The sequence below is a fragment of the Vombatus ursinus genome, unplaced genomic scaffold, assembly GCF_900497805.2.
Source record: "Vombatus ursinus unplaced genomic scaffold, bare-nosed wombat genome assembly UNPS02014812.1, whole genome shotgun sequence".
Taxonomy (NCBI): Eukaryota; Metazoa; Chordata; class Mammalia; order Diprotodontia; family Vombatidae; genus Vombatus; species Vombatus ursinus.
This window is the reverse complement of record NW_020954590.1, coordinates 2,147,088-2,291,266: the sequence shown is the minus strand read 5'-3', so window position 1 is coordinate 2,291,266 and position 144,179 is coordinate 2,147,088. Positions and strand designations below refer to the sequence as shown.

General features: G+C 37.9%; 1 protein-coding gene across 1 annotated transcript; it reads left to right on the top strand.

The window, feature by feature from the left end:
- Window positions 1-62,662: 62,662 nt before the first annotated feature.
- On the top strand, window positions 62,663-118,809 carry LOC114054059 (inositol monophosphatase 3). The gene is made up of 5 exons (XM_027877127.1): window positions 62,663-63,522; window positions 99,775-99,937; window positions 102,378-102,473; window positions 113,112-113,273; window positions 115,716-118,809. Exons 1-5 carry the CDS (start codon window positions 63,136-63,138, stop codon window positions 115,985-115,987), a joined length of 1,080 nt encoding a protein of 359 aa, XP_027732928.1. The 5' UTR covers window positions 62,663-63,135; the 3' UTR covers window positions 115,988-118,809.
- Window positions 118,810-144,179: the final 25,370 nt, after the last annotated feature.

Genomic DNA, 144,179 nt, shown 5'->3' with positions numbered 1-144,179 from the left:
GAAGGTAATCAGAAGCAAGTACTTCTGAGGAGGGTCAGGGTCAAAAGAAAGAATAGAAAAAATGGAAGTGTGGGACAGGATTAAGGGAAATAGAGTTAGTTTTTCACAGCATGTCTACTATGGAAGTGTTTTGCATAACTGCACGTATATAACCTATATTGAGTTGCTTGCCTTATCAATGATGGTGGGTGGGGAGGGAGGAAGGGAGAAAATTTGGAACCCAAAGTTTTAAAAACACATGTTTAAAAAAAAGTTTTCACATGCAACTGGGAAATAAGAAATACAGGAATTGGGGTACAGAAGTTCATCCTGCCCTGCAGGAAAATTGAAGGGGAAGGGGATAAGAGAAGGTGGGGAGAGATAGAAGGGAAGGCAGACTAGGGGAAGGGGTATTCAGAATGCATGCCATCTTGGGGTGAGGGGAGGGGCGAGATGGGGTGAAAATTTGGAACTCAAAATCTTGTGGAAGTAAATGTTGAAAACAAAAAAAAATAAAAATTACCATAATAAAAAAAAAGAATTATAGGTCAATAGGATACAAGCTAAGCATCCCTGCTTTTCAGTTGAGGGATTCCATGACTCAGCTGGTCTCCAAGTGGTTAACCTGATAGATTCCTCCACCCCACCCCAATCTGGGTGCTTGGAGTTAAGGTAGGACAAGACAAATGCCCACATATATTTCTTTTCCAGAGATCATCTCTTCCCTAATTAAAAATCCCTGAATTATATAAACAAACAAATAATCAACACTTCCACCTTTGAGTCCCTGCACCTGACATACATGTTTCTGAGTTTGCCTTTTCCACTTTTGTCTGCCAAAGCTCTCCTTCAAAATAAAGCTCAATATACTTCCATGATACTTTCCAAATTAGAAGGCTTAAATTTAATCCATCAATATTGAGTGTTTTTTTTTGTTTAACACAGTACTATTCTGAGCATGGGGGAAGGGGGAGAGAAAAATAATATTAATGTAACTCTTTCCTTTGAGAAACTTAAAAACGTAAATAGGGAAACAACTAGTCCACAACTTGAACAAAATTTATAAGTACTATAGGAATTCTTTTTTTTCTTTTTTTGTAAATTTTATTTATTTTATTCTTAACTTAAGAAATAAAACAAGCATTTCCGTAACATAGTAGAATAAAAAAAAAATGATTGTACATGAAACTGAAAATCTATTATGTACAACTTGCTATTCTTTTTAAATACATAGTAAAGTTATCATATAACTTTCTTTTTTCCCTTTTTTTCTTCCCCCTACCCCCTGCCCATTAGATGTCCATAATGGCTACCATTAGCTACAAATATGTAAAACCATTTTATACCTATTTCTATTTATCAATTCTTTTTCTTTAATGTGAAGACAATACACTATGATTAGGTGGGATTTAAACCAGGAACGCAGGGCTGGTTCAACACTGTAAAACTATCAGCATAATTGACCCTATCAATAACAAAATCAACAGGAATCATATGATTATCTCAACAGATGCAGAAAAAGCTTTTGACAAACTACAACACCCATTCCTATTAAAAACACTAGAGAACATAGGAATAAATGCAGTCTTCCTTAAAATAATAAGTAGCATCAACCTAAAACCTTCAGCAAGCATCATATGTAATGGGGACAAACTTGAAGCATTTCCAATAAGATCAGAGATGAAACAAGGATGTCCATTATCAGCACTGTTGTTCAATATCATACTGGAAATGTTAGCTTTAGCAATAAGAGAAAAAAAAAAGAAATTGAAGGTATTAGAATAGGAAAAAAAAAATAGAGTTATCACTGTTTGCAGAGGACATGATGATATACTTAGAGAATCCTAGAGAATCAGTAAAAAACTACTTGAAATAATAAACAACTTTACAAAGTTGCAGGCTATAAAATAAACCCACATAAGTCATCAGCATTTCTACATATTACCAACAAAGCCCAACAGCAAGAGATAGAAAGAGAAATTTCCATTTAAACTTACTGTAGACATTATAAAATATTTAGGAGTCTACCTCCAGAAACAAACCCAGGAACTCTATGAACACAATTACAAAACACTTTTCACACAACTAAAGTCAGATCTAAATAATTGGAAAAACATCAATTGCTCATGGGTAGGTCAAGCTAATATAATAAAAATGACAATTCTACTTAAGCAACTAAGATTAGAAGGAAGGCAGAAAATTGGGAAAGAATTTTTACAACCAGTATCTCTGATACGGGCCTCATTTCTAAAATACATAGAGAACTAAGTCAACTGTATAAGAATACAAGTCATTCCCCAATTGATAAATTGTCAAAGGATAGGCAGTTTTCAAATGAAGGCTATCTATAGTCATATGAAAAAAATGCTCTAAATCACTATTGATTAGAGGAATGCAAATCAAAAACAACTCTGAGGTACCGTATAGCACCTATCAGACTGGCCAATACGACAAAACAGGAAAATGATAAATGTTGGAGAAGATGTGGGAAAATTGGAACACTAATGCATTGTTGGTGGAGTTGTGAAATGATCCAACCATTTTGAAGAGCAATTTGGAACTATGCCCAAAGGGCTATAAAAATGTGCATACCCTTTGACCCAGCAATAGCACTTCTAGAGCTGTATCCCAAAGAGATCATACAAATGGGAAAAGGACCCACATGTGCAAAAATATTTATAGCTGCTCTTCTTGTGGTGTCAAAGTGTTGGAAATTGAGAGGATGCCCATAAACTGGGGAATGACTGAACAAGTTGTGGTATATGAATGTAATGGAATACTATCGAGCTATAAGAAATGATGCGCAGGCGGACTTTAGAAAAGCCTGGAAAGACTTTCATGGATTGATGCTGAGTGAAGTGAGCAGAACCAGGAGAACATTGTACAAAGTAACAGCCATGGTGTGAGATGACTAACGTTGATAGACTTAGCCCTTCTCAGCAATGCAAGGATCTAAGACATCTCCAAAGGTCTCATAATGGAAAATGCTATCCACATCCAAAGAAAGAACTATGGAGTTTAAATGTAGATTGAAGCATACCATTTGCTACGTTTTTACTTCTGTTTTGTTTTGTTTTCTCTTTCTTGTGGTTTCTCCTATTGTTTCTAATTCCTCCTTACAACATCACTAATGTGAAAATATGTTTAATAGGAATGTATGTGTATAGCCTATATCAGATTGCATATTGTCTCTAGGGAGAAAGGCAGGGACAGAGGGAGAGAAAAATTTAAAACTCAAAAGCTTATGGAAGTGATTGTTGATAAATCAAAATAAATTAATAAAAAATAAAGTAAAAAAAATATATAATCTGTAGACAGAAAGACTGTAGTCACCTGCAATCTGACAGCAAGTCTAATAGCTACAGTCATTTCAAATATATGTGTGTGTGTGTGTGTAGATATATACATATATATATAAACACATATACACATATATACATATACATATATCTATACACATCTATACAGATTCATTATTTGGGATATAAAAATAATTGTAATGTGCTAATAAAATATCTATTGGTGATATCTATTGGTGACAAAAAAATAGTTGCAGAAAAAGCTTTTGAGAAAATACAAAACTCATTCCTATTAAAAACACTAGAGAGCACAGGAATTAATGGAGCTTTCCTTAAAATGATAAGTAGAATCTATCTAAAACCATCATCAAGCATTATCTGTAATGGAGATAAACTAGAAACCTTCCCAATAAGATAAGGGGTGAAACAAGCATGACCATTGTTACCACTATTATTCAATATTGTACTAGAAATCTTAGCTTTAGCAATAAGAGAAAAAGAAATTGAAGGCATTAGAATAGGCAACAAGGAGGCAAAACTATCACTCTTTGCAGATGATATGATGATATACTTAGAGAATCCCAGAGAATCAACTAAAAAACTACTTCAAATAATTAACAACTTTATCAAAGTTGCAAGATATAAAATAAACCAACATCAGCATTCCTATATATTACCAACAAAGCCCAACAGCAAGAGATAGAAAGAGAAATTACATTTAAAATAACTGTAGACATTATAAAATATTTAGGAGTCTACCTACCAAGACAAACCCAAGAACTATATAAGCACAATTAAAAAACATTTTTCACACAAATAAAGTTAGATCTAAACAATTGGAAAAAATATGAATTGCTAATGAGTAGGCCAAGCTAAGATAAAGAAAATGACAATTCCATGTAAATTAATTTACTTATTCAGTGCCATACCAATTGAACTACCAAAATTTATTTTATAGAGCTAGAAAAAATAATAACAAAATTAATCTGGAAGAATGGAAGGTCAAGAATTTCAAAGCAATTAATGAAAAAAATTACAAAGAATGGTGGCCTAGCTGTACCAGATCTAAAACTATATTATAAAGCAGCAATTATCAAAACTATTTCGTACTAAGGTACACAAGACACAGTAGTAAATGACTATAATAATCTGTTTGACAAACCCAAAGACTCCAGTTTCTGAGATAAGAACTAACTATTTGACAAAAACTGCTGGGAAAAATGGAAAGTAGTATAGCAGAAACTAAGCATTGACCAACATCTCACATCCTGTACCAAGATAAGATCAAAATGGGTACATGATTTAGACATACAGGGTGATACCATAAGCAAATTAGGAGAGCAAGAAATAGTTTACCTGTCAGATCTATGGAGAAAGGAAGAATTTATGACCAAACAAGAGATAGAGAACATTGTAAAATGCAATGGATAATTTTGATTACATGAAATTAAAAAGGTTTTGCACAAACAAAACCAATGCAACCAAGATTAGAGAGAAAGCAGAAAGATGGGAAACAATTTTTACAGCAAGTATCCATTTCTCAAATACATAGAGAACTAAATTAAATTTATAAGAATGCAAGTCATTCCCCAAGTGATAAAAATGGTCAAAGGATATGAATAGGCAGTTTTCAAATGAAAACATCAAAGCTCTCAGGGGCAGCTAGGTGGTGCAGTGGATAGAGCACTGGCCCTGAAGTCAGGAGGACCTGAGTTCAGATTTGGGCTCAGACCAAACACTTGACACTTACTAGTTGTGTGACCCTAGGCAAGTCACTTAACCCCAATTGCCAAAAAAAAAAAACAAAAACAAAAACAAACAAACAAAATAAAAACAAAAAAAAGCAAAGTTCTTTATAGTCAAATAAAAATGCTCTAAATTAATACTGATTAGAGAAATTCAAGTTAAAACAACTGTGAGGTATTACCTCACACCTATGGCTAATATGACAGAAAAGGAAAATGAAAAATGTTGGAGAAGATGGGGGGAAAATAGAACACCAATGCATTGTTGATGGAGATGTAAACTCATCCAACTATTCTGGAGAGCAATTTGGAATTATGCCCAAAGGGCTATAAAACTGCATATATCTTTGATCCAGCAAAACCAGTACTAGGTATGTATCCCAAAGAGATCATAAAAAAGGGAAGAGGACTTACATGTACAAAAATATGTATAGCAGCTCTTTTTGTGGTGGCAAAGAATTGGAAATTGAGAGAATGCTCATCAGTTGGGGAATGGCTGAACAAGTTGTGGCATATGAATGTAATGGAATACTATTGAGCTATAAGAAATTATAAGCAAGCAGATTTCAGAAAAACCTGGACAGACTTACATGAATTGATGGGGAGTAAAGTGAGCAGAACCTGGAGAACATTGTGCACAGTAACAGCAACATTGTGCAATGATCAGCTGTGAGAGACTTAGCTCTTCTCAGCAATACAATGATTCAAGACAATTTCAAAAGATTGCTATCCACATCCAGAGAAAGAACTATGAAGTCTGACTGCAAATCAAAACACACTATTTTCACCTTTTTTTCTGACTTTTCCCTTTTGTTCTGTTTTTTTCACAGCCTGACTAATGTGGTGTATATTGCACATGTATAACCTATATCAGATTGTTTGCCATCTTGGGGAAGGGGAGAGAAAAAGTTGGAATTCAAAATCTCATAAAAATGAATTTAAAAAAAGCTATCTTACATTTAATTGGAAAAAATAAAATATTATTTACAAAAAGAAAAAAAAACCTGTTACCAACTATTACCAGCAGAGTCAATGGATTGCAGAGTTACTAAGCATCTCTTAATTGCCAAATCAAATGTCATTTTCTCAGTCCTCAAACTTGACCTCTCTACAGCCTTTGACACTGTTGATGACCCTCTTCTCCTGGATATTCTGTCCTTTCCAGGTTTTTATAACACTGTTCTAGCTTTCCTGTTACTTTTTCTTTCTGATTCTTCTTATTTTCTCTTGCTGCATCTTTATCCAGGTTACGCTCACTAATCATAGGTGACCCCTAAGGCTCTGTCCTGAGCCCTATTCTCTTCCCCCTCTCTGTCATCTCATTTGCAAATCTCATCATCTCCCATGGGTTCAATTATTATCTCTTCAGATGATTTTCAAATCTATATATCCAGCCCTAATCTTTCCCCTGAGTTCATCTCATATCACTACCTACCTTTTGCATTCTTATTTATTTATTTCTTTGTTTATTTATTTGTTTAGATTAGGCAATTGGGTTAAGTGACTTGTTCAGGGTCACACAGATACTTAGTGTTATGTGTCTGAGGCCGTATTTGAACTCAGGTCCTCCTGAATCCAAGGCTGGTGCTCTATTCACTGTGTCACCTAGCTGCCCCTACCTTTTGCATTCTTAAACTGGGTGCTCCATAGAAATCTCAAACAAGATGTGTCTAAAATGGAACTCATTATATTTTCCCCCAAACCTTCTCTTCCCTTACAATTTTTCTATTACTGTTAAAGATAGTGCCATTCACGCACTCACCCAGGCTCATACCCTCAATATCCTTCTCTTCTCTTTACTCTCACCCACCCCACGTAGCCAGTCTAATGCAAAGTCTTGTTGTTTCTCCCTTCATGGCCTCTCTCATATATGTCTCCATCTCTCCACTCACATTCCATTATAGGCTTTCATCACTTTATCCCTATACTGTTGCAATTGCCTTCTGGTTAGTGACCCTACCTCAAACCTCTCCTCACTCCAATTCATTCTCAACTCAGATGCCAAAATGATGTTCCTAAAGCACAGGTCTGACCATGTCATCCCTCTGTTCAGTAAACTACAGTGGCTCACTATTACCTCAAGAATCAATTATAAAATCCTGTTTTGTATTTAAAACCACTAACAACCTGACCTCTTTCAACCTTTCCAATCTTCTTAACATTTTGCTCCTTTCCATGTTTTCTATGATCTATTGATAATGGCCTTTTGGCTCTTATTCATATATGACGGTCCATGTCTCAACTTAGTGCCTGTTTCCTGCTTGCCTGCCCTGGGCCTGGAATGCTATTCCTCCTCATCTCTGACCCCTGGCTTCCCTGGTTTTCTGTCAAGTTCCAGTTCATATCTCTTTTTTTTTTTTTTTTTTTTTTTTTGTTTGGGCAGTGGGGTTAAGTGACTTTCCCAGGGTCACACAGCTAGTAAGTGTTATGTGTCTGAGGTCGGATTTGAACTCAGGTCCTCCTGAATCCAGGGCTGGTGCTCTATCCACTGTGCCACCTAGTTGCCCTCCCAGTTCATATTTCACTCCCTCCCCACCTTACTTCTGAATTGCTATTGTCTTCCGTTAACACTGTATAAATTTTTTATGTCCAATTTTTTGCAAGTGGTCTCCCCTATTAGAATGTGAGTTCATTGAAGGCAAGAATGATGCTTTTGCGTTTCTTTGTATTCTGAGCACTAAGTGCAATTCCTGACCTATAGTCAGTACTTAATGAATGCTTGTTGACTGACTGAATTTTTCTGGCCTTAAATTAACATATATATATATATATATATATGTGTGTGTGTGTGTGTGTGTGTGTGTATGTGTGTGTGTATATATATATACACATATATATACATATATGTATACATATATATTCATATATATCATATCATATCGTATCTATCTATCTGTCTAATACTTTTCAATAGTATTATTTAATGTTATTGAATCTTATTCAATATGGTCCAAAGATTTTGCTCAATAAATCTTTGCATTTTTTAAAACATAATCCTTATTCCTTCTCATAAACCCAATGGGTGATGTCAAAGTCTCCAGCATATAAAACAAGGAAATATAAAAAGATTTTTACATGAGAAATAATTGCCAAGTGAAGAGAATGCATTTTGAAAATACAATAAAAAGTATACTTCTTGTAGCATATTTGTGTTCCATTGACCTTTAATTCACTTCCTTATTGGGCTTTTTTCAAATAAAGTTGTCTAAAAAGGAAGTAGAAACAGTCACTCTGAAAAACTGCATGCAAAGTAACCATGGAATATATCCTATCTCTTTTTCTACAAATCACTCAGTTTCTCAACTAGTGCAGTCCATCTACATTATCTACAATTGCTCTAAATATTGTTTTAATGATTGTGGAAAGAATTTAACCTATAATTAATTTTGACATTGATGAAATATAATGGTCACTTAATTATATTTCATTTTTTCATGGTTTTCCTAAAATAAACACAATACACATAATGTGCATATATGCATGTGTATATTATAGTGTATGGTAAATACATGTATTTTGCACGCACATATTGCACATATATGTGCATGCATGAAAACATATACAAATGTACAATAAAACATATTACATTGTATGCATGTGTAAGTTATGTATACATGAATATGGAAAGAGGGGAGAAGGAGAAGGAGGGAGAAGGAAAAGGAGGAGGAGAAGGAGGAAGAAGAGGAAGAGGAAGAAAGATAAAGATTATATTATAAACAATGTGTGGACATATATGCGTGTCTACATATAGATATACATGCACCTACATACTGACACAGGCAAAGGGCTTCCCAGAACGGCATACCCACATCAAAGAAGCTACTGTGCTCTGTGAGCAAAGCACAATTACAGTAGCTCAAAAGAAACATGAGATGTGCAAATTTAGAGACATCTCCACTCTAAATGTTCATGCGGACTATCTGTGCATGACCTGTAGTAGAACCTTCTGTGCTCTTGTATTGTCAGACACATTGTATCTTGGCTCCAATTTAGTGATGTCATTTTGATCCTCTCCAAGAACGAAAGACAAAGAGTAAACAGTAAACCAACCTACATACACATTCATATCATATGTGTATTCTAGAAGTTAATGAAATAGCAAACAACTGACCTTAAAGATGCATGTATACACATATATGTATATACATGTATACACACATATATATAGCTAAAATTCATGAGCTATCCTTACTTTTTCATATAGATGTAATATGTGTGTATATATACACATGTGTGTATGTGTATATATACATATATGTATATATATTTGAGCATGCATATGTTCACACACATACATATATATACACATTATACATTATACACATCCATATAATTATATGTCATTGGGTTTTAGTTAATCCAATATACACATAGAATTTCACGATGCTTAAAAAAACTCTCAGTCTCTTTTAATGCTTTGGTCATAAGAATAACTCATTAGAATTGCTGTTTAGAATCATAACTTTCTGAGAATATTTGGATGCCATGAAGTTACTTATTTTTTCCTATCTAGTTAAATTAAAAACTCAAAAATTGGAAGGCAATGGAGCAGTTGATAAGTATGGCATTATGTATCAGTAAAAATAGGCCATCTTTGTGATACCGTTTTTTGTGTAGAGCATGTGTTCTTAGATATACCGTTTCTTACAATGTTTGGGACAGAGTCTCTTTCTCTGGGAGAAAGTCATTTCCCAAAAATCTGTGCATGAGTCCAAAGGATGAAGATATCACTTGACACAGACTCTGAGTGAGGACTTTTTTCAGTTTAACATCAGAAAGCAATATGGTTTTATTAAGGGAAATGACATTAGAGAAGATATATTATGATATATATTGACCTTATGCCCTCTAGACCACCAGGCCTTTCCATCTGTCTTGCAGCTGTTTTCTGTGTCTCATCTCCCACATTAGAAGGTGAGTTTTGTAAGTGTAAAGACTGTTTTGCTTTTCTATTTGCATCTGAGCACTTAGCACAATGCTTTGCAAATTCATGTTTTTAAGATGTAATTTCACTTAATACAGTGCTATTAATAAAAGTTTATTCCTCCCTCTCTCTATTCTTCCTTCCATCCTCCTTCCCTCTCTTCCTTACTTCCATTTTTCTCCCTTCCTTCCTTCTTTCCTTCCTCCCTCCATGCTTTTCAGGGGAGTATTAGCTTTCTAATTAATCCTGTTAACCCCCCAACATAGTAGGAGACAGACATAGTCAAATCACTCATAGCATCCCATGTTGAAGATTAGAATATGAAGTCACTCTAGTTAATCACTCTCCATTCAAACTTAGCGCAATAGTCTACATAGAACTGACTTCTTGTCATGACATCTCCACACTTCCACCATCCCTGGTGCCTACACTAGCTTCCTTTCTCTATCTCTGCCATGCTCTGGCATGTCCTGAAGAGTCAGGAACAGATAAAGGAGAAAAGTAAACATAACAGATCTGGGCACTTCCTTCCACGAGTAGAGGTTCCAGGTGTGAATTGACCAATAACAGAACAGGGTCAGGTGTGGCAGCATCTTCAGGGTGAGAAGGCTGCTAAGAGAGAAGTGGAAAAGTCTGGAGACTCAGAAATATAATTGGAAGAGAGAATAAACAGGACCTTCCCTAATCACTAGGAATAGAAAGAACCCCCCCCCCAAAAAAAAACAACAAAAACAATGACACAAAAAACCCTTCTAACCTCAGGCAGTTCACATTCTAATGGGGAGACAACATGAAGATAACTAGGTACAGTCAAGATATACAACACAGATGAAGGTAATCTGATGAGGGGAAAAATCAATTAATGGAACTGATGAAGGCTTCCTGCAGAAGGTTTAAACTGAACTGATCTTTAAGAAATTCAGGAATATTAAGAGGCAGAGGTGAGGAAGCATTCCAAGCATAGGAGACAGCCAGTAGAAAGAAACAGTTGGGAGATAAGACTGCCATGCTCAAGCATCTGCAAGTAGGTGAGTGGAACTAGATGATAGTGCTTGTCAGACAGCAGGATATAAGGATGCTGGAAAGGTAGGAAGAGGCCAAGGTATGCAAAGCTTTAAATGCCAAACAGAAGACTTCCCATGAAAATTCTAAAAGATAATTTCAGATAATTGAGTCAAGAAAGAACCCTAGAGCCATTATACATAAAGCACACATTCATTCATTCATTCCAACAATGGGTGTGGTCTGGGTATGCCCTAGGGATAGAAGTGCCAAGAGATTATATGAGAGATTTGAGTCAGGAATATGAGTCTGCACTAAATAAGAGTTGGGGTGGGGTATGTATGAATATAACAAAAAAAACAGAGATAGGAGTGTTTGAAGAAAAATCAATTGGTATTTCATGCTGATTTTTAAAAAGTAGGTAATATCCAGAAATATGGATTTAGTTTGATCACAAGAAATGTAGGAAGAAGAGAAGAATGACTCTATTAGAGATTTAGGAATGATGTTATTATGTTTAAAGTAAACAAACTGAAGGTACTATGACCTCAAAATCCCAATCCAATGCATAACAAAAAGACACTGAGGCACTCTGAGCATTTTCAACTTTTTAGAGAAACTAGTGGTCCCTAAGAAATTGGATCCAAGACTTGCCTCTACTGTCATGGACCCTTGCTGTCTTACAGTTAGGCATATTTATGGAGAATAAAAGAGGGGGGCTGGAGAACACTACTTGGGGGGCTGGAGAACACTACTTGGGGCAGCTAGGTGGCGCAGTGGGTAGCACACCAGCCCTGGAGTCAGGAGGACCTGAGTTCAAATCTGGCCTCAGATCAAACAGTTGACACTTACTAGCTGTGTGACCCTGGGCAAGTCACTTAACCCCAATTGCCTAAAAAAAAAAAAGAGAGAGAGAGAGAATAAGAGAGTACTAAGAATAAAATGGGGCAGTACAGTTCTGTTATTGGTCAATTCAAAAAGGGCAAAGGTTACATGATTGGTCAAGGAGAGGAAGTGGAATTCCGTGTTTGGCCAGAGGAAGGAGCCAAAAGAAGGAAGTATCATATTTGGTCAAGGGCAATGTGCCTCAGCCACCTGCTTGTTTAATCAGTGACCAGGCAACAAGATTCTGGGACTTTTCACTGTTTGTTATAACCATCTGGTACATAGAAAACAGGAAACTGAGGATTTTTTGGATCACAGCAACCAACAAGAACATTAATTGGGAGGGGGGGTAGTTCAAAATGTCTCTGTTGCCAATGTAACAAACTATAAATCTACATATTATAAACCTGTCATAAATAATTTACAAGCAATATAATCATCTGTACATAATGGTTTAATTAATTCTTACTTACATAATTCCTATTCTGACAACATTAACCAACTTAAATCAGCTCACTTATGAAATCACTGATACTTAGTAAAATACAATAAACTGAATAGATACTGATCAAATTGAATAGGGGTATGAAAATTATTCCTACAACACCTAGTAGGGATTTTTTAAAGGTAATACAAGAAGAATAAATGGAGAAAAAAACAAACTTACTTATAACTTAGAATATTAATGCAATAAACTGATGAGGGAAATAAGGATGAATTCCATTTTTGTTTGTTGTTGTTGAGTCATTTTTCAGTCATGTCTGATTCTTCATGATCCCATTTGGGGTTTTCTTGGCAAAAATATTAGAGTGGTTTGCCATTTCCTTCTGCAGCTTATTTTACCAAAGAGGAACTGAGACAAACAGTATTAAGTGACTTGTCCAGGGTCATACGACTAGTAAATGTTTAAAGCAGGATTTGAACTCATGAAGAGGAGTCTTCCCGACTCAAGGTCTGACACTCTATCCTCTGTCCCACCTATTGGAGGAGAAAATAGAACCTGAGGATAGAGCCAAGATGGAGAAGTAGCAAGAAGCAGTACAGTAAGCTTCTCCCTCACCCACACTCCTTGAAACAATTTTAGAAAATGTACCAGACTAAATTCTGATGGGGAAATCCAAGAAGTCATAGTCATTTTTCCCAGGCCAGGTCAGTACAGGAAGACAAACTGATTTTGATGATTTGGGAATAACTGGTTTCTGCAGTGGAAATAAGCACAACCTTCACAAAAGTATCCACTCCTTCCTAAAGGCTGTGATAGAGAATAGGGAAGATGGTGTAATCTAACATGCATTCTAAATTTGGGGAGAGAAAATTCAAAGAGTTTAGAGGAAGGACATCTAGGATAACATGGACTAAAATTCTACAGGAGAAAGTCAGCAGAGCAAGAGTAGCAAATTCTCAAGAATTGTATCATGAAGTTACAAAGGTGAATAACTCATATGGATTATTGCCAAGGGCCTTTTGGGTGGTCTCCCTACCTTGAGTCTATCACCATTCTAATAGAGCCTCCGTGGAACTGCTAAATGGATCTTCCTAATGCACAGATTTGACCTTTTCATTCTCCTCTCATCCCCACCCCCCCACCTACTCAATAATAGTCAATGGTTCCCTATTACATTTAGGACCAAATATATAATCATCTCTTTGGCTTTCAAATCCCTTCATAATCTGGCCTCTTCCTACATTTTTAGTCTTTTTACACTTTATTCATTCTCACATACTCTGTAAATCAATGGCACTGGCTTTCTTGCTATTTTTCACATAAGACAGGCGATCTTCCAACTCTGAATTTTCACTAAATGTCTATCATCTCTAAGATTCTCTCCTTCATTATATCTGTTTCCTAGTTTCCCTAGCTTCCTCCAACTCCCAGCTAAAATTCCAGCTTCTACAGGAAGCCTCGTGTGTATGTGTATGAATGTATATACACACATGTATATGTGTGTGTATGTGTTTAAATGTGTGCATATATACATGTGTATGCATGTATACAAATACATGCATACAATACATGCACATGCATTTTATATAGAGATATAGATAGTTTGTACACCATTGCTTGCATGCTATCTTCTTCATTAGACTGTAACTTCCTTGAGATCAGATACTATTTTTGGTCTTATTTCTCAGCACTTACTATGGTTCCTGGCACATATATGGTGCATACTTAATAAATGCTTCTTAATTAACAGATTGACTGCCTAAGATGTGGAGGAGAATCTGAAGAAACTAAAGTAGACACACAGGGAAATCACCAATAAAATTAGAATTTTATAAGATATGTACAGAAAATAGGAGCAAGGGCAGGTGACAGGCTATAAATATAAGATCATGACACAATCCTCTAAGAACAGTGTCAGGAGCTCAGAGTCAGCTGTGGTTAGAGAGGAAAACTAAGGATAACATAAAGAAAGGTTTGTTTGTTTTTTCTCAAGTTATATTGGGGAAAAGAAAGTGACCGAAGAAGGGATAGGCCTGCTGCTCAGAGTGAATGAAATGGAAAAATGACAATAGAGAGAAGGCAGAGTTCTTCAATTGTTATATATCTTCTATTTTTTTCTCCCGTCAAATAATTTTTGCACTAAAAGTGACAAAATAAAATGGATAATAGGACATCAAAAGGGCATTGATATCTGAGATAAGAAAGGAAATAGTAAGATAAGAACTAGATGCCTTGGATGAATTCACATTCCTGGGTCTGGATATCTTCAGGCACTAAACAAACTGGTGTTTTGGATTCTTGAGCCCCTATCAGTGTTACTTAAAAAAGTGTAGAGCTGTATGAACTGATCCAAAGTGAAATAAGCAGAAACAGGAAATCAATATGCACAATGATTATAAAAATGTAAATGGATAGAACAACAACAAAACAACTGAAACTGAATGCTTCAGAATTTTAATAACTAAGCTGGCCCCAAACAAGAGATATGAGAAGCAAAACATGTTCTACCCTCCCTCATAACTCTTCTTTGCAGAGGTCAAGGATCATAGGCAGGGAACATTGAATATAACAGCAGACTTCTTTTTTTTTAAGTTGGTTAATCTTGTGGAACACTTTTTTTTTCCTCTTCCTCTTTTTTTGTTCTTTATCATAAGGGATGGCTCTCTGGCAAGGAATGAAGGAGGGATATAGTGGGAAAATGTAAGTTACATAAAATCAAACACTATTGGTAAAATTCATTTAATAAAAGATCACGGAAGACCAAAAAAGATCAAAGAGTATCACAATTTGTTAAAAAAAAAAAAAGAGAAATCAAATATATTGAGTCCGATTTTACTTCCTAACAAAATTTTTGAACAGATGGATTAGATAGACATTGAGTTTCTTTCTATCTCTGAAATTCTGTTATTTTGTAACAAGAAAAACAAAGAGTTGGTAATTTAGAAAAGAATAGCAACTTAAAAAGAAAAAAACTCCTAAAGAGAGAGAAAAGCAAGGAAGGAGAAAAGAAAGGAAAGTTGCTAAGGTTGTAGAAAAAATACAAAAAGGCTTATCAATGGAGATGTAATAAGAAAAGTATCAGAAAACAGTTCTTTCAGTACTGAAGTATATGGGTTGTCCTGGTCAGGTGACTTGAATTCCTCAAAGATCTAATCTCATCTTCATACTTATCTTGGATATCAATTCCCTGTTAGCCAATAAGAATGAGGGAATGATGGAAAGACCGGCAGTCACAATCAGAGAGGAGTTACAGATCTCAGAGGTGGAGTAATTCCAAGTAATGAAAAAACTCTAAAGTTGTTGGTAACTGAAATGAAATGGAGAAACTGCATTGTCAGTGTACCAGAAGAATCATCAGGAAGGTCATTGAAATCTCAGAAAGGTGAAGCCCTCAGAGGGTAGAAATGGGAGCAAAAGGATAGACATTTAAGAGGGGAATTTTCAGCTTAAAGGAGGAAGAAGAGAAAATAAACATTTAAATAATACCTACTATGAGCCATACGTTGTGCTAAGCATTTTTTATAAATATCTCATTTCAATTATTATCCTCATTTTACAGTTAAGGAAACTGAGGCAAAGAGAGGTGAAGTGACTTGTCCAGGGTCATATAGCTAATAAGTGTCTGAGGCCAAATTTATATTCAGGTCTTCCTGATCCAGGCCTTATCACAGCTGTGCCACTAGCTGTCTCCACTAGCTTGACATAAAGAAGAAAACTTGCTAACAGAGACATGCAAAAGTGGACTACTTTAGGTGATAATGGCTTTCCCATTATTTATCCTTCATCAGAAGCTCCATAGTCACTGGTGGAGGGGAGGTGTAACAGAGGGGATTTTATTCAAGTATAGTGAACTAGATGACTTCTGACCCGTTCAGTACAAAGATGCCATGTCCTGTATAATACTGAGAAGATGGAGAAAGAAAATGAGATTCAAGTATTAGAATAATTGAAAAATGACATAGTGTGCTAGAGTCAGTAGACAATGCTGATGGAAAGAGAGAAACCTAAGTATATGGCATATACTTCAAATTAGAAGAGATAGACACATGATAGTAGCAGGATAATGATCTAGATTATAGAAGAAGCAGTAGGAAAAGAGTGGACATATTTGCCTTATCAATCAATTAACAAGCATTTATTAATCGCATTCACAGTACCGGGCACTAGAGATACTAGACAAGGGGTGGGAAATCTGCAGCCTCGAGGCCACATGTGGCCCTCTAGATCTTCAAGTGTGGCCTTTTGACTGAGTCCAAACTTCACACAGCAAATCCCCTTAATAAAAGGATTTGTTCTACAAGACTTGGACTCCATCAAAGGGCCACACCTAAGGACTTTGAGGGACCTCGGGTGGCCTCAAGGCCGCACCCCACCCCTGTACTAGACCAATGGAAGAAAAAAACCCCTACCCCTAAGGAGCTTACACTCTAATGAGGAAGACAAATATGCAGTAGACGTGTAAAGCTAATAAATAAAAAAGAGTGATGGGATATGGAAAGGCTCGAGACAGAAGATGTCCTTGAGCTTCACATTAAAACAAAAAGAGGTACTTTAAGAATTCAAATCTAGCTTCAGACACTTACCGTGTGATCCTATGGAAGTCACTTCACCCTGTTTGCCTCCATTTCCTCATCTGTAAAGTGAACTGGAGAAAGAAATGACAAACCCCTCTAGTATCTTTGCCAAGAAAATCCCAAATAGGATCATAAAGAATTAGACACAACTGAACAATAACGAAAAGAGAGAGTCAAGAATGGAAGGCATTCCAGGCATATGTGACAGCCAGTAGTATAAAGGCACCAAGATGGGACATGGAGTGTTGTGTGTGAAGAAGAGAGGACAATTTGACTGGGTCACTGAGCTTGAGGGGTAATAGGATCTAAGAAGTTTTGTTTTTCTTTAGCATGAGGGAAATGTTCCTATTTGAAGGCAATAAGGAAGGAATGAGTAGATAAGAGAGATGATCATCGGAATGCTTTCTGCTAGAGAAGATGAGAGAGTATGAGATCATGTCAGGGATGTGCTGGACCCAATTGTTTAAGTTTTCAGTGTGAACTGTTACACTTCAGAAATCATCAATAGCTACAAAATAGGGCTTGGTTTATTATTTTGTTGATTGTCTAGGTTTTACATGTCAAAATGCAAATAAAACATAAAAATATGTGTGCATACATTTTTTTTTGGAGAGCTTGATGCCTAAACATTTACCAGCACACCCTTGTATTGCTATATAAACATTGCCCATCGGAGTACAGCAGAAGGCACGGGAAATAAAGTTATCACTAGATCACAGGCCTGCTGATTGAAGAATAATAATAATACTAACAACAACAACCAAAAAAAACCAGCTAGCATTTATGTATTGCTTTAAGGTTTGCAAAGTATCTAATACCAATTATCTCATTTTAGCCTCACAACACCTCTGAATCAAATGCACATGCAAAGGGCTTGGCCCTTGGCTCCTTTTCAGAGACGAGGAAAAAGGAAAAGAGAGTAGCAAAGAGAACAGTAAAGGGATTTTAAGATGAAGAGAAAAAAGAAGAGGAGTTTCACATTGAATGACCTCAATTTTCTCAGTTAAGGTCCTCATCTTAGTGAGTTAAGGTTAGTAATGGGAGGTTTGACATGGGAAGAGAAGATTTGGAATAGCTTTTATGAGGAGTGAGATACTAACAATTAAGAAGGACTAAAAATTGTCTTGCTTCAGTGAAGGCCCAATTGAATTTATAATGTTCTCAGTCAGTAAGGCTGTGAGATTGCAGCTATATTCAAAAGCTCATCAATAGCAGTGAAGAAGTAAATAGTGAGAGAACCCCAAGACTGACATTTAGCAAAAGATGAGTGACAATAGGACATGGAGATATAGCCTATGTAAACTCTAAAGAACCTTCTACTAAATCCCACTTTTATGATGAGTCAGGTTCTCAAAGTTAAACTGCCTATATCTCTCCCATTGGGTTCAGGGATATCTCTAAGGGGTCAAGGGTAATTCTCCGATGCCATTGACTTGAGCCCCCACTTGTGTGCTTCTCTGCCAAGTTTATCAGTTGAGAATCATTTAGAGAGTGGTATTCACTGAGGTACAGTAAGAGAGAACTGGACTAGATCAATGGTTCTCAAACTTTTGGTCTCAGGACCCATTAAACTCTTAAGAGTTTCTGAGGAGAACCCAAAAAACTTTTGTTTATGTGGGTTACAGTTATTGATATTTACCATATTAGAAATTAAAATATCAGTATCATTATGAAAATAATTTTGATCTCACAGTTCCCTGAATTGATTAGAGCCGTTGTACTAGAGGAGTACTTAGGCCTCTTCTGGCTCTAGAGTTTATAATTCAGGTTTGACTGAAATAGAGATCCTAAGCTAGCTCATCTGCTCATGAGCTTTCAGTTACCTTATATTTATCTGTGACTTTAATTTCTTAGCCTCTCTGTAGTACTATGCTATATTTTGGCTACCGGTGGGACATTTCCACTTACATACTCTCTAAATACCTATATTGATTTCCTAGAAAGACCAGTAAGTTTGCAGGCAGATACCTGGGTCTGAGTCCCATTTACTTCCTATGTGCCATTTATTATCTATGTGAATTGTACAAGTTAACTTTGTGGCCACAGTTCAATGAAAAAGTTAGATCAGATGACCTTTCCAGTTCTAAAACCTATGATTCTAAATAAAACTAAAGTTAGGGTTTATTATCTTAAACCTTCCAAAATTTACTCTTTCTCAAACTCTCTCTATTCCTTTCTCTTCAATCATATGACCATTCAGGCTGTTATCAACATCACACCTGAATTCCATAGCATCCTAAAAAGTTTCACTGCCTTAGGTTTTTGCCCCCTCCAACCAATCCTCCTCAGAGTTGCCAAATTGATGTTCCTAAAACATAGTCTGAACTATGACCCTCCCCTATTTGAGAAGCTTCAGTGGGTTCCCATTGCTTCTAAAATAAATTATAAACTCCCCTGTTTGGCATTACAGACCTTTGCCATCTGATTCCATTTGGTTCTATTTTTCTAGGTAGATTATCCCACATCTCATACCTTATATTTCAGTGAATCCTCCTTCCCCACTTCTGGTTTACAATATTCCATTTCTTTTCTCAATACCATCATACAGGCTGACCCACATACCTGAAAGGCTCTTCCTCTTTACTTTCATCTGTTGGAATCCCTACCTTCATTAAAGAGGCAGTCTAAGTGACATCTACAAGAGGTGTTTACGGATCCATTCAGTTATCAGCAATCTTCACTCCCATCCCCAAAATTATTGTGTATTTGCTTTGCATAATTTTATATTATTATATCATATTGTCTCCGTACATTCAGGCTTTTTAACCTTGTAAGTGTCACGGACTCCTTTGGCAGTCTGGTAAAGCCTGTAGACTCTTTCTCAGAATCATGTTTTTAAAAGCAGAAAACAAAATACGTAACATTTCTTGGTCTCCATTTCCATAACTACTTTTCCAATATGACCTTACTACCTCTTCTCTAGGCTGTTGTCTCTTTCTCAGTCTTCTTTTCTTTATCCATAGTATAGACTGAGCAGAAAATATCATGCCATTCTCCTTTTCTTACTTCTAGTAACTTTTAAAACTTTTAGGTCAACTAAGAACTACTAATCTTATATTTGTCATGCTCACTAACCAATTTGCCCCTCCCTTAACTACCACCCTCATATTCTCTACACCTTGACTGATTTGCAGTTTCTATGCCAGCCAAGGAACACTTTTGATCAATCAGCTATTATACTCTAGTCCGTTTAGAACCCTGGAATCAGAGTCAGCAGATCTGGATTTGAATGTCAGCTCTGATAGTTAATAGTTCTATGACCATGGGTCAGTCTGAAAATGAGGATGATGATTCTTAAGCTACTGATTAAGTCACTGGGTTATTGTAAGGAAAGTACTTTGTAAGCCTTAAAATACAATACTATAAATACTATACTATACTATAAAAAAACTATTAGGCATTATTATCTATATCACTATTATGTTGTTCTCATTTCTTTTTAAAATATAGTTTAAATTTTTAAAAAAATGATCCAGGTACAGGTCTCTATATTATTATTTTTCCCCTGCATTTAATGTATGGAGGATTTGTTCAAGTAAATATGACTAATTTTGGTCAGTAAATAAGAGGACTAGGATGTAAGCTCATCTTTCATAGACTTACTAAAAGTATTTTCAGCATAACTCCATTTGCCAACAGGACATAGGTATGACTTGCATATCATTCTGTACCCAAATGGTTTTAATTTGTCCACTAGGTCTTTAGATTTTAAAACTTAATGTCTAAGAAAGGAGGCATCTTGCAGTGTATTAACAGAAGTTTAACAACTGGTGTTCTGAAAAAAAAAAGGTATGCAGGAGACATTTTTAAGTTTAATTTGCATAAAATTAACATTTTCTCCATCATTTTCTTAAGTCTAGACCAGAGATGCCAAATTCTAGGCCCAAAGCCGCTCACAAAACTCCACAGTGGCAAACTAGGTCAAAATGTAATTAGGAAATGTTTGACAAAATTTAAAAACATAATACAACATGTTGTTTAGTCAATTCTTAGTCGTGTCCTACTCTCTGTGACCTTCTCGGCAAGGACCTTGGAGTGTATTACCATTTCCTTCTCTAGCTTATTTTACAGATGAGGTAACTGAGGCAAACAGGGCTAAATGCCTTGCCCAGAATCACACAGCTAGTGTCTGAGGCTGGATTTAAACTCAGGAAGATGAGTTTTCCTGACTCCAAGCCTGGTACTCTATCTACTGTACAACCTAACTGTCACAATACAACAGAGACAATCTTAATTTGTAGTTTTCTAAATCAATATGTGGCTCAAAATTATCTATTTCTATTTCAATTTGACACCACTGGTCTGGACAATCAAGAAAACAATAGTTTTGCAGAGTTGAGAGGTATAAATGCTTGCACTGAAAAGTTGACAATCAGCTCTCCTGGAGCTGATAGGAGCTGGCTTAGCATACTCCCAGAAGTGCCTATTGTACTGCCTTCCCTCTCCCCTGGATCTTCCTTTTTTATTATCATTGTTGTTACTAATTTATTTATTTTTAGTTTTCAACATTCACTTCCACAAGATTTTGAGTTCCAACTTTTCTCCCTATCTCGCCCCTCTCTCAACGCCAAGACAGCGTGCATTCTGAATACCCCTTCCCCTAATCTGCCCTGCCTTCTATCACCCCCACCCCTTCTTTTATCCTCTTCCCCTTCTATTTTCCTGTAGGGCAGGAGAGATTTTTATACCCCATTGCCTGTATATCTTATTTCCCAGGTGCGTATGAAAATAATTCTTAACATTTGTTTTTAAAATGTGGGGTTCCATATTTTCACCCTTCCTCCCTCCCCATCCACCCTCATTGAGAAAGCAAGCAACTTGATACTGGTTATACAAGTGTAGTCATGCAAAACACTTCCATAGTAGTCATGTTGTGACAAACTAACAATATTTCCCTTCATCCTATCCTGTCCCCCATTAATTCTATTCTGTCTTTTGACCCTGTCCCTCCTCAGAAGTGTTTGCTTCTGATTACCCCTTCCTTCAATCTGCCCTCCCCTTTATCATCCCCACACTCTCTTATCCCCTTCCCCCCTATTTCCCTGTAGGGTAAGATAACTTTCCATGCCCAATTGAGCGTGGAGGTTATTCCCTCCCCGAGTCAAATCCAATGAGAATAAGATTCACTCACTCCCTCTCACCTCCCCCCCCTTCCCTTCCACTATAAAAGTTTTTCTTGTATATTTTATATGAGATAATTTACTCCATTCTACCTCTCCCTTTCTCCTTCTCCCAGTATAATCTTCTCTCACACCTTAATTTTATTCTCCAGATATCACCCCTTCATCTTCAACTCACTCTGTGCCTTCTATCAATTTATTTATCTATCCATCTATCTATCCATATAATTTTTCCTTCTAATTACCCTGATACTGACAAAGGTCTCATAAGTTACAAATATCATCTTTCCACGTAAGAATGTAAACAGTTCAACCTTAATAAGTCCCTTATGTTTTCTCTTTCCTGTTTACCTCTTCATACTTCTCTTGAGTCTTGTATTTAAAAATCAAATTTTCTGTTCAGTTCTGGTCTTTTCATCAAAAATGCTTGAAAGTCCCCTATTTCACTGAATGTCCATTTTTCCCCTGAAGGATTATACTTAGTTTTGCTGGGTAGGTGATTCTTGATTGTAGTCCTATCTCCTTTGACCTCTGGAATATTATATTCTAAACCTTCACGTCCCTTAATGTAAAAGCTACTAAATCTTGTGTTATCCTGATTGTGTTTCCACAATACTTGAATTGTTTCTTTCTGGCTGCTTGTAGTATTTTCTCCTTGAGCTGGGAACTGTTGAATTTGGCTATAATCTTCCTAGTAGTTTTCCTTTGGGGATCTCTTTCAGGAGGTGATTGGTGGATTCTTTCAATTTCTATTTTACCCTCTGGTTCTAGAATATCAGGCCAATTTTCCTTGCTAATTTCTTTGTTTGTTTGTTTGTTTGTTTGTTTGTTTGTTTGTTTGTTTGTTTGTTTGTTTTTAGGCAATTGGGGTTAAGTGACTTGCCCAGGGTAACACAGCTAGTAAGTGTCAAGTGTTTGGTCTGAGGTCAGATTTGAACTCAGATCCTCCTGACTTCAGGGCTGGTGCTCTATCCACTGCACCACCTAGCTGCCCCTCCTTGAAAATTTCTTGAAAGATGATGTCTAGGCTCTTTTTTTTGATCATGGCTTTCAGATAGTCCAATAATTTCTAAATTATCTCTCCTGGATCTATTTTCCAGGTCAGTTCTTTTTCCAATGAGATATTTCACATTGTCTTCTATTTTTTTTTCATCCTTTTGGTTTTGTTTTACAATGTCTTGCTTTCTCATAAAGTCACTAGCTTCCAATTGCTCCATTATAAGTGTTAAGGAAGTATTTTCTTCGGTAAGCTTTTGGACTTCCTTTTCCATTTGGCCAATTCTGCTTTTTAAGACATTCTTCTCCTCATTGGCCTTTTGGACCTCTTTTGCCATTTGGGTTAGGCTATTTTTTAAGGTATTATTTTCTTTAGTATTTTTGGGTGTCCTTTAGCAAGCTGTTGACTAGTTTTTCATTATTTTCTTGCATTACTCTCATTTCTCTTCCCAGTTTTTCCTCTACTTCTCTTACTTGCTTCTCAAAATCCTTTTTGAGCTCTTCCATGGACTAGGACTGATGCATATTTTTTGTGGAGGCGTTGGATGTAGGAGCTTTGACTTTGTTGTCTTCTTCTGGTTGTATGTTTTGATCTTCTTTGTCAGCAAAGAAAGATTCTATGGTCTGACATTTTTTGCGCAGTTTGCTAATGATCCCAGCCAATTACTTGAGTTATAAACCTTCTTAAGGTATTGGTCTGCTTCCAGTGTGGAGAATGTACTGTCCCAAGCTTTGGGGGTTTTATGTAGCTATTTTCAGAGATAATTCTAGGGACCTGTAAGTTTTCAGTTCTTCCAAGGTGATATGATCAAGGGCGAGGCCTATGTTCTGGTCTATGAGTGACCGTAAGCACTCTTTTCTGCCTTGGAACTGTGAGAAGGATTCCCTCTCCACCACCACTACTTGTTCTACCACACCAGCACTCCTCCTAACCCTAGGATCACCACCCAGAACTGTGACCAAGATCCAAGCACAGGCAAAGGAAGACAATCCTGCCTTAGCCCCAGCAAGGAGATCCCTTCAATCTCCCTCTGATCAGCCACTAGATTCCTCCTCAGTGTGTGGGCCAAGAGCTCCAGAAGCAGCTGTGGACCCAGGGCTACTCTGGGACTGGGCCTGGGACCAAGCTTTTCTCTCACCACAGTCACAGACCTTTCCTACTGACCTTCTAAGTTGTCTTTGGCATTTGTGATTTGAGAAGTCTGGAAACTGCCACAGCTGCCCATGATTTAGTCCCCTGAGGCCTGCTCCAGGTTTGCTGAGGCCTGGTCTTTGCCTGTGCCACCCACACTGAACTTCATTCCTCTCCCAGCCTGGCACAATAGACCTTTCCAATCAACCATCCAATTCGTCTTCACTCTGTCTCTTTGTGGGTTCTGCTGCTCTAGAATTTGTTTAGAGCCATTTTTACAGGTATTTGGAGGGGTTTGGAGGAGAGCTTAAGCAAGTCACTGCTTTTACTCCACCATCTTGGCTCCGCCCTCTCACCTGGGGTCTTCTATTGGACTTAGAGATCTCTCTCCAATGTCTTCCATCCTTTTCCACTAAAGCCAGTATCTATGAGCTGGTAGGATAGGACGAAGTACCTCTTTAGTTTCCACCTTCTGTCCCATCTTAACTCCTAATGTTGCTACAAAATGAGCTGGAAAAAATGAGAAAGCCTTCTTCCACCTAAAGTCAACCAAACAGCCAGTATGTATACTTGTGGACATGTAGATGTGGATGTGTGTATGTGTCTGTGTGTCTGTGTCTGTGAAATAACTACATACAGGTGTCCTAGGATGTTGGATATGACACACTGAGAAAACACTATAAAGCCACACTCTGCCTTGATCCCAGTACTGGTTGGTAGCCTCATTACTTTGTGATAGAAATCACTAGTATTGATGCTCAAGCCACAGGACAGCTGAATAGCAATATATCCCCAGCACCACTAGGGAGTCATATTCTTAAACTTTGTATAAAGTCACAGAAGGATGCCCAGGGCATTTCCTTGAAAATATAAGGATGGAGTGATTAATTACTGAACCACACCTCACTTAAAATAAGTAATGATGATTAATTTCAATCATAGGCCTTAAACTAAGTTTGAAAAGTCTTCCAAACTGGGAATTTCATCGTTGTGCAAGATTTGTGCTCAATAGGCCAAGGAAACTTGGCCACTCTCCATTGGTCATCTAAAAATTATCAAACAAGTTGAGAAAAAATTCAAGGTTGGAATAAGTATGGCTTTCCAGAACATCTGGGGAAGAACTGCCTGAGGGGAAAGGGCGGGACTTTGATGTATGCATTGGCCAGGTCTCTCCCTTGGTTGGAGGAGAATTTATAAGCTTTGCAGAGTTTGAAGAATTTTTGGACTTCCTGTTGCTACCATAGCAGCATACCTGGATCATCTGACAGCCTTATCTATATTAGAAGCCAAGGACAAACTGGACATAGATTTATAAGGATACTAGCAAAGTAACTACACCAAATTTAAAAGGAATTCCTTGAACACCCCAATAATAGGAACTAAGAGCTGTTTCATAGACTTACTAAAAGTATTTTCAGCATAACTCCATTTGCCAACAGGACATAGGTATGACTTGCATATCATTCTGTACCCAAATGGTTTTAATTTGTCCACTAGGTCTTTAGATTTTAAAACTTAATGTCTAAGAAAGGAGGCATCTTGCAGTGTATTAACAGAAGTTAATTTTGCCCAACCTTTTGCCAACCCTTTGCTAATATTCTCCAGTTGAGACCACTTTCCTTTGGATTCTCTATGTATCTGTGTGAGACTATGTCAAAGGGATGTTTTGTACCAATTTGAGGTATGTTTTGTACCAATTGTTCTTACTGTACTATCTTAGTAAACTCAGTTTTCTAAAAGTTACTTAAGGTTAGCTGATGAAATTATTCTTAACTGATAATTTTTAAGGAAAGCATACTGGTGGGGACCTAAACCATGGCATTTGAGAAAGAAAAAAAAAACACCTTGATTGCCCAACAGCATCCCTAGATGCCTGACGGGGAGTTATCATCAACTTCTGGGAAAGCAAAATTCATCTGTGAAAATGAGAGTTGAGATAAGAATGCTTGAGGTTTATGTGGGATATATAACTTTGTGAAAGTTGCTATTCCCCATTGTGTAATGACCAACTTTGATAGACTTAGATCTTCTCAGCAATGCAAGGATATAAGACATCTCCAAAAGACTCATGATGGAAAATGCTATCCACATCCAGAGAAGGAACTATGGAATCTAAATGCAGATCGAAGCATATTATTTTTATTCTTCTTTCTCATGGTTTTTCCCTTTGGTTCTAATTCTTCTTTACAACATGACTAATGTGGAGATATGTTTAATATGAATGTATATATATAGCCTATGTTAGATTGCATGCCATTTTGGGGAGGGAGAAAGGTGAGAAAATTTGGAACTCAAAATCCTATAAAAATAAATGCTGAAAACCAAAAATAAATAAATAAAAATTAAATTACAAAAAAAAGTTGCTCTTCCCTCTGAGGGTTAGGCTTACTACGAGTTCTCTTGTATGCATCAAAGTCCACATTTCATCCAATAACACCAAATACATACAGGAGTGTGGGAGGTGACATTTTATAGTAACTCAGGTCATCAACACTAGCCTTCATAATAATTACAATAATTTACATCCTCCAGCACCAATATGAATTCTTTTTTACTAATCCTTTCCATTCCAGGCAGGAAATACCATATTATAAATGAGTTTAGCATTTTACTGTTTTTGATCCAGCTTAACAATACCATAGTGTTCAGGATGCCTCCCACTAACAAATCTCATTATTGATTGTTTTCCACATCAAGTCTCTTTTCCCTGTCAGGTTTAATTAAGAATTTATTTGAACTACCACAGTGGTCTTTGGCAGTGTTTTAGAGGCTCTGTAGTACATGAGAAATGCACTTAGTAAATGCTTGAAGCCTTCTGATGTATTGTCTTGTCCTCTTATGATAATCCTGGGTTTCTATATTATTTAGCACTTAAGTGTTCAGGAAGAAGATTAATGAATACCATTAATCAGTCCACATTTGAGCCTGCTTCTAGAGAGCCAGGAATGAACACTTTATGTTTATGGAAACAGATGCCACAAAGTTCTTTGGGTTTGTTGGTTTGTTTGCTTTTTTCCTCTCAAATTGAGGTCATGATGATACAACCCTGAAACGTGCTGAGCCTTTGTCTCAATGTAACATGACAAGAAATTAAAATCATGTCAAGTGAGTGATAAAAACAACTTTAGTAATTGTTTATGACAGAAACTCATATATATATATATATATATATGTATGTATGTATGTATGTATACATTTTAGGTGCTTTTAGGCAGGAATCTCTTGCTTTACAGGTGCTTGGATCTGGGTCACAGTTTTGCAGGGCGATCCTGGGGCTAGGAGGAATGCTGGTGTGGTGAAAGCATGGACAGAGGTTCTCAACTATTGGAGAGTACAAACCCTTTCCTAAATCCTTTGTCTGAGTTCTGTAGCACTATGTACTTTAGCGAAAAAAGCACTGAAATTTAGAGTTAACAACCCCTTTTTTTCTTTTCTTTAATTAACTTTAATTACTTTCAGGGGTTGGCATAAGTCAAAACAAGTACCATGACAAGCATTACCTTTAGGGACTTTATCAAACATTGCTAGCTGAATTTCTATAACTATGTATTGGGGATAAGTGTAATTTTCACACTAACCAACTATGGGAGGTCTGGGCTCTCCTAAAAGACTGTTCATTTTGAGGGTACTAAGACGTATGCCTAATAAACAATTTCTATAGCTTCTTTAAATTGATAGAGAGGTATTCAGAACTGGGAATATAGTCCATTGTTCCACAGGATACCTCAGTTTGATTCACAAAGAATAGAAAATATTTAATAAGGAAGAAAATAGGACAAGGTCAAAGGAGTATCTATTTAGTTCCCACAATCAACCTGATGAAGTTACAAAGCATGAGCATGCCCACTAGCAGCTTTCTGTGACGGTAAAGGGCATCCGTAAAGGTTGTATGACTAAGATTCAGAGGGTCAGAGTCTTGTCAGAGTAGGCAGCCCTCTTTGTGAATTATAAAGGCAAACTGATAGATCAGCTCTCTCTTACTCTCACCAGATCCAACCACCCTTTCTACTTCTCTTCTGCTTCTCAGATAAACTCCTTGAAAAAGTTGTCCACACTCAATACCTACTCTTCCTCTCCTCTCACTGTCTTCTAAATCCTCTGTAATGAGACTTCTGAACTCATCACTGAGCTGAAACTACTCTGTCTAAATCAGTAAAAATGATCTATTAAAGGTCAAATCTAAAGGCCTTTTATCAGTTTTTATTATTCTTGACCTCTCTGCAGCTTTAGACACTGTTGTTCACCTGAGAGGTCCACAGACCCTCAAGGAATTATTGGATAGATTTCATGGGGTCCATGAATGTGGATAGGAGAAAAAATATACATTTTCATTTCAATATAATTCAATAAAATAAATTTTATTTTAAACATTTAAAACATTATTCTGAAAAAGAGTCCATAGACTTCACCAGATGGCCCAAAGGGATTCATGACATGAACATGATAAAGAACCCCTATTATATCCTTTCTGGAATTTCATGACCTTGCTCTCTCTCTTTCTTGATTCTCCTCTTACCTGTCTGACAGAATCTTTTCAGTCTCCTTTGCTGGATCAACATTCAGTTCAGGGGGGCAGAGCCAAGATGATGGAGGGAAAGCAGTGAATGTCTTGAGCTCTCTCCCAAAGCCCTCCAAATACTTAAAAAAAATGGCTCTAAACAAATTCTAAAGCAGCAGAACCCACAAAAAGAGTGAAACAAATTTCCAGCCAAACACAGCCTGGACGGTTGATCGGAAAGGTACATCGCGCTGGGCGAGGAGAGGAGCTCAGTTCAGTGTGGGCATGAAGGCCGCAGCAACCCTGGAGCAGGCCTCAGAGGACTGACTCTCTGGCAGCTGTGGTGGTTCCCAGGAACGCCAAAGACAACATGGAAAGTCAGTGGGAAAAGTCTGTGACTGTGGTGGGAGAGGAGCTAGGTCTCAGCTGCAAGTCTTGAGCACAGCCTCTGGGGAAGCAACTGTTTTCTGAGCTTCCAGCCCACAGACTGAGGGGGAATCCAGTGGCTGATCAGAGAGGGATTGCAGGGATCTCTTTGCCAGTGCTGAGGCAGGAATCTCTTGCTTTACAGGTGCTTGGATCTGGGTCACAGTTTTGTGGGGCGATCCTGGGGCTAGGAGGAATGCTGGTGTGGTGAAGCTTGTTGTGGCAGTGGAGAGGAAACACCTCGCCCCTTATTGTACCACCTTGGAAGAACTGAAAATTTACAGGTCCCTAGAAGTACCTCTGAAAACAGCTGTACAAAGCCCCAAACCTTGGGACAGTACACTCTTCACATTGGAAGCAGACTTTTACCTTAACAAAGAGTTTAAAACTCAAGTAATTGGTCGGGATCTGAGTAAACAGTGCAAAAAGAGTCAGACTATATTATCTTACTTTGGTGACAAAGAAGATCAAAACATACAACCAGAAGAAGATAACAAAGCCAAAGTTCTTACATCCAAAGCCTCCAAGGAAAATATGAATCAGTCCCAGGCCTTGGAAGAGCTCAAAAGGGATTTTGAGAAGCAAGTAAGAGAAGTAGAGAAAAAACTGAGAGTGATGCAAGAAAATCATGAAAAACAAGTCAACAGCTTGCTAAAGGAGACCCCCCAAAAAATACTGAAGAAAATAACACCTTAAAAAATAGCCTAACCCAAATGGCAAAAGAGGTCCAAAAAGTCAATGAGGAGAAGAATGCCCTAAAAAGCAAAATTGGCCAAATGAAAAAGGAAGTCAAAAAGATTACTGAAGAAAATACTTCCTTAAAAATTAGAATAGAGCAATTGGAAGCTAGTGACTTTATCAGAAATCAAGACACTGTAAAACAAATTCAAACGAATGAAAAATTAGAAAACAATGTGAAATATCTCATTGGAAAAACAACTGACCTGGAAAATAGATCCAGGAGAGAGAATTTTAAAATTATTGGACTATCTGAAAGCCATGATCATAAAAAGAGCCTAGACATCATCTTTCAAGAAATGATCAAGGAAAACTGTCCTGATATTTTAGAACCAGAGGGCAAAATAGAAATTGAAAGAATCCACTGATCACCTTTTGAAAGAGATCCCCAAAGGAAAACTCCTAGGAATATTGTAGCCAAATTGCAGAGTTCCCAGGTCAAGGAGAAAATATTACAAGCAGCCAGAAAGAAACAATTCAAGTATTGTGGAAACACAATCAGGATAACACAAGATTTAGCTGCTTCTACATTAAGGGACCACAGGGTATGGAATATAGTATTCTGGAGACCAAAGGAGATAGGATTACAACCAAGAATCACCTACCCAGCAAAACTGAGTATAATCCTGCAGGGGAAAAAATGGTCATTCAGGGAAACAGAGGACTTTCAAGCATTCTTGATGAAAAGACCAGAGCTGAATAGAAAATTTGATTTTCAAATACTAGACTTGAGTGGAACATGAAGAGGTAAACAGGAAAGAGAAAATCATAAGAGACTTATGAAGATTGAACTGCTTACATTCCTGCATGGAAAGATGATATTTGTAACTCATGAGACCTTTGTCAGTATTAGGGTAGTTGGAAGGGAAAAAATTACATGTACATGTATATAGATATAGATAGATAGAGGGCACAGGGTGAGTTGAAAATGAAGGGGTCGTATCTGGAGAATAAAACTAAGGGGTGAGAGAGGAATAGACTAGAAGAAGGAGAAAGGGAGAGGTAGAATGGGGTAAATTATCCCACAAAAAAACAAAACAGAAAAGAAAAGGCTCTTACAGTGGAGGGGAAATGGGGGAAGGTGAGAGGGAACGCGTGAATCTTATTCTCATAGGATTTGACTTACAGAGGGAATAACATACACACTCAATTGGGTATGGAAATCTGTCTTACTCTACAGGAAAATGGGGGGGAAGGGGACAAGAGAGTAGGGGAATGATAGAGAGGAGGGCAGACTGGGAAAGGGAGTAATCAGAAGCAAATATTTCTGAGGAGGGACAGGGTCAAAAGAAAGAATAGAATAAATGGGTGGGTGGGATAGGATTAAGGGAAATAGAGTTAGTTTTTCACAGCATGTCTACTATGGAAGTGTTTTGCATAACTGCACATATATAACCTATATTTAGTTGCTTGCCTTATCAATGATGGTGGGTGGGGAGGGAGGAAGGGAGAAAATTTGGAACCCAAAGTTTTAAAAACACATGTTTAAAAAAAGTGTTTTCACATGCAACTGGGAAATAAGAAATACAGGAAATGGGGTACAGAAATCCATCCTGCCCTACAGGAAAACTGAAGGGGAAGGGGATAAGAGAAGGGGTGGAGAGATAAAAGAGAAGGCAGACTAGGGGAAGGGGTATTTAGAATGCATGCCATTTTGGGGTGATGGGAGGGGCGAGATGGGGTGAAAATTTGGAACTCAAAATCTTGTGGAAGTAAATGTTGAAAACAAAAAAATAAATAAAAATTACCACAAAAAAAACAACATTCAGTTCAGTCACACCAACTATAGGTTGCCCAAAGGTTCTGTCTTCTTCTCTTTTCTATCTATAACCTGTCACTTTGTGTCATTATTAACTCCCATGACTTTAATTATCATCTCTGTGTAGATGATTCCCATGTCACCAACTGCCAAACAGACATCTTAAATATGATTGTTCTATAGGCATCTCAAACTCAACACATCTGAAACAGAAGTCAGTAGTATCTTTCCTCATAAACCCATCCCTCTTCCAACTCACTTAATACCATCAAAGATGCCAACATCTTGCCAGTCACCCAGATTCACAGCACTAGTGTCATCCTTGTCTTCTCACTCTATTACTGAATGTATCCAATCAGATATCAATTCTTGATTTATTTATCTCTCCAACATCTCTCATACATTCTCTTCTCTCTGCTCACAAAGCCCCAACTTTAAGCCCTTATTTCCTCTTGCCTGTACTATTGCAGTAACCTTCTACAACTAGTCTCCCTACTCTAAGTCTATCCCTGTGCCAAAAGTAACTTTCACATTGCTGCCAAAGTGATTTTCCTTTAGGATAGGTTTGACCTCCTTCCCTCCTTACTTCCAATCAGTAAACTCCAGTGGTTCCCTATTATATCTGGAATTAAATATAAACTTCTATGTTTGACCCGTCAAATTCTTTATCATCTGCCTCCTTCGTATCTTCCCAGTCTTTTTTACAGATTACTTCCCTCCAAACCACTCTACAATTCATCCATACTGATGTACTTCTTGTTGCTGATGCAATAACTTCATCTCTTGTCTTCATGCCTTTTTTTACAGGCTCCCCCCAAACACAGAATGCTCCCTCCTTCTTTACCTTTGCCTTACAGGAATACTGATTTTCCTTAATACTGAGCTCAAATATCACATACTGCATAAGGCCTTTCCCAGTTTCTCAGATGCTGATGCCTTTCCCTCTATGGTTACCATTTATCCACTTCATTTATATCTTTCATATACATACATATAAACATATATACATATACATATACATATATATATATACATGTTTTTTCTCCAATTAGAATATAAATTTTCTGAGGACAAACTTTGATTTTTGTTGTATTCTCAAGGCTTAGCAAAATGTTGCATGCAGTGGACATTTAATAACTATTTATTGATTGAATGATTTGATTTCTCAGTATCTTCAGGACTTTCTCTTTGCATTTTCCTTAGTGCTTTCTTCCAGAGCACAGGAAGAACGTGATGGAACTTCTCATCTTCCCCTATCACAACTGCATTTAACAGTATATCCTTGCTGACTATAGTGAGCTTTGGCCCACTTACTCTGGGCTAACACACATAACAGTTGTAAAAGCTCAAAATCCTTTTGTTATTGGGATCCTTCCAGGTAACCTTACAGTCATATAATTAACCTATCAGGGCTCAGGTCTTGAACACTCATCTTCAACCAACATATCACTCCACTTCTGCTTCAGCAAGGCTGATTAAGTGTCAGGTCCCAGACATGCCAAAACCACTGGACTAAGGGTCAGGGAAAGGGAGGACTATCCAAATCCTATTCTTTCTCCTACATCAGTGCTTCTTCCTACCCCATGTGACCAAAACTCTGGGACCACTTTCTACTGGAGAGTAACACAGCCCAGCTGTGCTCTTATCCTGGCCGAGCTGTTTCTGGGTATGAGTATATGCTGAGTAAACCTACTGGCTTCACTTGCTTTGCTTCCTGCCTCCACAATTATTGTTGTTTCCTAACCTCTTCCTGTGAATTCCCCTTGACATACTCTATCTCTGGTCCTCTTTCAGATGATTCCTCTCTACATTAACTTTCTAAAAAGAACATGTCCTATGTTCTAAGGACAAAGAAGCATATGGAAAGCTGCACATATTTGCCCATTTGACTTAAGAGGGGCCCACCTGTACCCCCAGTTGTTGGTTGTCTTCTGCCTTTTTTGTTTCCTGTACTGTGCACATCAGATATTGGAAACCTCTACACTAACCCTGGGAAGAGTTAGATGCAGCTGGGGCAATATAGAGTGCCTACAGAAGCAAGCATAAATTTCTACTCAGTTTTAAGTGTGTAGTTCACTGACAATGTACATGACTTCCAAACTCCTATCTGGTGAGGGGGGAAGAAGGGAGTAGTGTGGAATTCTCTAGGTGGTGTGATCTAGGAATCTAGCTTTCTAGTCATGGAAGGAGGATTTCTTAGCACTAGCTTTGAAAGTTATCTCGTGGATAATCTCAATTTTTTTCCTTCCAAAATTCAAGAGTTTGAGCATCAGCCCAAAGGGAGAATAATCTCTGCACATAATTATCCCTGTATGTTTTTTGGAGAAGCAAGACAATCTGTAACATGGTCGAAACCCATCTAAAAACCCATCAAGGAAAGGAGGCAGGCAAGAGTCCTGGACCTTGTTACCTGCTCCCTCCTCTATTACCATGAGTTCCTTGGACATTGAAGCTTCTATGGGGAGTGTACTGCTTTTTCATCAGCCACTTAAGTATGTTTGCCTTCCAGGGAAAGTTTAAATCACAGAGTGGTACTATGAGTCTAGAGGAGGAACAATAAAGAAGCTTGTGGGGAAGAGGCACTCACCAGAAGGTCAAAGGCTTGCCCAGATAGTAACCCCTACTTCATTTCCCTTTCAGAAAGGGAGCGGATTGACTTTCTGTGTACTTTATGTATTTTTATAGGTCCTCTGAACCTTTTATACCAATTCTATTTTCCAGGAGATGAAATAAAGGCTGCCCCATACTTAATTTCTCTTTGTCACCTGAATGCTTGTGTAGAAACTGGGGTCCCCTTTACCCATATTTGGGGATACCTAGATACAAGCTAAACGTAAGGTATATTTAAACTCTTTTCCTAAAGTAAACCCAGGTAGGGGCAATTGGTCAAATAGAGAAAATATCTCCTTGACCCCCCATGATTGAATCCATTCCATGTGAGCCAGTTTTGATAGAGAACTGGCTCACAGGTTACAACTGAATGAATTATATATTACACCATTAGAAAGACTATGATAATCAATGAGATGCCGGAGTCATTGAGATTTTGAGGTATAAGTGAAAATCATATCTCATTTTTCAAAGATTTAATTCATCAAATGACAATAACAATGGAGAAAATGTAGGATAAAGTAGTAAGGAAAAGCAATGACCAAAGCTCAGGTAACTGCTTTGTAAATAATAGTCTTTCACATACCATTCCAAGCACTCAAAGTCTGTAAGTCAGCCAGCAAGCATCTGTTAAGGACTTACTGTGTGCTAGGAACTGTGCTGAGGTCTAGGGATAAAAAAAAAAAAAAAGATAGAAACATGGTTCCTGATCTCTAGCAGTTCAGCTTCTAATGAGGGAGATGACATGCAAACAATCTAATACAAATAAGATATAAATAGGGTAAATAGGAGGCAATCTAAAAGTGCTACAAATTCAAATTCATGCTGTCTCCTGATTTCTTTTATAACAAGAGCACCTTAGGAAGTGAAGCAGATAATTGAGGACTGAACTACATAATTGAGACTCAACACACTTCTACTTTAATTATCTGGGTCTTTCCATTGAATTCTGGATTTCAGTAAGAAACATATAGTCTCATAGTCAGGGAATTTAGTTAAAATGTATTGATAAAGGGTACTAAGAGTACATAATGCCATCCTGTACTATAACAACCCCAGTAATTTTTTTTTCTAATCTGAGACATGTCATACTACAAGCAAGGTCTACCAGCTGCTCACCTAGACTGCCAGGGCTGCAGATTGTCCTGAGTGGTTCCTTAACACTGTAGTTGACACTATATTTACTCAGGGTTAAACATCTTTCACCAGTAGAACAAATAAGCAAACCCCAGGGGTCATTGAATATTCCATTTATAAGTCAGATAAAGATGCACAGAGGAATTAAGGTGACTCCTTGTCATTTATTAATTATACCTATAAATTCATAAGCACTATGACTTAGTATTTGTGCATCCTCCTTCCTCCCTTCACCAGCTCTGAACAGACTTCCTCACCTAGGGAATTTTCACATGAATTTTCTCTGTGACCAAAATAATCCTCTCCTGAAAAAGTGACTGCAACTTGAAAGAAAACTCTAGACTTGGCCAAAAATATTCAGGGATCAAAAGTAAATGTATGTCCTAAATGATTTTTAAATTTAGTAGGAAGAAAAACAATGGTAATAGATCACATTGCTACATTGTAGTCAATAATTCGAAACTATTCACTGCCAAATGGCCATCTCTTTAATTTTAGTGTTCTCTTGCTGATGTTAAACATTCTATATCCCTGAGAATGTAATATTTGGGAAATTCCCATCCAGATTTTTCATCTCAAACACCTTTCCTTCTGCCCCTCTCAAAAAGGTTGGGAAGAAGAGGGGGAAAGAAAATGAAAAATCAACCCTGGTTGCAACAAATTCCGTCTGATATTGGTAAATGTCTCTTTTTAATGTTATTTCCCTTTTCCATGTCATCCAATTTTTTAACATTTCATAACCCTTAACAGTAAATTGTCCAATATTATGAATGTAAATGGCAAGATTGGTGGTGCTGGGAGTAGGGGGAGAATGAGGGAAATAGCTGATTAAAGGAAGAAAGGGTTTTTTTTTTCCTTTTGTTTTTTGGTAATTTCTGAATTCATGCTAGAATATATCTCCTAGACTATCACTGAGTCTAGAAAAAGAAAGAATGAGCCAGTAGATCAGGCTGGGTAAGGTATGAATGTCTCCAAACACAACATTTTGACACTTCATTCAGCTGAGCAACATAGAAGACCCTCTCTACACTCTATTACAAATAGAAGGTAATTTAAAGGGATTTTAAGAGATAAAGTTAAGATTGTACCTGAGATTTACCCACAACATTAAGCAGTGTGTGCCCTGAAACCTTCATACAAGGTAGATAGAAAGTAAAGTTGGAGAAGAAACAAAATAAAGGGTAGGGGGATACAGGGTCTCACAGTATAGGAAGGGAGAAAAAACTTCCCATTTTTACTTTATGGAGATAGCAGTAGAAATTAAACTGAAAAAGTAAATGAGATAAAGAAACAGGCTTGGACAGCTTTTAGTATAGACTCTATTGTCTCGTGCATCACTATTTTATTGCCTCCTGGAGGGAAAGGTTTGTCTATACACGACAATACCTATAAAGTGCTAAAAATATGGTAGATGTTTAAGAAAAAATAATAGCTGACATTTGAATGAGCTATAGAATTTACAAAGCAATCTACATGTGATATCTCATATCACAATAACCCTAAAATATAGTGGTTACCATGAGTCCCATTTTTCATATGAGAAAATGGAGGCTGAAATAGGCATAGTGACTTTCTCATGCTCATACTCCTCATAAGTGCATATGGTAGGATTTGAAGCCAGGTCTTTTTGACTTAAAGTCACTCTATCAACTAGGCTGCCTTAGTTGGACTAAATAAAATTAATAAGATAGATGCCTCGCTTCCTTGTTGGTTCAGGTTATGATGTCCTGGCCTTCACAAATGTTTATAAGGCTACTTGGATTATATGTGAAACTCAATTGCAAAAGTTGACAATCAGATGACTTTCAGAATTGAATGATTTAAATAAAATGTTATATGAATTTTTTTTTCTTCTTGAATGATTGGAAATACCACCAAAGTGATCTTTCAACCATGGTTTAAGTTCAGCATTTTTTTTATTGGTAAAACTAATACCTTCTTTATTCCACATAACTGTGGCCTTCAACAAGTGATCCATTATTACTAATGACATAAGGGCTGGTCCAATATATTATTCATATTTACAACACGACAACAATGCTTCTTTCTTTACTTCTGGCAAGAAAATAATTTATGATCACCTCATTTTTATCACATCAAAGCCATTCTTTTAATTCTGGTGAGAGTTGGTCGGATTTTTGTTGCTTGCAATGTCAAGAGAGAAAGTATAATATGTATTTATCTAGGGGTTCTTTGGTCCCATGGAAGTAATTTGATGGAAAATACCTATTAACCATTGTAATATGGTAGTTCTGGCCCCATCTTCTCAGTCCAGGCCTGTTATATTTTACCCTACTCAGAGTTCTTGATACCCTGAAGGGGTTGAAGAGTTCTCTGGCATCAGTTCAAATACTCATTAGTTGTATTCTCCCCATTTTTTGGACCCTAGTTCTATTTAACCACTTAACATTAGATTAGTTTTTTTTATATTTTATTTATTTTATTTTTAATTCATAGAATAAAACAAGAATTTTCATAACTTAGTATAATAAAAAAGATGACTGCACATGAAACCGCAAATCTACGATGCACAATTTGCTATTCCTTTCTAGCTTTTTAAAAGAAATATTTACTTAATTATAGCAAGAACAAACATAAAAGGCTTTCCCCAGCACCTAAGGGCCATAATCTTCCCTATGCTACCTCAGTCTGGGGGGATGCATTGGGATTGGCAATTAGGCTCACAGTTTAGCTCTGCTCCTACATAGCTCCTCCAAGCTCCGGTCCAAAGCCAGCACTAATGATGACTTCTGAGAAACTAAAGACTCAGAAAGACACTATTATCATCTACGAGAGACTTGTCTTACAACAATTAAGTTTTAAAGAATTCTGTCTTTAATTTCTAGTGACAAAAATGTCCCTCACAAGAGTAAATAATTTCTCTTGGTTTTGTTTTCAAAGAACTATAAAATATCCCACCTTTGCTTACTTTGATTTTTCATATCATAGTTATATTCATAAAATGTAACCTTACAGTCACAATGCATTTCTCTTCCTTAATTCCCACGCACTTGCCAGCCAAGCTAAATACTTTCATTTTATCATGGTAAGTTCCAGAAGCAGAACTGAGTCTGTGTACACGGGGATCTGTTTTTAGTATTTGACTATCTAGGTAAATCCACCTCCTTCCACTATTGCTCATATTTTCCACCTTCAATTTCAGTCTTCCATTGCTATACCTGAATTGTATGTCAGATTGAATTGAAAATCCAACCCGCCCCGACAGGCACCGAAGGGCTCCAACTTCATGTGTCACTGATGCTGTCAGAGCTGGTCCTGGGACCTTGATAGAGACAGGTTTCAGGAACCTGTGCCTCTCTGTTGCTCTGAGTAAGTCTGACAGGCAAATCAATGCCAATTGTAGGAAGAGGGCCCTGTACTATTAAAATTCCAATGTGCTTTTCATGACAGCTTGTTACATCCCCTTCCTCTGATCCCTGAAACTCTTATGACTCAGGGGTCTTGAAAGCCACAACCGACTTTTTCAGTTCTGCAGAACTTACAAAGTACCTCGGAAACAGAGAAAGCTTACAAACTTCTCCACAGGGATGAAACTAGATTGTTGGCTTGCCACCCCCGAGGTTAAAAAAGAAAAAAAAAAAACTTCCAGTAAGTTCTTTGTTTGACTTGGCCTTTGATTGAAAAATTGCCTCCTTCTTGGAAGTGGCTGAGGTTTCATTGAAGGAACTCTTCTCCAAGGACAGTAAAAAACTAGAGTCAAGGGAAATTCTTTCTTTGGCTAGGTTTCTATTCATACCCACTGCAGAACTCTGATGTTATTATTGTAGATTTAATTCATTCAACACATTATTGTTCTAAAATGATCTTTCTAATTGTCCTTCTGGTAAATTCTGAAAAACTGTTATTATTTTGCTCCTCCCCATACTAAAAAAAACCCAGAAAATAAATACCACTAAAGCAAAAGTATGAAATGATCAAGATATTACAAAAAATACACACATTTTACAACTGACAGGACATAAATATCACTGAAGTAGAAGTTAGGTTGTCTGAGATTTAGACTTGTGTATAACCTAGGGCAAGGCACTTAATATTTTTGCCCCTTAGTTACCTCATCTAAAAACAGATAATAATAATGTTTAGTTCACAAGTGTGAGGATCAAAGAAGATGTTTTATGTGAGAATGTTTTGAAAAGAGAGGATAAGCTTAGTGTGACAACAGTTTGCCTGAAAAACATCTGCGGCTTTAGTGGACTACAAGCTCAATAGATGTCAACCACTGCCACAGATAACTAATGTGATCTTGAGATGTTTAGCTTCCAAAAAATAAGCCAGTGACCAGGGAAGGGGGAAGAGAATAAACCATTTGCATAATACCTACTATGTGCAAGGCACTGTGCTATGGTTTTTGTTGTTTTACAAATATTATCTCATTTGATCACTCCAATGTATCTACCTTCATCAGATAACATTGGAATATGATGTTCATTTGTGATCACAACATTTTAGAAATAACATTGATAAGCTGGGGATATCCAGAAGAGGGCAACCAGCATGGCGAATTTCTATACCCTGTGAGAATAGAACCTGGAGCTGTTTAGCCTGGAGAAGAGAAGACCTAAGGAAGACCTGATAGCTGTCTCCAAAGGTACTGGCATCACCCTCAACTGGGAGACCTCAAGGGAAGGCTGGATAACCTTTTGTTGAGTCCAGTATATTATTTTTTTTTCAGGTATAGGTTAGATTTAAAGACTGGCTGAGGTCCCTTCCAATTCTCAAATTCTGTAGACTTTTTGGAACTGAAGAGTGTTATGCAAAATCAAGATTTTTGTAGTAGAAAAAAATATTTGGGCTCCCATTCAGAAAACCACAGTATGAGTACTAGCTCTGACATCTACTGGGTGACCAGGATCAACTTACTTAATATCCCTGTGTTTCACTTTCCAAATTTGTAAAATGCAGATAATATACTACCTTTCCTTCTCAGGGATGTAAAGAAAGCACTGGCTAAACCTTCAAGCACCATGTAAACGTGAGGAATTATTATTAGTACTACTCCTAGTAGTAGTTGTGGTGGTGGTGGTGGTAGTAGTAGTAGTAGTAGGAGAAGTAGTAGTAGTAGTAGTAAATAACTTTATTCTTAGGTGAGTTCCTTAGCTCTTTACATGCAAGCAGAACAATCTCTCCTCATGTTATGTGTATATTTGCCAAGTTATAAGTACATATAACATCTATCTCACAGTGAATATAATTCCCAGCTACATCCTTGTGTGTTTGTATTTGAAAGACTATTAAGTTATTCCATAAAGGTTCAATTGGGCTAAAGTAAGGCCCTTTGGTTTTAGGCCTAAACCTGCTGCAAACACCCAACATATATTAGCAGTTACTCAACCCTAGCCAAACTCTATTCTCATTACAAGGATATTGGTTAAAACCTTCCTACTTGGGTGAGACCTCAGATCTATAATCAGTGGACAAATCTAAATGACAGGTGTCTGATTTACATCTGTTCCACATTCTTTGTGTAGTATTACTTCTCTTACTCTTAAGCCAGTTTAAGAAAAGATAGGAGGAACTAGAAGAAAAAGGCTAAAAATATCTTTGTGCCTCCAGGAAAATGTCCATCCTCTGTATAGGAAGATTCAACTTTAGTTAAGGCAGAAATGAAGCAAAGGCACAGTCAGGCCATTTTAATGTATTCCTCTTATTTGGGGAGAACTCATGTGGGTTATCAAGGAAAGGTGGAGCAGTAGTTCTCCATGCCAGATGAGAGTTTTTTTTTACTGTTTTTTCCAGGAAGATTGGGGGAAGGGTTTTTTCCCAGATTCATAACTAAGATGAGGTGACTTAGGACCTTGTACTAGAAGACTCAAATTTAGAGTCCAGAAAAATTGAACATATATGCTCTTGCTCTATTAAAGGCAGAGTAATGAATCACCCCCTACTACTTTAACTGAATGTCTTAATTACTTCTTATATTATTTTCACATCATTAATTAATTACAAAGTTGATTAGAGGGTATGAATTTAATTTCTGTCTTCAATGCTGTTTCAGGCTGCTTGCCCCCTATATATTTAGCACTACTTTCCCTGGGATTCCAAAATTACAAGTTATAACTTTGACTATTCCTATCTGAATTCCCAGACATACTCACAAAGTGGTGCAAACACTTGGCGCATTTAATCTCTGGGAGAATAACTTGGCCCAAGAATCATGAGTTTATTAGGGAATCCCGTAGTGTCCCTCTTGATTCAATAGAGTTTACAAGACTAAGTCAGGGATTAAATTAGAAAGTTAGATGAATACATTGTCTTATGTTCCTATAAGTTTTTTGTTTTTTTAAATTATGTATCCTGTGTAACCAGGGGTATGTTGGAGCCAACTGGAACTGGCTTGAGAGCTAATTGTTACATTTTCAAGGTGAGCATTTACACCTTGAAGATCATCAAAGGCTTGATTGGTTGTTTTATTGATTACAAAGACTTAAGAAAGTGATGGAGAAAATGTGAATTTTTCCCAGAGTTGGTTGTTACAGTTACCAGCACTGTATAGTATATAATTAAATATAAATGTAAATTATATTTATAATATAATATAATATAAATTATAATTTAAATTTTGTATCACTAGGTTTTTCTAATTAAGTATGCATGAAGTTTCACGGAAAAAATACTAGACTTATAAAGGTTATAGTGTGGTATGGTAGAAAGAGCCTTGAATGTGTAGTCCCATGGTATAGATTAAAAGTCAGCATTATCACTATTATCAATATGACCCTGGGCAAGTCACTTTACTGCTCTAGTCCTCAGTTTCTTCATTTTTCAATCAGTCAATTAATCAGTCAGTCAATAAACACTTATGTGTCAGGCATTAAGATAATAGAGAATCTCTGCTCTAAAGAAGCTCAAAATTGAATGGGGGTAACAATAAACAAATAAAAACATACAAACAAGGATAAGAAAAATAATAATAATTAACAGAGGGAAGTCACCAGAATTAAGAGACTTTGGGAAAGGCAACTGAGTTTTTCTACTGCAGATGGGATTTCAGTTGGCACTTAAAGGAAGCCAGGGAAACCAGTAGGCAAAGATGAGGAGAGACAATATTCCAGACATAAAGGACAGCCCAAAGCCAAGAGATGGACTATCTTGTTCATGAAACAGAAAGGAAACCAGCATGACTGGATAGAAGACTTCAGGGAAGACAGTAAGGTGTAAGAAGACTGTAAAGGTGGGGTAGGTTATGAAGGCCTTTGCTTCTTAAACAGAGAATATTATATTTGATCCTGGAGGCACCAGGGAGCCACTGGAGTTTATTGAATAGGACAAATAACATGGTCAGACCTGAGCTTCATGAACATCATTTGAGTGACTGAATGGAAGATGAATTAGAGTGGGGAAAGATTAGAGGCAGGCAACTCCATCAGCAGGCTATTGCAATAGGTCAAGCATGAGATGAAGGCCTGCTCGAGAGTGGTGCCAATGTCAAAGAAGAGAAAGGGGCATACTTAAGAGATAATGCAAAGGAAGGTGAAATCAACAGGTCTTGGCAACAGATTGGATATGGTGGGGAGACAGGACTTTGTAAGAGATGGTGAGGAGTCAAGGATGACTAGGTTGTGAGCTTGAGGAACTGGGAGGAAGGTGTTGCCCTCTATAGTAATAGGGAAGGTGGTTGGGGAGAAAATTTGGGGGAAAGCTAATGAATTTAGTTTTGGACATGTTGAGTTTAAGATATCTACCTGACATCTAGTTTGAGATTTCTGCAAAGCAGTTGGAGATGTGAGATTGGAGGTCAGTAGAAAGGTAGAGGTAGGATAGGTAGATTTGAGAATTCTCAGCATAGAGGTAGAGGGTAATGAGATCACCAGGTGAAGCAATATACAGAAAGAAGAAGATCCAGGACAGAATCCTGTGGGACACCCATGGTTAGGGGGCATGACTTGGAAGAGGATCCAGCGAGGAGAAAAAGAAGAAGCAGTCAGTTAGGTAGGAGGAGAACCAGAAGAGAGTGGTATCCTGAAAACCTAAAGAAAAGAAAATATTGAGAAAGAGAGAGTAACCAACAGCGTCAAAGCCTGCAGAGAGATCAAAAGAGAATGAGGATTGGGAAAAGGACATTGGATTTGACAACTAAGAGATCAATGGTAGTTTTGGATAGAGCAATCTTAGTGGAATGATAAGATTGGAAACCAGATTGGAAGGGGTGAAGAAGAGAACGAGAGAGAAGGAAGTTGGGACATGTATTACGGATGGGTTTTTCAAGGACTTGAGCCACAAAGGTCAGAGGAGATATAGACACTAGTTAGTGGGAAAGAAAGGATCGAGTAAGGATTTTTGAAGATGGAGGAAACATGGACATGCATGTAGGCAGTAGGATGTGAGTCAGTAGACAGGGAGAGATTGAAAATAAGTCATAGAGTGGGGATGACAGAGAGGCCAATCTGCTGGGAGACAGGATAGAATAGAAATCACTTGAGCAGGTAGAGGGTTTACCCTTCATAAAGAGTTAAGGCTACCATATCATATGAGACAGAATTGAAGAAGGAGATAGTGGCAGAAGGCATATGAGATGAAGAAGAAGGGAGGAGAGGGAACTCTTGGTGAATAGCCTCAATTTATTTTCCTGTAAAATATAAGGCAAGGATCTCAGCTGAGATGGTGGGGAGAGGTGGAGCTATGGAAGGTCTGAAGAGAGGATTGGAAAGGTCATTCTGGTGAGTGGGATAGTGAGTTACTTATGGAGTTGTAGAAGGATTACCTGGTATCAGTGAGGGTCCAGTTGAGTTTGTGTAACATAAATTTGCAGTGGACCCAGTCAGAAGGTTTGTGTGATTTTCTACACCTTTGTTCAATAGCATGTGAATAGGACTGAAGGCAGCAAATGTTGGGAGTATTCCAAGGCTGAGGTTTGTCAGAGCACAATTGGTGAAATGATGCAAGGGGCTAAGGATTCAAATGAGGAAAATAGTGCAGAATTGAATTGGTTCACCAAAGGGTCAAGACAAGGAAAAGAAGAGAGAGTGGCTAGTGTAGGGAAGATGTCAGAGAGAGAATCAAAGGATTAAAGGATTTAAGGTTATGGTACTGAAGAAAAGTAGAGTTTGGTAAGGGAAGGCAAAGGGAAAGATGAAAAGCCAACATATTATGGTCAGATAAGATTTCTGAATACTTGAACATAGAAGTGGTGCATTTGTAGGTAATGGCAAGATAAAGAGTATGACTGTCTTTTTGTGTAAAAGTGGTGGGGTTGAAAGAGTAGGTCATGGGAAGTGAGAAGATGGAAGAACTGGGTAGTTAAGGTTCTTGAGGGAGGTGTTAATATGAATATTGAAGTCCTCTAGTATGAGGGTAGGAATTGAGCAGGAAAGAAAAATTGTGAGCTATGTACCAAACTCATTGAGGAAAGAACAGGAATGACCTGGAGGTCTATACACAATAGCTACCAGGATTTTGATTGGGTGAAAGACACTGATAGCATGCACCTCAAGGGAGGAGAGGTTATTGAATGATAGAGACAGGGAGTGAATGTGGAAGAGAAAGTAAAGAATAAAAGTATTTCAACTCTTCCACCTAAACCAGTGAGCTAAGAGGAATGAGTGGAGGTCCAGTCAGTACTGGAAAGGGTGGCCAGGCAGGCAATGCTATCAAAGGGGAGCCAGTTTTCAGTAATATCTAGGAGATGGAAGATGTATAAGAGGAAACAATTTAAGATGAAGGGAAGTCTGTTGCCTATGGAACAGGCATTCCACAGTGCGAAGTGGGAAGGAGTGAGTGGTATTTGGTTGGAATTTTGGAATAGAGCAGGGGTGGGGGACCTGCAGCCTTGAGGTCACATGTGGCCTTCTAGGTCCTCAAGTGTGGCCTTTTGACTGAACCCAAGTTTTACAGAACAAATTCTTTTATTAAGGGGATTTGTTCTGTGAAGTTTGAATTCAGTCAAATGGCCTCACTTCAGGACGTAGAGGATCACATATGTCTCCAAGGCCACAGTTTCCTCACCCCTGGGATACAGGGAGAGTGAAAAGGGTTGGCAATAAGGAAATGGATGGTGGGGGGTGGGAAACGAGTTTTGGATGTTGAACTACAGCAGTGTAAAATCACTGGGATGTTTAGAGAATGACCAGGTGTGAGAATGTTCATCATTGAGTGGGTGGTGCCACTCCTTCATCAAAAAAGAAGATGGAAGGCACATGATTAGATGGGAGGTGCTGCTTCACTACTTCTCTTCCCTCCAAAGACTGGAGACCAGATTGGAAAGGGAGCAACATGAGATATGCACCACAGGAGCAGTTCCCTACAGCTTTTGAGGGATGGACCCAGCAGGATATGGAAGGCTTAGGTCAAAGGGAAGGCTGTTCCTCTTTTCACCTGAGGTTCTCTTCCTCCAACATGGGAGATGGGGCTGGCGATAAAAGGTGCAAGTTTCCTTGTGATGACTGTGGGGTAACTGGAAGATGCACGTCCTGCTGTCTTGACACCTTTTCTCAGGGGGCACTCTGCCCAGATGGAGATAGAAGATTTAAGGTTCCCGATTAGAGGAAGGTTTAGTTTCTCTTCTTACCTGAGAAGGCAGGAGAACAGGTGGCAGCAGGAAGTAATAGATTCCCTGTGCAGGGGGGAAGTCACTTTAAGGGAACAAATGAGACAATTATATGAGATGGCCATGAAGGTCCTTTCCACATCTTAGTTTATGACATTGTGGTCCTCTTCAGAAGAGTCCTTGGTTCTCTCACCTGTGAGTTCTAGAAATTTGAGAATATCACTTGGGGATATCATTTATCTTTTCTGAATCTCAGTTCCCTCATCTGAAAAAAACTGGACATTATGCAACACTGGATATTATACAAAACAACCTAATTCACAAGTTGTAAAAAAAAAAGTGAATTCCAAAATTTAAAACACGATATGAATGTGAGTTATTATTAATAAGAATATTCCAAAAGCAGGTTTTAAAAAAAAATCAAGACAAACTATAAGCAGCTTTCCAAAAGGAGCACTGTTAAATATAGACCAGCAAGTCATCTATATCATTATTGATGTCAATGATGAAAATGTTAAATAATAATAGCTAGCTAATAATAATAACTAGCATTTTTATAACACATAAAGGCTTGAAAAGCACATGTTAAATCATTTGAGCCTCACAACAGCTCTATAGAGCAAGTGTTATTATTATCCCTATTTTGCAGATGAGGAAACTGAGTCTGAGAGATTAAATGACATAGCTATTAAGTGTCATAGGCAGGTTTCAAACTCAGAGATCTTCTCTACTCCAAGTGCTATACTCTACTAGAATCCTAGGGAATTCCATGAGAAATATCCCACCATTAGACTATTGGGGTCAACAGATTTTGACCTGACCTAAATCCAGAGTCATCTAGTCCACAATTTTTTATCTTGTCCATGAAGATAGAGTAAGAAATTATGTCAATGCTTCGCTAAAATCTAGATAAACTATATCTACAGACTTTCCCTTATCTTTTAGTCTAGCATCATGTCAAAAAGGAAATAAGTTTAGTCTGGCTTGACTTGACTGTGATGAAGCCACACAAACTGGCTCTTTGTGATAACTGCTCCCTTTTCTAGATGCTCCCAAATTATCCTTGCAATAATACATTCTATAATACTGTTAGGAACCAGAGTCAAGTTCCCTAGCCTAAAATCTGTATGTGCAACTCTTTCCTTTGTTGAAAACTGTGATAACATTTGCCCTTCTCCTGTTTGCCATGACCTTTAAGGGATCAGTGAAAATGGCTCAACAATCACAACTACTAATTCTTTCAGTACTCTAGACATAGTTTGGCTGGTGCTAGTGACTTAAGCCCATAAAGGGCCTCTATTAATCATTTTTGTCCTGACCTTTCCAGTCCAAAAATCATTCACTATGTTAGGAAAAAATAAAAGCAAAGTCAGAGCTGAGAAGCTTGGACTTTTCTCAACATGTCCTCTATCATCTCTATCTCATCTACCTGAGAAGGAATGCAGAGGAGGAACCCTTTCTTTGATCCTCCCCTTTTTTTCTCCATATAGTTAAAATGCTTCTTATGTTTCCTTTTGTATTTCTCAGCAGTCTGACTTCATATGTAATCTTGAACACATCTGACACTATTTTTACAAGACTTTGGCAAGTTTTATTACGCCTGCCCTTGCTTTCACATTTTATACATTTAAAAAATCTAAATTGGTTTATGAGTTACTTGTATAACCACATGAAATATTTTACACAGGTTCCTATTTTCTTCCTCATTGGAATGATTTCTCATAGATTTCATTCTCAAATGTTTCCATCCTTCCTAGGTTGACTTCCCTTGTAGAATTTTAGGTTATAAGATCTTCCTAAGTCTTTCCCTGGACCTTTTGAAATTTGCTGTCCCTAAATCTAGAGTGCATTTCAAACTATACTCAACTCTTTTTCTCTATCATAAATTTGGAGATAGAGTGGTCTCTTTCTCCAAAGGTTCTGATTTTTTTCTTCAGCATCCAATTTCTCAAAGTTGGTTAAAAAAATGAAGTCCATAATAGTAATTTGCTTTGTCATTTGCACCAACTTTTGAAGGATAAAATGCTCATTAGGCAAATCAACATGTATTAGCTGCTCTGTTTTGGGGAAAAGAATTCCAACAGATTTCCACATAATTGAAGTCCACCATCACTATTCTATCAAGTTTTCATACCAGCCTTGTGGTTTAGTACCCAAGCTCTTCATCTATTTCTTCCTTTTGTATAAGTTGTCTGTAGTATACTCTTATAATAGTATCACTCCTGTTCCTTCCTCTGTTGATCTTTAACCAAATGGATTCCACCATACTTTTTCATTCTTGGTTTCTGGATTTCCTGACATGAACATTTTATTAATGTTCAGTGTCATTTTCTCAATCACTGTGAAAAATGTTCACCTCCTCCTCAGGGAACAATTATCTAGCCATTATTATAATTTCTCCTTGATAGAACATGACAATCTATTGCTCTGTGGCTTCATTTACAATCCTTATGACTGACTAGACCAAAGTTTTATTCTTTGACCACCATTATCCAATGTGTGGTATCAGCCTGATAGAATGCTAGTTCTTTGAGTGAAAGGGCAATATCATTTTTGTATTGGCATCCCCAATGTATGGCACAGTGCCTGGCACAAAGTAGGTGCTTAATAAATTCTGGATCAGTTAATCAATCAATATTTGTGAATTATAAATGATGGTTGATACTACAAATGTGAAAGTTCTAATTGTATCTTTAACTCTATCTCTTTATCTACACATATACAACCACACACACACACGCGCGCACGCACACACACACACATACACACACATAGTTATCCCTTCCACATCATGGGGGTTAGGGGCACAGTGCCCCTGCAATCTGGAAAATCTGCATTAAAAACTTTTGGCCTTCCCTTCATACCAGAGAAGTCTGAATTATTATAGTATTAAAAGATAAAATGTGTTGATATCATACAATATTATACATATATTTTGTGCATTTCTGAGTTTCCAAACTTTTTTCTGTGTCATCTGCAAGCCTTCACATATTGTCTGAAGCACTCCAAAATTCCCATTTAATTTCTTATGCCAACCTGTGATACATCGAAACCACAATGGGGAAAGTCATGATGTGGAAGGGATAACTGAACATATAAATCCCAGTGGGGTTTGAAAGTACTGATCTAACCTTTCTTTTAAAGTTGCAGCAACACGATCATCAGCAAGCTTTCACTGAGTACCTACCCTGTCCCCAGGATTCTACTAGATACTGTCAAACAAAATTAAACAAAACCAAACAAAAAAACCCCACCACTATATGACATAGTCCTTGCCCTCTAGGATCTTGAAATCCAAAATGTTGAGATAATAGCATCAACGTGAAACAAAGTATAGAGAATAATCAAGTACTGTTCAATAATGGTATATATTATAAGCGTTCAAAGAGAAGACAGAGCAGGGTGGGCAAAAGTAGTTGGGTAACAATTAGAGTGTAGTTTGAAATGTACTTTAAAGAATTTCTTAGATTTGAAGAGATAGAGCAATGGGGGAAGTTGTGGAATGATGGGGAAAAACATGGGCAAATCCATAGACATGTAAATTAATATTACATGGGAACTAATGAGGAAACTAGTCTACTAGAGAAAAGGTTATATTTTTTTAAGAAATGGAAGTAGGATTACAGCATTAGATCTGGAATGAATCTCAGGGGCAAACTAATCCAACTTTCTCATTTTATAGATGAGGAAACTGAAGCCTAGGGAGGTTAAGTGATCTATTCACGGTCACACAGCAATTATGACAGACAAGTTTTGGTTATAGAAGGTATTCATTGGAATATCCTAATATTCATCCTTATGCCATTCCTTCAAAAAGTATTGAAACCATCCTCAAGACTTAATTGGCTTAGGGGTCTAAAGACTGTGACAATTGATAGCACTTCCTGATTACCTGAGTACAAGGCAAACAACTAGCCTCTCTCTGATGCTATTGGAAGACCACCATAGCCAACTCAGAGATAGGTGAATCAATTCTGTGTCCACAACATATTCTTATTGAATATCTTGCCCCTCCAATACCTAAGCAAATCTCTTGTATAAACTGTTGAATGACCTACACGTACCTTGTTTCATTCCAAAATTAGTCCTAAACTCAGGGGAATGGCCTGAGTCAGGCCTAGCCCTAAATAGCCTTAAAAGCTAAGCAAAGACTATTACCTTTGATGTTATAGGGTAGACAATAGAGAATCATTGTGGGTGTTTAAATAGGATAGCAGATATGATAAAAGCAATGTCTACATCTTTTATTTTATGCATTTAAAAACATTATTCTAAGAAGGAAGTCATAGATTTTAACAGCTTGCCAAAAGGATCCATGACAAAAATATGGTTAAGACCACCTGTACTAGTTGAATTCTCTCATTTGCAGTTGAGGAAACTGCCTGAGTCACTGATATTTTATGTAATCTCTAAGTCTAAATGTAGCCTCAACTTCTGAAAGAAAATTGTCTAAATATAATAGCGCATGTACATTCCTTGTATATCTTCATTCTGATACTTGCCCTCCCTACTCCTCCTATCCCATCATTTAGCCTCAGCAGACATTCCCTGGGCATCATAGCCATGGCCTCAGATCTCCCATTTGGTATTCATACACAACATTCCAATTAGAGACAAAGCTCTTTCCTAAACCTCCTTAGTAGGTGTGTACTCCTCTCTGTGTGGTCCAGCTTTAGTCTCTCTATAATTGAAACAGAGATGTGACTTCATTTGCAAGAATTTTCCCAGCTTTCTCATCTAGGTCAGTCTTTTGGAGACCTTATGGTGTAATACCAGCCAAACTGGTAACTTTTCACCCACACAATTGAGATTCACTTAGTGTCTGAATTTTAGGAGTATTGACTTCTCCATCTCCAAGTCTTCTGTTCCCTGTAGGACCTAGAGAAGGGGGTCTCTTTTCCTCATATTTTACCTTAACCTTTTTTTTTTCAACTTTGACTTAGAAAGGAGAAAAAAATTCCTGTTTCCTGAATCTTATACAGCAACTGGAAGAGGAAATTCCTTACCCATTTCAAATAATGAAAGGCAAGGAAGTTCAGGTTAAGGCATGCAGGTATAGCCTGAGGTGTGAGTGACGAATTTTAGCTGTCAGTTCTACCCTCCCCTTTCCACCCCATCATTGTTCCCGTAACTTAGGAAGAAAATCTCTTTTACTTGTTCCATTTTTTTTTCCTCCTTTCGTAAGCTTGTGTAGAGAAACTAGTCTGCATGCCTATTGAATGCATGGCCAACCAGTTTTCCATAAGTAACTTCAATCTTTTTCATTACATAACCTTGTTTTTTTCTACCATACTTCCACTTAGCCTAGCATTCCCAATCCTACACTGTGTCCTGAGATTTGGTGCTTCTGAAACATCAGAAATCATGAAAAATCAATCTACTTTTTGCCTAGTTAACAAGGTAGTTGTGATGATGCAATAAGCCTGACTCACTATCTTTGCTAACTTTCTCCTTCCTTTCATTTCAATCATTTCTAAAGCTATCCCCTTAGCAGTCATGCTAATGACAGTTCTTCTGAGAGAGACTAGTTTAGGCCTCAGGAAAACTGGCTGTTTGATGTAGATTAATGAGCCAAAGCTCTTCTTTAATTCTCTTATTGTTCAGCTTTTGTGTGATTCTGTGTTCACTATGGCCAGATCCTCTGTGATTGCTAGCCTCTAGAGAATTCCAAGAACAGATGAGAGATTCTGCTTTTGGGAGAATGGGTACATTTTGCTTCAGGGATAATCCAAGTACCGATGTAGTAAGATCAAAGTCATTTTTGTGGATCTAAAAATTACTTGAAACCAATTTGCCAAGGAAGTTTTAGTCGTAATAACTATTGAGATAACCACTAATATTATAACTTACAGACACCTAGAATTTTTCAGACATGCTCAGAAGACAAAATCAATCGTAAAAATTCATTCCAAACCAAGAGCTAATCCACAGCCATGCTGCCTTCATGAAGAATGCTGTTTTTATGGCTATCACTTACATTTATCTATCATTTTGAGGTTAACAAAGTACTCTCATCATAACTTTCTGGTGAAATAGGTGGTATAGGTATTATTATACGTATTTTAGATGAAAAAACTAAGACACAAAAAGAGTGTCTTGGCCCTAGTCACACAGATACTGTGGTATACTTATGATTTGAATTTGTTTCCTGAATCTTAGTCCACTAAATTTCTACCTCATGAGGGGACCAAGCAAACCCATTCTGAAACTTGGCCTCTTTCTAGACTAGAAGTTCTTAACCTGGGGTCCATGACGGTTAGATTTCAGGAGGTCCATGAAATTGGAACTTTTAATATTTTGATATCTGTATTTTGATATAATTGGTTTAATTTGGAATCCTATGCATTTAATTTTATGCATTGGACAAACATTTTGAGATGGTGTTCATAGGTTTTACCTGACAGCCAGAGGGGTCCATGACCAAAAAAATAAGTTTAACAACTCCCTGCTCTAGACCTGAAGTTTTTTAGATGTGGTGCCTTTGGGGGTTAGGGGGGTGGTGGTAACTAAAATCATTTTCTGGCTCTAAAATTCTGTGATTCTATGGATACATAGTAGAAAGTGTTTCTAACATACTCAGAAACATACATATCTTAAAACTTTTTTTTTTTTTTTTGGTCAGCAGATACTCTATTGGTTTAAAATGAAGCATGTTGGTAAAAGTAGAAGACTGGGAAGCTGTTTTGATGTTAATACCTGTTAAAAGGACATAGTTTTTAGAAGAAAGGGCCTACTGGACTGACACAACATTAGCAGATTGCTACTTCAAATGTACAACATGTTTTCCATTTGCTTTGAGATTAAGAACAAGAAGTAAATTGGGAAAACCGTTTTTAGGATTCGATTGGCTTTACTAAATAAATTGCAATTAGAAGCCTATCCAAACTCATAAAATCAAAAAGAAAGCTTTGTACTTTAGAAAAGAGTCTTTTAAACAATTCAAGTATTATGGAAACACAATCAGGATAACACAAGATTTAGCTGCTTCTACATTAAGGGACCGCAGGGCATGGAATATAATATTCCAAAGGGCAAAGGAGATAGGATTACAACCAAGAGTCACCTACCCAGCAAAACTGAGTACAATCCTGCAGGGGAAAAAATGGTCATTCAGGGAAACAGAGGACTTTCAAGCATTCTTGATGAAAAGACCAGAGCTGAATAGAAAATTTGATTTTCAAATACAAGACTCGAGTGAAACATGAAGAGGTAAACAGGAAAGAGAAAATCATAAGAGACTTATTAAGGTTGAACTGTTTATATTCCTGCATGGAAAGATGATATTTGTAACTCATGAGACCTTTGTCAGTATTAGGGTAGTTGGAAGGGAAAAAATTACATGTACATGTATATAGATATAGATAGATAGAGGGCACAGGGTGAGTTGAAAATGAAGGGGTCGTATCTGGAGAATTAAATTAAGGGGTGAGAGAGGAATAGACTAGAAGAAGGAGAAAGGGAGAGGTAGAATGGGGTAAATTATCCCATAAAAAAACAAAACAGAAAAGAAAAGGCTCTTACAGTGGAGGGGAAATGGGGGAAGGTGAGAGGGAACGCGTGAATCTTATTCTCATAGGATTTGACTTACGGAGGGAATAACAAACACACTCAATTGGGTGTGGAAATCTGTCTTACTCTACAGGAAAATGGGGGGGAAGGGGACAAGAGAGTAGGGGAATGATAGAGAGGAGGGCAGACTGGGAAAGGGAGTAATCAGAAGCAAATACTTCTGAGGAGGGACAGGGTCAAAAGAAAGAATAGAATAAATGGGTGGGTGGGATAGGATTAAGGGAAATAGAGTTAGTTTTTCACAGCATGTCTACTGTGGAAGTGTTTTGCATAACTGCACATATATAACCTATATTTAGTTGCTTGCCTTATCAATGATGGTGGGTGGGGAGGGAGGAAGGGAGAAAATTTGGAACCCAAAGTTTTAAAAACACATGTTTAAAAAAAATGTTTTCACATGCAACTGGGAAATAAGAAATACAGGAAATGGGGTACAGGAATCCATCCTGCCCTACAGGAAAATTGAAGGGGAAGGGGATAAGAGAAGGGGGGAGAGATAGAAGGGAAGGCAGACTAGGGGAAGGGGTATTTAGAATGCATGCCATCTTGGGGTTGGGGGAGGGGTGAGATGGGGTGAAAATTTGGAACTCAAAACCTTGTGGAAGTAAATGTTGAAAACAAAAAAAAAATAAAAAAAATAGAAAAGAGTCTTTTTACTGTTGACTTTTGTAGGCAGATTTGTGGAGGAGGCTAATAAGAAGGCTCTGAAATATTTGATAGCTTGGAAAATAGGTTATTTGATTTATGATTCCTTCCCCCTATCCTTTTGGCTTATAAAAGCCACAAATGCTTTGAAACCTTGAAGATTTTCTTTATTTCATAAACTTGAACCTGGTTTTCTGTACTTTCCCCGCTATTTTCAGTGGTCTCACTTTCACAGTTTAAGAATAGGGGCCGGGTAGAGATACTTTGTAACCCTGTGTTTGGGGTAGGAGGAGCTCCTTTATAGAGGTAGGGTGGTAAAATGTTAAGAGCAATAACTCAAGAGGCTTGAGCTCAAATCTCAACTTTGATATTAACTAGTTCTGTGATCTTGATCAACTTACTCTTTCTGAGTCTCATTTTTCTTATCTAAATAACAAGGGTGAAAAATCCTTACACTACCTATTGTACAGAACAGTTATAAGAATAACCCTTGGAAAACTGTAAGACAATAACCAACTTGTGAAAATGTGAACTATTATTATTCTAGGTCTCAATGAAAGTAGTTATAATTTGTTGGACAGGTTTTTAGCCATGATAAATTGATATTTGTTAGACAACAAAATGTGTTACAATGGGCTATTACTATAATTTAAATCCTGTATGCAATTTCAAAGAAATACATTTTTATAATAATTGAATGGATAGCATTAAGTTTTCATTTTTGTACCATTATAAAGCAATAAAATTCAGATATTGTATTATGATTAAAAACAGTTTATAAAGAGATAAATACTATAGATCAGGAAAAATGGAAAATTGGTAACATGAGAAATGTAGGTTGTGTTTATGGTGGGAAATAGGAGTATTTGATGAAAGTTTGGACATTTTAAAGTAGAAATATTTGTATTATTAACATAATTTTGCATTGAAACTTAAAAAAACCCCAAAACAACTATCCTAACTAATGAGATAATTAGGAAAACATTTCTACCACTCTTAAATATAATGGATTAAGAAGTTGGTCATAGCATTTGGAGAAGAAATTGAGCTTAAATATGATTTAGTATGATCTTTTCATTTTACATGTGAAGAAATTGAGGACCAGAAAGGTGACGTGATTTGCCCAAGGTAACATAGATACTATGGGGTTTGACTCGCAGTTTTATAATGTCAAATATAGTGAGTGTTACTTCAATAACTTGGAGCTCATAAGAGCTACAAAGTAAATGTTTTTTTTCAGTTCTGATTCTATAACCTTCTCATTATGGAACTATTTGTTCCTGAAACATAAATCAATAGAGTTAGAAGGGACCCTAGAAGATATCTGGTATGACCCAGTAGCTGATGCAGAACTTCCCTTCAATAACCTAGGCAGCTAAGTAATATGGTGAATAGTACGTGGTGCCTGGAATCAGGAAGACCTGAGTACAAATCCAGCTTCAGACACTTACTAACTGTGTGATCCTGGGCAAGTAATTTAACATTTATTTGCCTCTATTTCCTCATCTATAAAATGGAAATAATAACAGCGCCAATATGGCAGGGTTGTTGCAAAGATCAAAGGAGATGATAATTATAAAGTGCTTAGTACAATGCCGGCACTTAGTAAATGCTATCATTATTATAAATGGTTATCCAGATTTCCTTAAATATTTGCATGGTTATTAATCAATCTTTAAAATATATTTATGTCTTTTGTTTTTACATTGCCTTTCTTTCCCAATATGTCCCTTCCCCTTCCCCACCCAAGTAGGCATATTTTGTTTTATTTTAAAAGAAAGAAAAGAAAAAGTCAGCAAAACTAACCGACATATCAATCAAATCCAATGGTTTGTTCTCTCTTTTACTTCCATAGTCCTCCACCTCTGCAAAGAAAAGAAGGAAATAAATTTTCACCTCTTCTTCTGGCCCATGTTGGGTCAGCATTGTTTCTATTTTTATTGTTGTTCTCCTGTACATTGCAGCCATTGTGTGTGTGTATATATATATATATATATATATATGTGTGTGTGTGTGTGTGTATACAATGGATATATATACACATACAATATGTATATCCAACATATATATATGTATATGTATGTTTCTCTGGTTCTTCTGATTTCCCTTTTCATGAGTCCTTATGTCTTTCTTACCTCCTTGTATTCTTGATATTCATCATTTCTTGTGGAGCAAAAATATTTCATTGCATTTATGTACCACAATTTGCTTAACCATTCCCCAATAAATGGGCATTTACTTTGTTTCCAGTTCCTTGGTATTACAAAAAAAATGATATTCATATGTTGGTACATGTGTCTCCCTTTTTTCCCTACTTTTTATCTCCTCTGACCATATGCCTAGGACTGAGGTCCCTGGCTCAAAGGATATGGACAAGTCATTCATTTCCTTAGCATAATTTTAAATTGCTTTTATTGTCAGCTTTGTGGGGGAGATTTTAAGGGGAGATTCCAGGATTGCCCTGTGGGCAGAGAACCATTACTGCAGAGGCTGTTGAGGAAAGGATCAGGGTAGAACCTGGCTATATGCTTTATTTGGCCTCACAGCTAAGGTTAAAACAAAGACCTGGATTTGGGAATTTACAGGAAATTGGTACTTGGGAAGTTGCTACAAACATGAACTTTATTATTATGTGCCACAGAAAGCAGGGATAACAAAACAAGGAAAGTATATGCACATACACACACACACACACATACACACAATATGACAATACAGACAAAGAGAGGCTCAACCCATGGATGTGATGCAAAGAAACCCAGCTCAATGGACATGGAGACCAGTACATAGATTGGGGGGGGGGAGAACCAGCAGAGTAGGGGGCCGAGTAGAGGAAGTTTAGGGAAGTTTTATACTCTAAAAATGGCTTGGTTGAAAACAAGTAATTGATTCCAGATGTGGGAAGGGGCATTCCTAATCAAACCCAGATGTGGTATGGAAAGTCTGAGGTTACTTATCTGTATCATGCTCAGGTGGGGGAAGTTTCTTTACAGGGACCAGAAACTGGGTGAGGGTTTGAGTTGGCTATCTGAGATAGAAGGAAAAGAGTGGCTTACAAGTCACTGTAGTGGGCCTGTAGTCTTATCCAATGAGAAGCTGCAATCATTAACTGCTAGACACAGGATCAGAATGGGTCAGGATAGTGGAAAAGTATAAACTGTTATGTTATCTCTTCTATGTTTTATGGGCATTAGGATCACTTAGCCTAAATGACTCCATTTTGGAGTCTTGTTCTATCATTATAACTATAACATCAAATAACATTTTAAAAATCACAATAATTACACTGGAAAACACCATCAGGAGTCTAGGAAGGTCTAAGTATTCCATGCCAGCCAGAACATCTCAGCATCTCTTCTGATGCTATGAACCCCCTGCGAAATATATAGCACGGTTCCTCAAATTTGGTGGGGCATTGGGGGAGACTGCAAGGACAGGTAACAACACAGGAGACACTGGAGTTTTGGGACTCTAGCCTCTAACAGGTTCATTTTGATCTAGGCAGCCAGAAGGACAGGAAGACAGCTTTGGAGGGGTTAAATAGTCTAGTCTTCCCAAGAGGGCTGCTGATAATGGGAGCACTAACTCCTACAGAATTCCCTAATCACATTTCCTGAAGTGGGCACGCAAGAATGGTAGGAGCTACAATTCCTTATCAGTCCCCTAAGCCTTAATGGGGGCCAGTTGAGGCAAGCACACAGATTCCCTTCAACCCTTGATGGGGGCTGATCAAGGTAGGTACATGCATTCCTCTATGCATTACCCAAATCCCAAAATGGGTTCCCCCATTACTGATCAGTGCCCACTTGATTAATAGGGCAACAGTCAAAGAAGGCATCCTGCCAACATCAAGCTCACAGGTTAACTTTGGCAATTATGTCACGACCTAGCACAGTGCAGGCGTACATTGTGTCATCCCTATATCTCATTGCATAAGCATGGTGGAGATGTTTACAAACCATGACCATGAGAAATATTATCTAGCACCTGGAAACTAGAGCTTGATATGGCCATGGAGCCTGGGAACTAAACTATTAGAAAGAATAACAAAAATCCTCCTTATACACACTGAAATCTACCTTACACACAGAGACAATCTGCTACTGTTAGGTGTTTGATCCAACTACCCTGACCTCAAGAAGACAGTGGAGGCAGTGGTGTGGTAGATATGGGTAAGTGGCCCACAGAAAGGGATACTATGAAGGCTAGACACTGGGAGTACAACCCAGGGCCAGATGAGTGGTCAAACGTTATTCAGGCCTGGAACGGAGCACAAAAAGCAAAGGACAGTAGCCTGGAAGACTGCCACAGAAAGGAAGCGTACCATTCTTATGCTGACATGCTGGGACAAAGTTCCATTTACTTTACCCTAGTTACTCCTATGCCTCTGGGGCCCTAGAAGTCTGTTCTATCCAACTACTATAAATTCCCACAAAGATTACAAGTGACAATGACTTTTGCCTGATCAGTAGTGAATGACTCCACACATTTTGTAGAGAATGATACTTCTAAACAAACTTCTGCTATTTATTTCATGAGTTTATGCCAATTTCATTTATTCTATATATGTATGTCTTACCTTTTTGAACTGCGTCCACAAAAAAAAAAAGGAAAAAAAGTTCCAAATAAGTCCATGAAAATAAAAATATTGACACTTTTGTTTGGGGGAAAAAAAGATTTGAATATTCATAGATCACATTTTTTTTAAATCAGGTTCTAACAAATGAAATAGCATTTATTAAATGCCATTCATGTGCTTAAACACTGTGCTAAGCACTGGGGATACAGACAGAAAAATTGAAACAGTCCCTACTCTCAGAAAGTTGTCAGATTGGAGGAGAAAACCACACAGAGCATTCCAAAAGTTTTAAAGTTTAAACTGCACTAAGACTTTTGGGACATCCTGTATATCAGATGCAGGGTCGATGACAAGGCCCAGGGGTACATTGGCAGGTCAGATGCCACTTCCCATAGATTTATTTGGAGAGTATAGCTGCAAGGCAGATGGTATGACTAGAGGACCTTAGGACATAGCAGTAGCAGGGCAGATGGTAAGGTCTAATGGACCTCCTTACTGGAAAGACTGTAGTTGATAACTCCCAGATAATCCAAATGTTGTAAGCAGTCATATCTACTCTGCAAAAGGCTGAGGTCCAGAGGGGCCCCACCCTCCATCATTACAGGGAAATACCAAGGAACATGAGTTCTGGGTTTTCCTCTGAATGGGTGAGGATGAGAGTTAAGGTCCAGCCAGAAGGGGGCAGGGGGATTGGGTAATGGCAGGAAGAAGAAAAGATCTCATCACCTATTCAGGACATGGGATCAGGATGGGAAAGGGAAATGGCTTCTCCTCCTCCCCTCTTCTCACCTGGCTTCCCCATGGGGGTCTGAGTGTCTAATATGGGCACTGTGAGAGGCAGACAAGGATAACAAATAAAGTCTTTGCCTTTCTTGGTTATTTGTTTGAAAAGTTATTCTTTTTTTTTTTTTTTTTTAGGCAATTGGAGTTAAGTGACTTGCCCAGGGTTACACAGCTAGTAAGTGTCAAGTGTTTGGTCTGAGGCCAGATTTGAACTCAGGTACTCCTGACTTCAGGGACGGTGCTTGAAAAGTTATTCTTTACTGATCAATTTACTTCAAATTCATAAGCCTAATCGTTTTTTATGCCTTTGTTTAAGACCAGTAGTTTCCAAGATTTTAACTATTAATTTATCTACTGTAAAACAAATTCTTCAGTAATTATATTTATGTACAGGTCATATGAAAATTCCAAATTGTCCTAGATGGTATCAGTTCACTGATGTTTGCTTGTATGCATTGTTTAAGGCAACAGCAAAACAATAATTTATTAAGTACTTACTATGTGCCATGCCATAGTAAACATTTTTTTAATTAAAATATTAAATTTCTTCAGTATGGTGCCTTTCACATAATCTGCACTTAGTGAATATTTGTTGGATGGATTTGAACACATTTTGGTCTTTAATTCTTTTAATTCTCTTTTAGTGCATGCAGAGCCCTTCTGAGGCTGTTCTTAAAAATCTTTGTCATATTCTTTTATTTCCCGATTCTTTAATTTTTTTTTCTTGTAGAATACTAGGATAAGTATGTGTTTTTACAGTTTCATCTGTGCTGCCTTACTATTCTTTCTTACAGTGCTGAAACTAGTGTGACTTTATCTTCTTTTTCATTATTGATGGAGAACAGTTTTCAGTTTACTTTTATAAACCTCAGGCAGACTTTCCACTAATGGCTCAACATTTCTCTTTATGATTGCTGTTCAACAAGCCTTTTTGTTGATCTCATGATCCATATAATTTGGGATGGTTCAGTAGCATGGAATGCTTCATATTTCAAACTGTCTTCATTGCTTTATAGCTCCCTGAATTGCCTAACCATCCTTACTCTATGACCTTTTCATTGAGAACTCCTTAAAAATCAGTCAGGCCTGGTTGCAAAGTTTCCTCCCCACAAATTGACATGAAGGACAGTGGTAGTTTCCAAAGACCTGATGTTGTCAACACTACGGGGACTACTCCCTCATATCTGATTTCTGTTTGTATTTCACCATCAGCACTATTTATTTTGTAGCTAGTTACAAGAGGTACTCTGGGTATCCAGGAAAGCAGCAAGTCCTTGTATATCATTATCTCCATAATAGTATGCAGATTTGGGAGATGTCTACAGCTCCAGGAGAGAGAGCCGTCCAGTCCAGGCCCAGTTTACACTGTCCTGCCTTGTTAGACTCCTCAATGTGTAGGTTCCACTTATGTTCCCTGTTCTCTAAACAATTTCCACAAACATTTATTACACAAAATGTCTAACATGGGTTTAACTCCTGCTCCATTCTCCAAGACTTCTCTAGTACCCTCAGGAGTTTGGGGAGTCTTTCTTCTCTACCATCAGCTCAAGCCCCCCTCCAACTGTGTTCCCCTAATTTTATGAGGTTCAGTGCCTCACACCTTTTTCCATTTAATCATCAGATTAGCTTTTATGACTAGATTTTTGCTTCAAATATATAGCAACAACAAACATACCAATTTTCCCCTCAACACTTTGGGAACATAATTCCCTTTCCCTTCCCCTCAACACACGTCTCTGTGGAGGAGATTCCGTTTACAGATTAGTTTACTTCCTACATAGCATTTTCTCCATCAAGTTCAAGTTCAATACCCAGACTAGTCTCTCAGATTCCCAAGTTTTGAGGTCCAGGATCAGAGACCTCACTCTCTGCAGTTAGAACAGGTTCCAGTCCTGATTCTGGGAGTCACTTAGCCCAAGAGGTGAGGAGGGAAAGTAGGTGATCCTTAGACTCTCTATCCCTTACTACATGGTATGAGTGGAGTTCACCCTCAGACAAGAATACAGGAAAAACCACTTGAGTTGCTAAGTCATCAGTCATGGTTGCCAAGTTGCTAAGTCATAGTTTAAAGATACTAGCTTTGTGTGCTTCTTCATCCAATGGAAAAGTTTGCTCCCAACCAAATGTGCCGATAAACTTGTCCATGCATGCTGCAGTCCTCCAGTCTTCCAGAAGCAAGACCTCAGAGTTTTCTGTGTGGATGACACCATTTTAGGTAACCTGGGCATGCCAAACCTCTTTCCTGACTGACCTTTAATGCTTGCTATCCACGTGGCCTTGGGCAAGTCTTTTAACATCCTTGAGTCTAAATGGACAGAACATCAATGGGCAAGAGTTTCTCAGGATGGGCAAGCAGGAATAACTTTTAATTTGCCTTATTGGGAGTAACTCCCAAATCAATGAAATCATGGAGCCATTTGAACTTTGAACTATATGCAAAGCATTGTGTTAGGCATGTTCTCAAAGTACTTACAATCTAGTGTTTACAATCAAATAGTGTTTATTATCTGATAGTGAAAGAGTCTAGTAAGGTGACAATCCAATGGTGAATAAGGTGAAGTCTACTTGTAAACAGTACCCTTGACTCATTAAGAATAAAGTAAGATAAATTTTGCAAATTCTGTTATAGGAATGTTCAGATAAAAAAAAAAGTGATATTCTATGTCTAATCATGACTAGTGCTTGTCTCCTAAGGCTAATAGGACTAGTCAAATGAAGCTAGAGATTTACTGCTTTCATTTGGTGCCTATGAAAGGTTTATACTGGATTTGAAATAATTGATTGTGTTTCCTATTATGTCTGACTCATCCCAGAAGCTAATACGGGAGCTTCATGACAAATCAAGTCACATCAACTGGGTTCGAGGATAGAATAATCTCTCCAGACCTTTTTACTACTGGAACTCGGAGATGGAAATCGAAAAGACTTCTACCTCGACCTTTAGGTTTCACAGGAGCTCCAGCCAAGGAAGCTTGGCAACCCTTATTTAATATGACACGTTTTAATTTCCCCTTTCTCAAAGACTTAACGTGCTCCAGTTATCTGCCAACAGGAACATCGCGATTTAGGTTACGAATCATTTTGTGGGGGGAGAATATTTTCAAGCAAAGCTCCAGCATCTCCCTGCAAGAAATGCTATGATTCATTCCCAACTCCAGTACCCCCAATTCCCAGGTACTTTAAAGTGCAGATCATTAGCTCTGGGCTACAGAGCAATTAACACACTGGGACAGGCATGCCACACCCCCACGTCCAAATAGGAGGCTCACACGTTTCCAAACTGGAGCGCCAGCTCCGCCCACTGCGCCCACCTCTTGTGCGTAACCCGGATACACACCCACTCGTCCCCTTTCACCTCTCTCTGCTGTTGGCTAACGTGGAAGGGAAAGACCCTGCTGGGCGGTGGGAACGAGACCCAGCTGCACCCCTTCCTCCTCTCCCGGCGTGTTGCTGAGACCTGGGATGGGATCGGGAGGCCGGAGAGGCCGCAGTGGCTGCAGACGCGGTTAGCTAGCTGTTCAGCTTGGAGTTAGGGGAAGGAGGGAACTGCCTTTATTGTGCCTGGGAGAACAGATAGCTCGAGGTAGGGTCGGGGTAGGAGAGGAGAAAGGGGACCCCCTCTAGTTCCATGTGGGCCCCTGCTCCTGGGGGCTGTAGCTGCTCTGGTCGGGGAGCTTTGCGGGGAGCGATGGACCGTTGCTGATTGTCTCCGCGTTCCAAGCCTCCCGGGCGGGATTGTTTCCGCTCCGGCTGCGTGGGGACCGGCCGCCTTCCCCGGGTCCAGCCATGGCCCCCATGGGCATTCGCCTTTCCCCGCTTGGCGTGGCCGTCTTCTGTCTGCTAGGGCTGGGCGTGCTCTACCATCTCTACTCCGGTTTCTTGGCTGGCCGCTTCGCTCTCTTCGTCCTGGGGGGAGACCGAGGAGGCGGTCCCGACTCGCCGGGCTCTCAGGCCGATGGGGGCACAGTGGACCTCCGTGAGTTACTGGCCGTGTCCGTTCTGGCCGCCGTTAGGGGAGGGGAGGAGGTGAAGAGGGTCCGCGAGAGCAATGCTCTCAACGAGAAGGCCAAAGGGAAAACCCGGGAAGGAGCCGAGGAGAAGATGACCAGCGGGGATGTGTTGTCCAACCGCAAAATGTTCTATCTTCTGAAAACCGCTTTCCCCAATGTGCAGGTGAGTGACCTAGCAGTACCAGGTGTGGGGGCAGCAGCTGGCTGGGCTGGATTCCCCCTCCCCCTCTTTTTTTTTTTTTAAACGGATAAGTCTGGAATGCCAGCTTGCGTGCTTGTGTTTTGACTGGAGTAAAGCAGGATAACCTTAGAACACACATTAGCTGAATGTCTTCAGTAAAAGCTCAGAAATTGGAGGAATTCATTTTCAAACCCCATGCCCTGGGGGTACTGTAAGGGCATTATCATGCCTTGTCATCTCCAGTCAAAGGTTAGTACCCTTTGCTGAATAGTTTTAAACTCCTCTGAGATCTAGTGATTGATACTTAGAACAATTGAGTTATATTAACCCATCACCTTACCTCTCAATCACTTTTTAACCGTGGTAGGAAATATTATAAAGTTTCTAGAGTGAAGTAAATGACCTTATCATGGTCTCATTTCTGAAATCACATTTTTCTTTCATCTATTTCTCGCCTCACACTTATAGCACATGATAGTGTTCCATATTTACCCTCTCCCCCATATTTATTCATAGCATGAGAATCAGAGAGGAGCTGTACTATTTATCCAGAATAGAGGACGTTCCCCCTACCCCCCCCCCCCCCCCCCCCCCCCCCCGCCAGGATCATTGGGAGAAGGGTTGGGCACCCAGACAGGTGTATGGATCAACGGTTTAATTTTATCGTTAGCTACATTTATGGAATACTTTAGAATTACAAAGTCTTTTACTTGGATGGTATTGTTTGAGGATTCTGTAATGTAGTGCCAGTTTTATTATCCCCATTTTAAGTATGAGAACAGTGAGCCTCGTAGAGGTTAAGTGATTTGTTCAGTGTGCTGGTAGGAGGAATCCAAGATATTCTTCCTCCAAGTCTAGTGCTGTTTTTAATGGTTTCCTTCCATCTCTTGGTGCTGTACAGGGTTAATCATTTTTAGTAAATGTTGCTACATTGCATAAGTATTTTTTACTAGCTTTTACTTTACCACAGCAAGAAATCAAGGTAATTACTATAGCACTTTCTTTTGGAGGTTTATGACCTGAGATTTATTAACAATCCCCGGCATCTTTATTGTATTTTGAGATTTACTAAAGTACTTCCTACACCACATCCCAGTGAAATTAAAGTTGTGTAGATCTTTTGCCCATTTTACAGATGAGTTTGGGCCTCTGAGAGGTGATAGGACTTTTCAGTGGTCACACAGTTCTAAGTGCCTGAGGCAGGATTTACACCCAGGTCTGCTGACTCTAGCTAAGTTTAGCACCAATTGAAAATTATTTCCAGAGAAATTTAATAACTGAATGGAAAATGGATTGGAAATGAACCTTCAGATTATTAAAATGTATCTGATATTCATGATGTCTGGGAAGGAACACTGGATTTTGAAAAAGAAAATTTGGATTAAAATTCAGTACCTTTGTGATTTTTTTGGTAAAATCACTTGACTTGTCCAGCACTCATTTTCCTCATTTGTAAAATAGAGGAGTCTGCTAGAATGATCTCTAAAGTGCCTTTCACCGCTAGGCCCTGTGACTTACAATCAAAAGACCCAGGTTCTATGATTTATTCTTAAGTGCTTACCACTAGTGAAGAATTTAAAGTCTCAGATTTCAACTTTCTTCTCTGTAAAATGGGACTCAATTTAACTTTAAATTTGACTACCAACTTGTGGGGGCTATTGTGAACTATTTTGTAGCCCTTGTTCCGCCTTCCCTCTGCAAAAAAGTTTATACCAACAAGCTGTTATTACCATGTGGATTGCCAGTGTCTTAAATGCGGCAGGTAACAGGTTGCTCATAGGATAACTAATTGCACTATATTTATTAATAGCCCTGTGAGATAGGAAAAGGTAAATATTATCATAATTTTGCAGATGAAGAAACAGAAGATTAGAGAGGATATGTGATTTATTCAAGGTCATAAAGCTATTGGGGCAAAGCAAGGACTTGTGTAGAAATTCTTGAAGCTTTCTGCTGTTACGTTGTTGCTCTCTTTACCAGTCTATTCCCCCCCTTTTTTTTTTAATACTGATTAATACTGAATTTTTTCTTCCTTTTCCTTTCACTGTGGCACCTACCTCACAGGATTATGGTGACACTTACAAGCAATGAGGCAACTAGGTAGTGCAGGGGATAGAACATTAGGCCCGGAGACAGGAAGACCTGAGTTCAAATTTGGGCGAAAGATATTTTCTAGCTGTGTGACCCTGGGCTATTTAGTCCCTTAACCTGTTTGCCTTAGTCTCCTCAACTGTATAATGGGATTAAAAAAGCACCTACCTGGCTACATTGTTTTGAAGATCAAATGAGAAAATCATTGTAAAGTGCTTAGCACAACGTCTAGCACAAAATAGGCACTGTAGAAATGCTAATGATTTTTGTTTTTGTTGTTGCCTGAATGCCTGCAAATGACTTTGAAGACTTTAAAGTAAACTGTGACTGGCAGCTGTGACTTGAACCAGGAATTGCCAACAAACATTATAAAGGTCTTTCTTAAAAAAGCTTTCTTTAGTCAATTTTGTGGTTAGCCAAATCACTAATCTTGTATTTAGATGAGGTGTTTTGCGTAAGACTGAAGTGTTGGCTGTATGTTTTTCCCTTTTCTTTTTACCTACCTGTGTCAAAACACCCATATAAAGCTGCTGCCCTAGGATGTTTGTGTGTGTGATGCATTTGGAATTCTACTAAAATTTACAGAGGTCAAAGTAATGTGCCATTCTGCTCCAGCATTTCTTTGTTCATATTTTCATATCTTTAAGTATAGCTGGGCAGCACGGTAGATAGAGCTCTGGACCTGGAGTCAGGTAGACCCTGAATTCAAATCTGGACTTGGACACTTAATTGGTCTGTGACCTTGAGCAATAATAATTAATAATAATAATAATAGCAGCTAAGCAAATCACAACCTCTAGCTGCCTTAGTTTCCTCAAAATGGAGGATAATATGTAATATCTACCTCTCAGTATTGGTGTGAGGATCAAATAAGATTTGTAAAGTGCTTAGTACAGTGCCTGGAACATAGTAGGCCCTTGATGTCTCTCCTCCCCCACCCCCCCAACCACACGCACACACTTAAGGATACTAATGAAAACAGGTACAGTTTTGAAATTGAAAAAAAAATAAAATTTTTGAAACTTGAAAACCACTGTGAAATTTCAAGAAGGACAACCAGGTGACATTTAAGATAAAGGGAAAGACTGTTACTAAAATCTTTCAAAAAAGAATAAGGCTTTTTTCCCCCCTTATATTATTTCCATAACCATTTTGTTCTTTGGGTGACTTCCACAGGCTGCTACATTTGTTTTCTCGATTACTGGGGAATGCTAAGGCATTATTAGTTGCCAAGGATAATGATCTGCATTTATTCAAGCACAAACACTGAGCTTTTAAAATTGCAGAAATTGGACTCTCCCGGTTTGAGCACAAAATAACTTTTTTGTTCTCTTATGAATATGTGAATGTGTGCAACAAAAATGTTTACATTGGATGGGGGTTGGAACACTAGAGAAGGTAACGTTCGTTTACACAGTCATAATAGGGTTTGTGTCTTGTTGAGATATCTCCCTTCTTTTCTGCTTTTTTAGAATAGAGGCCAAATGCTTCGGCTCTCAAAGAAATAGAGCTCCTCCTTCTCTTTCTCTCTCATCTCCCCAACAGAATCCCAGCCTTAGGAATAATAGGGTTTGAGGCACCCCACTTAGAACTCTGTGGAATGGGGCCCTCCCCTCACCCATCTGCTCTGGAAGAAATCAGGACTGGGAGGCTTCAAATTCTTTTCCTTGATCCCTTCCCCTTCCCTGATGTAGGGAGTAGCCACTGCACCATTCCCCACTCCCTCCCCAAAGGCATTCTTCCCCCCACCCACACACCCCAAATACCTGATCAGAGTCTTAGGCTTTGTCTAAGCCCTTTGACGTTCATTCCTCCCACTCTAGAAAATTTCCTCCCCAAGTTATCAGTTCTGTTTTACTTCTCAGTACCTGGAAACAGGTACCCTTGTCAACCAGAGTTAGTCTTTGGTCAGGAGACCTAGTTTCAAATGATACCTCAGACATTTACTAATGTGCTCATCTCAGCCTCAGTAAAATGGGGATAATAATAACATCCCCCTATGTTATTTTGAAGATCAAATTAGATGTCCCATTTAAAAAAGCACTTTGCAAAGTTAAAGGGTGGTGCAGATATTAATTGTTATTGTTGTTGTCATTTCCTATCAAAGAATAATTTATTTACAATCATTTATTAACTATTATGCTCCCAAGCACTGTTCTTCACACTGGGGAACACAAAGACCAAGAAAATACAGTCCTTGACTTCAAGGAGCTTACATTCTGTTTTGGGGACGCAAGATATACAAAGATAAGTAAATACAAAATATATACAAAGTAATTAGGATCTGTAGCATCTGGTGGTTGGGGGAAGGGGAAACCAGATAGGCTTTGTAAAAGAGAGGTGCTAATTAAATTTCAGTTTGAAGGAAAAGGTGGAGGTGAGGAGGCGGTGTATTCCAAGTGCTCGGACCAGCCTGTACAGAGTGATGCAGTAGGCCAATGATGAAGATAGAACTCTTCCTCTCCCTCTCCTCCTGCCTCTTGAGCAGTAGTATCAAACTCAAATACAAACAGAGTCGGTAAAAACTGTATATAAGGATTCCTTGTGGACCACATATTTCTTAGAAAACCATATTGATATCACTATGTTTAAGTGTATTTTTATTTATTTTATTAAATGCTTCCCAGTTACATTTTAATCAGGTTTGGGCTACACTTCAGTGTTATGGGCCCCCATGCAGCCTGCTGGCCACATCTTTGACTTCTGCTCTAGACCAAAAATTATTAACCTTCGGTTCATGAACTTTTTTCCCCCCCTAATTTGTGAGTAACTGCATTTCGATGTAATTGATTTTTCTTTGTAATTCTATGTATTTAAAAACTTCTGAGATGGAATCCATAGGTTTTACCTGACTGCCAAAGGGGTCCATGACATAAAAACAGTTAAGAACCCCTGCTCCAGACCACCATCATGAGAGGTGCAGAGCTCCATACCTCTCTGCTAATAGTAGTCACATAGTTTGGGGTCTTCCAGCAAGGTTTGAAGCTTGTGGGGTCATACTTAATTAGGAGAGGACTGATGTAAGGCCTTTCCTTGTGGGTATGATCCTAGGGTATCCCAGATGGGCCATAATAACGTATTTTGACACATACACCACCTGGTTTTACCAATCTCTGCTTTCCATAGCACTGTAAGCTTTGTACAGTGCTTTAATAATCTCGTGAGGTAGGTAGTATGAGCATTTTTATGTGCATTTTAGCAGCGAGGAAACTGAGGTACTGAGAGGTTACAAGACTTTCTTATGAACATATTAGTGAGTGTCTGAGTTGTCATTAGAAACCAGGTCTCCTGGCTCTCAGCTCCAGAACTGGAGTCACTGTACCACCAGGCCCTGGGTCCACATGTGTTATGGATTCCAGGGGTTTCAGAGAAATTTCTTCTCTGCCTACTTCACTATTTTCTCTCCTTGTCTCAGAACTAGAAATACTTTGTTTTTATATAGCAAAGAAATAGCATTGTGAATCCTTTCTCTGCCAGTCTTCCATGATACTTTTGTAGGTAAGATGGTAAATTGTGGACTGAATAATAATATTGTTAGGTAGCACTGTTAGAGGCAAGAGTGTAGACTAAATGACTTGACAGCCTGGAGGGAAGTTTCTGTTGGAGTGCTGCAAGATTCTGTCCATAGACTTGTCCTATTCAGTTGTTTGTTTGTTTGTTTGTTGTTTTAATCTGTGACGTTGGAAACATTGAAGGCTTGCTCTAAAATGTACAGATAAGGCAGTGCTTAGAGGGATCACAACTCTTGATACATGACATGATTCAGAATGTTCTCAGCAGACAGAAATGGAATAAATATCAAATTTTGCTTTTAGGTTGGAAAAAAAAAATGAATGAGCACCAAATGAACAGAACTTGTCATTGATGTGGGGAAGAAAGATATAGGGATTTAAGTAGACTTCAAGCTTGCTATTCACCAACAGTGTGGTGGAGTTAGTAGTAGTAGTAGTAGTAATAATAATTATAATAACAATAATAATGCAATATTAAGCTGCATTAATAGAAGTTTAATATTTCATATGAGAGGAAGTAATGCTTCCATGCAAGGTACTCTGTACTGGTCACACAGTATTTCAAAGGATTATAGGATTTCAGGGTAAAGCAAAGACCTCTAATCTAGCTTCTCATTTTATAGATAAGAAAACTGAAGCCTAGAGTGGTTATTCCTTAGGGTGCCAGGCCTCTTTTGGGGTCTAGATTGAACACAGGTGGCATGTCACTGAACACCCCCACCCCCAATCAAATACAGCTTTGTTTACAGTGGTGTATACACTGAACTTACTGGGGAAAGAAAGTTCCTAGAGGTTGGTAGGCAGTAGTCACCACAATCTTGACTGGGTGATAAATAAGGATGGAAAGAACCTCAAACGAAGAAAGGTACTGAGTGGTGGTAGGTCTCTATAATGATGGTTCTACCCCACGTGTGGGGAACCTTTGGCCTTGAGGCCACATGTGGCACTCGAGGACCTCAAGTGTGGCCCTTTGACTGAATCCAAATTTCACAGAACAAATCTCCCCAATAAAAGTATTTGTTCTGTAAAATTTGGACTCATTCAAAAGGCTGCACCCAAGGACCTAGAAGGCCAGGTGTGGCCTCGAATGCAGGTTCCCCACCCCATACCCAGTTTGGGCTCCAGCCCCTCACCCTGATGTCTGACACTGCCTTCCTGGTGCCTAGGTCCAGGAATCCCGCTAAGCCACCAAGAATGGAGTGAACTCAGAGAAAGTCATGAACCCACGCTAACCATGTCCACCACAGATTTATGTTATATAATTTCAACTAGGCACTAACTCTTCCATGGCAATCCTTTTATACTCCTCTAATTGATTCATTATCCCACTCAGATGTCTTCCCCCACTATTTCTTCATTCGTCTCTACTCACTCTGGATTCCAACCTCATCATTTCAACTGAAACTGTGCTCTCCAAAGAGATTCCAAATGATCCCTTAATTGAAAAATTTAATGGCATTTTTTAAATTATTGTCCTTCTTGACCTCTCTGCAGCCTTTGGCACTGTAGATCACCCTCTTCTCCTTAATTTTTCTTTCTAGGTTTTCATGACTCTCTTCTGGGTTTTTTTCCTACCTGACAGTTTGCTGGTCTCCTTTGATGGGTCCACTAACTGTGGGTGTCTCCCAGGCTCTGTCCTGGCTCCTCTTGTCTTCTCTCTCTATGTTATTTCTCGTGGTGATCTCATTTGCTCCAATGGATTTAATTATCATCTCTATGCTGATGATTCTCAAATCTACTTAAATAGCCCTAACCTCCCTGTTGACCTCCAGTTTGACATCACTAACTGCTTATTGTATATCTTGAACTAGATGTCTCATAGAAATGTCAAACTCAACATGTCCAAAATGAAAATCATTATCTCCACCCCCCCCAACTTTCCTTTCTCCCTAACTTACTTTTTTACTGTTGAGGGTACTACAATCCTCGCAGATATCCAGGCTTGTAACGTAGGTATCATCTTTGATACCTTGCTTTCTCTTTCATCCCTCCTCCCTCATATCTAATCTGTTACCTCTGTTGCCAAGTCCTATCAGTTTTTACCTTTGTAAACATCCCTTGAATGTGTCCCCCTCTCTCCTCTAACATTGCTACTCTCCATGATGCAGGCCATCAATTCACACCTGGACTGTTTCAGTAGCATTCTACTTGGTCTTCCTGCCTTAAATCTCTCCCCACCCCAATCCATCCTCCACTGGACTGTGAAATTGATCTGAGCATGTCAGCTCCCTTCCTCTTTAATTCAATAAATTCCTGGGGCTCCTTATTATTCTAGGATCAAATATAAAATCCTGTTTGCATGTTAAAGCCCTCCACAGTTAGGAAGACGAAGAGTTTCTCTTTGCTAAAAGTTTGGGTACCAACCTTAATCCATTACCCTAAGAAAGTCTTTTTGACCTTGAACTATCAGCCTTTGCAAGGGGCTTTTCCAGTGGTTTTGGAATGGGCTTTTAGAACAGAGAAATATTACTTCTTAATACTTCTAGAGAAACTAAGAAAGAGGTTTTTAATATGCTTCCACATCCCATAAATATGGATGTCTCCCAAGGCTCTGTCCTTGGTCCTTTTCTTTATTACGTTCTTTCATTTTGTCAGTTTCATCTCTTCCTAATTACCTTGGTACAGATTACTTCTCAGATCAAAATTTTCCCCTCTGACTTCTGTCCTTAGTTCTCATGCTATGTTTTCAATTGCCTGCCTGATGCCACTCCAAAACATCAAAATAACAGGGCCATATTGAGCTCATCATCTTCCCAAAAAATCTGCCTCCCTTCCTAACTTCCTTATTTTCCCCATGGCACCATTATTCTCCTTGCTTGGCATCTGAGGATCATTCTTAACTTTTCATTCTCCTTTATGCAGTGAGTGGCCAAGTCTTTTTGATTCTACTGTCAAGGATTTCTCACATAATCTTCCTTCTTTCCACTTTCCACACTGCTACCACTCTTGCTCAGACCCTCTTTTTTTTTTTTTTTTTTTTTTTTTTCTTTCTGGTGAAGTAATCCAAGTTAAGTGACTTGCCCAGGGTCACACAGCTAGTAAGTGTCAAGTGTCTGAAGCCAGATTTGAACTCAGGTCCTCCTGACTCTGAGGCCAGAACGCTATCCACTGTGCCACCTAGCTGTCCTCCCTCATTTACTCTTGACCAGATTATTCTGATAATCTCCTAATTAGTCTCCTTGCTTCCACCTGTTCCCCTCTCTAGTTCATCCAACCAGAATTGTATCCCTAAAGCAAAGATCTGATGATGTCATTCCTCTGATTAAGAAAACAAATTAACAACCCTTTAGTGATTCCCATTACTTAAAATAATGTCCTTTAGTCTGACATTCAAGGTACTGTACAATCTAATTTCAAACCGTCTTCCAGCTTTCTTGAATATGTGGATGCTCAATGCATTTTTTATTAGGGTTAAACAAAAACTATGTGGTTCTTCTTTATGAGCCATTGTTTCCCATATTTGTCTTTGCTGTCTCTCATCATCTAGTGTGATGATCTCCCCATATCTCTGCCTATAGAAATCCTTACCTTCTTTCAAGGCCCAGCTCAGATGTTCTGTCCTTCATAATTTTGTCCCTACCTCTTATGTTTGGCAGCTAGGTGGCACAGTGGATAGTACCAGGCCTGGTCTTTCTGAGTTCAAATCTGGACTCAGACACTTACTAGCTGTGTGACCAGGGCAAGTCACTTAATCCAGTTTGCCTCAATTTCCTCATCTGTAAAATGAGCTGGAGAAGGAAATGTCAAACCACTCTAGTGTCTTTGCCAAGAAAACCTGAAATGAGGTCACAAAAGTTGGATATGACTGAACAACAACAACAAACCTCTTATGTTTCTCCTACAATGAGTGATCTCCTTTTTGAATTTCTCATATTCTAGTTTCACAAACACTTCTATGTTGAATGTCATGATGGATAGGGTATATCATTGTATTGCAGCAGCATAGTTTGGTGAATAGGGTGCTGAACTTGAAGTCAGGAAGGTCTGGGTTTGAGTCTCACCTCATACACTAGCTTGATCAAGTCACTTGACTTTTTTGTGCCTATATAACACATTTTGAGAACACTTTTGCCCCAAATAGTTATGATTACAAAAAAAAAAAAGAAAGTTTTGGTGTTTGAAGGGGAAGCCACTCATGTTAAGAATATCTGTTGATATTCTAGAACAACTCATTTCTGAAAGTTCTGGATCCAGTTTTACCATTTGTTGAAATGAACAACTACAATGTTCTGTTCAAGTCAATACTCATTGACGGATGGAAACTGTTCATATTTGTGTTTTGATGCAAGTGGTTGAAAAGAAAAGTATTTACTATGTGCAAAGCATTGTTTTAGGCACGGCAACCTGGAAAAGAAGTTCAGAAATAATCCCCTTTAAGCAAGTTGTCATTCACAACACTTTTTTAAAACTTTAAAACTAATTTATTTATTTTTAGCTTTCAGCATTCACTTCCATAAGCATTTGAGTTTTAAATTTTCTCCACCTCCCTTCCCCCTCCCCAAGATGGTGTGTAATCTGATATAGGCTTTAAATATACATTCTTATTAAACATATTTTCACATTAGTCACAGCAATTTTTTAAGACCAGTCTTTGATGTCACATAAATTACTCATGGGATATGGACACTTTACTTAACTTAAGCTGAGCTTTTGCTTAATGGAAAGAGCAGTGTCGTAACCCTGGGTAAGTCACTTTATCCTCTTTTGACATAGAAAGGAGTTGAAGACTAGTCAGGGGCTGTACTAGTTTGAGTTGCCCACGGGACATCAAGTTGGAAATGTCCAAAAAGCAATCACTGACATAGTACTGGAGTATAGGAAAAAAGATTATGGGGTGCGTTTATATTGTATTATATATTTATATTTTTATACATTTATATCCATATTATCTCTCTCTCTCTCTCTATATATATATACACATATAGATATAGATGTAGATAGATAGAGCTGGGAGTAATCAGCATAGCAATGATAATTGAACCCTTGGGAATTGATGATGTCACTGAGAGAGAGTAGGAAGAGGGAATAGAAGAGGGCTCAGGACACAGCCCTATGGTATACCTGCAGTTGTGGGGAAAGACGGAGGTGGCCATGTACGTAGGAGGAGAACCACAGGAGTGGAATCGTGACTTTCCAGAGTAATGAGTATACAGGAGATGATGGTCAACAGTATAAAATGATACGGTGAGGTCAGGAAGACTGAGGGTTGAAAAAAGATTGAATTGAATTGAATTGGGCCAAGTCAAGATCATTGGTAACTGTAGAGAGGCTATTTTCATTTGTGTGATGAGGTGAGAAGCTGGATTATAAGAGGCTGAGAAATCAGTAAGAGGAAAGGAAGCCGAGGCTTTTTCTAATAGTTCAGTTAGGAAAGGGAGGACAGACATAGGATGATACCTGAAGAGTCAAGTGACTTTTTATTTAGTTTTGAAGATGGAGGAGATCTAGGCATCCTTGTAGGCAACAAAGAAACAATAAGTAAATAGGATCATTGGACTTAATTGAAGGGTTGTGACAAACAAAGCCAATGCAACCAAGAATAGAAGGAAGGCGGAAAGCTGGGAAACAATTTTTACTGCCAGTGTTTCTGATAAAGGCCTCATTTCTAAAATATACAGAGAACTGAGTGAAATTTATAAGAATACAAGTCATTCCCCATTTGAGAAATGGTCAAAGGATATGAACAAGCATTTTTTCAGATGAAGAAATTAAAGCTATCCATAGTCATAAAAATGCTTTAAATCACTATTGATTAGAGGAAGGCAAATTCAAAACTCTGAGTTACATCCCTGAACCTATCCGATTGGCTAATATGACAAAAAAAGGAAAATGTTAAATGTTGGAGAAGATGTGGGAAAACTGGAAAACTGATGTATGGTTGGTGGAGTTGTGAACTGATCCAGTCGTTCTGGAGAGCAATTTGGAACCATGTCCAAAGGGCTATAAAACTCTATATACCCCTTAATCCAGGTCTATATCTCAAAGAGATCATTAAAAAAAAAGGGATAAAAGACCCACATGTGCAACAATATTTATAGCAGCTCTTTTTGTGGTGGCAAAGAATTAGAAATTGAGGGGATGTCCATCAATTGGGGAATGGCTGTGGTATATGAAATTTAATGGAGTAAGAAATGATGAGCAGGCAGACTTCAGAAAAACCTGGAAAGACTTACATGAACTGGCGCTGAGTGAAGTGAGCAGAACCAGGAGAGCATTGTGCAGAGTAATAGCAATGTAGTTTGATGATTGACTTTGATAGACTTAGCTCTTCTCGGCAATACAGTGATCTAAGATGGTTCCAAAAGACTTGTGATGGAAAATGCTGTCCATGTTCAGAGAGAACTATAGAGTCTGAATGCAGATGGAAGCACACTATTTTCTCTCTTTTTTTTTCTTTCTTGTGGTTTTCCCCTTTTGTTCTGTTTCTTCTTTCACAACATGAGTAATATGGAAATATGTTTTTTTTTTAAAAAAAGAAAGGTTGTGACAATTATGGGCTCAGTGTGCTGTAGGAGATGGAAGGGGATGAAAATAAGGTTACGAATAAAGGGGCTGGTCTTATTGAGAAGGGACATTCCTTTAACTGGAATAGAAGGGAGAATAGAACAATACTGTCTAGGGCTTTTGAGATTTAGGACAGGGAAAAAGAGGGAGTTCAAGGTGGGAATAGTCTTATTTTCTCGGTAACTATAAGAGGACAAGGGAGAGGTGGTATGTAAGACTTAAGGAGAGAAGAAAGTATTTGGCATGGTTCTCAATGGGGAATTCGATGGAAAATCAAGTCCTGAGGAATAAAAGAGTTGCCATGCTGCAGCAGTGAAGAGACTAGTGTGATTAGATTATATAGATTTGTAGTAGACCCAGTCACCAGGCTGAGTAATTTTGTCCAGCTTTGTTCATCAGCATATGAGTAAGAGTGGAGAAGGTGAATGTTGGGAGTAATCCAGGGCTGGGCTTTGGTAAGACATAAGCCACAGGGATAGCAAAAGGAGGCATGACCTTGAGAGTAAGAGACACTGTAATGTTGAAGTGGGTAACTGTAGGTCAAGACTGGAAAGAGTAGAAAGTGAAATTGGAGCAGGATGTGATAGCTTAGGAGAGTACTGAGTGGCAGAACTGGAAGTTAAGGAATAGATTTAAAAGTATTGAAGCAGAGGGAAAGGTATAATAATAATAATGATAATGATAATAATTAATATTTATATACTGCTTATTATGAGCCAGGCACTATACTGACTTGACAATTATTATCTCATTTGATCCTCTCAACAACCCTGCAAGGTAAATGCTATTATTATCACCCTCATTTTACAGTTGAAGAAACTGAGGCAAACAGTGGTTAAGTGACTTGGCCAAGGCCACACAGCTAATAAGGGTCTGAGACCAGATTTGAACTCAGGTTTTCTTGATTCCAGGCCTTTTGCCCCCTAGAATGATAGTTATGGTCAGATGAAGAGATTTTAGAATATCAATAAAGAAATATTAAGATTTAGATATATGGATATGAAAGTAGGAAAGCATAGGAAAAACGTATAGTAATATCTTGAGATGTACCTCTTTGAGAACAATAGATGAACAACAACAACAATAATATCTTGAGGGGAAGAACGTTTATCCTTTTTTTATAAAAGAATATGGGTTTTAAAACATTTCCCAACATATGAAAAGGTTAAACCCCAAACTGGTAGTATAACTTGGTTAGATGCTGTGAAGATGTCTGGTTCTCCACCTTCATATCTTCTCTTACTCTGTTCCTTCTGCTTCTAGAGGCACTGATTCATGAATGGGGAAAATGGGGACACACAGTAATGGTAAGGTCGACATTCCCCAGAAGAACCTGGTTAGGGGGATAGGTAACATAAGAAACATATAGCATTTTTGGCTGTGCAAATAGCACATCCTGGAGCACAAATAGCAAACAGCATCCTGGAGCCTGGAGTAGGAAGAAAGACTTATGGAACAAAGCCTGGGAAGCAGGTTGTCGTTATTATCCTTTTTCAGAAGAGACAGCCAAAATTATACAAGGCAGTTCTCTTAAGGCAAAGGTTGGGTTTGAACTTGGGGGTTGCATTTTTTGTCTTTTGGCTGGCCTTGTGAGAGGCAAACTCTGTTCATAAAGGCTTTAAAAAAAAAAAAAAAAGCTTTTTGCTGCTGACCTTGTATCCAAACTTATTCCAGCTGTCCAGCTATGGAAAATCCTCAGTATATGTTCTATAACTCACCTAGTTTCTCCACATTCTTTATAATTTGATCATAGCCAAGTTTGCTCCTTTAATAATTTGGTTTTCACTTGCTGTCTAGTCATTACTCCTGACTGTAAGAATACATAGTTTCGCAAGGATAGAAACAAGTTTCCTGATGGAGTTTGTCACTGTTTTCAGTGACACTTAAGTAGCTATCTTTACAGCTTCAAAGATGGTGTTTGGTGGCAGTAGTTTCTAGAGAAAGCAGTTGTCAGAGCAGCCTGTGGGAGGCACTACCACTTTCAACGTGATCAACACAGGACTGTGCCTTTGGTGAGCATCTCTGTTGTGGGAACAGGAAACTAATGTTAAGACAAGGATGTATGACGCATGAACAGTTAACATTACTCAAATGGGATTTTGCCCTTTCCCCTGATGAAATCTGTTGACACAATTTATGTCCCAGGAGAGAAGTCAGGAGATAAAAACAAATGGATTAAGTCCAGAAAGTAGAAGTGTCACCATAAGCTAGCCCTTTAGGGTCAGCAATGCCAACCCAACCAGTTCAGTATTCATAGAGAATCCTATTACAGAAGACAGAGAGAAGTGTCATGCTGAAAAATTTATAGTAATTAATGGCTTTGCAAACTGGGAGCCTTTTTTAGTGAGCACTGCTGAATAACTTGAAAATAATGGCACTGAGTCTAATCACTTTCTCTGTGCTTAGATGGGGCTGAAGAATCTTTTGCAGCAAGAACTTGTTCTTTGATTTGTAACTGTAGTTGTTTGCAGAGGCTGCTGCTGGTCATGGTTCCCTCTATGGGCCATGGGCGTCTGGAGGCCTTTGTTTGATTAGAGCTTATCTCATTCCTGAGATTTATTTTATGGGTTAGCCTGCCTGAAGCTTTCTTTTGTCTACAGCTGTGCTGCCCTGTTGAAAGTTTTGTTTGTGAGCATTCTAAAGTGTTTTTGTCCTTTCTAGTCCCTTTTATCCCATTTTGATGCAGCATTCAAAAGGTGAGATATTCTATAGCCTGTGGTGTCAATATCACAGACTTATCTTTTCATGTAGGGGTGGTTTAGCTGGGATGAACATCATTTTGATGCTGGTACCCTGACTCTGATCCTTTGCTGAGGATTCTGGTTTGTTTTTGTTTTTTTTTAATGTATTGGGGGGGGGTTCCCCTACCCTTGCCCAGAATAAGGCTAATGTAAATACTTAAGAAACCAGACTGTGTGTCTATACCTCTAGCTACACCAAAGTTTATGAACTAAAAGAAATTTATGCACCTAGTCACGAGTTTCAGTTTCCATTCAATGATCCTTTATTGAGTACTTTGTGCTTGCTACTATGCTAGAAGGTATGGATACAGTGATAAAAATCGAACCGTCTTTGACTTCAAAGAGCTTATAAAAATTGAGGGGAAGAAGGGACATAAAAAAATGGCAAGTAAATGCAAAATACATGCAAAGTAAATGCAAAGTAATTTTGATGGGGGAAGACACTAGCAACTACAGGCCTTTTGTAGGAGTTGGCACTTGAAGGAAGCTGTTGATGTCACATTTGAAGTGCAGACTTCCAAAAAATACACTGGAGTATTTCATATCATATGGGTCAGGTAGGTGGCACAGTGAATAGAGTGCTGGACTTTGAGTCAGTAAGACATGAGTTCAGATGTGGCCTCAGGTATTCACTAGCTGGGTGACTCTGGAAAAGTCATTTATCCTCCATTTCCCTCAGTTTTCTCATCTGTAAAGTGGAGATAATAATAGCATCTACATCCCAGGGTTCTGAGCATCAAATGAGATAATAATTGTAAAGTTGTTAGCACAGTGCCTGCGTATAGTAAGCACTATGTAAATGTTAGCTATTATTGTTATGTTCTATATCACACATATATGTCCTGTACAGGCATACCTTGGAGATAATTACAGGTTTGGTTTCAGACCATCACAATAAATCAAATATCACAATGAAGCAAGTCATACGGATATTTTGGTTTCCCAGTACATACAAGAGTTATGTTTACACAATACTGTAGTCTATTGTATGCCATAGTATTATGTCTAAAAAAAAGCAGTGTATGTAACTTATTTAAAAAGTACTTTTTGCTAAACAAAAACAAAAAAACAAAAAAACACTAACCATCACTGCCCTTCACTGAGTGTTGATCTTTTTGCTGGTTGGAGAGTCTTGCCTTGATATTGATGGATGCTGACTGATCAGGGTGATGGCTTAGCTTTTGGCCTATCTTGGCTTTTGACATGCTTTCCTCATTAAGCTTAATCATTTCTAGCTTTTGATTTAAAGTGAGAGACTTGCAACTCTTCCTTTCTCTTGAACACTTAAGAGGCCATTGTAAGATTAATAATTGGCCTCATTCCAACATTGTTGTGCCCCAGGGAATAGGAAGGCCCAAGGAGATGGAGAGAGACTGGAATGGCTAGTCAGTGGAGCATTCAAAACATCTATACACACCATTTATCAGTTAAATTTGCTGTCTTATATGGGGACCAAAAACAATTACAATAGTAACATCAGAGATCACTGATCACAATCACCATAACTGATATAGTAATAATGAAAATGTTTGAAATAATTTGAGAATTACCAAAATGTGACACAAAGACATGATGTGAGCATATGCTGTTAGAAAAGTGGCACCAGTAGATTATTTGATGCAGGGTTGCCACAAACCTCCAATTTATAAAAAAATACAATGTCTGCAAAGTGCAATAAAATGAGGTATGTCTATATATTGTACTGATAATATATGTTGTATTGTTATTACATCATTTCTAGCCTCATGGATGAATATAAAACCAAGACCTATTTCTCTTCCCATCCTAATCATGCTGTGAGCCTAAATTTGTCCATTCTTCACACTCTAGATATTTCTCTCTTTTTGTGAGAAGTTGTGTTTGTGAAGGAAAAAACTTGAAATATAATCATATTTTATTTATGAAGTGATAGTATGATACAGTAGATTCAAGTCCTGTCTTTGATAGGTACTAGCTGTGTGACCTTGGGCAAATTCTTCAACCTGTCAGTGCCCTAGGCATCTCAGTAATTATAAATTACAAAAGAATTATGGATCTGCATTGGTAAAAAGAAGCTTTCATACCAAGAGTTCCCCATGCTGATAAATCACAAGTTCAAGCCAAAAAGAAAAGGAAAAAAAATGTATGGAACTCATTCTGCATATGAGGTGAAAACTGCAAAGTTGACCACTTTTGCAGGTTACCCACTTGATAAAATTGGACATATCCTAGCATTTCTACCCTATCTGATTTTGCCATGTATAATTACCTATTTTAGCATAACATCATATAATTGGCATTTATATAGTGCTTTCAAGTTTTCATAGCACTTTAATTTCATTCATTTGAAATTTACAGCAGCTTTTGCAGTAGGTACTAAAAGTATTTTACAAGTGATAAAATGAGGCTCAGAGACTTTTTTTTTGGAGGCAAGGGGTTAAGTGACTTGCCTAAGGTCACATAGCTAGTATCTGAGGATGGATTAGAGACGTAAACACATTTGCCCATGATCACAGAGATAGGAAGTCTCAGAGGGAAGAATTTCTGATTACAGGTCTAGCATTTTACCTCCTGCCATGTTATCTCTCTAATATATAGGCCACATCTTATTTTAAAGCTTTGTGGATGTGCCTTGTTTTTACATTACAAACATTTACAGATTACTCCTACTTTGTGAAAGGTCTCGTATGGAGTAAAACAGTTAAGTAAAATTAAAAATAATAGGACTTGTATCTGAAGGTCTGTAATATTAAAAGAAAACTATTCTCCCTCCTGTCCCCCGGTGGGGAGGAATAGAAAAGTGAAACAAAATTTTTTTTTTTCTAACAGATATTCATAGTTAAGCAAAACAAATTCCCCCATTGGCTATACATGGAAATATATATATAATTCCACATTCTCAATCTATTACTTGTTTGTCATAGATAGCACATTTCATCATCAGTCCTCTGGAATCATGAATGGTCATCGTATTGATCATAGTTCTTACAGCTTTCAGTTGTTTTTTTTTTTTTTTAAACAATGATGTTATTACATAAATTGTTCTGGTTTTATTCATTTCATTCTTCATCAATTTGTAAAATGTCTTCACAATTGTTTGCTTTTATAATATTGATGTTATAGTATAAATTGTTTTTTCTGATTCTGCTTGCATCAATTAATATAAATCTTTCCATTGTCTTTGATATCTATTTCTTTCATTTCTTATAGTATAATCATATTACATAACGTGTATGCACACACACATATACATGTATGTATATATATGTTTATCTTTATATGGGTGTACATATGTGTATATTTGTGTGTATATATACACTTATGTATGATGGAATATAATATACGTTTGTGTGTTTATGAACACATACATATATACACCATGATTTATTCAGCCATTCTAATTAGTATATATATTAGAATTCATTTATTTATCACAGTGGAAAATAATTATTATTACTCCTTATTTGGGCAACTAAGTGGTGCAGTAGATAGAGGCTGGGCTTGGAGTCAGGAAGACCTGAGTTCAAATGTGGCTTCAGACCCTTGACTAGCTGTGTGATCCTGGGTGAGTCACTTAACTGTTTTCCTCAGTTTCCTCATCTGTAAAACGAGTTGGAAAAGCAAATGGCAAATCAGTCCAGTATATTTGCTAAGAAAACCCCAAATGGGGCATGAAGAGTCAGACATGACTAAAATGACTAAACAACAAAATTTCATATTTAAATGTGCTGCTGATCAATATTATTGGCCAATAGGATCCACTGCTCTCTTGAAAAGCTACTTTATGTCTCCCTACTCCAAAATGCTGCAGTCCCCATGAGTGACCCGATGGTTTTAGCAAGGATTTTTAGCATGCTGGTACGAAGGCTTACTGACTACCTCAGCGTTTCTGCCTAGGACTGCTGTAGCTAGGTTACTTAAGGAAAACAGGGGGAAATAGGGTGGTGTATCTTTTGGAGAACTGACTATGCTATTCTTCATTGAAAAGAGATTGTGCGGGAAGAAGGAAAATTTAGGCAAAGTTTGGGGGTATAGTTGGACTCATCACTTGCTACCCAGATCTGTTCTTCATGTATGTATGTGTCAGTGTGTTGGTATTTAGGAATGGTGCCAGCGAAGTTGTGATATTTACATCCTAGGAGTGTGGGGTTCTGACCCACAGAGCTTGAGGCCCCTCTCCTTTTGGGGAGAGAGTTGAATAAAGGCGTGATCAGGTTAAGCTGACCCTGCCAACTGTGACAGGTTAGTTTGATATTAATGAAAAGAGTACTGGACTTGGAAATGGAATTAATGGAAAGAGTACACTAGCTGTCTATAGAACACTGGGCTTCTCCACCTACTTCTCCAAGCCCTCCCACTTCCTTTTAATTAGCACTAGGATAATAATATTCCTACTACCTATTTCCCAGGGTTTTTTAATGCTGACAATACCCTCTAAATCAGGGCCCAACCCTTTTTCTCCCTACTCCAGACTTTAGAGTCATCCTAGTTCTATTCTGCAGGTTAATTGCAAGATCGTTTTCTCTCCTTGGCTTACTGTTCTCATGGAAATCTCCAAAATGGCTCATCAAATATCAGTATACCTAGCTCCCATATTAAAGATGGCAAATACACAGAGATTATGGGGCAGCCCCTATTTTTCTCCTTAGAAAATGTAGACCATACAAAGGAATCATGGCGGCTCCAAAATAGACATAAAAAATGCATGAAGGGTTCGGCCCATCAGCTCTCCCTGGAAGGGAACTGAATTTGGGGTAGAGTTGAGGCAGCCTTTTTATAGTCCAGTGATTTCCTCTTTCCCACAGAGTGTCACCGAGTTCTTTTAAGAGGGGTAATATCACCTTGTGTCTTAGACTCTCTCCCATGCACCCACCTCCAGGGTAAACATACTTTGGGGGTTGCTGAACAGGTGTCCTCTTCCCATTAGACCTGCATTGTACAGCTAACCCAGAAATTGTAAAAGGAAGTAAAAAGGCCCAGATTTCCACACCATCCCCTTCCACCCTGGCCTCCCCTGCCAAAACTAACTAACTAACTAACTACCGAACTAACTTCAGGTACCATGTTGGGCTTCCTCGTCTGTCTCTGATCTGTTGTCAGAAAAAATAAGAAAGCTGATCTGTCAGTTCCTTTTTTTTTTTCTTCTTAAAGAGCATTGAGGAGGGACAAGCTTCTATAACAAAGTCCAGCCATCTTGATCATGCTATGTCTATTTTAAAACTGCCTGTGTACTCTCTGTAAGGCACAGGTGTCAAACTCACAGGTCTCAACACTCCTGAGTGCTCTGAACCAATTAAAATGTAACTGGGAAATATTTAACAAAATAAATAAAAATCAAACAGGACATTAACAATGTTAATATATATTTTTCTAAGGCAAGATGTGTCCAGCAGAGATGGTTTAGTGGCATATCTATTTAAATCTGACACCACTGCTCTAAGGTATGAGATGCCTCCAGATAGAGACCCACACCTGGTCATCTCAAATTCATCAGGTTGATCTGGGAGTCACCAGATCAAATCTCTCTTCTAGCTGTAGAAATGTTACTTTTTATCATAAGGTACCTTGACAAAAACATACACAATAGCCTGGAGATTTAAAGTTATGAAACCGAGAATCTGCAACTTAGATATATGTTGTCAGTCATCCTAGGCCTTGAAATAATTCCCCCTGTATTTCTCTTTACTGGCTTCCTGCCAGACTTTCCCCCTCTATCTCTGCAGCTTCTGTGTGGCCCTGAGCTCCTATCCTGAACTACTACTGATAGACAGAACTGCCCCTAGTATCCTTAAGGCACCTCTACACCTTATTAGCATAGTCTTTCTGGTAATCTTTGTGAAGCCTCTCCCTCAGGGGTACTACTTATTTGTTTATAAAGACACAAGATGCATACCTCCAATTCTAAAATTCCCCAAAGTAAGGGAGAGGAAAAATATTTCTTTTAGAAGGAGGCCAATATTAAAATAAGGGCATTAGAATAGACACTCAGAAGATATACATTATCATAGACTTAGGCCAGGAAAGGACCTTAGAGATCATCTGTTTCAACTCTCTCATTTGACAAGTGAAGAAACTGAGGCCCAGATTTAGACCAGGAAAGGACCTTAAAGGTCATCTGTTTGAACTGCCTCATTTGACAAATGAAGAAACTGAGGCTCAGATTTAGACCAGGAAAGGACCTTAGAGGTTTTGTTTGAACTGTCTCATTTGACAATTGAAAAAATTGATTCTCAGAGAAGTTAAGTATTTTACCCAAGGTCACACAGGTTATTAAGTGGTAAAACGGGTTCTAAAGACAAATCTGACTAAATCTAAGATCTATGAAGTTCTTTCTGTTACATTTTGTGACACTGGGCCTTAGTTTTCCCACCTGGACACACAGTCGGTAAGTGTCTGAGGTTTAATATGAACTCAGATCTTCCTGATTCCAGTTCCAGCACTCTCCACTGTGCCTGTATCCATTTGGCAGAAACATAACACAGCCCCTGTGACACCCAGATTCTTTTAGGAGCCAAACCTTTCAACGCGCCGTAGGCCAATTAGCCTATGTGCTCATTGCAAAAACATTGCAAAAACTAGTGCAAAAACATTAGTAGAAGTGTGCTATAGAGCTCTAGAAGCTGGTGGGTGAGGAAGGGTCAGGTGGAAGGAATATCATGAATATTGGTAAATTGGAGAGAAAACAATGACTTAACTCCAAGACATAGTATGGCAAGTCATCCCTAAATTGGTGAGGGTACAGGACCAGTCAGCCTCAGAATACATTTATTGATTATCTACCGTGTGCAAAACTCTGCCTGCCCTCTGTTTTCACAGAGTTAAAAATAGAAAATAAGATGTTGGAGGGGATGTGGGAAAACTGGGACACTAATGCACTGTTGGTAGAGTTGTGAACTGATCCAACCATTCTGGAGAGCTAATTGGAACTATGCCCAAAGGGCTATAAAACCTTTGATCCAGAAATACCACTGCTAGGTGTGTATCCCAAAGGCATCCAAAAAAGGGAAAAGGACCTATTTGTACAAAAAAAAATATATTTATAGCAGCTCTTTTTGTGGTATCTAAGATTAGAAATTCCCCATCAGTTGGGGAATGGCTAAACAACCTGTGGTATATGATTGTAGTGGAATATTATTGTGTTATAAGATGTGGCAAGCAGGATGATTTCAGAAAAAACCTGGGAAGACTTATATGAACTGATGCATAGTGACGTGAACAGAACCAGGAAAACATACACAGTTACAGCAATACTGTTCAATGAAGAACTGTGAATGACTTAGCTATTCTGAGCAGTACAATAATCCAAGACAATTCCAAAGGATTAATGGTGAAGCATACTATCTGCCTCCAGAGAAAGAACTGATACTGTTTGAATATAGACTGAAGCATGTTATTTTTCACTTTATTTCTGTCATTTTTAAAATTTGATCTTCTTGTACAAAATGACTAATATGGAAATGTTTTATGTAATATTGCAAAAAAAAAATAGAATATAAGTTCATTAAGGAAAGGTACTGTTTCATATATGTCTTTTTTCCTCTCTAGTAAATGGCACATAGTAGGCACTTTGGACATACTAATTTAACGAATGACTAGGAAAAATGAATGACAGAAATAAGGTACTAATCAAATAGGTCAGTTGGAACAAGTGAGAGATTTTTTAAGATGGGAAAATATGAACATGCTTAACAATTGGGAGGAGTCACTGGAGAGGAAGAAATTAAAAATATTGGCAAATAGTGGGGAGGGAGCTAGGTTTTTTTTCTTTTTTTTCCCTCCAAAGGCTACTGATATAGGACCTTAGATTAAAAGTCAACTTTTACTTGCTTTTTAACTTTATTCAGTAAACACAACCAAAGGGCATTGGATTTAGAATCAGAGGACCCTGAATAAAGGAAGAATTTATGACTAACGGGAGAAATAGAGCATTATGAGATATAAAATAGATGATTTTGATTATATTAAATTAAGCACAAACAAAACCAATATAGCCAAGATTAAAAGGAAAGCAAAAAGCTGGGAAAATTTTTTTTTTGTGTCTGATAAAGGTCTCATCTCTTAAATGTATAGAGAATTGAGTCAAATTTATAAGAATATGAGTCATTCCCTAATTTATAAATGGTCAAAGGATATGAACAGGCAGTTTTCAGATGAAGAAACCAAAGCTATCTATAGTCATAGAATCAGAGGACGTGGGTTAAAATCCCAGTTTTACTAATGCTTGGAAAACCTTGAGAAAGCAATTTCATTTTTCTGGACCTCTGTTTCCTAATTTGTGAAATGGGGGTGACTGGACTCTGGCCTTTATAATTCCTTCAAATTCTAAATCTGTGATCTGACTTAAAAAAATTCTTGTGTTTTATATTATGGCCTATTAAGGTGGGAGATAGAGAAATAGAAGAAAGAACATAGAAAAAGGGAAAAATAGAAGGAGAATGGAGTAGGAGAAGACAGATTTAGATATGGAATCATTGAAATATTCTGGAAAACATTTCAGAAAATACCAACCAAATGAAGCATTAGAACAAAAATATATTATTAGTTCAAGTATAGTTTACATCTCCCCATTTTCTGTGGCACCTTTCTTTTGTTCCCACCTCTCCTCCCACCAGAAAACAAAACAAAATGAAACATTGGTTTTTATAAAACCCTGAATATGGAACTTCAGTTGGCTTTTTTCATTTCCATCTCTAGCTTTCTGTCATAAAGAGGCAAGGATCAAGTGTAGAAATATTCCAGTGGATTTGTCATCTCATTAATTTGCATACTCTCTCCAGCAGTGTAGATCAGAACCCATACATGATTGCCTATGCTATCTAATTCTTGGCCATGTAACACCCTAAGTTAAACTTGGGGAGTCCACCCCAGGTGCTAATGGCTTTGCTTGCTTTCCCTTTACCTAAAATAAGTATAATTGGAGTATATGGGCTAACCACTAGGTATCCCTGGCCCTGTTAAAAATAATATTAATAACTAATATTTTTATAGCAGTTTCTATGTACCATGTACTGTGTAAGCACATTGCATATATGTCATTTGATCCTCACACAACCCTGTTTTAACCCACACTTTACAGTTGAGGAAACTGAGGTAGACAGAGGTTAAGTTACTTCTCTAGGGTTCTACATTTAGTAAGTGTCCAAGGTTGGATTTGAACTCAAGTCTTCTGACTCCAAGCCTGGCTCTCTATCCACTGCACCACCTACTGCAGGCAGTCGTCTTTCTTTTCTTTTCTTTTTTTTTTAAATTCCATTTTTCAGTGACAATTTCTGTATTGCTTTGCCTTCATGATTATGTCTTTGCTCGATGTTATTTCTTCTAACTGCCGTCTTTTACTTTTCAGTTGCTTTTAGGTTGATCCTCAATGGCAGTTTTTTTGGAGACTATAATGTTCCATGACTTGGAGCCATACGTGGAACATTGCTGGAAGAATATCAATATTATAGAAAGAGAGGCCTTTGTTTCAGGGACGAGCTTGGGGCCACTAAAATAACTGTCAGTTTCCCAGTGGCAATCCAGTACTCTCTCTTCTCCTTCTAGTCAATTCTGTACTCAGCTCGTTATGTATTTGCAGATTGAGATAGCCAGTGTAGCCACAGAGTAAAAAAAATCATCTCTGGACTCTGGCATTAATGATCGGAACAATCGATCCTCAGAGCCGGGGGGTGAGATCTTAGAACCCAGGCCTCAATATGTTTTAGGGAAGGAAAGGAATGAATGTGGTGGCATAGCAAGGTCGTTCAAGATGAGCAGAATAGGACACAAGTGGAATGTATTTAAGATTAGTTATCAGGGTATTTTTCCCTAAGATTAGAAGAAATTATAATTAATACATAATGTTTTAAGTTTTAAAATAAATTGACAAGCACTTACTAAGTGCTTTCCATGTGCCAGGCACTATGCTAAATACTCAAGATATATAGTCATGGGCTGGGTCAGCTGAGGGAGCCAAGGCCTTGGGCTCTGACAGCTAGAGATACGTAAGTATTATTTTTTTTAAAGTTAATTTTTACTGTGAGGTCCTACCTTTAAATTATGTTTTGATGACTTAGATGAGAATCTTTTTTTTTTTCCAAAGAATGCTTAGCATTTAAGAACCAAATTTTTTTTTGTGTTTAATGATGTGCTTTTTTTAAAAAAATCTAAGGGCATAAAATAATACTCTCTGTTGTTCCTTTTTAAAAGTTATTTTTATGAATTATAAGTCAGGTTTTCAGAAAAAGAATATGGTGTTTTTACTTCCTTTCCTAATTCCTGAGGCTAAAAATACTGTTATAGTTTGTTTTGGGCATGAAGCAATATTATAATACTAGAGAATTAGATGTATGTTCAAAGTTATTACCACATAGTAACTTCAGTTTAGAAACACAAAAGGAATGTCTCCACTGGCTTTTGAACATTTTTAAAACTTGTTCCTGGTTATATTGACAATTATCACACCAGGGTTTGTTGATGCCTTGTTGTGCTTCAGGTAACTCACTCAATCCCCATTCTTACCCCCTTGTAGCATCACCTCCTGTTACGAAAGATTCCTGTCTAAGTCTCAGAAGATTGCTGAAACTACTTTGGGAAGTATAAATTTAGGAAGCAGTGAAATTATTTTTAATGAAATTTAATTGTCACTTTTTAGTTTTTCTGTTTTCAGGGGAAATATTCAAAGTTTTGACAGCTTTTTTATGGAAAAGATATCAACTTTATATTAGAAAATCATTTTCCATTGCTTGTGTGTGCTTAAAATAGTCTTTAAAAATTTGTCTTCCTCCAAACTGGTTGTTTAAAAATTTCACACCCCAATTTTTGTCCCTAACAACATTTACCAAAGATGGTATGGAGTGCAGTTCTTCTGTCTGTCTTTTTTGCTTATTTGAAATAAGTATCAGTGAAATAACTTTAACTTCTAAATGGTGAGCTGTGGACAGGAAGGATAATATCCCTTTATAGGGCTTTCTGGTGTGATTGTTTAATAGCTTTTGCATTGATCTTTCGCTATGAACATCTTTAACCAAAGTAAACTGAAAGAGCAAATATTGATTTTTTTTTTAACTGTCTACTTTCCTCACATTCCACTGCAGGAGCCATCCATTCATATGTTGCCTAGAGGAACTTAACAACTTTTAGTATTCTGTCCTACTTCTTGCCTATTAAATGACTTTAAACTGTACATATTGGGTATCAATAGGTTGAATGAACATCAGATTATTAGGCCATTTGAGTATACATATTTAAAAGCAAAAATGTATTCTGCCCTTGCAGAATTGAGCATGTGCTTACTACCTTCACTCCTTCATTGACCTTTTTTTGTTTGTTGGTTTGTTTTTTTGTTTGTTTGTTTGTTTGTGGATATTCTCTTGACCAAAGCAGATTGTGACTTCTCTAATAGAGGGTCTTCTGGTACTGGTGGTGGGGTCACAAATGCCATCAGGTGCTCCAGCTTCTCCTGATAAGCCTTCCCAGATTTGGTTAGGCTGGCCCCCAGGCAACAGTCCTGTAATTCTTTGCCAGAGCCTTTACAAAATGGGTAGGATCTATGAGAACTTGTGGCCCAACTAGAAAAAGCATAGAGAACCCAGCGTTATCTCATACCATGTCATCCAGGGTATGACTGTAGGGCAGTTTATAGTGTATTAAGGCAAGCAAAATAGATAAACCTTTAACTGATAGAAATGTAAGACAGTATTCCAGGCAGTATTCCAAAAGTTCACTTGGAAGGTATTTGTTTGGCGCTTGAGACATCTTTTCTTACAAAAAAACCTTATTTTAAATTGTAGTTAGTGGCATTCACTGGCTATTTCCAAACCATGCCACTTGCATTCTGGACATCTTCCTCATCTTCCTGCACAGAAAGCTCTGCTCTACTCTTGGGACTTTAGACTCTGGGAGATGAGTTTTCCCCTTTCTTGCCTGGAACCAGGTCACTTGCCAGCCATTTCTAAAGCATCCTCATGTGTGTTTGTGTGTCCTCCTCTTCCTAGTTCCCCTTCTATTCCATTAGAATATAAGCTGTAATATAAGCTATTTGTTTTTCTTGCCTGTATTTGCGCAGTAACTGGCACCTTGTTGTTCAGTCATTTCAGTCATGTCTAACTCTTCATGACCCCATTTTGGGGTTTTCTTGGCAAAGGTACTGGAGTGGTTTGCCATTTCCTTCTCCAGCTTATTTTACAAATGACAGACTGTGGCAAAGAGGGTTAAGTGACTTGGCCAGGGTCACACAGCTAGTTAAGTGTCTATGGCTGGATTTGAGCTTAGATATTCCCAACTTCAGGCATGGTGATACCTGTGACACCTAGATGCCCCAACTGGCACCTAATAAGTGCTTAATAAATGCTTTTTTCATTCATTCTTCTGCCAACCATCCATAGGTATGACATGATGAGATAATTCAAAAGAATTATATATGGTGCCTGCCCTTAGGAAACTTACAGTCTAGCTGGGGAAGAAAAATTAATGTGATAAGAGACAGTAGAAGAAGAATTAATCCATAAACTGTGCTATTGATGACAATTTCAGTGAGCACTTACATGATCATTTGATAAGATGTTAGAGAGAGGGAGAGAGAGAGAGTCAGAGTCTTTAAATCACTGAGTCTTAGAATTTGAAGGGACTTCAGAGGTTGTCTTAGTGAACCCATACAAATGGTTATACAGTAGTGTCAGGCACCTACTACTTGAGGTAATTCATTCCACTTTTAGTCGGTTTTAATTGTTTAGAAATTCTAATCCCTACCCCCTTATATTGAGTCAAAATTTTCCTTTCTGCAACATCTCCCCATTTTTTAGCCTTGTGCTTGGGTTGCCAAATATTGGGAGTCCATAATCAAAGAAGACAAAATGAATATTTTTCTTCTTTAATCTTAGCTGCCTTTGATTCTTGAACCATGGTCAAAGCCCTTACTTTCCCAGCCTTGGTTTCCCCTTGTATAAAACTAAGCTAATGACATGGTAGGCTAAATGCCTAGGACTTGAAAGAATGAATTAGCTGTTTAAAAGATTATTGGGTATGGGGATTAGGGATACTAATGATGTATTTCAGTAATACCTTTCATCCAGAGGTCTAATAATGGTGACCATTTTCCCAGCATCTGTAAAGAGAAGCCTTACTATGCTTACTATGCCCATTTTTACATAGAGAAGCTGAGATTAATAACTTGAGCTGTCTGATATTACTCATCAGCGACAGTGCTCAGAAAGGGTGTGTTGAGGTTTAGTAGTTGCAAGAGTTGTGGATTCAGAATCAGAGGAACTCCTTTGTGAGTTTAATCAAATTTCTTCCTGTCTCTGGGCTTCAGTTTTCTCATATGTGAAATGAGAAGATTAGATTAGACAATCTCTAAGGTCCCTTCTTTTTGTAAATTCTATTTTCCTTTGCTTCCTGATGTCAAGTTGTTACAATAAACTGATTTCTGTAACTTTCAGACTTGATAGAAGAATGCAGTGTTCCATGGTATTAAAAAGTTGAGAGACTTCTCTGAAAAAGGAATACTTTAATAAATGATGTATCAAAGTGGTTGTAGCTGGCTTGAGAATCTATCCATCATCACACCTGAAAGTACTATAGGTCAAATTAGTGCAAGTCCCTTGATAGCTACCAGATTGTGGTTTGGTTTAGTAAAACATCTCTGACTTTCTTCATGTCATGCGCCTTGCTCTACCTTCAGCCCCAGGTCAAGCATTCTGGCTCTCAACCTGTGTCCTTGTTTACCAGATTGGTCAGAATTAGCCATAGCTAGCCTCACTCAGACCTACTATGCTATCGGCCAACATCTTTATGTAAGGTTGCTGAGTGTTGCTGTTGTCCTCCCTCCCTCCCTCATACATACTTTTTTGATTATTATCCCCATTTTACAAATGGGAAAACTAAAGCAGACAGGTTAAGTAACTTGGACAGGGTCATCCAACTAGTAAATATCTGAGGCAGGATTTGAAGTTGTTTTCCCGACTCTCAAATTTAGCGATTTTATACATTCAGTCACCTAGCTGCTTTGTCATTTAAACCACCATTTATTGAGGGCTTACTATGTGCCAGTTACTGTGCTAAGTTCTGGGGATAACAAGAAAATTGGAAAAAAGAAAAGATCTCTGCCTAAGCTCCTTGAGGGCAGAGACCATCTTGCCTTTTGTATTTTTTATCCTCATCACCTAGAGCCATGTCTGGCACAGAAATGCTTAATAACCTTCTATAGGGAAGATTATTTACCACCCCTGATTATGCTTCAGTAGATTCAATAGATATTGATGGGGACACATCCACCAACTGTGTAGATGATAACCCATCCCACTTCTCATCCTAAATACCTACTATGAAAATAGACACTAACACTAAGAAGGAGGATTTAAAAATGAGAGTGTGTCATCAGTATTTCTGACCACATCAATTATAGGGATCTATGGCTGATTTCTGGGAATTTTACATGCTTGACCTTCATTTTCCGTTTTTTTTGTGAATGTGTTTTTTTTAATGCCATTTTAAAGTTTAAAGCACCCACATATCTTTACAATCTTTTTTTCTCAGAGCTCTTATTCATCAATAGCTTGTCATTGATTTTTTATGTGAAAAGCAGAAGAGCCTTCATTACTTTTTCACAGCAGCAACAAAAGATTGTCTAGATTTTTGCCTGCTGTGAGTATGGCATTTAATCTCATTTTGTTTTTCTAAAGATTATTTAGGAAAGGATTGTGAGATTCACCATTATAAAGGTTTGTTTCAAATGCCAAGTAAGGAATGGAAAAACAAAAAAAGAATTAGAGTTAAGTTAGTGGTGTTATGTATTTTTGATTTTGAAGCAAATCTTTTTTTTTTTTCATAAAGATGGATGTTGTGGAATTTTTTAGAACTAGGGTAACCTTACAGATCAGTTAGTCAACAAGCATTATTAAGTGCCCACTATGTGCCAGGCACTGTGTTAAGCACTGAAAACACAAAGAAAGCAAAGAAAAAAGTCTAATGAGGGAGACAACATGCAAACATGCAAAACAAACATATACAGGATCAATGGGAGATAGTAAGAGGTAAGGCCACCAGCATTAAGGGGGATTGGAAAAGGCTCTTTGTACAAGGTGTAAATTCATCTGACACCTGAAAGAAACCAGGGAAGCCAAGAGTCAGAGATAAGGAGGGAGAAAATTCCAAGCCTTATTCCTTATCACATACTCTTTGATCCAGGCACACTGGCCTCCTGGCTATTACACAAACAAGCCATTCCATTTCTTGCTCTGGGCATTTCTCTCTGGCTATCCACTATGCCTGGGACTCTTCCCCTTCTCCATTCCAATTATTGACCTCCCTGGATTCCTTTTAATTCCCAACTAAAATCCCATGTTTTATAGGAAGCTTTCCCCAGCCTCTCTTAATTCCAGTGCCTTCCCCTGGTTAATTATTTCCTATTTATCCAGTATACAGCTTGCTTTGTATATATTTGTTTGCATGTTGTCTCCCCAATTAGATTGTAGGCTCTTTGAGGGTAGGGACTGTCTTTTGACTCTTCACTATGCCTAGCACTTAGCACAGTGTCTGGCACATAGTAGGTGCTTAATTATTGATTGATTGATTGAAGCCTGAGGAACAGCCAGTGTCTTGTTCAAGGAACAGCAAAAAGGCCAGTGTCACCAGAGCAAAGAGTACTTGCAGGGGGAGAATAAGAAGATGGGAGAAGTAAGTGGGGGCCAGATAATGAAAGTCTTTGAATGCCAAATAGTATTTTATATTTGATCTTGGAGTTGTAGGGAACCACTGTTGTTTATTGAATGAGGATGGGATAAGGTATGTGACATGATCAGATCTGTATCTTAGGAAGATCAATTTGACAGCTGAGTGGAGGATGCACTAGAGTAGGCAGAGACTTAAGGTAGGGAGGCCCTTCAGCGGCCTGCCCCAGGGTGGTAGTGGCATCCGGAAAGTGAAGGGAGAATATTCAAGGTGGGTGGTAGGGTAGGGAGAAGGGAATAAGTATTGTAGTCCCTACTACATGCTAAGCCCCTACTAAGTGCTAAGCACTTCACAAATATCTCATTTGCTCCTCAGAACAGTCCTGTGAAATAGGTGCTATTATAACTTTACATTTGAGGAAACTGAGGCAAACAGAGGTTGAATGACTTGCTCAGGGTCACACAGCTAGTGTGTCTAGCGCAGGATTTGAACTCGGGTCTTCCTGATTCCATTTCCAGGATTTTATCTACTGTGCTACTTAGTTGTCATACAAGAGATGTTATGGTAGAAATGGCAGGACTTGGCAAGAAATTGGATATGGAGTGGGGTAAGAATGTAAGGAATGGAGGAAAACACCAAAGTTGGGAGCCTGGTTGACCGGGAAGATGGTGATGCCATTGACAGTTATCAGAACATCAGGAAGAGGGGAGGGCTTTGGGGAAAGGCAGTGACTCCAGTTTTGGACATGTCAAGCTTAAGGTGTCTGTGGGATGTACAGCATAGTCAGTTGGAGATATGAGGCTGAAAGTCTCCTGAGTGGCTGGAGCTGGAAAAATAGATCTGGGGCTCAGGGGTAACTGAACTCTTGGAAACTAATGAGATCATCAGTGAAATAGTATATGTGGAGATGCCAGCCTCACTTTAAAGTGGACACAGGCCAACCCCCTCTCTGATGCTCTCGTTTCTCTAGCCCTGGTTCCATCACCTACTAGCTGTGTGTCATTTAGCTTCCCTGGCACTTGGTTTCCTCATTGGTCAAAGAAGAGATGTTGGACTACATAGGCCTTCTAGATCTACATTTATGATCCTAATGATTATTATAGTTGACAGGTTTAAAGAGTTTTGTATACCTTATCTGATTTGACATCAACAGTTCTATAAGATAATTTCTATAGATGGTATCCCTGTTTTACAGATGAGAAAACCGAAGCCAAGAAGTATATAATTTATTGGGGGTAACAGAAGAACTAGGGCTACAACTCAAGTGTCTCAGCCAGTTCATTTTCTACTATTACAAACTATGTCATTTTTAAGATTTCTGTAAAGAAACAGCATTAAAAAGATTTTTTATAGAGAGGTATTGAAAATTAAGTTTCTTGTTAAATATTTTGAGCTTGTGTCTGTAGAAATATTGGGAATAGAACTAAAGTCAATTCACACCCCTTTTTGATCCATCCATACTTGGAAATGAAACAGATACTCTGAGGACCTGTGACTTCTAATTCAACCATATACATTGTATTAATCTAATAATCTAATACATTGTATTAGAAGGTAAGTGCCATTCATGTAGGGACTCCTTTTTTGTTGTTTATTCATTTGTCTTTATGCCTAGAGTATTGCTTTCCCTGTAGTAGACTCTTACTAGATGCTTCTTGAATTGAATTGTGTTCATAAAGTTATGAATTGACACTGGCATGTAAACTTCATTAGCTCCAACATGTCAAAGAAAAACTATTAATCCTGTATTCTGCATTGAAGGCACTCTGCCAGAAACAATTAAAACATTAACATTAATCTAATAACCCAAGCATTTTAACTTGGAGAGAGTGTTATGATCAAACCAGGACAGTCCGCCAGGCCGTCAGACATGTCCTTTACCAAGAGAAATTGAGGCAATACTTACGGGAATATTGAACAAAGAAAAGATTAAAATATATTAAAATAACATACTTAGGTTAACATTCCAAAACAGTTGTCACTCTTCAGTTCCTTCCTTGACCATTCTCCTCAAGGATTGCTAGGGCTTCCTCTCAAGAGTCAATGAATCCTTTCTGAATGGAGAAGTGTTGGTGGTAACCCCATACTTTCTGGATTTGTAGAAAGAGTATACTGCCCTTAGATGATTTAATAGCTCAGTCTCTTCAAGAGGTAAGTGAAGTCAGTATGCATAACTGGACTAGAGGTACTCTTTGTTCTAAGTTTGGCTACCATCCTTAATCCATTTGCCCAAGCAAGGCCTTTTGTCCTTATTTTAACCCGCCTAAAGAGAAAAATCTATAAAAGATTTTTAGATCAGAGAAACTATTATTTCTTAATATTTCTAGGGAAACTAAAATGGAGTGTTTTTTTTTAATATGCTTACATAAATATAAACCTCAAAAAGTCTTAACTGACATTGTCGCTAGCCTTTCCAGAGTGAGGTGGTAGTCATACTTGGCTTCTTTAATTTGACCTGTTACTGAAATGGATTAAAATAACTTCTCACATTCATATAAGATTTTAAGACAAAGTATTTTCCATAGAGCAGCCCTGTGAATTAGAGAGTTCAGGTATTATGATCTCCATTTTTCAGATGAGGAAACTGAGCCATAGAGACTTAAGTGGTTTGCTATAGGTCAGTCACATCACTAGTAGGTGAATTTTTAAAGCTGATATGCAAATACAATGCAAAAACCATGGTAGAAGTAGATGAATTAAATAAATAAATGTTAAATAAGTGCGGTTCTAAGATGGCAAGCAATGAGTACTTAGGGTTATTTCATGAATTAAGTTCTATAACCTCTTCCAGTTTGCCAAGGAAAGCAAGCTTCATCAAGGGATTATAACTTCAGTGTCTGTTGAAATGAAATAAGGGAAAACATTGGCCAAATGGCAGAATGCAGGAGGGTAAAAGGAAAAGGGTGTTTTGCCAGGCATCAGAGTTTGGTTTGGTGAGGATTTCAGTGGTGGAAGTGGTTAGGATCAGACTGAAGCATCTAGAGCAGAAAGGGGAAGGACATGATGAAGAAGGGGAACTCTGTGGCATTTGCAAGCAACAGAATCGGGTAACACAGAGCTCTAGCCTTGGGTTGGCTCAGCCTGGCCCTTTTGCTTCTGCTGAACCTGTTACTCTCTGAAGATCTGAAAAGGTCTTTGAAGATCTTAAGATAAACAGTTCTGGGATATGGGTAGCGGAGGTGGCAGTTTAGGACTGGCTGACTTCACGGGGTGAGATGCCTGTGACATCACATGTGACAGCACTGAGGACACAGACAAAAATGAAAGCTTCTGCCCTCACTCAAGGAGTTTAGACAAAATAACTCTATACAAAATAAATATAAGGAAGAATTTGAGGGGAGCTTGGGGAGGGGCGGGGCAGGCCAGCAGAGTGTAGTAGTGGCTGGGATAGATAAAGAAGGGCAAGATGCTGTGTGCCATGATAAAATCAGCTTTTGTAAACTGCAGTGATGATGACTGTGAACTGCCCGCCCCCCTCCCCCAAATCAGGAGCAATCTTTCTCCTCAGACTTCATCTAACAGGTTGTTTCTCTAATGCATTTATTGCCAGCAGCTTGGCCTAGTGGATAGAAGGTCCTAACTTTAGTCCGGACTCAGATACATACTTGCTGTGTGACCTTGGGCAAGTCACTTAACCCTTCATTGACTCCAGGCACCTGCTGTACAAGGCCAAGACTTTACCTGTGGTCCCTGAATTTGTTTTTCACAATAGGAGTTCTTGTATACTAAAGAAATAACAGCTGTGTAAACAAACAAACAAGATACTTACATGCAATATATATGTAATGGTTGTCTGGGTCTGTATGTTATCTTCTTAGCAGATTGAGTATCTTGTAGAGAAGGGATTGTGTCTTGTCTGAACTTAGGATTTGCTGCAGTGGGGCAGCTATGTGTCACAGTGGATAGAGTGCAGGGCCTGGAGTCAGGAAGACTCATATTCCTGAGTTCAAATCTGGCCTGAGACACTTATTAGCTGTGTGACCCTGGACAAGTCACTTAACCCTGTTTGCCTTAGTTTCTTCATCTATAAAATGAGCTGGACAAGGCATGGCAAACTGCTCCATTATCTTTGCCAAGAAAACCCCAACTGAGATCATGAAAAGTCACATAAGACTAAAAGGAGTGAACAACAGAAGTTTGCTCCAGTGCCCTCTCTACACGTAGCAAATGCTTAATAAATTTGTAATGGATGACCTATTATTGTAGTCTTTTTTTTTAAGTATTCATTCTCTTATTTTTGAATCATTTTAATCCTACAATTTATTCAGTAGAACACCAAATATTTACTGAATTCCTATTAGGTGCCAGGTTTAGGTTTAGGTGAACAATCTGCTGCCATGCAATTGACTTCTATGAGTTACTATTTTTCAAGGCTTAAGCACATATTTTGATAATGTTTTCCCTCTCCCTGGCCCTTTCTGTGATATTGTCACTGATATAAGAGGATGTTTCTTGAAACTGTTAAAATGTAGCTGTGACTTCTGTCTTATTTCTGCCATGTGGGTCGGTGGTGACTAGTCCCTGGTGTGTCCCCATCTCTGCCCTGATTTCTGTATTGTAGGGCCATGACATCAGGCCGTGGAACCACAATCTGTGAGCCGGCTGTAGACTGACCATAAAGAGGCATTGTTAGAGAGGAAAAAACAAACAAGCCAGTCATATTCAGAGTACTTGTTTCTTATTGAAGGGTACTCATGCCCTTGCCTGCCACATTTCTGAGTGTGGAGAGGGTCTTGTCATTTTGCATGGAAATGCTTAGCCAGAGTAAGTGACTTAGTTAACTTTATAACCTTACCTCGTTTCTGTGCAGAGAGATACAGTATAAGTATGCCTCGTTTTACATAACAAAATGATTCCTTTTGTAAATATGATCTGTATAAATTAATTCACATTTTAAATGTACTAAGGAAACTTGCTGTTGAAGGAATTATATAGGGGAAAAAAAGGATTATTACCCCAACTTTACAGATGAGGAAACTGAGATTCATAAACGGTTGAGTGATTTGCCTGAAGGTCACACAGCTATTTAAATATCCCAAGTGGGCTTTGAACTTAAGTCTTGGTGACTCCTAGAGCAGCACTCTGTCCATTGTGTAATGCTTCCTGTCTTAACAGGATATCTTTCTGTCATTTACTATAATTCTTTCCAAGAATCTGTAGCTTATATCTCTCTCAAGTTCCCATTCCTGTAAGTGTATTTACCTTCCAGTTTGGTTTTCTTGTTTTTCATTCCTAACCATTAAGGTAACTCCTTGTGTTCATTGATCGAAGGTCAAATGTTATTCTCACACTTTTGATCAGTTCTTTTTTGTCAGAAACTATTACATCTTACACAACTTTGCCTTAAATTGGCATCTCAGCTTTCTGGATCATAAAGTTGTCCTCTGTTTTACTTAGGTGACACTTTGATGTTCTGTGTAGGTCATCTTTGAAAAAACTCAGATGTGATGTTGAAATTCCCTTTGATGATGATCTCTTTCCATTTTGTGAGACAAGTAGATTTGAACATGTCCTACTCCATATAGTTTGGCACTTTGCGCAAGTGGTGTAACACTTCTGAACCTCAGTTTCCACCCCTTTAAAATAATGTCTACCCCTACCCCATTTAATAAGATTGTTGTATTCATGTATTTATAAACACTTTAAAAACCATGAAACATTCCACACAAATTTATAATTGTTTTCTTAATACTAGTTAATATGCCTGAAATGTTTCTCCCCATTTTGTTCTTGATTGTGCTTAAATATTTTTTTTTTCCCAGATTAATACTGAAGAACATGTGGATGCAGCTGACCAGGAAGTTATCTTGTGGGATCACAATATCCCTGAAGATATCTTGAGGGAGATAACCAAACCTAAAGAGGTCCCAGCAGAAAGCGTAACTGTCTGGATTGATCCACTTGATGCTACGCAGGAATATACAGGTGATTTCGGATTAGCTGACATTATAGAATGGAAAGTTAAAAGAACAAGTCACGTTTGGTGATCGAGTGTCAGTCTAAGAGGAAACTTTTTTTGCAGTGAAACTCACAGAACAAGTTACTGAATGCAGTATAGCATGATGAAGGAGTTAGAATAGATTAACTCTGGGGCCTTCTCCAGGTTTAAAATCTTGTGATCCTAATGTCTCATAACCTGCAGCTTTTAAAAATAACACTGTATTTGTTAGGAGAAAAAGTCAGCCTTTATTTTCTCTGATTAAATTGTATTGTACTTAAATGTCTTGAGCGAAGCAGTGATGTTATTTTCTGTCCAAAGAGACAGCTGACTGATATTTATGTCATATTTATGCTGTGGTACAGGGTACAGTTGAAAGGAGGCAGCCATATGGCATAGTGGATAGAGCACTGGACCTGGAGTCAGGAAGATCTGAGTTCTAATTTGGCCTCAGACATTGACTAGCTCTGTGACCCTGGGTAGGTCACTTATTCCTGTTTGGCTCAGTTTCCTCATCTGTAAAATGAACTGGAGAATGGCGAACTACTCCATTATCTTTGCTAAGAAAACCCCAAAATGGGGTCATGAAGAGTTGGAAATGATTGAACAGCAACAACAAAAAGAATGAGTAAATTTCAAATCATGCAATTTTAAGATGAGAATTGACCTTAGGGTAAACTAATCGAACCTCATTACTTTCTAAATGAAGAAATGGTTATCCTGGTTGGATAAATGATTTGCCTGTGCTCATACATCTATTTAGTGACTGAGCCAAGACTAGAATCTAGCCAACATCTAGCTAGAATCTTTTCACTACTACTACTTTTTCTTTCTTTCATGTTGGAGGCAATCAGGGTTAAGTGACTTGCCCAGGGTCACACAGCTAATAAGTGTCTGAGGCTGGATTTGAATTCAGATCCTCTTTAATGCAGGGCCTGGTGCTCTATCCACTGTGCCACCTAGCTGCCTGTACTTCCTTTTTCAACAACATATTGCCTTCTGAGATGGTTTAATCACTTAATCTTTAAATAGGTTTAGATTTATAGATAAAACTGACCCAAGCATTGAATCTTTTAATAAATGAAAGGATTATTCTCTAACCTTTCATGGTCAAAATCCATTCTCTAATGTTAATCCTTTCCCTAAGAAAAATGATTTAGTTATTTCTGGGACCTAGATTCACAAACACTGAGCTGGAGGAAACCTTACAGGTTGTCTAATGCAACCTGAATCAGAACTGGATTCTCCTTCAGAACATCCATAATAAGTAGCCCTTTTGTTCGTGCTTGAAGGCTTGACGTGACAGGGAACTCACTACTTTTGAAAGCAGCTCCTTACATTTTTAGGCAGCCTTAATTATTCTGAAGTTTTGCCTTCTTCTGGTACCTTGTGAGACATTTGAATGTTTTTCTGTGCCCTGTGATAGAATTCATGCAGGTCTGGTGAGATAGAATGTATTTCATTAATATTTACTAAGTAATTTTTACTTCTTTGTAGGATAATCTTAAGTACAAAACACAACTAAATATATCTTCAGTTGACTAGGACAACTTTTTGATTATGCTCTGTTTTCAGGAAGAAAGAGGCAAATTTGAGGAAAACAAATTATTAGGGATTGACTAAAAATTAGATTCAGCCTAATATCATGGAACTTTTACAACTCCAGTGTATCTAAGACAGTGAGATTTGATATTTAGCATTCACAGTGATGACCCTGATGCCCTGTCCCTGCTGCTCCCTGAGTGACCTTGGGCAAATCACATCCCTTCAGGTTCCTCATCTGTAAAATGGAAGGTTTGATCTCTTAAAGATAATCTCTAAGATCCTTTTTAATTGTAAGGTTGCTGCGTTCCGAGCCATCGAAAAGATTATATTTAATGTGTTAATTTAATGCTATGTTTATTGATATGCTGATTTGTTGTTTTTAATATATTTTGGGCCAGAAGTGTATTGATTATGTTCATCTAAGATTCTAAACAAATTGTTTTTTGGTTTGACACGAAAATTCGATTAAAAGAAATACTCCATTCCCTTATATTTCCTATGAATCCAGAATTTATTTCATGTGCATTCATGACCTTGGAGATTCACAGAATGATTCACAGTGGAAGCTTTGAAAAGCTTGACCTTCCAGGCACTTTGAAAGGCAAGATAGTTGAAATGCAAAAAGAACATATTCATTTGGATAAAGTACATTGGAAATAGACGTTATGTAAGAAATAATCTTCCACAGGAGTGGATTGATGAAAACTAGAATTTACTTTATATTTGCAAGGGGCTCATTCTGTGGTAAGGCTCCATCTATTTTAGGGCAGACTTGCCCCACGAAACCATTTCATATCACTTTTTATTTTGAAAGCTGATCTGGATTCTGGATTTATATTTCGCGACTTTAACCCTGGTATTTTTTTTTTCTATTCCATATAGAGGATCTTCGGAAATACGTCACTACAATGGTGTGTGTAGCTGTCAATGGTAAACCAGTACTGGGAGTAATACATAAGCCATTCTCTGCATATACAGGTACTCTTTTGTCCTGCTGCATTGTTTCATTCTGTTAACCATATCAATGAAGCTGATGTTTGTAGCAGTAAGTTCATACCAAACTTCCACCAAGTGCTCAGTGAATATTGAGCTTCAGACTTAGTTCATTGCTTGAAAGGTCCTATTTTCCAGATTGGGCTGCGACTACTGACAGAGAGGCCAAGAGCATGAGTATGGGTGCCTGAGGATGTATGTGCATTAAACTGAATGTATATCCTGCTATTTCAAAGCCAACTCAGAATTACATTTTAATAGTTTTTATGCCTCTTCTCTCTTCCTTTATCACAAATAATTTACAATTGCCCGTGGTCAATAATGAGCTAGATATATGTAAACAGATTAATACACCCCGAGTTTTACTACATTACTATCTATTTTTCCATTTTCTCTTCTTTTCATTTTTTTTTTAAACTGGATAGGTAATTTCATTGGTGCAGGGGTTGCTACCAGTAAGGAGAATGTCCTTTACTAACGCAGATTTTGCCAATTTGCATTAATTGTGCTGACGTTTATACAACCTTATTGAGGTACCGGGGCATAGAATGGTTAAGTAACTGTGCCCAGGCTCACACAGCCCATCATATGTGCCAGAGTCAGGACTGAATCTAGAACTTCCTGAGTAGGAGGCTACTTGCTTCTATTATATTTATCTCTATCTAGATCCAGGTAGAGATAAAAAGATAGGTTTTGTTGTTTTCTGTCATGTCCAACTCTTCGTGACTCCATTTGGAGTTTTCTTGGCAAAGATACTGGAGTGGTTTGCTGTTTCCTTCTCTAGCTCATTTTATAGACGAGGAACTAAAGGAAACAGGGTTAAGTGACTTGGCCAGAGTCACCCATCAGGTGAGTGTTTGAGGCTGGATTTGAACTTAGGAAAGTCTTCCTGATTGCAAGGGCAGTGCTCTATCCACTGTGTCACCTAGTTGCCCTGGAGAGATAGATAAAGATGTTTCTGTATATGACAGAGTATCCAGTTGACCTGTAGGTACCTAGCTGTATTCTTCCATCATAATATCAACCTTCCTTTTAGGTGGTAATGCATATATTTTGTTCATTATCTCCTACCAATAATGCTGTTGCATAATACAGTTTGCAAGGCACATTTCACATCTCAAATATTCCTCCGAAGAACCCTGTGAGGGTAGAAGGTTCAACATAGGTAGGTTAAATAACTTCTCCAAAGATATAGTGTATTTTAATATGTATAGTCTAGTATGACTAGAATATTCTATTATACTTTTTGTCTCCGCTGTTAAGAATGTAGCTCCTTGGGTATAAACATTGTTTCATTCTTTATTGTTTGTATTTCCATTCCTGGCACCATATAATAGGTGCTTAATAAATATTAATATTTATACCCTCAGTATAGGGTGCTCTCACTTCCCTCTACTGTCTCTCTCTATTATTCTTATGATTCCTCAGAGCTCTGAAAAGTATCATTGTTCTAATTTTTATATAAGGGGAAGCTGAGACATAATGAAGATGAGGCGTGTTTGTACCTTCCCTACATTAAAATATTTTTTTCATAATGACTAAATATTGGGCACATAGGGGACAAATGACAACATAGTTACAGACATCATTATCACTAAAAATTGTTTGAAATTTGGGAATCATGATTGACTTAGTCAGAACTGTTGTGAGTTATGTGCTGTGCACAAGGTCTTACAGATAAAACAAAACTGAAATAACTTGGAGTAATGGAGGAGAAGCCTCATTTGTCTTAACGTAAAAATTGCTTCAAAAAACACAGTTACATTACTTCCAAATACAGTTAGTTATCTTTCCTTTAATGAAATATTTTTTAAGCAAATCTTGGTAAAACAAATGTCATTAATCACATTTTATTGACTTCTTATAAAATCAGATAGTTTTTATTGGGGAAAAACATCTTCTGGGTTTAATAATATACTTTAAAATCAAATGGTAGAGTTGGAAGTCAGATTGCAACAAAATATTGAATTAATTGGTTGAAAGGAAGAAAAGGAAGTGATGCCTTTTTATTTTTTTCTAGGCATTTGGCTGTACAAAGGATAATGTATTGAGGAGATGATGACATAATCAAGTGAAGTTTTTGTTGTGTCTTTGTTTTTTCTTTAGGATGAGAGAGACTTGGGTATGTTTGTAGGCAACAGAGGAGGTAGTAGATAAGGATGCCTTGAAGATGGAGGGACAGAGGGGAGCAATTAATGACATGCCAAGCTCCTGAAGAAATAGTGTTCATCAGCACATGAATAGGAACACAGAAGGCAGATTGTAGGAATAACTCAGAGTTACGGTTTAGGAAGACATGAGTGGCAATCATATAAGGGTTTTAATAAAGGCTTAAGGTTCAGAATCTGCCAAATTCCAGTGAAAGGGAACATAAAGTTCACAATAAGACAGTGAAGCAAACCTTTATCTATGATAGCTACTCACAGAATGCAGGACAGTCAGGGAGAATGATGGAAACACGTCCAATGGGCCCTGTTGGTCCAGTTGAATTGCCTCTCACTAGGGACAGAGAGGCAATGGGGCTCCTCCCTCCAAATCAGTAAAGTTTTCTGAGTTTTTGTAGTGTTTTTATCAGGGTCTGGCAGGACCATGAATTGGGGGAAAGAGCTAAGGAACTTCAACTTCGGAATTAGTGCTGATTCATGATAGTAGGAGGAAGGAACACTCCTATGGACTTGGAGGCTAGCTAATATTCAGATTTCTTTCTGGTCGGAAAAGAGGCTGTTACTGCTGGTCTTTTGACAGAGTGACTCAGCTTTCCTGGTTTGTTTGTTTTTTTTTTTTTCTTTAAAGTTTTCTCAAGGCTTCCTCATTTAATGGTTGGAGGAGGACACTGTATTCCTTACAGTAAAGTGGCAAGAAATTTGAGGGCAGAGATCAGTGTGCAGTCAAACTGGTTAACTATAAGGTGAAGTCTATGGAGGGAGGAGAAGGAGGCTAGAGAAAGGGAGTGATTGATTAGGAGAGTAGGTAATGGTAAGAAGGGTTGCAGTAAAGATAAAGAAGAGGTTCCAGTACAGGGAAGCTCAGGGAGAATTGGCAGGATAGGAGGTTATACTCAGGAATTTCTGAGATCAGGAACACAGTTATGGATAATATGAGATCCAAGATAGAACTACCCAATAAATGAGATGGAGTGAAAAGGCCAGTTGTTGATCAATAAATTGGGAGATCAGAGTGGCCAACATTTGTTGAGGGCTCCACATAAGAGTGCAAAGTGTTTTGTTTCTTTTTTTAATTAATTATTTTTCATTTTCAACATTCACTTTTACAAGATTTTGAATTCTAAATTTTTTCCCCTCCCTCCACTCCCTCCTCCCTAAGATGGCATGTAATCTGATATAAGCCATACATGTATGATCATATTAAACATATTTCCACATTAGTCATGTTGTGAAAGAAGAATCAGAACAAAAGGGAAAAACCACAATAAAGAAAAAAACAAAAAGCAAACAAAAAAAGAGAAAATGATATACTCCGATCTGCATTTAGACTCTATAGTTTTCTCTGGGTGTGGATAGCATTTTCCATCAAGAGTCTTTTGGAATGGTCTTAGATCATTGCATTGCTCAGAAGAGCTAAGTCTATTAGAGTTGATTTTCGCACAGTGTTGCTGTTATTGTGTATAATGTTCTCCTGTTTCTGCCCACTTAACTCAGCACCAGTTCATGTAAGTCTTTGTTGTTCAGCCATTCCCCAACTGATGGGCATCCCCTCAATTTCCAATTCCCTGCCACCACAAAGAGAGCTGCTATAAATATTTTTGTACTTGTGGGTCCTTTTCTCTTTTTTATAAAAATGTAGAGTTTAAAGAAGATGACTGTGAGCCAGGAACTGAAAGGAAGAAAACAAAGTCAGCTTGTAAGCCAATAGGTAACTTGTGACCAAAATCTGGAATAAATGAAGAAATGGAAGGAAGGAAGTACACAGGAGAGGTTGGTGAGGGATCAGGCTGGAAAGGGATGTTCTGAAAGTGACAGGAACAGAAAGCATGTCAGCTTCTCTTGGCCCATCATTTCTGAGGGTATAAGAGTTCTGGAGATGGTGGCTATAACTGTCACTTTAAGGAAAATGGCAACTGTCTGATAAAATGGGAAGTACCATAGTATAGTGGGTAGGAAGCTGACCTTGGAATCAGGAGGATGTGAGCTGAAGTCCCATCTCTGACATGTACTGGCTTATGGGACACTAAGTCAGTAAACATTTATTAAACACCTATGTGCCAGGCCCTGTGCTAAGCACTGGGAAGATAAATATGGGGGGAAAAAGATAGTTTCTTCCCTCAAGAAGCTTGTAATCTAACGGATGGAGACAACACACAGAAGGAAGCTAAAAAGCTGTGTTGGGGGGGCGGTGTTGGAGAGATACCTGGATCAGGGGCATATGGGAGAAATTTAGAGTTGTGCAGCTGGATAGAAAATGAAATGTGGCTGGCCTGGGTGTCCTCCTTATGTGGAGGTTCTGGGAGGAGCTCCTAACTTTGCCCTCCAATCAGAGGGGCAGAGGGTACTGATGAGCTGTGAGGATGAAGGTTAGAAGCATGAAAAGTTCACACGTGTGCAGCCCTTCAAACACTGTCCAAACACTGTCTACTTTCTGCGGAGAACTCACAGATCTATATATCTGGCCCAAGTCTTTCTCTTTAACTCTCCAGACCATTATGACCAACTTACAGGCATCTCAAACTCTTGACCAAAATAGAAATAATTATCTTTTCCCCAAACCAGCGGTGGGGAACCTACAGCCTCGAGGTCACATGTGTCCCTCTAGGTCCTCGAGGTATTGTACTTGAGGACCTAGAGGGACACATGTGGCCTTGAGGCTGCAGGTTCCCCACCCCTGCCCCAAACCATCCCTTCTTAGTGATTTCTGTTCTGAACTTCACAATCTTTCATTCACCTAGGTTCAGAACCTAGGTGTCCTCCTTGACTCTTCACTCTCCCTCACTCCACCTAACCAACCAGTTGCTACATCTTGCAAATTGTACTTTTGAAGCATTTTTTTGATCTGTGTCTCTCTTCACTCATACAGCCACTCCTTGAGTTTAAACCTTTATCACTGCCTCTCAGACCTGACAACTTTCATACCCTTCAAAATGGTCTCCATGCCTAAAGTCCCTTCCCTCTTTAATCAGTCTACTTCACAGCTACCAAAGTGATTTATCTAAAGCACAGATCTATGTCACTCTCCTACTTAGAAATTCCGGTGGTTCCTTACTATCTATGATAAAATACAGACGTCTTTGTTATCACTGGTACTTCCTGTGCATGGCATTCCATCTCTCACCAATGCTACTTTGCCATTTTCTGTATGCCTTCAATCCTCACTGTTGCCTTAGAGGATCCGTAACCTTCTTCAGAGCTCACCTGAAGTCTTGAGCTGATACTGTAAGGCTACCTCCTATAGGAAGCCAGTTCTGATCCCCCCAATTACAAGTATCTTATCTCCAGATATTCTGTTTATTGTATATCTACATTTTTATGTCTATGTTGTGTCTCCCCTTCCCCCAATAGAATATAAATTCTTTGAAGGTGAAGATTCTTTAATTTTGGTCTTTATTCCCCAGTGCCAAACATAGCATGTGGGATGTAATAAGCACTTAATAGAAGCTTGTTGATTGAATGAATGAATTGGTTGAGGAATTGCTTGGATTGTTTAGTCTGAAGAAAACACTTAAGGGGAACATGATAGCTGTCTTAAAATATAAGAAGGGCTGTCACATGGGAGAGATGAAAGGGCCAAATGAATTGAGAACAATGGGTAGAAGTTGTCACAAGGCCAATGGAGGTTCTATATAAGCAAAGTCATGCTATCAATTAGAGCTGGAATGAGATTGCTAAGGAGGAAACATTTCACTGCACTGTCTGTTTTCCAGCAGGGGCAAACTGAACACTTGTTGCTAATAATGGAGAGGAGATCTTCCCTACCGCCCTGGACAAGTATTGGCTCTGTGCCTGACCCTGAGCTAGTCATTTAATCTCTCGGTGCCTCAGGCAATCCTGAAGGACACAAGTTGCCTTAAATAAGTTCCTGATATATTTTGCTCTAGGGAGAGTTTGCTCACAGAAGTTCCTTTTACAATAATAATAGTAATAATAAAAAATGAAAGCACAGGTTGGGACAAAAGCCATGAAGAATCAGAATGGCCTTTGAGGTTCCTTATTATTCTGAGATATTTATGATTGGGAATTTTTTCAGATCCTAATCCTGTTCTTCCATATTAGCTGTCCCTCCCACTTTTGCATTATCCTTATATTTGACAAGTATGCCATCTTTGCCTTCATTCAGGTCATTGATAAACATGTTTAACAGGAGAGGGTCAAGTACATATTCCACTGGGGACCTCATTCCAAATTGACATGGATACTTCTGTAATCCCCCTTTGGGGTTGGCCATTGTCCACTTCTCTAGATGCCTAACTGTACTATAATTTAGATAAGCAGTTGTCAGACCTTTTGGTCTCAGGACCCCTTCACACTCTTAAAAATTATTGAAGACCCCATCCCTTGCAAAAAGCTTTTGTTCATGTGGATTATATCTATCAATATACCATTACTAGAAATTAAAATATCTTAGTATTACTGTGAAAATAGTTTTGACTTTATAGACCTCCTGAAAGAGTCTTGGGTATTCCAGATCCTTGGTCTGTAGATTTCTCCAGTCAGAGGCATCAAACTTTTATGGTGGTTGCATAGCACCTAGCCAGTGCAGTGTAGTGGATAGAGCCCCATTCCTGGAATTGGGAAGATCTGAGTTCAGATGTGGCTTCAGATAATTTACTAGCTATATGACCATGAGCAAGGAAAGCACTTAACCTCTGCTGCCTCAGTTTCCTCATCTGTAAATTGAGGGGGGTAATGATAACATCTTGCCTCAGTTTCCTCATCTATAAAATGGGTATCATAATAGCTTCTATCTCCCAGGTTTGTTTTGAGGATCAAATGAGATGATATTTGTAAAACGCTTTTGCAGACCTTCAAAGTGCTATGTAAATGCTAGTTATTATTGCTTATAAATCATGCTGGACTGATTTAATCTGCCTCTGTGATAGTGATAAAACACACATATGAGAGGGAAGTAAAGCATTTACCATGTCTTGATTTTAGTTAGTCCTTGATTGGGTGTCCCATGTGTGATATTCTTGATTACAGGAACATAGATTTAGAGTTGAAAGGGACCTTTGAGCTCTTCTAGTTCAAATCCTAAATTAAGTGGGTTTTTTAAGACTATGGAATGCAGGATAATAAAAATTCAGAATGATCCTGAAAATTTTTTTTTAAATAATTTTACAAAATAAAGTGTAATGAGACACAAGTGATGATATACTTAACAACATTTAAAAAAGAATATATTAAATATGCACTGAATACATTTCCATCACACATGAATAAACAGCAGTACAAATAAAAGATGACTATAAATAAATATTCAGAAGAAAAGACCTTGCCAGGTCCCAGGTGATCACAAGCTAAATATCACAAACAGTGGAGTGATGTGCAAAGATTAGAAGCTAGTCCTTTTCCTGATGGATAAAATCAGTTACCATGGGACTTGTGGTTAGTTTATTTCAGCCTTCTTGTTTATTTCTCCAGTGCATTTGTGTCCTTCTTATATGTGCCAGCCCTGTAGATGTGGGCAAGTTATATAATCTATCAGTGTCCCATAGACCTCTCTCCCAGGCAGTAAGTTATAGACAGCTGCTGTGCATGAAGGTTGTTTGGGTGGGAAGAGAGAGGATTTTTTTCAAACCCGAATGAAATCATAGTTCTTTATACTCCCCTCATGAGGTCAAGGGACCCTGTGAGTCTATTGGACCTGGGTGCCTTACCCAAAAAAATATCTAAATTCTCTTCATCTAAACTCTCTTCATCAGGGAACTATCTTTTCTCTTTTTAAGTATCTCCAAGGGCATGAACTATAAAATATTCCCATTTCAGCATTTAACTGGGCTGAGAAGTAGTGTTCCTCTTAAACCAAACAAAGAAAGTACAAAGTAGAAATCCATCCTACTTTAACTGAAGCCCTCTCCCTCTGGTTCAGGTTCCATCAATATCTATTAACTCATTAATTCATGAAGCATTGGTAGCCATACTTTACCTTTTAAGATAACTGTATATTACAGTAAAATCTCAGTGAGTTAAGACTCCACCAATAAGAAATTCGTGGTCATTTGAACCAGTTCTACTTTTATAACCTCTCTGAAAAAAGGACTTGCCGAGAACATATTGTAAATAAGAAGCAGAGGGAATGTGGGGCACATATGGAATGGTCTATCAGTTAATCTAGATGCTTTGAAAATCTTAAAGCACTGCATAAAGTATAGCTGTTATTAATACCATCATCATTATTGGGCACTATGTGCTGTATCACAAAGTTTGAACTGCTCAGTATTTCTCTCACAAAGCCTTAATATATGTAAAAAAAAAAAACTCCCTTTAGAATTCTCTCCCCACCAGTCAGTGCTGAGTGCTTTAACTTTTGCTTCTGAGTTCCGTTTTCTGGCCCATTTTTGCCACCCTCTAGATCTTGTCTCTGTAGCTTAGTTAACGTGGTAACCAAACCAAATAGATTGTAGCACTGTAATAAGAGTCTGAAAATTTAGTACTTAGCGTAAGAATATATAAACCCTTGCATGGACAAGTATAGATACTTAAAAAGACAAAAAATTGCAAGGCAATTCCATGTAATACCAAATACCATGCCCGGTAGATAGTGTTGAAATTCCAATGTCCATAACGAAATGGCTTTTTTGCACTCCTAGCAAGAACTATTAGGGTTAGGGTTATAACCTATAAAGCTAAAAGTATGTTTTGTAGCTGCTGTTTTCATCATCACCATTATATCACCATTAATTTTTATTAAGTTGTCATTGGGTGGTGGTCACATTGTACCTTTTAAAATTTTGAACAATTCTGCTCGTGAAACTTATAACTGATTAAAAAAACATATTTGTACATATATTTATTTAAACATGCAATTTTCACAAAATAAAGGTAACAGATTTTTGATTTGAAATTCTCTGATATGGAATATTTAGTACTAAAATAGATAAAGATTTTCTTTCCCTTACACAATACTGACCTCTAGAGAAACTGTATTGCAAATTCTTTTCTTAGTAAATAAAACATGCTCTAACTGAAGTGCATATGTGCTTTTTTTTTTCTTTTCTAAAGGGATCTGGGGGGTTTTTGTTTTGTTTTTATTGTTATTACTGTTCTTCCCCCCTCCTCCCCCCCAAGATATAGTAACTGTAGGAGCAAATGTTTACTGTTAGGTTTTTGTTTTAAATTGTTTCATGTTTTGAATATGTTTCTATTTAATTCTTTTAATGTCTCTAAGTTTGGGAATTTGTTGCACAATCTCCACCTTTTCATCCAGGAATAACATGGAAAATGGATTTCTTCGTTCCATAGCCATAATTGTCACTTGATTGGGGTATTGGAGAACAATTTAATTAATATACCTAGTTGTAATTTTTTTTTTAATATTGTTATAGAGATAGAGAAGGCAAGCTTGGCTTAGGCCAGCAACCATTTAATTCATATTTGATATTGGGACAAACTAAGTCACTCATAGATCATTGAACAGTTAAAAGAGGGTTTGCTTAATTGTAGCATAGAAAGAAATATTCAATGAGGATATATTAGGATTTAATTGGGGTAGTTCCCCACTACAACCACCCATACACACACTTACCTCTTTATGGAAATGTGTCTGGTTAGCAGGGTGGTGGCTAGTCATATATTGAGACATCTGCCAAGTATTAAAATACTTGGGTCTTTTTTATTACCTTACATAACCAGCAAGTCATGTTAGTATGGCCATAGGAATTTCAGGGGGCAATTAGGGATAGCTTTGTTGTCTTTTAGGGAAAACTAGCGTAACCCTTGTTTGGGGTGGTTATGGGGAGGGGGAGATACCTTGGTAGATATTGGTTCTATTACAGCCCTCAAACAAAGACTTCTTCTATAGATCCATGGTCAAAGATCTAGGTTTATATGGTTTTTATGTTTATTTCCAAAAAGGAAAAACAAAAACAATCTCATCCAGGTAACTCTTTGATTATGTTGATATATTTAAAGCCAAGTAGAGAATTGTGCTGCTTAGCCACAAATTGTGCTGTAGGAATGCCACTTTTGCCCTAATTAGATGTATTTCAGAGGGAAAAAAACATATGAGCACACATAAATAAACACACATACATGCATATACATATACGCTATGTACATGTTTATATGTATACACTCATGATTCAAATTATCTTTTGAGGGGAAAACAGTTTCACATGTGCATTTTAAAAGTTACCTTTTGACACTCCTTGGGAGTGGGAGAGAACATTTTCTGAAATTATAGAAATTCAGACATATATTCTGAAGTTTTAGAATAGTTTAGCTACAATAGCAAAATATAAATCAAGAATAAAGAGAAATAGCAATTTTGTAAATTAGTCATATGCAATTGTTTTTGCTTATTTTAATTAAATGTCATTGCAGAGGATTCTTTTCTGGGAGGGGATGGTTTTTTAATCATTTAGAGATGTTTGTGACACTAAAGAATAACTTCTAGTTTCAAAGACCTGGACATCTTCCAAAGTTGGTAATGGATGATAAATTTCCTTTATAGCTTGGGCAATGGTGGATGGTGGATCCAATGTGAAAGCTCGTACTTCCTACAATGAGAAGACACCAAGGATCATCGTGTCTCGCTCCCATTCAGGAACAGTTAAACAAGTGGCTCTTCAGACGTTTGGGAATCAGACTACAATCATACCTGCAGGTGGTGCAGGTATGTTATTATTGCCTACCTTATCTGCGATCTGACTCAGTTACACATACTTAGGGCTTTATCTCGGTCAGAAGGATCCTCAAAGGTCGTTTAGTCCAATGCACATATGAGGGAGAATCCCCTCTCCAGGAGCCTGGAAATGGTCATCCAGCCTTGGCTTGAAGACTTGTAGTGAGGAGAAGTAAGCTACCATCTGTCACTTTGAAGTGTTTCTAATTGTTAGGAAGGTTTTCCTTTCACTGAGCCAAAATCTGATACTTTGCCAGTTTGAAATATGGAAGTGAGTTTATGCGTGGGTCTTGTTTGCCCAGTTAGGTTGGAGCTCCTTGGGGCCAAAAACTTCATCTAAATTTTTTTTTTCTATATCCTCATAGCACCTTGCATATAGTAGGTGGTTCAAGAATATTTATATCTGCTTTTTAAAATTTTTGCTATATCTTTAAGGGGAGTTCACTGTACCCAAGGAACGATGATTTTTGTTCATAAAATAAAGAGGTTGGATTAAATGTTCTGTAATGATAACTTGAAGCCATTAAGGAAGGTTACTTTTTAACATATTAATATGCAGTAGTGTTTACGAAACAAAAACATTGCAGATGTAGTCAAATCTTGAACCAGGAGAGCAGCAGTCTTTCTCTTGTATCTGGGAAGTGGGGAGAGTATTAAAGGTGAATGTTCTGCTGTCCTTTTTAAAATGATCAGTGCAACAAGATCCCAATTAATGCAAATAACGAATCCCCTGAAGTGATTGAAAGTTGCTCAGATTTCCACTTCATATTTCCTTTGGGTTTGAACCAGTTATCGTTTTGTAAATAATTATGACTTTGAATGGTGTGAATTTAAATATATATGGCCACTTTAGGAATTCTTTATTTGCACTAATAGGGACTTAGCTGTGCTTTTAATTTTTTTTCCCATATCCTTAAGTGAGGATAGGAGAATGGAGAAGAGGATATAGAAAGAAAGTATGGTTTAATTCTTGAATCATGGGTATACTTGTTTTTCCACTTTAGACTTGGTTTCTTAAATATGTGCAGTAATGCTTGTTTAGAGATTAGACTTCAAATATATTGGTGTAGTGCTAACAGTCTAAAATGAAAAGTTTCTTAGGTAAATGATTCAACTTGGTTTATTGGAAAGACAATGAAATTTGGAATCAGAGGACCTGAATTTTGATTGGCTTTGATACGACCTATAAGAATATAGGGCTAAAAATTTCATTTCTCCTATTCTATCAGTTTCTTCATCTACAAAATGAGATGGAGATTTTCAATTTTCAGTTGTTGTTCAGTCGTTTTTCAGTCATATCCAACTCTTTGTGACCCCATTTGGGGTTTTCTTAGAGATATTGGAATAGTGTGCCATTTCCTTCTCCAATTCATTTTACAGATGAAGAAACTGAGGCAAACAGAGTTAAGTGATTTGTCCAGAGTCACCCAGCTAATTAAGGGTCTGAGGCCAGATTTGAACTCAGGAAGATGAGTCTTCCTTACTCTAGACTCAACACTCTATCTACTGCCCCACCTAGGAATTTTAATTGGAGGATCACTGGTATCCCATATAGCTCTAAATCTAAATATTTACAAAGCACTTTACTGAACCTCTTTTGATCATCACATCAATCTTGTGAGGTTATGTTCTTTTTTGAGGATAGGGAAACTGAGGCACAGAAGTTATGTGATATGCACTTAAGTTACAGACCTATTATGTGGCAGAGTTCAGATTCTCTGACAAGGCCTAAGGGGAGAGAAGGATTGGGATAAGCACTATGGAGTGTAGGAAAGCTAATCAGTTAGTGATAAATAAAAGAATTACTTATCAGCAGTGAGGAACTACTTGAGGTTGGTTACAAAGCATACCTCTGTAACTGAGAGACTTTCATGACTTGCAGAAGCAAGAGAAGGTAAATATCCAGCACTGGGCATTAGCAAGACGCAGGAAGAAAGAGAGGAGAGTGGTGGATTCTTGGAAGTTAATGGGTGGGTTGTTGAAATGAGTAGCCCTCCTTGGGGTCCAAGCTCAGTAAAAAAAAGTAGAGGTAAAAACAAGGATTATAAATTAGGAGAATCGGGGGTGGGGGGTCATGATGCAGTTAAAAAAATTTTTTTTTCAACTATAGCTTTCAAGTAAAATTTTCCGAAGTTTCTGAGTGAAAAAAGTGGTTTAGTAATTTACTTAGTCTTTATGTCCATGTGAACATACCATTCTGTTGAAAATAACTGCAAGGGAAAAAAAAAAAACTTTAAATCAGAACTACAGGAGTCTAATCATAATTTAAACTCTAAACATCACTAAGCATAATTATCAGTATTTAAAGTGATATTAATAATTAATAATATAATAATAATCCTATTATTTAGGTCGAGTGTCGAGTACACACTTTCAAAATACAAGCCACTTATAGTAAACAGTAACCTAAACTCTGCATGTTTTACTCTTTAGGTTACAAAGTTTTATCCCTCTTGGATGTGCCTGATGAGAACCAAGAAAAAGCTGATATCTATATCCACGTGACATATATTAAAAAATGGGATATTTGTGCTGGCAATGCCCTCCTCAAAGCTCTTGGGGGTCATATGACCACCTTGAGCGGTGAAGAGATAAGTTACACTGGCTCCGATGGCAATGAAGGGGGACTCCTAGCTAGCATCAACATGAACCATCAGGCCCTGGTCAAAAAACTCCCAGAACTTGAGAAGACATCCCACAAATGAGCAGAAGGTCTACAAGGATATGCTTCTTCTTCCCAGAGCTGAGAAGGGTCGGTCTGAAGGGCCCTGGGCTGCAGGCAGTCTGTGGAAGACTATGCATGAGGCCATCCAGTCTTCTTGAGATGATGGAAAAGCAACAGGGACTCCTCCCACTCCCTACTCCCTTCCCTTTAAGATGCAAGATTGAGGAAGATGGGTCGCTTTTTATCTCACTCGCCATCTTTATTTTGGAGACTGTTTTCATACAGTTGTCATACTTAAGGTGCATATATGTAGATAGATTGTGGGTTGAAATCTAGATCTTAACAGACCATATTTGAGTGACTTCACAACAGCATCGTTAAACTTATAGTACTTTTCATAAAGAGTCAAGCAGAACCAAGGATTAATTTTGAAAGCTCACTTGGCATTACTTTATAATATACCTTGCTGAAAATGAGGTCCCATCAAGGATTTCTCCCCAGTTCCTTTTGGATGGAAAGCACAAGGAGCCAAAACACCCATCTATATGCAAGAAATAAATAACTGTATTTGTCTGTGATAGAAGAACATTTCTGACTGATTAAAAATAACAGAACAGTTTGATTTTGTTTTTTCCAGAACTTTTAAAAGTTAGTCATCCAGCTCGTAGAAAATATTGAATTTTTGATGATTTGTAAATCATGGTAACTATTATTTCTGTGTGTTTTAAAAGAAAATTGTGTTTCTTGACATAGCTTTAACGTCTTGCCGTTGATTTTCACTTTCCCTGTGAAAGATGCATGACTCACTGGGTGCTCCCCCAACCCCCTTCCCCGTCCTAATTATTGATTCTTCTACTTGTAAGTTTTATTCTGGAGTTTCAAAATTGGCCTTAGGGATTTCACTATACATTTTCATGATCTATTTTTAATGAAAAGATGGTTGGGGGAATTAGGGACAGAAAGATGGATCACAAAAATAAAAAGGAATTGTTAGTAATTGAAAATTGACGTTTGGTAGTACCAGAATTGAGCTAGTCTTTACTCCCCCTCCCAAAAAAATATTCAAATTAACTGTGATTTAAAAAAGGAGTTTTATCGAGTTTTCATTTAAGAGATCTGATCTTTATAGTAAGTTCGTCCAGAAGGAGTTATTGCTGCTCTCACTGTCTGTTCAAGAACTTTTCCCCACACCACAAGTGGCTTTGGGGGCATCGCATAAATCCACTGCAGGGTAAAACACTGAGGCTTAGAGTTCATTCTGATGAGAGTTTTCTTCTGATTACACTTCAGAATCTAGTTCAAACAGGAAGAATGAAACATTTGCCTTGTGTCCTGTTTTGTTTTGGCTCTAACTAAGGCTTGTCTCTGAGCTTTCATCCAGAGGTCTGATTTCTCTCTGGGTGATGCTTTTGATTACATACCTGGACACTTCAAGGACACCGACCAATACCATTCTTTTTTATCCCTTTTGTGTTCCATTGTCCTATGGAACAATGACAAAGAAGAATGGATTCTATTGACAGAGAGAGGTAGGACTAAATTTAAACCCTTTAACCTTAATTTTTTATGGTTTTCTTTTAGTAACATGACTTAATATTTCTGTACCGTAGGTAATAACATTTAACTTTACTGTGGAGGTCCAGCCTTCTAGACTTCATAATCTGGTAAAGGAGGCTTATTTAATGTGATTCAGATCATGTTGAGGTCACCATTTCTAGACCCTTCCTCAAGGAAGATGAAACATGGCTACACAAACACCTCGGGTGTGGCTAAAGGCTGCTGATACTACTTCAGCAACCAGAGGACTAACATTATGTCTTAGCTTGCTTAAAAATGGCATGCACATGATGTGAAGATCTATGAGAATTCTATGGTCAAGAGAAAACTGGACTCACCATAGTAATGAAAGATCACGCTTGTCATCCATCCACTTACTTTTACCTAGTTCTCAGTGCTGACAGTGAAGCTGGCAAGATGGTAGGCCTAGACTGAGTGGAAGTATGTGGTTATGAACAAAGATTCCCTTTGGTTTATCCTTATGAAATAGGTTGTTTCTGTACCCATGGCCTTTGTTGAGTGATGCATATTTTTTTTTGGCCATTCTAATGGTTAGGATATTTGTTATTTATACAGTTAGCTAGGAATTCTGTGTACAGTGTTGAAAGTTTCAAAATTCTTAGCTATTTGGTTAACATTGTGGTTAAAAAGGACCTCTTATTGGCATTGTAAAAAGGGCAAGGGAGGTAGATCATTGCTAACTCAACTTGAATCCTCTAGCAGTGTATATGTAAGTAGCATTTATTTTAATTCAGCCACTTTTTATTAAGGGTCTACTTTGTGCAAACCACTGTTGAGTGTTGAGAGGGACACAAAGATATGTGAGGCATAGTCTTAACCAGCACATTTTTTAGCTGGTATTCACCAGTAAGTATATACCAGCAAACATTTGATTTGTACCAGCAGAGTTGGTGAGTCACATATTTGCTAGTGTGGTCCTCTGTACTAAGAAATGTGTTAGGAGGACAAATGTCACTGTCAGCCTATCCTGACCACATGTGGCATATGACTTTAGGTTTGAAAATCCAATTCAGCAAGGACAAGGTCCCTCCCTTGACCTTGGTAAAAAATTTCTCTTTTGCACTTCTCCATGACCACCAAGCGCATTGAGCAGTAAACAGGCATTAATTGGTAGTCACATATACCTTCATTGATATGACAGTGAATTGTGTATTTGCTATTTGTGTTTCAGGTTGGAATTGTGCTTTTCTCCCAGTATTGCATACTTAATTATGAGCCTTAAAATAATGTTTTTCTCATCTTCTCCTAAGATAATTTAAAATAAATTATTTTGAAATGGTCAAAGCTGCTAATTTTTGTTAATTTTTTTTATTCCTTTAGAGTATTGGCAAATATGTTTTAGGGAAAAGAAGTGTTTGTCTTAACTATAAATGTCCCCATTTTATGGAAATTGGGAGGATGGATACTTGAAAGAGGTGGAGAAACTGAATTAGATTTATTTTTTATCTGTAGTAGAAGATTTTTCCTATCTAGTAGAATAAACCTTCAAAATATAATTTGCTGTTTGATTTTGATAGTTAGGACTTTGTGAGGTGTCTGTGTGGGTACAAAAATTAAGATACTGGCTAGCAATTAAATATATTATTTCTATAATTTGTTTGGCACAGTTGAATGAGACTTGCACAGCTGATTTCTTTTGGAAGTGCTTATGTAGCATATTAATTATTTTAAAAGGTTTCTATTCATCTCCAAAAGCTAGTATGCATTGTTTCCTAGTATGAAAAATGGTTTTAAGACTTGTTACATGATTTGAGATAGTATTTTTACTTTAATAAGGAAACCTATTTTCCTTTCCCTCCCTTCCCTTTCAATAAGCATCACATTAAAGGAGCTTAAAATATATGGAAGCACAAAATATAATTTCCTTATATTATGGAAGTGATGAAATTATTTCAAAAACACATTCATGCCTGATTTGGGGCAAGAGGAAGAAGTTGGTACAGTCTCATTTTGGCATACCCAGCCATTATCTTTTCATTCTTTTATTTTAAGAGAAATTGTTACAAGATATTTGGTGTTTTGGGGTTTTTTTTTACGAAATTTTAAGGTATTAATGACAACTGCTCTGTTTGTTTATTCCAAACAGTCACTGTGGAACACTATGTCAAGTGCCGTGAATCTCAACATGACCTGAATTTCAGTACCACTGACACATCTGTCCCTTTCCCCATTGTGTATCTTCTCCCTTAATTTTCTGTCCTCTCTCTGCTACCCTTCCCTTTCCATCATTTCCCCCTACCTCTCTTGCTGTCCTTATGTATTATCTCATTCTTTAATATTTTTCTCTCCTTTATCCATTTATTGCTTCCAAAATTTGGAGCAATGTGAGAAGGCTGGACTAGACTATTGGATCTTTCTGGTCTTTCTAGCTCTAAGTCAAATTTCTAATAGGGATGGATGGGGATTTGTTAAATAAACTACAGGGAGAAGAAAATCAAACCTGCCCTGAAAATCCCCAAATTAAATGTGTTTTCACCAGATTCTCTTTAGAAATTAAAGAGAAAAGTAAAACTTCAAATCTAAACTTTGTAATTGCCAGATTTAACTTGATATTTTTATCTCCTGAAAATATTTCTTCCTCTTTCACCTAGAAGTCAACTACAAATGTAAGAGAACATAAAGCCAGAGAGATAAAGCCTTTGGGGAAACATGGCTTTGATAGAGCCATTTCCGTATATGTGTCCAGTTTTAGAACATAGTGGGTCATCACCATATCTGTGGTCTTTCTGTGTGTATGATTGTGCCATGAATGTTTCTTTTATTTTAAAAATTGTACATTTCTTGAATGAATGACTGTAAGTTGTGGTAACAAAATGATGTGGAGACACTCTCTCTCTCTCTCTCTTTGATTAATATTGTTCCAAAATGTCTACATGTTTACCCGCATGCACATGCACCCCCTTTGATTCAAATTGTTCCAGAATGTCGACATATCTTTCTGTATTTGAAAAAAATGAGGGATAGGGATGAAGAAATGGAACAGTGGCAAAAGGAAGCTTTAGAGAAAGGAAGATCCACCATAAAGAGGAAGACCTTTGTGTGTAGGGTAGAGAGTGGGGATATGGGAGGTGATATAAGGAAAAAACACCTTCCTTAACAGTGAGTATCAAGGAGGGTTGAAGACACACATAATCTCACAGCAGAGTTAATTTTCTCTTAGAGCCTTCCTGTTTCTTCCAAGCTAGTAACTACACCATAGGATAAATAAGTGCTAATTGGAAAAAGCTGGAGAAGAGGAGGACCCCATCAGCTTCCTTCCTTCTTCCCTTCCTTTCCTTCCTGGGGCCCACTATTCTTGTATTGCCCATAAGATTAATTAATACAGGGAATTTCAAGTAAAGTTGAAATGAGGAGGATGCAATGAAAAACTAGTAAAAGAGTTAGGAAGTAAACACGTTTTGGGTGTTTGGTGTTGGGTATTAGGTAAGCCCATTTGTTTTGAGTTTTGAGACAGACCTGCAGTCTGAAAAATTACTTTAATGTATATCTGATAACAAATTTTGGGTCTTCCTATTTATTTAGCTTAGCAAATCTGTGCCTTACCGCTATTAGGGCATTGTGTGTTTATGGAGGGACAAAACTTTCTAGTGGGATGGGGAAAATAGGTACTTCAAGGAAAAAATGAATTATTTCAGTATTTTTAATGTTAATTCTGGGAGAAAATTCATTAGGTGAATGAAGGACAATATTTTTGCAGACTTTGCAAGCATAGTACACTTTTATATGAAGCTGGTATCAATGTTTATAGCTCTGAAATAGTACTTCATCTTTTGATTTTTAATTTAGCTTTATTATAGCATTGTAAGCCTATGGAAGGTAGGATACATTTTAAGATTTGATGTTTTAAACAGCCTAATTTTTAAATTAATTACTTTAGTATGGAATTAAACGTATTGCCCTACTTCACCTAGAATCAATAGTTACTATAAATTAGCTGTTCCTTTTCAATGCTGTGATAAATTAGCTCCATATGTATGTATCATATTGGACTTATATTAATGTTAAAAGTTACTTATGTCTATGGGTTTATCCAGTTTTGATTATTTGTAAATAATTTCACTGAGGGAATGGGAAGAATTGAATTTTGTGCTTTCAAAAAAAAAGTATGTTTTGGTTTTAGGGGGTGATAGTGTGTGAAGGTTTTTCTTTTAGAAAAAAGAAAAAAAAAACTGGTCAAACCTGGCAGGTATATGCATTTCTAATTTGCCACTGGTGAAGGTTTATGAATATTAAAACAGTTGACAGGAAAGCTTTTTAGAAGTTGGGTGGTGAATTAATCATGTGTGGGAAAATGAGATTTATAAGTAGTTTTCCATTTGGGATGAAAATTAGAAATGCAAGCCAAGTTGGCTTCATGTCTTGTTAGAAGAAAAAGGTGATGAATTACATTAAAACAACTCATTCTATATTGTGTGCTTAGAAAGGGTTTCCCAAAGTATTTGTACTGTAAACGTCATCTGTGTAACTTGGCAAAGCAGAAATGGGTGTTCATTTAGTAGTGTTTTCCATTAAAGTTCTGTGTGTGGTTTGTATGTTTTGCACACGGTAAATTTTCCGTCAGAAGAGAAATGCTCAACATATGTCTTGATATTAAGGGAGTTGGTAGAGAGGGCAGGAATGAAGTCCACCTGGCTGTAGCTCCATCAATCATTAGGAGGACCAATTAAATCATATAAAAAAAGTTGACGACTACTCTATACCAGCATCATGTAGTCTTTCCAGCCAGTCCTGAATGAAGGATGGAAAGGATGAGGCAGCTTATTTTGTCTAGTTGTTATCTACCATTGACAACAAGGAAGAGTAGAAGGCTTCAGTTTCCAAGTCTCTTGAGAGCCTCTCTCCTAGTCTGCTGTTATAGGAAATGATATTTCTTGTATCCATTGGGTAGCCTTCTTTAGTTACCAGCTATATCCTCAGAAGACTTAGTCCATACACAAACATCTGTACATCAGCATTTTATCTTTTTTAGCCTTCCTCTCTAGTTTTCCTGTTTCCTTTGCAGTCATGTTCTTTCTTCAACTTTTCAGAAGAGTGTTTATATAGTCGGCTAAAAATATAGTCCACAAAAAGAGTCTGCTAACCCTTGTAGACCAACTTATTCATCTTGCCTAGTGGAAAAGATAAATAAATGAAGATATGAGAGTGTGGCAATGGAGGTCATGATATGCTAATTTCAGAAACTCTGGATATTCAGTTACCTCTATTGGTGACACATCCATCATGAGGTTTCAATGCTATAATTAGCCATTAGTGTTTCTTATACTTTAACTTACTTTGTAGAGATACTTGACCACCTAAAAAATTTACAAATCATGTTCCACAGTTTCTCTAAGTCCTATGTGTTGATGACTTTGTGTCTTGTTAAAATCAGTCTCAGGGGTTTTTTTCCTAAGAAAATTTAAGGAAATTGCCCTTCTCCCACTCTGTTCTTTCTGAGTATTGCTCAGTAACCAGTGAGTGCTAGTAAATTTGAGAGTGTCTCATTTGAAATGATCTGTTGTCTGGCCCCAGCAATTTGTACATGACCTGCCTCTGTGGCTGATACTTTGCCAAACTAAATCTTAATTCTCAAAATAAACTACAGTGACATCTGAAGACTAAAATGTGGCAAGCTGATTTTGTGAAGGAAATTGGGAATGATTGGATGGTGGGAAAGGGGAAAAAAGTGCGAAGAGAAATGTGAGATGTTTGAGTTAAGGAATGGTAAGTTAGGAGAAAAAAAAGAATGGCATGGGGGTGGAGAAAATCCAGACTACAGAAATGGTGGTGGTGAATTAGTGAAAATGTCATTTAATTACTGGAGGAAGATATTTACAAATCAGAACTAAATAATTTCATTTCCCATCAGATGCTATACTTTGTTTCAATTTGGTACTCTCTGGTGGTTCCCCTGCCCCCTTTCAGCTTCTTTTGTGTTATCTTCTCATTAGATTATCTTTTCTTTATCTCATTTGTATCCCCAGTGCTTAGCACAGTGCCTGGCACATAGTAGATGCTAAAATGTTTATTGACTGAGGATGAGGGGGAAGAGGTTAAAGGGAGGAGGAAGAAGATAGGAAATAACAAATGAAAAATGATTGGAAGAGATAATCGAAAGGGAACCTAGGCTGAAGGGCCTGGGAACAGTCAAGTAGTCAAGACACCCAAGGAAGCAGAATAAAGAAAAATCAAGTGGGTTACTCTTAAGTTCAGCATCAATACTTTTATGAGCTCCCTAGAGTAGGGGAGTATCAAGTTGCCTAAGGATGGTGTAATCCAGCCCAGGTTGGAAATGGAGCAGGTGAGACCCCACGCTGATCACTAGTAGAATGGGGCCCCAACACTTCTAGCCAGGATAAGGCAGGAGAACCTGTTTAATAATAATGCTAGTAACAACAGTAACAATAATCAAGGGGAGAAAATTTGACCTACAAAGATCAACTGTAATAAAATTTGAGAGTTAAAGCTTCAGAAGAATTGATCTTTAAACTTGTTTTATAAATGGGTATAGTGAGGGTCATGATTGATGGGAAATTATGTAAACAAGGAAAGGGAAAGAAATGAGGGGAGAAGAGTCAGAGTAAGTGGTAGAAAGTAAAGGGAAGGGAAAGATGAGTGAAATGATATTGATGCTTACGGAGATCAGAAGTGAAGAGAAGGTAAAATTGAGAGGGAGAGAGTGAAGATGAAAGATTATAAGTGAAGGAAGAGAAACTATTGACAAAGATTGGGGTGAAGAAAATGGGATGAAGTAATGAAGGATTGAAAAGGAAAAGATAAATTGAAGAAAAGATGTAGAACAAATTGAATAAACCAGAAAAGTTTCTATATGAATGGTCTTAAGGGGTCTGAGGTTGGAAGCAAGGTATGGGATGTAATACATACTTTACAAGAAGAGTTGCTAATAATTGACTGACTACTGGAACCTGGCTGTAAACCTTACTTGCCAAAAATGAAGGAATGGTTAGAGGAGAAGAAGGATTGAAGGATAAGTGAGGTGATGGAGAGCAAGGAATCCAGGATACTGGACATTGGATGGATAGGTGGTGCCTTCAACAGAAAGAGGGGTTTGTCTTTGGAAGAGGAAAAGGTATAAGGGGGAAACCTGAGTTCAGTTTTAGACCTATTGGATTTAATATGTCTGCAGGACATCTAGTTTGAAAAGTCCAATAGGTGTTTGTGGTCAGGATATGAACTTGGTGACTTTGGAGTGATAAATTTCTGTTCAGAGATCAGTTCAGAATGCCAGATTTCAAAGGATTGAGGAGTAATTGAAAGGAAAGGAAATGGAGATAGCAATTATGGAGAACTTTCTTCAAGGAGTTCATGTCTGTTTATTCTGGTCTGGGGTGTCTGGAGTGAAGAACTTTAGAATTTATACCTTAAATCTGTATCTCCATCTATTTTCTCTAATGATGAGTGAGTATGTCTAAGAGATGTGACAGTATCATATTTAGGGAAGTAACTCAGGCAAATTTTACGTAAGTGTCTAGTTCTCCCCCATTTATGTTACGTATGAGGTCTCTAGTCCTTTAATCTGACCAGGACAGAGTCACAGTATTTTGTAATGGGCATTGGCATGACTTCCCTGCTCTCGATGTTTATTAATGCCTTAGTTACAATTGGAAGTGGCCTCAAATCATATATGGCAAAGGTCCACCATGTCTTCTTTTCAACTCCAATTAAGAATCTTGCCTCCAGTTCTTTATCACTTAACTTGATTGTAATAATTTTATAGATTAAAAGTTTGAACACCATAACTAATCTCTTCAAAATTGTAGATAAGAGCATCCTTGATCTGGACAATGTTCCTGTTTTGGTTGTTTATTTCAAGATCCTATTCTTAGGCTCTTAAATGACCACACGCTTCAGTAAAATACCTGAAGGCTCGACAGAGAAGTAGGTAATTTGGAATTAGGCCAAAACTGTCTTGGAGGTCCTCACATGAAGACTTTTACAATTATCCTGGGAAAGGGTGACTGGCAAGTGAAAAGTATTTTCCCTCTCTAATTGTAGCCAGACACTCATTCTCATGCTACACCAGTGGAGGGAGGTGCTAGAAAATTTAGAGGAATCTTGTAGATCAGCCCTGGCAGAGCTTATCGGTCTTATGTTGGCCTTTCCAACATGTGGAAACAGGCAAAGGGGACAAAGGCAAATTCTGACTCACAGGGGAGGAAACTTACATGGCACTTTACTTGCATCTCTCATGCATTTACCATGCATTATTTTGTAATGTAGGTTTAACCGTTTATTTGGGGATTTGTGGGAAATCCTCCTCCTCCTTTCTTTTTACTCTGTTATATCCCCAAGACTTTATTCAGGGCCAAGATTCAAGATACTCCATGTTGGCTTTATCCCCCTCCCATAGGAAATGCCTTCCTCCTAGATCTAGCTATTGAACAAGTCAGTAAGACATTTTTCTTAGTAAATTGTACAGTTTAATTGAATTGGGAGATGTGAGGTAGCATCAAGCAGTATAGACACAGGTAGCACAAAATGCATCAAACACAATCATTTTCAAAAGCACCTCCTACCTGGGATGCTTTGTATCCCAGGATTGGGGAAATGTAGGTGCCAGTACCGTAGCATATCACAGGCAGCGTGGGAACTGGGGCGTATTGGAGAAAGATTTGTGGTTACTCCTCAGCACAGCAACTGAACAAGAAGAACATCAGGACCTTTGCTCTCTGGCATTTCTTCTGGTTAAAGCCTTCCTTCTTCGTCATCTAACACTCACCATCCTGTCCTCTTCCCTCACCTCACCCCCAGGATCTCCTCATGGCTTCCATGTAGAATCTTCCTACTATGTAGTTGAAACAGCGTCACAGGCACATTGGAGTACCAAGTCTGGTATAGCAAGGAGAAGAGGGTGTCAATAATTACTACACTACCCAGTCAGATGAGAGAAGGCTCACAGGGCCTCCCAGGCAAGGTAGCTATTCTGTTTTCTTTCTCCATGTTTTCTTCCCAGAAATCCTTTTCAAAATTCCCTCCCAGAAATGTCATCACATTTTATGCAAAAGTCATTTGGGAGATGAAGTCTAGAGAGGCCCTTACATTACTATTTTATATGCATTATATTTCCCTACTAGGCTTAATTTCATTAAGGCATAATCCATGACTTTGCTAAATTTTGTATCTTCTTCATCAACTGCCATATCTTCCCTATTATCTCTGCACCCAGGAGGCATTTGAAGATTTGTTGAATAAGGAAAAGCTCATATCTACCTGCACCTCTACTAGACTTGACTGCTCTAATGATAGAAAGGAGTAAAATAACCAATTTGAGGAGAAACTCCTTTCCCTCAAAAAGGTTCAAAATAATAAGGTGTAGTTTAAGGATAAAGAACATCAGCAAAATTTTAATTTATAAACCAACTCTCCTACCTCAAAACTGGTCATTGACTGGTGAGTGCAGTAATTTTGTTTTGGATTTCTTAATTTGCAGATCATACTTTCAGAATTCAAAGAGACCTCAAAGATAATCTCTAGACCAACCTGAGAGGAAAACCTCTCCAAAACATCTCTAATAAACGTTTATCAAGAATCCAATGGAAGCCTTGAAGTGATGAAGATCTCATTATTTCCTAAGAAAGCCCATTTGTTAAGAAGTTTTTTCCTTATATAAAACTCTAGAAAATCTGCTTCTCTGTAACTTTGAGGGGAAGCTTTTATTTGAGGAAAAGTAAAAATGAATCCTTCCATATAAAAGTCCTTTGAACACTGTATTTAAAGACAACTCTGTATCCTAAAATTATGTATTATAAATTCCTTTCCCCAAGTCTCTTCTTCAGGTTAAATATTTCCAGTTTCTTCAGCAAACTGTCGCATGTGGTGATTATGAGTCACCTCAACATTCTGGTCCCCCTTTCTGGAATATATTCAAAGTGGTCAATTTCCCTTTCTAAAATGAGCAACCCATAACCAAATAAAATATTCCAAATTTGTCTGACAAGGAAAGATTGACATGGCATACTGAACTCCCTCATTCTGAATTCTTAGATATGTAGGTGGATTTTTGATTGCATCAATGGGGGAATTTTTCTATCAGATTACTATCTCATCATGCCTTCTCATGCTCTATAATTCTTATCCATATCTATCCAAAGATTCTTCTAAAGGATCCACCCAATGTTCTAGAAATCTCTTCCTGGTTCTGTTAAAGATTTGAGTGTTTAAGGCTGACCACATGCTGTGTTTCAGTCATGTTGCATGACCAACTAAACTTCTTCCACAGTGATGTGTCCTTGATGATGGCTTTTGCTGTCATACAAGAGATATTATTAGAAAAGTTTCAACCTACTTACAAACACCATATTAACAGCCAAAGGCCTAATGGATAGAGCACTGGGCCTGGAGTTTGGAAGAAGAGTTTAAAGCCAGTCTAAGACACTGTGTAACCCTGGGCAAATTATTTCACCTCTGCCTCAGTTTCCTCATCTATACAAATGGATAATAATAGTTCCTACCTGCCACGGTTGTTGTATAGATCAAATGAGATATTTGTAAAGCACCTTATAAATCTTAATTTACTATATAAATGTTAATTATTGTTATATGTCTTTCCATTTCTCTTGGATAAGTTGTGATTTTGATTCTTCAGAGAATGTATTTTTCCGTGATTTACAGCCATGTAGAATCACTAGGAGTGTATTGGTTGTTAAAGAGATAGACTTTTATGTCAGCAAGTGGTTTGACATTATTAAAAGTACTGTTCAGTTTCCCGAATTCAGTCTATCTTGTAACTTCCTCTCATATTCTTCTGGGCCCAACTTCTTGTTTGCAGCAGGGGTGTGTGTGTGTGTGTGTGTGTGTGTGTGTGTGTGTGTGTGTGTGCATGTGTGTATGTGTGTGAAAGGCAAACATAAGCACAAATGATCATCTAGGCTTTGAATGAAAGGAATCCACTATCTCCCAAGAAAGCTCATTCCGCTTTGGAGAGTTCTGAATGTTAGGAAGATTTTCTTTCCTTTAAGCCTAAATTTGTGTCCTTTCGACCCCTTATGTTTTTCCTACTTATGTCCCTGTGACCAAGCAAGACAAATTTAGTCCTTTTGACGTATAACAGCTCTTCTAATACTTAAAGGTAACAAAGGTGTCCCCTCCCCAGCACCCAAGCCTTCTCTTTCCTGTAAACTAAAAACCTTCAGTTTCTTCAGCTGAACCTCATATGGTATAATCTCAGGGTCCTTTACCATCGTTGCTGACCTGTTTTGGATACTCTCCAACTGGACAAATCCTTCCTAAAAGGCACTCACCAGAACAGGACACAATACTCCAGATGTGTCCTTTCCAAGCAGAGTACAAAGGAAATATAACCTTATTGCTGGAAGCTACACGTCCTTTAATGCGGTCCAAGGTCACATTAGCATTTGTGGCTATCTTATTACGTTGTTAATACTTATTGAGCTTGCAGTTGACTAAAACCCCTGCCCCCCCTTTTTTTCAAGTGAACTATTGCCTCATTATACCTTCTCTGCCTTCACAAGTAGAATTTGATTAAAAACTCAAAATGTCAGACTTTACATTTGTCCGAATTATTTTCATCTCACTAATTCTTCGATTCCAATCAGTGTCCTAACCTGTCTAGATCTTTTAAATTCCTTTCATAGGTTTCCAAAGTGGAATGATCCAAGGAGGTGGTAGTAGCCTCGGGGGTAACTGGTGGGCATTGAATAAAAATAAGGAGGCAGTGGAGGCCTAAGGAAAGACTAGAAGAAAACTTTGAAAAATCATTCATACATGTTTAATCTGTTGTATAATAGAGTTAAAGCCATAGTGATTCCATTATTTTTAAAATAAACACACAAAATGCAAATTACAATCAATCAGTGGTCAAGTCCACCTACAGGTCTTAAAAAGCAAGTGTTGGCAGGCAAGCATGCGTTGGCAGGGAATATATGTGTATAATGACTTATTTACAATACAATGCTATATTATTACGTGATGCAATATTGTGTCATCAAAATTTCAATTCAGGAAAGAAACCTACAAATTTATAATAAATTATTAAATTTAAGATATGTTATTTTTAAAATATATTTTGTATATTTCTGAGATGATGCAAATTAAAAAAAAAAAGTTAAAGTAGATTTCCAGGGGGGCACTGAGTAATTTTTTTTAAAGAGAGCAGTAGGCCAAATAAGTTTGGGAACCTCTGCCATAGATTATAAGTTCCATGAGGGCAGGAACTATCTTTCTTTTTCGTATCCTCAGTGGTTAGGACAGTGTTTGACACATAATTGAATTTTTGGATCTGAACTATGTCATGTGACATCTTAGCTATCCCTCTTCAGCTTTGTGTTATTTACATATTTGATAAGTGTACCATTTAGAGATGAGGAAACTGATCACTTCCAGATGGCTACATAATTCTGGCCAGTCCTTACAGTAACAGGACTTGTGTTCCCTCTAGGTATCACTATGACTCCAGACCCTCTTTGGCTTCCTGGATGTCTGCTACCAAGTGCTCTTTGGGGAAAAGGGAAGTCAAGTTGACTGTGAATGGTTCAAGTCTTCCTCTACTTCCTGTTCTTTGTTACTAGTGGTCAGGAATGGAGAAAATTTCTCTATTTTTTTTATTCTCCTAGAATTATCATTTATTTCCTCAGCAGGAAAATAGTATTTTTCTCCAGAGCAAATTTACATTTTCTGAGGTAGAATTGATCATTTTATGGCTCACTTTTTGATGTTCTATCCCATTAATGCTTGGCCATATGGGCTAGCATATACACACATATGTGTGTATATATGTATGTACATAGTAACATATGTATGTATAGCTTCCATCTGCTCCCTCTTCCCTCCATTGCCTTCTCTCTCTATGCAAATGGAAAGGGCTGGAGCACAGATTTGGTTAAGGACCTCATCGTAGTAAAAAAAACTGGCACTGTCTGTCTTGGCCCTTATGTAGTCTGGAATAAGGGACAAACCAAAGAAAAAAAGGAGTCTGGAGTAAATGGCGGGCACTCTTTTTGTGTGAGTGCATATTGGACAGTCAATAAATACTTGCAGAGTTTTGAGACAGTTTGAATGCATGTGAGCATAAAGGGAAAAAGAGACCGAGTCTGAAAAGTGTAAGATTTATATTTCAATGTATATTTCTGGGTATATCAAGATTGATGGGATAAGTGGTAGAGTTGTTTTGTAGGAGGTTGAGAATGCAATCTTAACTATAAATTTCATTAACTATAAATTTAGTTCATTATTCCTGGGAAAGATTGAATTCAGTCAAAGAGTGAGATGGAAGGTTATTAGGCCAAATTTGCTAGATGAATTACCACTGCTCAGATCACTCTTTGAAAGTACTCTCTCCTGACTCCCGAGCAGTTTGGGCCCCAGCTATAAATATACCGTATGAGGTTCTAATTACCCTCCTGGATGTTACAGAAGCAGGGTCACACAAAGCAATAGCAGAAAAGGTGACAGATTGTACAAGTGTTTGTCTCTCCATAGGGAGCTTCTATAAGTTTCTCAGTCTTATATGCCAATTATATCTCTATTCTTGCATAAAGTATGCTATGACTCACAAAAGGGTTATGCTGGTATGACTGGGATACACCGGCCATAAAGATGGTACAAAGCTGACTTAAATACCTATTTTCCCCCAATTAGATGAGAAATGGAACCACTGATGCTATTGTAGCAAATGTAGACTCTGGGGCATTGTGGGTAAAATTGTCAGTGCTGGAATAAACAGAAATCAGAACTAGCACCAGAAAGTTTAGGAACCAACAAAGGCTCGTTGAGTTCACTAGCAAGGGAGCCCCACCCACAGGGGCAGAGCCTCCCCAAAGGGACAAAAGGACAAAACTTACCTAGGTTTTAATTAGGTAGGAGGTAAATTGGGTACTAGGCACCTTTTGATTAAATGGAGCTCCTGGGGATAAGATTGGGGATAAAATAGGAAAGGCTTTTATTTGGGTTAGCTTTTTCTTGCAACCCCACTCCCCCAATAGATGAGTGTTCAGGATACTCGCTGTTTCAGCAGTATCAAAGGTCATGGGGTGGAGTTAAGGAGTGCAATACAAACAGGGTCATGGACAAAATAGAGAAACTACAGACAAAATGGAGCTGCTGCAGTTTTCTCAGCCACCTATACCCATCCTTATCCTGACTGTCATAGATAACTCAGGTCCCTAGAACTTGGCTACATCTTACCCTCAGCTCTTTAAGGGTTATCATGGAGGGGTCAGGAGTGACCCGCTTATGACTTTGCCTCCTGTACTGACTGGTGTGATTTGCCCACAGATGATCAGTTGATGGTAATTTAGGCAGCCAGCCTTAAGTAGCTTTTAGAAAGGAGTATTTACTAAGGTGGGAATTTAAGAACAGTTGCTATCCTGTCTGGCTAGCCTACCAAATATGTGTGATGCGCACTCCCACAAATACATACGTTGTCTGAGGTAGAATAGGCTCAAGCTTAGAATATCAGGCAAACAGGTAACTCACAGCTCTGAAGCTGTTAGAAGGTCTTTCTTCCTGTTGGTGGGGGTGCTCAAGAAATTGTACTGAAGCAAGGTGAATATTCATCCAGTTTGTCCTTAGCTCTTCCAGGGATGGCATTTAGGACACAGATGGGAAGATGGTAAATCCAACATCATCCAGACCCTTCAAAGCTGGAAGCTCCTTTTCTGATCAAGGCAGGTGCAAAAGGGAAGGAAACCTGGCCAAGGCCTTGATTGGTTTTCTTTTCTTTTTTTCTTTTTTTTTCCAGGTGGTTGCTTTTCAAGGATGTGATAATACTTGCTCTAAATTCTGGGGGCATAACAAAATCACCCAGCCAGTTGGAACAGACTTCACTTCATCAAATGGGTCAATGACTTTTCATACTTAATAATGACTCAAGTTGATCGATTTGGCATCTTATCACTCACTTTAAGTGACACTGGGGTTGAATACATCAGTCATCCCACCTTCAGACTACTTACTCTGCATAACCACTACTAAGTTTTTTTTTTTCATCATTATGCTGGTTGCTAATAATGGGAATACTAATTTGAAAGGGAATGTTGTAATTAACTGATGTTTAGAAAACATGCGATTAGAGGCACTGAGAATAAAATAGAAGGGACATAATCAGTGCCCAGTGGTTAAAACAAATGGAGTTGGTTGATAAGTACAAGAGAATTAATAAAATTATAGGTCAGTCACTGTACTAAGTAACTTCCAGTTGTGGAATAGTCCCAGATAGGTTTCCATTCACCTTTTTCTCAGACCAGAAGCAGCTACCTGTGAAACATTTTTTTCAGCCCATTTGATTTCTCTCTCCACTGGTTTCTTCGTTTCTCTCAAATGGATAGTCAGAGCCCCACTCTACTTTTGAAGAAAGAAGAAAGGATGGGATTATTCATCATTCATCATATAGTGACTATAGTTCTGAGGTCACTGCCCTGAGTAACCTCAGGGCAATAGGTAGTGCTGTACTAGTAAATATTTAACAACTAGATCTCTGGGGAAAAAATACACACACACAGACACAGACACACACACACACATACACACACACAAAACATAACACATGTTTAAGTTTAATCTGCATTATTAGCATTTTCTCTATCACTTAATTCTAGACAATCAATAAAACAATAAATCAAGCTCTTATTTGTGTCTTTTCTTGATTTTTGAGGTATAAATGTTCCCACTGAAAATTTAACAATTGTTTTCAGGAGTTAGAGTGAGCTGATTCAAGCACACCCCTTGGCATAGGCCTGGTCTCAGGTCTTTTTCAGTTGCTTTTTCCTGAAGAAGCCACCTGAGCAGACCTGTTTTAGCCTGCCTGCGACCTCTCTGTGCTTTCCTTCTTTCCTTTTCATGACTGGGCAATGTCAGCATTTGCTGTTTCTTGGTGGCAGGGGAGGAGGGTATTGGGCAGAATTACTGTAGCAGTGCGAATTTCTCCCCCAGGGCCACTCGCACAAGCATTCTAAGTGACTGTTGGGTGGAGAGGCAGGTGAGTGAACACTCTAAGTAATTGGCGTGTCTGGTATTAATTCATAAAATTTCAAGCTGGCCCAAGACTGATTTGCTTTTCTTGTCTTGAGGATTTAGTCATAATTACTCCACATCAAGAGCATAATTTCTTAATTTAGAGGTTGGAGTATTGAAAGACTTTAAGGGGAGCTATAAGGCTGCTATTTTGCTGATCACCAAACTGGAATCACCACAAATTCAACATTTACAAAGAGCTTACTATACACTAGGCATTACATGGTTTACTGAAGATACAGAGATGAATAACATTTAGTTCTTCCCTTCATCAAGCTTCTAGATAAGAAAAAAAAAGTTGATGTTCGCATTTGTCAGTGATTACTAAATTGATGAGTTAGCGGAACCAAAAGAGTCATCCTTCAGTGCTCTTCTATGTTTCCATGAATATATTGTTGCCATGGTCCTTATTTGAATCATTTTTGCATGACCAGGAACATTTAAACTGTAAGAGAAATTTTTGCTTATTTTAAGACTCAGCTAATACAACTTCAAAAATCTGTGAGATTTTGATATCTTATTTTTGACCACAAGAGGGCAATCTAGTTTTCAGAAAAGCCAGAAAAGTTCTATGACCCTCAAAATTCATTTTGTCAACCCAGTGTGAGCTCCATCTGGGAGCTTAGGAACAGCTCAAAAGTTCATTTATGTTGCTTGTATACTGTCTTAAGTCTGAAGAGAGCTCTGAGGTGCCTAGGATAAGATTGGGATATATGAGATTTGAAAGAACCCTGGGAAAAGCAGTATGAGGAAGGGGCTGGGATGGCAACAGAAGTTGGCTAACTAGAAGTTAGGGGAAACCAGGGAAATCTTAGGGAATAGTATGGAGGATCAGGGCAGAGTCCTAATCACTAGCAGGAGGTTCTAAATTTTTCTGAATCACCATAAGGTGATGAAGATGGTGAGAAAGATCGCCAGGTAGAGTCCAAAAGGAAGAAAAAAAAATAAAACAAAAAAAAAAAAGAAGAGTAGTTAAATAGGGAATCGAATGTAGAAAAACAAGAAATCAAGTTGTGGGGAGATGGGACAGATGCAGAAAAGAAGGTCAATACACCAAAGAGACTTCAGTTTAACTTGCTGTTGTAGTGAGCAGACCTTGCTTTAATGAGCCAGCTGACTCACTTCAATTCAATAAGCATTTATTAGCCGCAGACAAGGTTCTATATTAAGCCCCCCACCCCACTCTTTCTCTAGGAATAATGGGTAGGCACAGGAAGCACTAAGGGGAGCTTAACTTGGACAACCCTTGAAAATGTAGAGGATATTAGAGGGTATGCTCAGAAAGTCCCCCAAAGAACTAAACTCTATATAAAAGGAATCAATTTCATTTTTAAAATTTAATTTATTTTTTTAAGTCATCAGTTTCCTGTAATGTACAATCAAGAGCTTCTTTTTACAATAAATAAATAAACAGATATGTAAACAAACAAATGAATCAATCAATCATTATACCCTTTGATTTTATGTAATGGTCATTTCTGGTTATGCCTCCTCCCGCTTTCCCTTATCCTGATGAGCTCTCTTTATTACAAAGAAAAACAGTTAAGTTTAACTGCTTTACACAATGGGCAGGAAGATGGCACCATGAATGGAGTGCTGGGCCTGAAGTCAGGAAGACTCACCTTCCTGAATTCTAATCTGGCTTCAGACACTTATTAGCTGTGTGACCCTGGACATGTCTGTTTGCCTCAGTTTCCTCATGTGTAAAGTGAGCTGAAGAAAGAAAAGGCAAGTCACTCCAATATCTTTGCCAAGAAAACCCCAAATGGGGTCACAGAGAATTGGACACGACTGAAAAAACTGAACAATTTGTACAATAGTCATGCCTGACTGTATATGCAATTTGATGTATTTGTAGTCCTCCACAACTTTACTGAAAGGAGGGAGGTCCAGTTTATCATATATTCTCCAGTATCAAAATTTGACATTATTGTTAGACTCAGAGTGTAGATATTGACAGAGAGAGTTCAGCTTACATTCTTTTTGTTTAGATGGAACAAAGAGTTTCTGGGGAAGAACAGGGTTTGCTGAGAGGAAGAACTTCAGGACGAATATCTTTTCAGGAGGCAAATGAATGAAATTATAAGTTGGCCATCATAAGTAGAGCCTTGACTGAAGGATGAGTATTCAAAAGTACCTAATGCAAGGAGAGAAGAGCTATAGAGAGGCAATAGCAATGGTGGTGTAAGTCCATTGTAACTAAATCAGGATCAGGATCTGCAAGACCATGTTGAAAGGATACAGTTCAGCAGCAATGGAGAGGGAAGCGCACATTGGTCAGCAATGCCTGGGAGTCAGTCAAGATAAAGACATCTCACTCAAATTAGTTCTGGCACCTGCAACCTCATCAGTCCATTGAGGCTAACAATATTGAATAGGGAAGAAGTTTTATTGATAATATAAAGGACGTAGAGAAGAGTCAGGCCTGAGTGCACAAAGAGTCAAGATACTTCTCCTTCTCTCTCCAGACTATGGTAAGTTTCTGCCTCCATAGAGATGCATACGGTCCTCAAGTCATATAAAGTTATCCCTTCGACATCACAACTGTTCCCATCACAGTTTCAATGTATTGTGGGTTGGCATAAGAAATTAAATGGGAATTTTGGGGGAGTTTTGCAGAAGCCACAGATGACACGTGAAGGCCAGCAGACAACCCAGAAAAATACTTAACCAAAATTTTACAATAAAGTACTGTAAACACCCCATGAAAGAAAAAGAAAAAGAAATCAGACTTCTTCTCTGGTACAAAGGGAGGGCCAAAAATTTTACACAGAATTTCCAAATTTCAGGGCCACTCAATCCCTAACCCCTATAATGTGGAAGGGATAACTGTAGTGCTACTCTGGGTAGGGCCCTCTCTGTAAAGGAAAAGAGCTGGTAGTTATTAGAGAGTTAAGCAACCTTCACCTCTGGTGGGCCTCCACCTCCCTAGTAACCTAAACAATTACAGGTAATATCCTAGGACCCAGGGATGAGGAACCTGCTGCCTTAAGGCCAGATGTGGCCTCAAGGCTACAGGTTCCCCACCCCTGTTAGGCAAATCCCCCTTCAAAGGATTCAGGGCTTCTTGGGAGTCAAGTAAGCCTCCACTGTGGCAAGCTCCACTTTCCCTCAGAACCTACACAGACCAGATAACTCACAGTACCAGAGAAGGTCTGCGTGGCTACTCCATAGCACAAGTCTGTGCTGTGCTGTGCTGATCTTTTTTCTTCTTCGCATCTCCATCAGACAATGGCTTCTCTCCTCCTCTCCTTCTGTATCTCTGATTACTTGGTCTGCGTCATTGTCTAGTGATCCTCTTCTCCTTCCACATCTCTGACTTTGCATTGTTTTTTATCTCAGTATTTTGAGCCTGCTAAAGGACCACATGGTTTCCTGGAGGGTTTCTGTACCTGAACATATCTTTCTTAGGGGTCTTTATATATAACCCCCACCCCACAGATTTAGCTCTAGAGGAAATCTGAGGAGACATCTAGTCCAACATCCTTAACAAACACTACCTTCTACAGGAAGCCTTTCTTGGCCTAGCTGCTAGTGCTGTCACATCTAAAGCCCTTTGTGTCTATTTTAAAATATTTTTATAGTGTTACATTAAATAGCATGCAAATTATTTGGGACAGAGTAAAATATTTAAATTTATTGACATACCAAAAAAACTCACAAATTCTTACATCTTCATTTTAAAATCTATTTTATTACTTTATCTTGCTTTTTACATCACCTAAATTTTCCCCAGCATCTAGCTCTTCCACCTTCCCAGAGAACCATCCCTTATAAAGAAAAAAAAGTTTTTTTAAAGGAAAAGAAGGAATGAAACATTTAGCAAACACTGTTAGTATTTGGGGGAAATAATGACATTGTATGCAGTGGAGTTTTGGGGACCACATGGTACCAAACCCAAACCCATGGACCACAAACTTTGAAAAAGAGTGGGAGAAATATCTTCTCATATCATTTGGGGGACAAAGCATGTTTTTTTTTTAAATTTTGCAACATCCAGTTTTGATTATGTTGTGGTTTTCTTTCCATTCACATCGTCGTAGTCCTTGTGTATATTGTTTTCTTGGCTTTGATTGCTTTTACTCTGCATTAGATCATGTAAATCTTTCCATGCTTCTCTGTATTCATCATATTCATTGTTTTTTACAGTATAGTAATATTCCATTATATTCATGTGACAATTTCTTTAGCTCTTCCCTAATCTTTTTTTAAACAGTTTTTTTTTTTGACACAACATAAAGTACTACTTTGAATATTTTGGTGTATATGGAGCCTTTCTTTTTGTCAATGATCTCTTTGTGTTATATGCCCAGTGGGTAGGATCTCTATATGCCTTTAATGCATGGACCTTTTAGACATTTTATTTACATTCCAAATTGCTTCCCAGAATGGTTGTAACAATTCATTAAAGCACATTTAATGGGCAATAATAGCAACTCTTGTCCCCTCTGTCCTTTCCCTACTCTTCCAAAGGGCAGGGACTGTCTTTTAACCTTTTCTTTTTGTGTCTTCATCACTTAGCACAGCTCCTGGAACATAAGAGGTGCCTAATAAATATTTGTTGATTAATTAATTGATTGTCAAACCTCAATCCTGGATGACCCCCCCCCCCAATCTCCTTACTTTGCTCCTACTTATGAGCTGTTGAATTCAGCTGGAAGTTTCACAAAACTGCTGATTAACTACATTACAAATGCACTTTATTCTACCTCAACTTGGCCTTCATTGAAACAAAGAAGTACCTTTATTCCTTTCTAATTCATTCTCTGTATCACTGCCCAAAGAAACTATTCCAAACCTTCTCTTCTCTACTCAAGGCTCCCATGCTTTCTCTTCCTAGGACTCTCAGATAAGGCACTTGCCTCTTATCTTATTGAGAAAACTGAGATCAATCCACATGTTTCCTTTTCTCCAATTCTCTTTAACTTTATCTCCCACTCTCTCCTTTTTCCCTCAGTGTCTAACAGAGAGGCAACCCTTTCCCCAACAAGACCAACCCTTCTAGATGTGCACTTGATCCTATCCTCTTATGTCTTCTCCAGCAGATTACACCTTCAATCATCTCCAGTTTAAAATCTTCAGCTTCTCCCTATTGACTGCTTCTTTCCATACTGTTTTAAAAAATGCCCCCAAACCCTTTTTTAATATAACCCAAACCTATCTCATTGGACACTACTCCCCAACCCACTGTGATACAGCCAATTGGCCTTCTCTGTATTCTTCACACATTACACTTCCTCTCCCATCACTCTTCCTTCGCACTGGCTATTCCAAATATCTGACCTCCTTACCTCTGCCTCACATAGTCTCTCTCTTCCTTTAAGATGAAGTTCAAACACCATCTTCTTCATGAAGCCTGTTCTGTTTCCCTCAATTGCTAGTTCCCTCCCTCCCAAACTACCTTGTATTTAACTACTTTGTATATGTTTGTTTTTATTAAGTATATTTTTTTCTGAATATATTTTCATTTGTACTTGTCTCTCCTATGAGTTCCTTGAAAGTAGAACTTAATTCTTTGTAATTAATCTAGAACGCTACCTGGCATAGAGTAGATGCTTAATAAATATAAATTGATTGATTGTTCTTTTGCTGCAATCATTTGTTTTATATTATTTATCATTGAGTTCACAAGATTTTGGCACTTTTAAAAAATTCTTCATTATGGAACCATACTTTAGTCATATTGGATATTAAATATTCCATTTTTCCAAGTCTAGCTCAAATTGTAGCTCATGGGTTTTCCATGGAGTTTATATCAGGTGAGTTCCAAGGTCAATGAAACATGTTTATTTTCATCATTTAGATTAATTTCTTAACCTTTCATGACAAGTGGTGTAGAGAAGGTTGTTTTGCAGTATTCCATCTCCACTTGGGAATTTCTGAAATTCTGGAACAATTTTGCTCCTTGTTGTATCAACATATTTATCAGATCTCATCATTGCTGCAATGGGGAAAAGACGTATAGGCCCACTGGAAGTATAACATGCCAAAACATTTTTGGTGGGTTGTATGGTCTGATGAATATACTGTGGTCACACAAGCTTTCCTGAAATTCTTCCAACAATGGATTTGATATATGTTGTCTTGAATGAAGGAATGAGTTTCACTTTAAAACAAAATAAAACAAAAATCTCCAGTACTCAATCTGGGCATATCTTGCCTGTGACAGTTTTTTTTTTCCTTCCTGGCAATGGTTAGCAGCTAGTTTTTGTTGGTTTCTTTGTTGTTCTTTCAATTTTAAGAAGGCTATCCCTCACTGTATTTAATTCATAAAAGCCCTTCATTCTGTCAGGTCTCTTTGAAAGTGTTTGCTTATTTTCTGAGGGTTAAGAAGACTATTTGGCAGCAATAGTTTCTAGTTCTAATCTTTAGTTCTTGATTACATTTTCCTTTGCACATGGGTCTGGCTGATCTTTTCTTGTTTGTTTTAATGATAATTGAAATGGATGGCTTCTCCTCACAAGCAACCACTACAATATTTCATACAGTCATTGAAATGTATTCTTTCAGAATTACAACTTTTGTACATTTTCTTAGATTAATAGTAATTCTTATAAAGCATGGAAATAAAACTCATCACACAAGAGAAGTGAAATCTAACACTAAACTAAGAGAAACCAACCAAACATGGGGAAACCAGTTCACTGGTTCTATCTGGTTATAGTGAGACCTTATGAATTAACCTAGTGTCAGTAGAAGCATCACCAATGGCCATAACTAAGACAAAATGAAACTATATCAACATTATTGCATCTCCCAAATAATTCATACACCATCAATAGAAATGTATGGCAGAGAGAAGGATAGCATAATGGATTTAGAACTGGCCTTGGAACCAAGCCCACTGGGGTTCAAGTCTTTTCTTTGACAGATACTGGCTGTGTGACCCTAGGTAAGTCACTTAGCCCCTAGATGCCCTAGGCAAGTCTGTAAGGCTCTAAGTTGCAGAGAAGTTACCCAGTTGCATTGGTAGATGGAGCTTCCTCATCTGGGAGTCTTCTATACCAATGGAAGTACAGACCCACTTCCTATCCCTTAAATATATATTTTATTTCCTGACTAAGCTGTCTGCTCAAAAGCAGGCACTATTTTGTTTTTGTCCTTGTCTTCTTATCACTTAGCCATTATCTGGCATTTTGCAGGTGTGTAACATGCTTGCTTGATACAGATGGGGAAACTGAGGCTTAGTGAGGCTAAATAACTTGTCCAAGATCATACAAGAAGTGAGTAGCAGAGTTGGACTTGCAGATTAATTGCTCTTACCCCAAACAGAGCTTTGTACATAGTACATGCTTAATAAATGCTTCATTCATTCATTCATTCATTCATCTGTTCCAACTCAACTTTTCCCACTGCATTACTCTGCCTCTATGTCTATGTGTTCTCTGTCTCCACATATCTCTGTCCAGTCTTTCTCCACCTGACTCCCCCTTTAAAGCCAAAGTGTAAAGGTGTAGTAGCAAAAGCACTGGGCATATAGTCAGGAGTTTGAGCTTCTTATCCTGATTAAATCACAAACTCATTGTATAACATCCCTGAGCCTCTGTGTTCTCATCCTTACAATCCTATGATTCATTTAAATTTAAAGTAAAAAAACAAGTAAATGAACACCTAATAAATACAAGGCTTTGGGATTTTAGCACGTGTAGAATAAAGACTATGAGAAGAGAACATAAATCCCTTTGTTTACTCTATGTCTTTTTTTTTTTCAAAAGGAACTTGGAATCTGTGGAGTCAGTTCCAACAGAATTGGAAGATGGCAGTGGAGACGGGTGAATGGAAATATCAACATTTTAGAACTAAGTTTTTTCTCAGTTAATTATTTATGTTTGCCACCATAGCCCTGTCACAACCAAAGTTTTCATTCCTCACTACAAGAATTTTTTACCTTCTCCTTACTAGTTTCAGACCATGACTACCTATAAAAACATTTCCATTATTCCCTTTCCTTTTGTTTGCCTAATCTTTAGGATTAAGATTAATTGAAGATTAATCTTTAATCTTTTTATAGTACCTGGCCCATAGTAGGCACTTAATAAGTGTTTATTGAATGAATGAATAAGATATTTTAAAATAATAAATTAGTACTTCCCCAATGCATTTAAAATAAACATCTTCCTGCTTCCCCAGTTGTCACTTATTTGTTTATTTTCTCCTCTGTTTTAATGCCTGTTATCCTTAGTTTTTATTGGGTTTGTTACTCTACTGCCTGCTTTTATTAACCCTCTCTTTTCTTTCCTCCCGACTTCACCATGTTTGTGAGCCCTGTTGCTCCCAAGCAATAGATAATCTTTTCAATTAATTTAGATATTATTTTTAATGACTCCAACAGCTAGAAAACTGAAGTTTGTTAGTGTGATTGTCCTAAGTGAACTGAGAAATTGACAAATGGCATTTCTCTCTGAGAAAAAAGGTTTCAATCCTTGACTGGAGAGAAACATATCTCCTGTCTCACAAGACAGAGCTCAAGTACTGATTTCTTCTGTAATTCAACTGCCATTACCATATAAATTGATTCTGTAATTCAACATAGAATTCATTTGTATGCTTAATGTTTGAAACCCAGGCAGATTAGCTTTCTAAAACATTAAGTCTGGCATTTAAAGCAATTTTAGCATCCAGTGGTAAAATAGTTGTGTATGTGCATGTGTGCGCACACGCCTGTGCAAGCGCGCCTAGGTGGTACATTGGATAGAGTACCAAGTCGGAAGTCAGGAAGACTCATCCTCCTGAATTCAAATCTGGTTCAGATACATGCTAGCTAGATAAAATCTGGGCAAGTCACTTAACCCTGTTTGCCTCAGTTCATCATAAGTAAGATGAATTGGAGAAGGAAATGGCAAACCACTCCAGTGTCTTTTGCCAAGAAAACCCCAAATAAGGTGAGTTGGAGATTTTAAATCATGTGTATATATATAATGTATATGTGTGTGTGTGTTTATGTGTGTGTGTGTGTATACATACATATATAGAGAAAAAAGTGATTTTTATTAGTCACATGTGTGTATATATGTATATTTGTGTTTATTTTTTATATATATACATGTATATGTATATATTCAAACACACTGCCTCCATACATATCTGTGTATATCTATACACAGCCACACATACAAGAAGCAACCTGGATTAGTGATGGGAGAACTAGCTTTGGAATCAGGAAAATGTGGGTTTAAAATATTGCATATTACACTAGCTTTGTGACCATGGGAAAAACATTTAACCTATGAATGCTCCAGTCAACTCAACTGTCAGTTACAGATGAGTTTGTGTCAATGGAGAAAGTTTCTCCACTGGGAGTTCCCCAATGACTCTTGACTATTATTATCAAGCAGAGCATAAAATAAGGAGGCATTTATTTTCTGAAATTTTCTGCCACTGTCATGGATAATGTCTAGCACAAAATTCAAATGGAAGAGGGCTTCCCTGCACATGGTGAGGCCCTACAGATGATTCTGTTTTTAGATGATACTGTGCTGATTGAATCAAACTCTAGGACATTGTTGTTGTTGTTCAGTCATTTCCCACTCTTTGTGACCCCCATTCGGGGTTTTCTTGGAAAGGATACTAGAGTGGTTTGCCATTTCCTTCTCCAGCTCGTTTTACAGTTGAGGAAACAGGTAAACAGGGTTAAGTGACTTGTCCAGGGTCACACAGCTATTAAGTGTCTGAGGTCAAGTTTGAACTCAAATCACCCTGTCTCCAGGACCAACACTCTATCCATTGTGCAACCTAGCTGTCCAAAACACTGTAGAGTCCTGAATGAGATCTATGATCACTTAAAGAAGTTTGAATTAACTCTCCATAAGAAAAGGCAAAGAATGCTTATTCTTCTGAGTGTAATGCAGTTGTTTGGACAACCCAATGGCAAGTCAAACAGTACACATATCTTGGATGGACACTTCAGGTGGATGATGAACAGAACTGAATAGGAAGAGCAAAGAAAACTAGATTGCTTTTGGGAAGCTGGAACTTTTAATGAACCTAAACATCTTCCTCAAAGGCTCATCTTTTTAACTGAAATATTCTTTCAATGATTCTCATTGCTGCAAATAATTATTTCTGAAGAACCAAAATTGTGGGCCACACAAAAGGCAATGAACAAAAACATGGTGAGTGTGAGGTATAAGGAGGCTGTTACCAGTGAAGAATTTCCTTGGAGAAGCAGTATTAAGAATATTAGCAAATATATGACTAGAAACACAGGAAAGGGTGGTCATGTGTTGCATGTATGTGTATGTATACCCATACACATATATATTAATACACACACATATGTGATGGCTAATGTTTATATAATGCTTTAAAGTTTGTAAAACACTTTACAAAGATCATTTCATTTTATTCTCATAATAACTCTGAAAGGCTGGTGCTATTATTATTCCCATTTTATAGTTGAAGAAACTGAAGCAGACAGAGGTTAAGTGATTTGGCCAAGGTCACCTAGCTAGTAAGTATCTGAGACTGAATTTGAACTCAGGATTTCTAGGTTTTGTTGTTGTTTGTACTCACACCTAATCAATACACTTACTAGCCTCTGCCCCTCTGAATGGAAAGCTAGAGGGTGAAGCTAAAAACTCCTCCTAAAACTTGCATTTAAAGAAGGCTCAGAAACCCAGTCAATTCTTCTTTTCCAACCAGCTGCATTCCTTGTATTCAGCTCTACCATCCTCATGGCCCCATAT

Bases quoted from the DNA above. Each gene is read 5' to 3' on its own strand.
- LOC114054059 (XM_027877127.1), top strand. From the start codon at position 63,136: ATGGCCCCCATGGGCATTCGCCTTTCCCCGCTTGGCGTGGCCGTCTTC. The intron at 63,523-99,774 runs GTGAGTGACCTA...TTTTTTTCCCAG, and splicing joins CCGCTTTCCCCAATGTGCAG to ATTAATACTGAAGAACATGT. The intron at 102,474-113,111 runs GTACTCTTTTGT...TTTCCTTTATAG, and splicing joins GCCATTCTCTGCATATACAG to CTTGGGCAATGGTGGATGGT.